General features: G+C 36.2%; 12 protein-coding genes, 1 non-coding gene and 1 pseudogene across 14 annotated transcripts; 6 read left to right on the top strand and 8 right to left on the bottom strand.

The window, feature by feature from the left end:
- The first annotated feature begins 39,194 nt into the window (after positions 1-39,194).
- Positions 39,195-46,162, top strand: LOC110693845 (annotated as a pseudogene).
- Positions 46,163-46,812: 650 nt separating this feature from the next.
- TRNAL-CAA lies at positions 46,813-46,896 on the top strand. The gene has a single exon. It is a non-coding gene; the product is annotated as a tRNA-Leu (tRNA).
- Positions 46,897-47,055: 159 nt separating this feature from the next.
- On the bottom strand, positions 47,056-48,258 carry LOC110693954 (F-box protein At2g26160-like). Its single transcript, XM_021871136.1, has one exon. It carries the CDS (start codon positions 48,256-48,258, stop codon positions 47,056-47,058), a length of 1,203 nt encoding a protein of 400 aa, XP_021726828.1.
- A 1,000-nt stretch (positions 48,259-49,258) lies between these two features.
- Positions 49,259-50,536, bottom strand: LOC110693953 (F-box protein At2g26160-like). The gene has a single exon (XM_021871135.1). It carries the CDS (start codon positions 50,534-50,536, stop codon positions 49,259-49,261), a length of 1,278 nt encoding a protein of 425 aa, XP_021726827.1.
- A 4,511-nt stretch (positions 50,537-55,047) lies between these two features.
- On the bottom strand, positions 55,048-58,742 carry LOC110693844 (mediator of RNA polymerase II transcription subunit 36a-like). Its single transcript, XM_021871004.1, has 7 exons — positions 58,583-58,742; positions 58,184-58,497; positions 57,554-57,649; positions 57,377-57,454; positions 57,115-57,291; positions 55,607-55,675; positions 55,048-55,518 (listed from the first exon to the last, which is right to left on the bottom strand). Exons 1-7 carry the CDS (start codon positions 58,602-58,604, stop codon positions 55,339-55,341), a joined length of 936 nt encoding a protein of 311 aa, XP_021726696.1. The 5' UTR covers positions 58,605-58,742; the 3' UTR covers positions 55,048-55,338.
- Positions 58,743-72,029: 13,287 nt separating this feature from the next.
- On the bottom strand, positions 72,030-73,150 carry LOC110693950 (protein SRC2-like). Its single transcript, XM_021871134.1, has 2 exons — positions 73,142-73,150; positions 72,030-73,004 (listed from the first exon to the last, which is right to left on the bottom strand). Exons 1-2 carry the CDS (start codon positions 73,148-73,150, stop codon positions 72,207-72,209), a joined length of 807 nt encoding a protein of 268 aa, XP_021726826.1. The 3' UTR covers positions 72,030-72,206.
- Positions 73,151-74,803: 1,653 nt separating this feature from the next.
- On the bottom strand, positions 74,804-76,173 carry LOC110693843 (protein SRC2-like). Its single transcript, XM_021871003.1, has one exon. It carries the CDS (start codon positions 75,918-75,920, stop codon positions 74,976-74,978), a length of 945 nt encoding a protein of 314 aa, XP_021726695.1. The 5' UTR covers positions 75,921-76,173; the 3' UTR covers positions 74,804-74,975.
- A 3,379-nt stretch (positions 76,174-79,552) lies between these two features.
- Positions 79,553-81,371, top strand: LOC110693949. The gene is made up of 4 exons (XM_021871133.1): positions 79,553-80,089; positions 80,177-80,320; positions 80,421-80,957; positions 81,000-81,371. Exons 1-4 carry the CDS (start codon positions 79,553-79,555, stop codon positions 81,369-81,371), a joined length of 1,590 nt encoding a protein of 529 aa, XP_021726825.1.
- A 2,749-nt stretch (positions 81,372-84,120) lies between these two features.
- On the top strand, positions 84,121-91,136 carry LOC110693842 (UPF0496 protein At3g49070-like). The gene is made up of 3 exons (XM_021871002.1): positions 84,121-84,344; positions 84,440-84,518; positions 90,012-91,136. The coding sequence occupies exons 2-3, from the start codon at positions 84,464-84,466 to the stop codon at positions 91,076-91,078; spliced, it is 1,122 nt and encodes a 373-aa protein (XP_021726694.1). The 5' UTR covers positions 84,121-84,344; positions 84,440-84,463; the 3' UTR covers positions 91,079-91,136.
- A 9,890-nt stretch (positions 91,137-101,026) lies between these two features.
- LOC110693841 (BAHD acyltransferase DCR-like) lies at positions 101,027-105,805 on the top strand. Its single transcript, XM_021871001.1, has 2 exons — positions 101,027-101,715; positions 104,561-105,805. The coding sequence occupies exons 1-2, from the start codon at positions 101,230-101,232 to the stop codon at positions 105,464-105,466; spliced, it is 1,392 nt and encodes a 463-aa protein (XP_021726693.1). The 5' UTR covers positions 101,027-101,229; the 3' UTR covers positions 105,467-105,805.
- Positions 105,806-106,084: 279 nt separating this feature from the next.
- Positions 106,085-113,670, bottom strand: LOC110693840 (methyltransferase-like protein 1). Of its 2 annotated transcripts, none has more exons than XM_021871000.1 (7): positions 113,470-113,670; positions 110,177-113,272; positions 109,612-109,695; positions 109,422-109,526; positions 109,227-109,335; positions 108,705-108,856; positions 106,085-107,302 (listed from the first exon to the last, which is right to left on the bottom strand). In XM_021871000.1, exons 2-7 carry the CDS (start codon positions 112,847-112,849, stop codon positions 106,880-106,882), a joined length of 3,546 nt encoding a protein of 1,181 aa, XP_021726692.1. In that variant the 5' UTR covers positions 112,850-113,272; positions 113,470-113,670; the 3' UTR covers positions 106,085-106,879. The 2 variants fall into 2 exon arrangements, with proteins under 2 accessions (XP_021726692.1, XP_021726691.1); XM_021870999.1 differs by having other exon boundaries at positions 110,177-112,906.
- Positions 113,671-115,021: 1,351 nt separating this feature from the next.
- On the bottom strand, positions 115,022-123,292 carry LOC110693839 (fanconi-associated nuclease 1 homolog). The gene is made up of 14 exons (XM_021870998.1): positions 122,802-123,292; positions 121,351-121,874; positions 121,157-121,261; positions 120,252-120,516; positions 120,053-120,115; positions 119,304-119,378; positions 119,094-119,212; positions 117,842-117,912; positions 117,662-117,749; positions 117,427-117,567; positions 117,129-117,355; positions 116,436-116,709; positions 116,119-116,349; positions 115,022-115,851 (listed from the first exon to the last, which is right to left on the bottom strand). Exons 1-14 carry the CDS (start codon positions 123,088-123,090, stop codon positions 115,408-115,410), a joined length of 2,916 nt encoding a protein of 971 aa, XP_021726690.1. The 5' UTR covers positions 123,091-123,292; the 3' UTR covers positions 115,022-115,407.
- A 1,061-nt stretch (positions 123,293-124,353) lies between these two features.
- LOC110693838 (sec-independent protein translocase protein TATB, chloroplastic-like) lies at positions 124,354-129,025 on the bottom strand. The gene is made up of 8 exons (XM_021870997.1): positions 128,586-129,025; positions 128,350-128,471; positions 126,692-126,751; positions 126,440-126,605; positions 125,354-125,485; positions 125,171-125,236; positions 124,974-125,039; positions 124,354-124,871 (listed from the first exon to the last, which is right to left on the bottom strand). The coding sequence occupies exons 1-8, from the start codon at positions 128,833-128,835 to the stop codon at positions 124,810-124,812; spliced, it is 924 nt and encodes a 307-aa protein (XP_021726689.1). The 5' UTR covers positions 128,836-129,025; the 3' UTR covers positions 124,354-124,809.
- A 9,452-nt stretch (positions 129,026-138,477) lies between these two features.
- Positions 138,478-142,198, top strand: LOC110693837. Its single transcript, XM_021870996.1, has 2 exons — positions 138,478-138,982; positions 140,600-142,198. The coding sequence occupies exons 1-2, from the start codon at positions 138,887-138,889 to the stop codon at positions 141,797-141,799; spliced, it is 1,296 nt and encodes a 431-aa protein (XP_021726688.1). The 5' UTR covers positions 138,478-138,886; the 3' UTR covers positions 141,800-142,198.
- Positions 142,199-144,179: the final 1,981 nt, after the last annotated feature.

Genomic DNA, 144,179 nt, shown 5'->3' with positions numbered 1-144,179 from the left:
CTTTTTTCATAGGCTAATAAGAGCTAAAAAAGACCCCTAAATATCTTTCGAGAGATGACTTGGGAGTCATGTTGAAATGCACTGCTAGGGCAATACAACGATTATTTGTAATTTGGCGTGAAAAAATGACTGACGACTTGTGGAAATTAATTAGTTGACCAAAGGAGGAGTAGACCTCGTCTAGTATTCTCTTTAAATTATTACAAGCCGACGTTGTAGCTTTACGTCATTTACAAAAAGGAGGCACAGAATATTAAACGAGCGAGGGGCAATTTTGAACCCGATACCTGATTTATGTTTTTGGCTTTCTAGGGATAATTTTCTAATTAGAACCTCCATGCATAAGATGAAAAGATACGGAGAGAGGGGGTCCCCTTGTCGTAACCCCTTTGAAGGCTTGAACCATTCTGTAGTTTTAACATTGATTTTGAGAAAATATGACACTTTTGTGACACATTCCTGAATCCGGTGAATCCATTTCGAGGGGAATCCAAAACCTTTGAGGGTTTCCTACAAAAAATCCCATTCAATCCTGTCATAGGCTTTATCCATATCCAACTTTATAGCACACCAACCTGTCTTATTTTTTGATTTATGGAACGTGTTAAGTATTTCTTGCACTATAAGATTGTTGTCATGTATTGAGCGATCGGGAGTAAAAGCATTTTTTAAGGGGCTAGTTGATTTCTTTAGGATTGGACATAAATGATTAACCATGATTTTTGATATGGCTTTGTAGATTGTGTTTACCGGGCTAATTGGATGGAAAAGATTTGGGTTTCTAGGATATCTGTCTTCGGTATTAAGGTAATAATAGTGTGGTTCACAAAGGGAGGCAGATGCCCATGCGAGAAAAAACTCTGAATTGCTATATGATGTCATTCTCAACTATTGGCCAGTAGGCTTGAAAAAATTTAGCCCAAAAGCCATCTGATCCAGGGGATACCTAGCTCAAGGATACAACATTTGAGATTATTACAAAAGGAAGGATCAACATGATAATTAGCATGATAGCATAGGCTGAACCTTAATAGAAAGTAGATAGTAAAAATAAAATATAAAGTACATATGAAATCTCATATCCAAAAGCCAACACACATCACATGTGGACTTAATCATAATTCATAGCAGAATTTGAGGAACCCACATCCCCATCATCTCTTTTCCTTCTTTTAGAGTTCTCAGACTTAGTAGTGTCACCAGAAGGAGAGGAAAAAGTCATATCAACATCGAAATTTATCTTGGGATTATGGTGAATAACCCCTAAAGCATTGAAGAAAGCCTCATCAAGATCATCTTCATCATCAACAAAATTCTCCTTATCTAGAACAGGAGGGTTGAGAGTAATTTTTTCACTTGTGGAAACTTGGAACTCACCCAAAGTTGCAAAAGTATTGCTGATGGGAACATTGGCTAGTTCCCCATGATTGGAAGAAGAAGGAGACTGATTAGGGTTATTAGGATTAGGAGTAGGAGAGTAAACAGTGTTGTTGTACCTAGAATAAGGATCAGAAAAAGCACCTCACCCATTATTACCACCCCTATTGAAAAACCTAGGTCTAGCACGACGTTGAGGCTTGACATGAATCCAATCAGAATGAGGCAAAGGGGTTTGATCACCTTGGTGATCCAACCTGCTAGCCTTTAGATGAGCCACAATGAGCGCAAGAAAAGGAGTTGGCTTTTTAGGGCAAGCCTTCAAGGTGTGGTCTTTATAACCACACAGAGGGCATACTTCATGAACCCCCTCATAAGAAAGATAGAAGATTTTGTTTCGATCTCCGATATGCATAGAATGAGTGCAAGGGAGTGCTACTAGGAGTATGTAATTTACTCATTTCTGAACCACATACAATTATAGATTTATTTTTGGTATTAATATTTATGTAATTAATCAACCACCAAAATATAATGTCAAAAAAGGACTGCCTAACAGAAAAACGGATCACACACAAAGTCCAAATATTCCTAACACGTTGCATCTGAATGGCATGATGGTCATTTAAATTAACTGCTATTTTAAGGTCTTATTTCATTTGTTTAGCACAAATATTACAACATTTTCCTTACTTGGAAAAGTACTCAACTTTAATTGAAAAATCTATTGTTGTTATTGGCGCTTTCTCTCTGTTTTTAAACTACTAGAAGACCTTTTTATTGGGTCCACAACATTATACCCTTTTATGTTAATCATCATTTAGAATATAATTAATTACTCATAAAGCTCCGGAGTATATAATTATTGTACTCCGTATAAGCTAAGATGCAAAACTTTATGATATAATAAATAGATTTTATAAAAATCATCTCACTATTCATAGATTACACAATTATATTATATTGTAGTATATTTTATCAATGATTAATTCGTGTGATATACGCAATTTTTGTTTTTTGGTGTCCACTTGGTTCACCATTTGAGCTAATCCGGATTCGGGGCTCAATTCTGAGTGCATTGGTTTGGTTACAGTCCGTTCCCAATTGTTGTTAGTTGCGCGGGTCGAACACACGCTCCTTCCTACCAAGTACAACCTCAAATCACCACTGCACCAACATCCAATTAATTGTGATAAGAAATTTGTACTCTTGGAAATTTCATGTTTGGCACGTCATACGTATGAGATAAATCAACTTTCAAGTGCTTAAAATTTCTAATTATTTAATTACACAATTGGTAAAATGATAGTCCTAAAAATCTACAGTATTTTGTTTCTTATATTAGTTGAATAGGTCAACTAGATGTGACTAGTTCCTAGAGCAATTAGAAAATGCGACAAATCTTATGCTTGTTAGACTGCCTGTCTGCCTCTATGATAAAAGACTAAATTTCTTATACGTTGAAAATATTTTTTCCTAGCTAGTTTCAAACTTAAATTATAATTTTAGTGTATGGCGTTGTCATATATATGATCATACATGCGATTTTATATGAACGACGCTTACACAACCTCACATCATTTTAAAAACAATAATATGTGCCCAAATTGTGTGATGCATGTGTTAAAAAAAAAAAAAAAAAAAAAAAAAAAAAAAAAAAAAAAAGAATATCCATGTAAGATTATTTTTAGCATTTAAGCATACTCTGATTCTAATCTACATATTTGGATATTCATGAGTAATGCTTGAACATTTTTGGATATATGTATAGAGAAAGGCAATGTACATTTTCTCAGGGATTTGTATCTTTATACAATTATACTTTCTCGAATTCTAGGATGTGACTTTTTGTTAGAAAATTTTAAGATTTTAACTTACAATTCATTATTAGCCTGAGATGTGTTTATATCTATTAAAGGTATTGGATATTGTTGGGTAAATATATTGGGTTTGGGTGAATATTTTGAGCCTAGCCTAAATGACATCGAATTATGTGTGGCCTTATTAATTGAGACAAAGGGTGTACAATTGTACAAAATACTTAAAAGTAATATTAGCCAAGCAGGTAATATAGAGGGTTTAGCCGTTTAAGGCTAGTTCTCTTCATCTTATAAAAATAAGTTTTAGATCTAATAAGTTCAAATAATTAAATTATAATAAGGTTCAATAAGTTTAATAAGATCTAATAAATTCAATAGAATCTAATAAGTTCCAACAAATACAATTAAATAAGGTCTTGTATCTCACAAGAGTCATAACTGAGGGCAATTCTCACAAGCTAGGAGCAACTTAATTGGGGGTGGGGATTCCCTAACCTTCCTCCCTAGACTTTACCCGCTAACTCGAGTTGGGTTATCTTATGAGGTTTCTGATGGGTGCATTCTGTTTACCTTAAAAAAAATTAAAAGTTGTCCAAAAATAATATTCATTCAAGATGATGCTTATTCTTCGATCATGAAAATATGTATGTTGTTAAGTGCATATATTATTTTTTCAACATAGAAAGTAATAATCACTTGTGCATATTAATCTTAGTTATATATTGAATATGATTACTTGCTTAACAAAAAATTAAAAAATCCCCTAAGATTTTGAGGAGGAAAAATTGACATTTCTACGTTGCAGTTGAAAAATCTTATCATCTTACCACTTACGCAGACTTAAGGAGCTTTACCATTCAATGCTCATTAAACTAAACTTGCACATCTACTAATCCACGCATTTATATACCAAACTTTTCTAAAATATATATTTTTTTAATAGAACTTTCAAGATAAATAGCCTAGAAGTTTTTCATTCTAAATAATAATTTATTGTTACATGATATATTCAAATACTGTATTTATCAATATAATTCTCAAATTACTGAGTATATGGAAAAAGATAGACCAAATTATAATGATTAAAAAGGCCTTAAGACTTTTTAATCTTAATTAAACTTTTGAGCAAGGCAAACATCATTGCTTTAAAAATCAAATCAACTAATGATAATCAAGTGCTAGACAGTAGACACTGGTAGTTGTTGCCTGTTGGACGCAATTAACATATTTACAACTCAAGTTATGACCAAAACTTCAAAGTAACATACGCAAATCTTCAAACCAACCTTATATATGTAACTATTAGCCTATACGGAAAATAATATATCAATCGATCCGTCCATTTCTAAGAACTTATATAACTCCGATCTGTTTCTATATACTTTTTTGTTTCAAAATATCCTTTTTAAAAGTAGATTATCGAAGATTTAATTACTCTATTGTAGAGTGTGAAAATGATCGAAAGAGAAAATTTGTAAGAATTAAACTAGGTGGATCCAACCATTAAGGTAATATAGGATAGGAGAAATATAAATAATTCGCATGCGTAAATATTTTTAATGAACAACTCGAAATAAAAAGTATAAAGAAATTTAAGAAACATTAGAGTATAAAATATGAGATTATCCATTACACCAACATTGTCTTTTAATATTTATGATTTAGATGAAATTCCTATAATTATATTAGGGTATTAGTAAAAGCAATATGGAGAGCTTCAAAGCAACCATTGTTTGAAACGGTATAACTCGTATAACCTATAATCCTTAACGTGGCATGGACGAAAGAGTTAATTAATTCTTTTATATTTGTTGCCGACATGTAATAAACAAGTTAAATTTCATATATTTGTATTGTCATGTACGTATAATCCTAAAGTCATATGTAAAACACACACACACACACAAAAAAAAAAAAAAAAAAAAAAAAAAAAAAAAAAAACCGAAAAAACAAGGTATTATTTAGATAGCCTGAATTTAATACAAGCATGATGTCATAATTTTTTTATTAAATCTCTATTCCACTCCACTTGTTTTTTTTATCAATTTATTATTACTAGTATCATAAATAAACTTATTTGTTGGTATATGTACACGTTTGTCAAATTGTCAAGGCATTATATAAACTACGAATACTTTTAATCATTATCTATCAATACTAGGTAATTGTAAAAAGTTGATATAATATATACCAAGTACATTGAAATAAATTTAGTAAAAACTCACATAAATATAGTCTTAAATTAAATAAAACATGTGGATTGTACATAAAATCAATATGATCATGTATCTGAAATTAAAAGAAGTAATCTTTTACAATATGCACATTATAAAAAAGGAAATAAAAACTTACATACTTTGTGGAGTTATTTGTCATGAAACATCTTAAATATTAAGCCGTCTAATATACACCTGTACGTATAAACAATTATATATTAAAGGCATTTTCATGCAAATTTTACATGAATTTATATTAACAACATACTTCATATTACGAGTAATTAATAACAACCATAGCAAGAAAAGAAATTAACTCACATGCATTTGTCGCCAGGTAAAAATTGGGTAAATACACGTTCATCTCTGAGATACACCATTATTATTTATAACATGACATTTTCGTAAATAAATTGATAATTTTTTCAATAAAAGCAGACTCCACAGTGATGATAACTAGATAAAGTTGTTGATTTATTTGTCAAAATGTCATGTGATAAACACTTTTTGTTTATCCAAGATATAAATTGGGGCTTACTTGTAAAAATTAACATTAATTTCACCTCAATAGGCAATAGCCCAAACATTTCCATACTACTCCATATTTTTTTTAAAATTAAATTTAAAATTTATAGGTGCCGGCATAAAATTAATTAATATCCAAACCAGAATTCGAGTTAGTTAAAAGTCAAGAAAATTCATAAGTTGGGTAGAAGCTTTTACCCTTGGATTTCAGAACCGCCGCCCAATGGCTACACTCTACTTTTCACATCACCTCTATTCCAAATTTAATCACCTCACGCGCCGGATTCTGTTTAAAGTCACGCGCTTAATATAAACAAAAAAATAAAATTAATAATAAGAAACGAATTTGGTAATTGACACACGCCAAATTGATTTATTTGACGGCATACGAAACCCCACACATTACCAAATTTCATAAGTTAACAGGTAATACCGGTTACGGGTCAACTTAATCCAACGGTCTAGAGTGTCTAGATCCAAAGACTTGGTTGAGCCATACTTTAATTTCTAGAATTTTATTTTTCAAAATTTTATTTAATTTATTTTTGATATGAAAATTTTATTTAATTTTGCTTACAATATGAAGCATCTATAGCTTTAACTACCCAACTAAGGGTTTGTATTTATTAATGATTCCAAAAAGACACCATCCCATAAAAAGGAGGATTATTTTCATGGATTTGTATTATTTATGTTTTTCAAGGAATGCATTGCATAAGTGCCATTTTTGGGAACGTGTCTTCTCTTTTACTTGCATTGTCTTTAAAAACACTTCAAGTTTTTTCCCCCCTTCAAAATCTTTTGTAATTTTTGTGGAATTTTATTTTGTAAATACTTCTAGTTTTCTTCTCTGATTTAATATGAATTCGAGGTATCGAGAAGTTTGGATGGTTGAGTAACCCCTTGTTCCAGATAAGCTTTGGTAACTCATATCCAGCTAAGCACCTACACAATCTATGTGAATTAGCTAAACCCGAGTTTGTCCGGGGATAACCGCTCCAATGATAAAATCAGTTCCAAGTTTAAGTGAGTAAGAAAGAAGATAAGAGATAGAAAGAGAGAGAAAATTGTGTTAGATATTCCACCTTGTAAATGAGCAAATCATAGGTATTTATAGGAAGATGATCAAGCCATGTGGCCGCATGTCAAGTAAGTAGCAGGTGTCCACATAACAGAGATTAACAGGCCACCTGACTGACCATGCATGAGTAACTGACTAACTGCCAATATGACCTTAATTCCGGTATTAAAAGTGTTTCGTGGGGCCTGATCCGACCCGCATCCGTTGTTATTAGATCAACACCGATATCATCCTGTACACCACTTATTTTGACAATATTCAATTATATGGGATGTTAAACTATTTACACGAGTATTATATTCTTAACAATTATAATTGGTTATTTAAATTTGAATTTTACGTTTCTGGTTGTAGTTTATGAATTAAGTCAAGTTCGAGGTATATCTTGGTAAATTTTGATGGAAAATATTCACATGTAAAACGTAAACATTAATACTAGTCTTATATTAATGTCGCTTGGATTTTACCCTTACACTGTTTAGGACAGAGAAAAAATAAATCTGACAATAATTACATTTCATGAAAATGTATGTGAAAGAAGATTTGCTACTTGTTACTAGTGAACATTCTGAACAACCAAAAAGTATCACTTACCTACCACTAATAAGTTACCCATTAACTAATCTAGTCTTAGGCCCTGTTTTTTTGAGCTTCTAGACTGGGCAGGGCAGAACAAAATTGATTTTATTATTATTATTATTATTATTATTATTATTATTTATTTATTTATTAATATTATTATTAGTATTATTACTATTATTATTATTGCAATATTATCATTAAATATTAATTATTACTTTTAATATTATTATTATTATTATTGCATTATGTTATTATTATTATTATTTGATTTTTTTTTTGAGATTTTTTTACTCTTTTTATAACATTAGAAAATGTGGTAAATAATATAAATTATTAATTATTACTATTATTAAATATTAATTATTATTATTATTATTATCTATAAATATTAGTTATTATTATTATTATTATTAAATATTAATAATAATTATTATTTTTATTAAATATTAATATAATTATTATTATTTTTAAGCAGAGCAAAGTAGAGCAGAGCGGCTCAAAAGAACAAGGCCTTACTCAATTGGATTCCTTAGCATAAAACGCTTGTTAAATGTTGGTATTTGGGAAACTTTCAGCTTCATTTTTCTGATACTATCTCCTATACGTACATTGGAGATCATGGGAAGGCCATACGGAGTACTAATTAATCAAGCTGTTTAGTTGAATTAGGAGTTGGTGAAGGTTCTTATTAATTAGACGGCATTCTATATTATATGCGTTAATCAAAGCTAAAAAATAAAAAAAGAGTAGTCGAAACATGCATATTCACCGAGACTAATCCAACAATATTTTACTAACTATACACAGTTCTAGCTAGTTTATATATATATATATATATATATATACACAAAATTAGAATAGCGGTTAAAAAAATAAGAGCAAAGGAAATAATTTAATAAAGCTTTATTCAATAAGATAGATTCTTCATCTCATTATTTTAATATCCCTACCAAACCAAACCAAATTATGTAAATTGTGTTTATTTGGAAGGTCAAAGCATCAAAGCTTTAAATAAATGGCATTCTAGGGCACTACCTAATTGTGATTAGTTCGGTGTCTTACCCTATCAAGGATAAGAAGGGGTGGGAAGGGAGGGTATTTTGAACATTAAGCATCCACGTTAATTTACTAAGTTCCTCAAAAACTACTACCATATACCAAGTACTTAATAATCTAGTGTACTCTGTATTATTTATGATTTTCGCTCTTAACATCACTTCTACAAACTCTCTCTGTTTTATACTAATTACAACACTTTGATCAACATACGTGTCAATGTACAACTTTAATTTGACCATTAATACTTGTAATTATATATTATTAAAAAGTACGGAGTATAAAAGTTTGAGTTAATGAAAATATACATAAAAACTAATCCAAAAATATTTTACATGACAATATAAGTTTTTAATATATTGCTAAAAAGTATAGTTAAAGTAAGCATATGAATAGTGCAAAAGTCAAAGTGTTGCGATTATTACGAAAAGAATAGAGTATAAATGTATAATATTCGACGTATCTACTGAAAATCAAATTGGGTAGTAAATTATTTATATTTATTGAGAAACAAATTTAATAGTAGATTACTTATATAGCTCTTTTAGGTTGTAATTTGCTCTTTATTTATGAAGTTCTCACTGACTTTGTACTAACAAAGTGAGTGTGAGTTAAAGATGATAATGGTTGACTTCGGTTTTACAATTTAACCCCAGGTCAGAAGTTCACGAACAAATGGAATATACAAGTAGAACTGAAGAAGAGAGTGGAGGCATCATCATAGTTGACTTTGTTACTTGCCTCAGTTAGCTGGCCCAAACTATGCTATTAAGTACTCTCTAATTAATACGAATAACTCTTTTCTGGGTTGTAAAAAACAAGGAAAAAAAAAAAAAAAAAAACCTAATAACTCTTCAGCGTATTTACTCCGTATCATAGAGTACTTGTATGAAGAAAGTACTTTTTTTTTTTTTTTTTTTTTTTCCGAGTAATGCCAATTTTGGAGATAGTTCATATTTTGATTTCACTTACCAGTTATACGGCCAATTAACCATATTGGTATAAAAATTAGCACCCTTGTGACATATTGGTATAAAAATTATCGTCAGCAACATATTGGTATAAAAATTAGCAAGTGGCGACAGATTGTTATAAAAGTTAATCAAGTAGCGATATATTGGTATGAAAGATAGCGAATAACGACGTTTAACCCTTTTTATAACCAAAATAATAAGTGCATATTTTTTGTAACGTTATTCTATTGTTTTCTATTTTTTTTTTTTTGGCGCTTCAAATATTCATTGAATGTTTTGTAAACACTATTAAAAGCAAAAAAAGCCAAAGAATAAAAAAATAAAAATTTAATAAAAAAGGGGGAGGAATATGAGAATATAGAGGAATAATTAAGATTAGGCATAGAAATAAAAATAAATTACAAGATTAACCTTTGATTACATAATCCGAGATTGCATTGAGCTTTCAATTTTTTTTGTGATATTCAATATTATATATAAATAAATTTTCTCCCAACTTCTTAATTATTAAAGTGACATGCTAATTTCAACTTTTGAGACGTTTGTAATATCCCGTATTTTTATACGTATTTTAATTTAAGTAAGTATTTCTTAAAGTATTTAAATAATTCGAAATGAATTATTTATGGTTTTTATTAATTTAAAAAGAATTATTTTAATTTAAAGTTTATTTTTAATAATCTTGAAATATTTTATTTCATGATTTGGAAATATTGGGGCATATTATTTTATAAAAGGAAATTTTAAAGTCAATGAGTTTTTAAAGAAAGTCAAAATACTAGTTTGACTAGAAAAGGGATCATTAAGGGTAGTAAAGGAATTTTAAGTAGAAGGGTTATTGAGAGAGGGTAGAAATATTCATCATATGCCTAAGGTGGAGTGCGCCCAAAGGTAAACTCTCTCTCTCCTCTTATTTTCTTTTCCCCAATCACCACCCACACACGCACCACCACTGCCGGCCACCACCACCAGCACTCGCCGGCAGCTGCAGCTACCAGGCGGGCGCGGCAGCAGCCGACCTTGGTAGTTCTGCGCCGGTGGTGTTCGAAATAAATAAATAAATTATTCTTTTGTTTTTAAATCCTAATCTAGCCTTGATCTAATTATTGTTTTTGGGTTTTGTGATGATTTTATGATGTAAATTTTCAGATTTAGTTTTTCATTTAAAAAGCCCCAAATTGAAAACCCTAGGTTTCTAAATTAATGTTTATTGATGGAAATTGTTTATGGGTGATTTAAATTATTGAAATAGGTGTTTTAAAAACAAATAACAACAATTTTAAATGATTTAATAAAGCTCGAATTTTTAAATATAAGCTATAATTATGTTTTTTGAAGGATTTTTAATTACCCATTAAATGGGAATAAAAATAAGGGTTTTTATTTAAATTTCAGCTTATTTTAGAGGGTTTATGAGTGATTTAAAGAGTGTATATATTGCTGGAAATTTGTGGGGAATAGATATTAAAGCTTCTTTGTAATTTTGGTTTGTAGGAGACTTTCAAGTGAGTGATTTTATTTAGTCATGCCGATTTTGAGATCATATTCAAGGTACGTTCGCGTACTTGGTAATTATTAGAATATGTAGAAGCATGCTAGTTTAATTAATTTAATTCCAAGTAGTATCATGATAGGTATTGGTTGGAATTTGTTGATTGGATTGATGTTGGTGAATGATTTGTGATGTATAAATTATTTGTGATGAATTGGTGATTGTAATTAAATATGTTGGCATGTTGGATATGAACCAAACTTTTATTATTACCATGATGGAAGGCATGTTTAATTAAACTAAATGTTTAATTTGGTTTGGAATATGAAAAGGAAATTTTATTATGGTTCATATAATTTTTATTGATGTTATAAGCATGGGAAAAGAGCTATTTAAGTGTCTTAGTACACAGGAATAAATTACATTGCGGTGCCTACGTGCACTTAAGGTGTTTCTAACACCGAGGGATAGGATTTGCGGCGCATTATGCGTTTAAGGTGTCTTTGACAGCGAGGTAGTTTAAAAAGGATTCAACATATGTGGTTACTAATTATTCAAGAATTAAATTGGTATGTTTGATTGCTTGAATGAAGTATAATGCTTGATGGTGTTATGGTTTGAGAGTCATTACCGAGTATAGTAATATGTAAAATAACGTAAAGTGAAAGAGACTACACACCAAAACTCTCGGAACGTATATACCTTGAGTATGAACATATGAGGGGACTTATGCGACTTTATATTTGACCATAACTTCTATTGGGAGTACAGGACGCTGTATTTTCCTTTTTATTTATTTTATGCGCAGGACGTCCAGTCACTTTATGTGACATTTGCCTACCCGATTAGCTCCCGGTGTAGTTTACCTCAATTTATTTTGGGGCAAGGATTTGATTGGAAACCCGTTCAATGTGTAATCAAAATTAAATGATCATTGGTATTTGTCTTGTTAAGTGTTGAATGTCTTGTATGCTTGTTCACAAGTGCAACAAGATAAGTTGTGTGATGATAGGATGAAAGCATGATAGTGTGTTTTATTACGATTATGTACTCAGCATTACTGATTGTGTGTTGTATGTTTGTTTAGCCTTATCTTTACCTTGGCCCTACGACGACCCATTTCTAATAGCGAGTAGTGGGGACAAGTAGAGAGAAGCTTTTCAGGCGGTGAAGCATTTTCATGATGGGCATGAGTGAAGAGCGAATCATGCTTAGTTCTCATAGGAATATGATTTGTTTTATTTGCTTTGAATATTAGTTATTTTATCTTGCTCATGAGAATAACGCAAATGTTTTCGGTATTGTTTGGTTTTAAGAGCCTACAATGGTTCCAAGTTGTAGGTTGACTTTGTTTGACTTTACTTTCGTTTGGTTTGACTTATTAAAGTTGACTTGTTGTGAAATGGTTTTAAAGAGAGTCTTCCGCTGTGTGTGTGTCTTTGATTGTGGCGGTAATGTCTTAGATTTTCCTATTACATATTTTAAAAGGGCAAAACAGGTATTTTAAAGGAAATAAATCTCTAGGGTGTTACAACGTTAGATCATAAGAATGTATCTTTCCTTTCATTTTTTGAGTTTTTTGTTTAATCTTACAATTTTTTTTTTTTGTTATTATTTGTCGATAATATTAGGTGCATGGGCGTGGAGGAGAGAATTATTTGCAGTTAATAATGAGTATTAACAACAACAAAAAAAATTTCAAAAATTAAAACTAAAATAATAATTAAGCACTTACTCAGGCTAGAAAAAAAAAGGGTTAAATGTTACATTTTGTTAACTTTTATACCAATATGTCACTATTTGTTAACTTTTATACCAATTTGTCTTCGGAGCTAATTTATATACCAATATGTCAATAAGGTGTTAACTTTTACCAATATGGTCAATTGGCCCTAGTTATACTTTAGATTTTTGAATTTTTTCCATTGATGTATTGAAAAATTCACTTATGTGTCCCACGTTAGATAAAAAGAGGAGAGTACAATTTCTAATGTAATGTTAAAACCCATTGTTCACCTTATTTTCACTTATTTTAGGTGTAATAAGTTCAAATAAGTTCAGTTAAGTTAAGATAAATTCAATTCAAGAAAAATAAGTTTTAATAAGGGTTACCCAAGTTCAACTTACAACTTAAATAACTTTTGATAAAGTTTAATGAGTTCAGGTAAGTTCAGATAAGATAAGTGAAAATTAGGTGAACATAACACACCCTTAAATTTCAATCCTTTTCACTTAAAAAAGACTAAAATAATGTTTGTATGTTGGAAAGAAATGTTTATACGTTGGAAAAATATATAATCTAGAATTAATGTTCTAGTTAAGAGTATGAAGAAATATTTCTCTCTCTCTTTCTTTTTTTCTAAACTAAGTTAAATTTCAATTTAAGTTTAATCTTTTTCACCTACGTATAAACAGTATTTTAGCTTATTTAGGTGGTTAGATTTGAATTTATAAGCTTAAAGTCACAAGCCATGAGGTGAGTTTTCCACCATTTTCACCAAACAATTTTGGTTACTTCATATGATACTCCGTAATATACAGTATACTCAGTAAATGATTCCAATGTACAGGTGTATTTTCATAGCTCGCTCTACAAATATTTGTTGTTTTTATTTATAAAAAAATTTCGAATCACAAAACCCAGCCCCTAAAAATCCAAAAAAATGGACAAAATTCCAGAATCTTAGGCAGTTTGCAATGATCGGTTAGCCAGATTCACCAGAAAAAGGACACCAAAATGGAGGTGAGAGAAACCATCTTACGTTTCAGCTTCTCATTGGTTGTAACTTTGAAAGATATCACACATTACTTTTTAGAATTATTATTAATAATAACAATTTAAAATTTGATGATACAATATCTGAGAAAATAAAACCGGTGAGTCGGTGACCCCTTTTCTTTACTTGAAATCCAACTTGGAAAACTGATCCACGTAGCTTATTAACAAATGATTATGATTGGTTATGATATGAGGGAGTATTGTTATGCATAACGAGGGGTAAGGGCATAATTACACGTAATGTATATTCTTACTTTAGAACAATATCATTGAGTAATTAAATAGTGTCATTAAATATTCGGTGTACTATTTATGTAAGTAGTGGTACTATATATGCATTTAGTGTTACTAACTACGTGCATATATAGTATCACTAAATAACTAACGGTATTATATAAGTTTTTAGTGGTACAATTAAAAGTGGTTCTACGTACTTTTCTCTCTCCTCCTTTCTCTCTTTTCCATATAATTTTTAATATTTTAGTATTTGTTATGTATTTGCAAATACATAACAATACTGCATTAGTACTTTCTCGTTATGATATTACCTGGTGCTCTTTAGCTTTCATTTTGTTAAGTCACTTTGTTGTACACGCAAATTCATCACAAACATAGTACACAGACATACCCCATTTCTATTTGCGGCTTTGAGTTTGTTTAACCCCCACAAACTCCCTTATGGTGTTTTTCATTTTGTGAAACACATGCCACGTTCGGTTTAATCACGAGTGTCGATTAGATTAATTGGTTGGGAAGTCTAAAGTCTATGATAGAATATTATTGATCTGCAACAATCTTATATGTTCCCTAATCTCTATATTTAAACTGCTATCGACTTATCATAAATGTCTATAAATAAGAAATAGCCTTGTACGAGTATAAATTTAACATATATTCAGTTACAACCTTGAGATAAATTGGGGTTTAATCTTCACCAGGGATATTTTAAGAGTAGGATTCCCTTAGCTATTTCTCACTCTCTCAAAGTTAATAGTCTGCTAACTTTGATCAGATTGACATGTAATTGATAAGGAGCATGGCAATTTTTCTACCTATCCCATATTTTTTTAATCATGTGAGTAATACATATGTATCACGTATCCAACTAGACTTTTTTTTTTAGGGGTGAAACCTTTATTATGTCTCTACTACAGTAAACAATGCATCACTCATAATCAACATTGATCTTATTTTACATGGTTAAATTGTAACTTTATATAATAATAATGGTTTATCTTAAAGTCAAGACAAGATTCTAAGAAAGGTAACAAAATCTTATACTTTTACAGGAAGACATTGATTCTAACATCAAGAATATCAAAGTTCTTGATTGTGTAAATTTTTAAAAAGACTAGATCATTGAACAAATTTTGCACCCAACATTTTGATGAAGCATATTTAGACTATATATAAAACAAATAAAATACATCCTTTGTATTATTTTAATACTTACATTATGTTAATTAGCGCGTTTGATTTGCTTACAAAATCTTCCCTAATCACAATCGTTGTCATCTAAAGGACTAAAACGATAAACTAATACTTGTATACTACTCTTTGGATGAAAGTCAAAGGATACGCACCTAGAACTCTAGAAGAAAATAAAAATACGAAGAAACACAAATTACATATAGTTGTACTGCGTTTTATACATGAAAATTTCTTTTACATTCCGTTTTTTTTTAGTTAAGGTAACAATTAGGAACTAAACTTTTTTATTTTTTATTTTTGGGGACTTGAACTTTTTTCTTTTACCTTTTAGGACCTAAGGAAAGAATTTCAGTGAGATAAATTAATTATAGTTAAGCAGTGGGGCCCACCAATTATTTTAGGTTTTAATTTATTTGCAAAAGAGAATTTTTGTTAGTTTTTCCCAAAAAATAATGCGTGTAAACCCCCCAAAAAAGGCTCCATTTCAGCTGCCACTCTTCATCATCAACCTCCCTCTGTTTGTTCTCTCTTTAAAAATAAAATAAAAATGAAGCTCTTAAGGTGATTTTGGCGTAGATTATTAGCGGCTATTTGGGTAAATTGAGAATTTTTTTCCCAAGTATATAAACTTAAGGCTAAGCGTTGAATTGGGGTAACTTGAGAATTTTTTTCCCAAGTATTTTAATTTCGAATCTTTTAGCAATTCCCATAGAGTTAGCTTCCTTCAATTTAATAGAAATTTTTTGTTTTGGAATTTTCGATTGTGGTTTGCTATTTTAGTTTTAGGAGAAAATTGGAAAATAGAAGGATATTTTTTGAAGTTTATGTTTTTTTTTACTACCTTCATTTCATATTTTTTGCAACTTTAAAATATTTTATATCTCACAAATAATACCAAAGATAATGAGAACGATCGTATTTTGGTTTGGAATTACTGAACTTTTTTTTTTTTAAAAAAAAAATAAAAAAAAATCTCTAATTAATGCCTAGGTTGGTTAGTATACTTTTTAGATGGGTTAAATTGCCTGACAATTAACCATAGGTTCCAAAAGGTGAAAGAAAAAAGTTTAGGTTCCACAAGGTGAAAAGTAAAAAAGTTTAGTCCCTAACCTTAACTCAATTTATTTTTTTTTAAAAAAAATAAATTATTGTACAAATGTATTTCACTTTCACTCCATAAAAGTATTTCTTATTTTTTATTTATGCATGTACGGTAAAAAGTTATTAGCACCATTACTCCGTAGTCCGTACAAAACTCATATGATATCTTCGCCTAGGAATAATTTGGATAATTAGTATAACCTCATTTTCATGAACTTTGATCATTTATGGCATGAGTACATAAAACATCGGTGTATCCGGCTATGGAGTATATCATGATAGAGTGCGCGATGCACATTTATACTCTTAAATAGATAAGTTCCGGTTCATCACGGACTCAAGTTTTAAAAATCTTTTATATTTATATACTTAGTACATACGATGATCAATATAAGAGATAATTTTATTATTCACATATTGATGTATATATTCATAATCTTAAATGATTTTTTCATATCTTTATTAATAATATAATATTAAAAATAGTAATGGTCAAATGTGTTAATTGAAAAACACGTACTCTGTATAGTACTGTGTACAATACAACTACTGAAGTACCGAGTACAAAGAAAAATAATTTTGATTTACTGGTATATAATATATACGCATTAATATTTTGGTAAGTTGGTGGCTCACTAGCATGGCTGATCATGATACAGTAATTGCTTTATGAAACCCAAAAAATAAAAAATTAAAAGCATAACAACTACTGGTTGACGGAAGGAAAGGGCCATAAAATCATTATTATTATATGTATAAATGGATAATGTTTCATGAAGGGTCACATCTAAACAGCTTCTTTTATTTCCACCTTATCCTTCTATGAACCTTGCAAATTAAATTTGCAACACGGAGTATTAGCCTAAATTATTAGAGTTTTTTTTAATGTTTTTTTTTTTTTTTGAATGGAATAGGGAATGGTGAATTCTTTCAATAATAATAGCCATTCGGCACTTACAATCTCCTTAAAAAAACAATTAAACACCCCTAAACTAATGGAATCGCTTCTGAACTGATCCTGAATAATTTTAGATATCTTTGCATCGTTCTTGACGGAGCTCCGTTGATGAATAGTCGCAAAAGAGTTTTTTTAATGATTAGTATTGCATTGATCCTTTAATTAATTAATACAGGACAAAAGTTTAATTTAAAAATGACTAGTATTGCATTGATTCTTTAATTAATTAATACGGGCCAAAAGTTCATTTCTTAGAAATTAAAGGCAGATTGGTAGATGAGATTTGCATCGGTCTATTGTCATCCTTAATAATTCACCTGCCCCTCAATCCAAGAATTTGCTTACTTAGGGACTTTTTCCATTCAAGTTAAGTTTATTATTATATACTCCGTAGAAAATAAGCTAGCACAAAAAAGGTTTAGACACAAAAACACGCGTTACAATAAGTTTAGAAAAAAAATATGTTTGAATTAAATATGTACTCGTATAATATTTTTCAAAATTCAAAAAATTCAAAAGAGAAAAGTTTAGACAAAATTTGTTTAGATTATCTTATCATAAATATAGGTAAGTTAACTAACTAGCTGCTTGATGATATATAATAGTATAAGAATATAGTTGATACTTTACAATCGCTATAATATAGATAATTTTGTAAATAAGGTCAAAAAAATTCTTATTTCATAAGCTCTTTTAATGGGCATTACTAGAAGGATCAATACAATTATAGGCAGAATATTGTGTTGGTTGAAATAGCATCCACAAATATCTTAAAAAGTTGATGAATGTGGGTCGTCTTTGATAAACGAATCATGTTCACAGATAAAATTTGTGATGTTATAGCAACTTGGATGCTAAAGTGTAAAAGCTACGGTATACTTTCTATTACGGTTACTACTTACGTACCAAATGAAAAGAGTTCGTATAAACTACAACTAATCAAAACCAATCTAGTTCTATTTAATAAACTACATATTGTTTAGTAAGTACAGTTAATTATGCTAGTTTGTATTTTACGGGGATTGAAATGGTAAAGTGTCAAGTTTTATTTCACGCCTTGTTTGGTAGTTTGTAATAAATAGAGGTGATGAGAATGGATTAAAGGGAAAAATTCATGTCAATGTCTATGATAATGCTATATCATCTATATCTTTGTTTCATTTATATACATTACATTTCCCTGGAACTAACTAGAAGAGTGATGTTAGTTAAATGCGTGATAACGAAAATTTATGAAGAAAACGCTCAATTATTAGAAAACACATCTTAATTATGTTGATTGTTCGATTTGTTCTCCACCAATTAATACGTATTATGTTCACAAGCATCTCAAGCCGAGGTTTCAAATGTTTCACAAAGACGCAGTATATTGAATTGAGCTTATTAGTAGAGCTCATTACCTCGTAAGTCAACTAGGCTAACTATAACCCTAATGGCCTAGTCATAATGCATGCGCCAGCTGTAATGGGCACGAAAAGCACTCGAACCACAATGTATAGATTTCATTGTAATTGTATCATATGATTGACGTATTAATTGTAATAGAGCATAATCCAATATTTTCACCCTTATAATTTTTTTTTATTTATTGTTCAATTTCTTTTTTTAAAAAAAGCAAGCATAATCTAGTGAGATACCCATGACTTATAATTGGACATGATGGATCATTGGTGCGTTTATATAATAAAATAATACAAAGATATATATAAAAAGACCTCTTTAGATGTTTTAAATTATTAATGGTATAATTTTATAATTAAGCTATAAAGGTCATGGGTTTGTATGCGGCTTGTCGATTTTATTATCACTAGGGTATCATGAGAAAGATTGAGAATAACTTCAAAGTTCAAGTGAACCCATTTTACAGTAGTAGTGTAGTACCATATTACTATATCAAGAACAATTATTTCATTGTATATGATTACGATTATAATTATACGAAAATTCATAATAATATCATCTGTATTTTTACTTTTTATCTTTTGATGACCATTTTGAATGGATCTAATCATTGTACCACATGAACGATCATTTGTGAGGCAAACTATGTACTTCATTATTCATAATATCATCTTAAGATTTTATACTATTTCATTCGTTTGCCGAAAAGCCGCAAGTTCGGACTCTCTAATTAAAGTTATTTTTTTTGGTGTTTAGAAAACTACAAGGACGGGTGATGAGAATCGATCCCAATATCTGTTAGAAATATGAGGGGAACTCTAACCACTTGAAATATCCCTCACTATCTATTTAGGTTTTTATTACGGAATACATCTTGTTATCAAGATGACTTTACGTTGTCGCCCAAGGTAATAATGCCATTAATTTTCTAATAAAAAAATGCTTGTTTATTGTAAAAAAAAAAAAAAAAAAAAAAAAAAAAAAAAAAAAAAAAAAAGTTTGATAGATTTTGTTATAAGTTTTTAGTCAATACAACATTAATTTTCTGATAATATTTCTTTATCCTCTTACCCAATTAAGTTCTCATTACCATAATAAATTTCATGCAGAGCGTAAGGGATAGCTCAAGTGGTTATAGTTTCCCTCTCGATTTCAGGAAATCCTGAGATCGATTCTCATTACACGCCCTTATGGCTGTCTAAATACCAAAAAATAATAAATACCAAGCATAACAAATTTACATGTGGCAATTTTCTTCGATGAGGCTGTAAAACACCGATGTTTCTACAGTGATCGTTTGAAATATGGCTACCATATTATTTTAATGAAAAAACCAATATGATCGGCACATTTTTTCACATTATAAAATGGACATAATCAGTCTCCTATCTACAATGCAAATGTAATTTTTGAAAATTTTAATCTAACATAAAATAATTATTTTTCGAGAAACTATAAAATAATAATAAAAATTACATAAAGGAAATTAACAATTTGATAAATAAAATAAAATGTTGATAATACTATTTTATTCCAAAAATAAAATGATACTTCGTATAATTTATTATTGGAGAAAATTATGTCAATTATGAACCATATAATCATGATAACATTATAATAGTCATATTTCAAGCGACTACTATAGATTTTCAGTAAACTAGAAGAACCTTGAAGTGAGCTTATGAATGTTTTGGGCTCTCATGGTCCTATTGAATGGCCCAGGCCATTGAGTCAGGTAGCCACTAGAGGCTTAACAACTGGACCAGGGTTCATAATAGACTTATTTGCTTAACAAAATTCCTCATGGTTTCACTCTCAATCCATGGTACCCCACATATTATAAATCTTGAATCATAAGGGATCACCTAGGAACCTTTATCTCAGCATTCTCAGCCAACTATGGAAGTTGTCTGGCATACCGAGCTGAAGTTATAATTACAAGAATACGCGCGTTTATCGATGGGAGATACCGATGGTCACTAAAATCCAGCGGTAAAAATATAATTTACCGATGGTTTTATTATCAAGCCATCGGTATTAATTTTTTCCGATGGTTTTCATCCATCGGTAAAATCTTATATTTTAAAAGAAAATAATAATTTTTTTTATCGATGGTTATAAGCCATCGGTAAAATAAAAATACCAATGGCTTTATACTATCGGTATTTTACCGATGGCTAAAAGCCATCGATGTTTTCTTACAAAATTAAAAAAAAAAAAGTTTGGAGTAAACCCTAAACCAAGCGCCCCCCTTCCCCCTTTTCTCTTTCTTCATCTTTCTTCCTCTCTCTTCTATCTCATCTCACATTCTCACGCCTCTCTCCTTCTCTTTCTTCTCTCTCCTCCTACTTTTCTCTTTCTTGGTTTCTCCTCCCTCCTCCCACTCTGTTATGCGCTTTTCTCTTTCTCATCTCACGCCCGCTTCGCTCTCCTCCCTATGTGTTTTGCTCTTTCTCACGGTGTTCGTGGGTTTTTTCGACGGTGTTCGTGGGCTATTCATAGGAAATCCTGCAGCATTGTGGTCTTTTTGGTTAACTTTGACCATAAAAACTCCAGATCTGGAGTTTTAATGGTCAAATTTGACTATTTAAACCTGAAGTAGATGAGAATCAGCCATAAAAATCGAATGTAGGTTCATATTGTGGTTGATTTCGTGTTGATTTGATTTTGGTTGTTTATCTTGATTTTCGTTTTTGGGTTGATTTTCATGTTTTTTTATTTGAATTTCGTGTTGTTTGTCGGGTTGATTTGTGTTTTTTGTTTAATTTATGAGATGATTGTAGTTATTTTTAGATTTTGTGTAATTTTTAAGATGATTGCAGTTAATTGTTTGATTTTCATTAGTTAATTTTTGTTGATTTTCGTTGGTTAATTTTTGTTGATTGCCGTGGATTAATTTTTTTATCATGGGTTTATTATGGTGGTGATGGGTGGTGTGGGTGTCGGTGGATGTTTTGGCTGGTTTGGTGGTTTGCGATGGTGGTATTGGGTGTGAGGATGTATGGGGTAGGGGGGCAGGGACTAGGTATAGGGGTAGGGGGGTGGCTGGGGTATAGGGGGGTGGGTAGGGGGTTTTAATTCATTTATTATTATTTTTTTTTTTAATATTTACCAATGGCTAAAAACCATCAGTAATATGATAATACCAATGGCTTTCCGCCATCGGTAAAAAAACCCGATGGTATTATTTAAAAAATTACCGATGGAGTTTGACTATCGGTAAAACCATCTGTATCATTTTTACCGATGGCTTTTCCATCGGTATCTTCTGATTTCCCGACGAATTGCTATCTGATGGCCAAAATACCCATGGCAGCCATCAGTAAGAGTGATATCGATGGTTTTTTTTTATATGTTTACGGATGAATTTTGGCCATCGGTATTTGGCTTTATTCTAGTAGTGTATGGCCCTTCTCTGTGGCCTAGAGCTAGCACGCAATCTCCACATTAGCAAACTCCTAGTCCATCTTGACAATCTAGCTTGTGTTCAAACCATGAACTCAGATGAGCAAGGAAGTGGTGAGTGTGCTCACCTTATCAACTACTGGCACTCGTTGTTGAATAAAGATGATTGGGAGGTTAGGGTGGTGCATGTTCTTCGCGAGGGTAACACGGCTGCTGACTGGCCTGCTAATCAAGGGGTGGCTTATTCTTCTAGTCTTCGTATTCTAGGTAGTACTCCTTTAGAGCTTCGTAGGATTCTTAGGGAGGATGCTCAAGATGTTGCTTTTCCACGCCTTGTGCCTCTTTGTTTTTATTTTTGCTGTTTGTTTTCCTTTTGGCTTCTAGCCTCATTTGAAAAAAAATAAAATAAAATAAATAAATAAAATAAATAAATCTTGAATCATGAGTGTTTGTACTCTCAATTCAAGCTTAACTTCTAAGCCCAACAATATTACATTGGCACACAAGTTCTCATAGTCTCACACTCTACAAAAATCTATTTGTTGAGAAATAAAAAAAAACCACCTCGAGAGAGAAGAATACAATTAGTTGAATTTCATTTTAAGGCCCAAAATGAAGTAAGGTCTGATTTGTTATGATATAAAAAAAAAGGCCCAACATGAATTAATAACTAAATTTGCCAAAAGGCCCAAAGGGTGTCTATGTCTAAAACATCAATACTTTGGTTAACAAAGTACCCAACTATTTAGTGTGGTTAATAAAGTAGCGTGTATGAAGTGTAGTACAGCATTTAGGGTTATTGATAGTGAGAAGTAATTTAATATATGATATTACGGAGTATCATATTGTTTAATCTTATTCAGTGTCCGATATATTAATTTTAATTCATATTTCATACTCCGTATATAGAGTAAGATTAGAGATAATTGAAAAGGTTAAAATGATTACAAATGAAAGATTCATAACTTTAGAGTTTTGACATCTAGATTGCATTATTACTAAATTGTTCTAGTTCAAATATTTGATAAAATCAACCACCCCATATTTAGTTATAAAAATATCATTTCATGCTCCTACATTTATGTTCTCTTAGCCAGACCATTCCCTCACTTATCATGTGCGAGGATGCTTTAGAAGGCTGTTGAAGTATGAAGTATTAGTGTTCCACATTGTGAAAAGAACAATTAGATTTAAACACTTTATAAGGCTAAGGAGCCACTTCTTCTATTGTCATACAGACATTTTATAAGGCTAAGAATCCCTTTCATGCAAATTAGTCTGGTACATCGAAAATCACCGCTTGCGTCAAGTTTGAAGCGGTGAAGTGTGAGCTTGCATAATATTCAAATTAGTTATGATTTTGATTGTAAAAATTATGTTATTTTCTATAAATCTATGATTTGCAAATTTTTATTATTATTGTAGGTGCCGTATGTCTATTTGTCACAAAAAAAAATTGGTCTAGTACACCATTAAATAATTGAAAAATAATGACGTTCCTTGTCTCTGGTTGAGAGTAGGACATTAGTAGGTGCTAAAGATATGATTATATACACAACTTTGTCCTCTACATTAATTGAAAGATAGCGACCACAAAGTGTAATTCTAGACCGTAAATTGTAAGACATTATTAAGGTAGTTTAATTATTCTTTTTTACCTAATGGTGTTGTAGGATGAAACCAACGTTAACAACAAATATATTTCTATACCCAATATTATTTGATCAGCTTTGAGAATATCTTCCTCAAATTCGCAAAGATAGTGACTATTTCCTTATTTGTTCATTTGAAGAGCTATAAATGAGAAGAATGAAAACGAGTTATGTTGTTTGTGTTTATGGTACAATTGATTACTCCATGAATTCGTCAATAATTAAAACCTTATTTTAAGTGATACTAATCTAACTCATTTTATGAATAAGCAAAATGTCAGTGTACATATTTGTTAATAGGCAAAAACTAACGAACGTCTCGGGGGCGCTGAATAAGATAATTAAAAGTAGAAATATTAAATTAAAATGAATATTAACTACACCGGTCGACGCGTGATTTTAGAATGCTTTCCTAAATTAATACTACTTTAGGAAATATTTAAATGCTAAACTAACACCCGAGGATGTTCGTTAGCAAGATTCTTGTTAATATTGCCCGTGTTCTCCCCTCCCCCCTCTTTCCAGGGAGATATTGTCCCGTGCTTCATCCTATATCTTAAGCAAGTTAGTCATGTATGAGTTTTAAAATGTTTTCTTTTTAAGCAAAATTTTGTTCTCAAGCAGCGTGCTATTCCTGTACTCCTTGAATATGTTACCTACAATGTTTCAATAATATTACAACAAGAATGAAATTACACATCCTAAAATACATTTTGTATGTTAAATATTTATAATTGTATAATAGTAAAAATTATAAAAATTTGATAGTGTAAAAATATTTTATAAGACGAATCTAATAAGATCCCACATGACTATATTTTGCTTAACGTATAAATCATATTATATGGTCAAACAAAAGTGATAAATAGTGCAAAAATTCTATTCTTACGATATTATTAGAGTAGAGGAAGTACATCATTCTTGCCAATAGTTTGAAATCCAAATAATTTGGTAAAATTCTTTCCTAAAGAGTAATGATACAAATTTTCTGAACTGTTAGTCACAAGTTTACTTTACAACGAACTGAAATATAATGTAGGAGTACGTAAGTTATTGATGTAATATTGTGACCTCGTGATAACAAAGGTCATTGTCTCAAGAAAATTGCAAACTTTAAAGGTAAGGTAATTTGTAATATTGTTATAGTGTTGATTTCATTGAATCTGATCATGCGACACTCTTGGTTTCATTAGCTATTCATCATGTCATGTTCTTCAGTTCTTGCAATGATCTCTAATAAAAATAATTATGGATGTTTTGTAGCTAATTTTCAGTGTTTTTATTTAAAAAAATGTTCAGCGATTCTTAATTGTGTAGTGAGAAAATATTTTCCGCATAGGTTAAAATAAAACATGGCCATTAGAAAGTCTAGGATTAATATTCCTTGTATAGTTATCTTTTGGTATGCATCTGTTAAGGAGTTTAGGCAAATTACGGTTATATATCGTTTGTACTACATATACGTTTGTGAATATCAATAGAACTAGAGAAGCCAAGCCGTTTTCTCCCATTCTTCTCTAGTTTAACATGATATTACAGCCTCTTTAAAATTTAGAGAATTGTTTTCAATCCTTGGTTCATCAATAGTCTGTTTGTAATTCTTCTCTAATTTAACAACGAGAAGATTTAAAATACATTTGACAAATAATTTACATATCAATATGATAAAGATGATAATATAAGGGGGCAAATATTTTAAAATCGGATAAATTAAACTATCAAGGGATGATATACTTTTGCCTAATTGGGCAGAATTTGGGGATTGAAAGCAACACAATTAATGGGAAATGTTTTTTATTTGTAAATAAAATCTGGCATAATTCCATTCTTATTACCTATTGAATAAGAAACTCTCCTAATCTGAAAAAAGTCAGAATTATTTGCAGAATTAAGTATTGGGTAAAACTCTAAAATACTCGTTTGCAGTTATGTTCAGACATAACATTAGATCATTGATGCTAACTTTTGCAATATTCATGTTGAAGATATCTTAATCTATGCTCTAAAGTCTAAAATTATTTGTGTATATATTCTCTTAGTTTCATAATATTTGGCTCTTTTCACAAAAAAAAAAAAAAAAAGGTTCGACTCATATTTTGTTTTGAAATCTTCTAAAAATCTCGATTTATTTTTACTTTTAGTAAACCTATGTTATCAATTTATCATCTTGCCTCCCACATATTGTCATATTTACACATTATTATACGGAGTACTTGCTTTTACAATAAATGAATTTAAATGGAGGAAGTAAATCACTTACACAAATAGGATTATTTCGTTAGTGTTATAGGGGTTACTTAGTCAGTATTATAGGATTATTCAGTCAGTGTTGATTAGGGGATTTTTATCCACCAATCACCGTCTGACAAGTGGACCAACCAGGTTCCGCCACGGGTCCTTCACGAAGGCCAATAGGAGCCTGCCACGTGTCAATCACAGATACGTCCTCTACGGACCAATCAAGGCACGCCACGTGTCCACCCATGCCAAATGGGAAAACCGGCCATCAAGGCCCAATCCAGTCTAGAGGCCCGATCAGCCCTAGGTTTACCTTAAACCTAGAGAGTGGCACGCTTCTCAAGGCTATAAATACTTAATTAATCCTCATTAGTTAGGCAATCGAAAAATCGAGAAATCAAGCAGAGAAGAACAGAGATATTACGGAACACCAACAACCGGCTAATCTCGCTAACGACGCAGATTACCAACACTACGCACTCTCACCTAGAGAGATCTTATTACTTTAATTTCCGTATTAATTACTCCTTAATCAGGTACTAACTTGACCGTTGGAGGCGGAGCTCTCAGGAGTCTCCGTTATTTTGCAGGTACAGGCGTCCGGTTCCAGTCTCGGAATTGTAACTCTCCCGCAGGACATCAGAAAACCCCGAAACATTTGGCGCCGTCTGTGGGGAGAGTACTTCAGAGATGGCATCCAAGTCTGTACCGACTCCTGAAGAGAGGCGTCCCCTAAACGACCCTCAAGTTCAGTCGGACCATGAAACCGAAAGTGAATTTGAAGTTGAAACTCATACAGCTCCAGACGGGACCCTAAGGGCCCGACGTACCCGTCATACCGAAAGGAGGGAACGGGAGCATCTTCAAACAGGAAGCGAGCCAGCAGGCGCACCGCCTGCTCGGCAACAGCCGACTGATGGGTCTGCTCCCATCACAAGGAACGAACTCATGACCTTCATGAGGGACTTCAAGGGAGAGATTCAAGAGTTGATCAACAAAAAACCGCCTGCTTCAGTCAAAGAGCAGTCGGCCAAGAAACCTTCCACTTCACTGAAGAGGAAGCCAGTTCAAGGGCGAGAGGCGACTCCTCATCCTAAATCCAAGAAGCGGGAGCCACCTGCTCTTGATTTCACAAAACTCCGTTATCCTACGGGAAATAGGAAACCGGTTCGTCATATTCAGGCGGACGGGTCAAAGCAAACGTTCACAGATGCTCGGCTCCTGCTAGAGCAGAAGAAGAGTGACCGATTATCAGAGTCGGCTTCTACTTCAAATTTTCAAGACAGTTTGCGAAATGCCTCGATGAGGCATACTCAGTCGTACCATGAGAGTCAGTCAGGCGGCACCTCCCGTCAGTCCGGCTTTCATAGTGCCCAGGCGGTACCAAACTTACCATTTGTGCCGCAACAGCAGTATTTTATGCAGCCACCTCCATTTGGTGGACCTGCAGCAAAAAACGTCCAACCTATGGACTGGCAGCTACGGCTGCTTAGACTTGGTGAACAGCCGTCGGCCTTCTCCAAGGAAATTACTGAAGCCGCTCAGCCGGCCAAAGTAAAAAATGTTCTAGTAGGCGCCTATGACGGCACTACTAACCCAGAAGACCATCTGATGGCATTCACCAACCTGATGTACCTTCAAGGGTTGGATGATCCCACTTGGTGCAAGTGTTTCCCAGCGACTCTCAAGGGAATTGCACAGCAATGGTTCGGCAACCTGCCGACTGGTTGTGTAAACAGCTTTAGGACGCTTGCTTACTTATTTGCCTCCAACTTCGCTATGAACATCCCTGCGAAGAAAACAACCCTTGATTTGGGAACAATTCAGCAGGGCGAGAAGGAGGGGCTTCGTTCTTACATCAGGCGGTTCAACCTGATGAGAATACAGATTCAAGGGTTACCGGATGAGGTAGCTTATACTGACTTTTTTAGAGGTCTCAAAGACGGGTCTACCTTCAAATTTGATTTAGTTCGAAAAAGGGTGGCGACTCTTCAAGAGGCCTTGATTGAAGCAGAAGCCTATATACAGGCGACTGATCTGTGTACGATAAAACAGTCGGACGGGAAGAGGTTCGACAAAAGAGAGGGACGACAGAAACAGTCGTCCAACAAAGATGAGAAAAGAAAAGAGGTCTGGGCGGCTGATTCCTCTAAACAGCCGGCCGAGAAAAAGAAAAAAGAATTCAAACCATACTCCCCAAAGTATGTGTTTAACAAGGATAACCAGTTTATCCTAAAAGAAATAAAGGGACGGTTCTCAATTGAGAAGCCGCTCCCCATGAAGGGTTCTGCAAACAACCGGAACCAAGATAAAATTTGTGCTTATCATGATGACGTTGGTCATCACACCAATGACTGCATCAGTCTCATGCGGTACCTAGACCGCTTGGCTGAGCAAGGTGATTTTGACACTTATGTCAAGAAATCTACGGGGAACACTTCCTCAAAAAAGCAGTCGGCCAAAAAGAATCAACAGGCCGACAGTTCTGATACAGATGATGCAGTCGTCTACACCATTGCAGGCGGCTTCTCAGGAGGCGACCCCACTATTAGGGGCAATAAGGATAATATAAGGCGGTTAGATGTAAATTCCGTTCACTAAGAACGCCCGTCCAAATATACATTCCCTGAGATTGTCATCACTGAAGAGGATCTAGGAGGGGTAAGGGGGCCGCATGACGACCCTCTCGTTATTGAATGTAAAGTGGCCAACCAGAGAGTTGGCCGAATCCTCATAGATACCGGGAGCTCCTCAGATCTCATCAGCAGCAAATGTCTGTCAAAACTGAAATATCAGACGGACTGCATACATCCGGCCTCCCACCCTTTAATAGGGTTTGGAGGAGGAGTCGTCCACCCACTGGGACGAGTAGATTTACCCATTCGCCTGGGCGAAAAAGGGGAAGGACGACACATGGTAGTCCGGTTCCTAGTAGTAGAGGAACTCTCGGCCTACAACATGATTCTGGGTCGACCAACCCTGAATAATTCCAAGGCTGTTATAATCCCGTCTCTTATGCTGCTTAAGTTTGAGAGGGATAATGGAACAGTCGGCTCCCTAAGGGGAGATCAGAGGATGGCCCGAGAGTGCTATCTCTCGGATGTCAAGCCCACTGTTATGGCCACTGGGTCAAGTGGAGAAAAAACAGACCTTGACAATGTCAAGGAGAGTGCGCCTGTTCAAGAAACAGGCGACAAAAAGAGAAAGGCGTCCCAGACAGAGTCCGCAAGAAAAGCAAGAAAATAGCAATCATTGGCAGAGGAGCGGCCGGATGAGTTCCGCCCTCAGCCGGCTGGTGAGCATGCGGACCTGATATTAGACGACTCACGTCCTGACCGAACAGTCAAAGTTGGGACGACTGCTCTGAGAAACCTTGGTGACGACTTTCACAACCTGTTGAAAGAATACAAGGACATCTTTGCATTTGAAGTCCATGAAATGCCAGGCATTAGTCCTGATCTGGCGGTACATAAACTCGCTGTGGATCCGAAAAAGAAGCCGGTACGGCAAAAGAAGCGGAACCATGGCGAAGAAAGAAGTCAGGCGGCAGCCGCCGAAGTCAAAAAATTACTTGATGCAGGGTTCATTCGGCAATGTTACTTCCCAGACTGGGTTGCAAATGTGGTGCTTGTTAAAAAGCCGAATGGCACCTGGCGAATGTGTGTAGACTACACAGACTTAAACAAGGCGTGCCCCAAAGACAGTTACCCTCTGCCTAAAGTTGATAATCTGGTCGACTCAACAGCCGGCCATGCCTTGATGAGTTTCATGGACGCCTATTCTGGTTTCCATCAAATTCCTTTATGGAAGAAAGATCAGGAGAAGACGGCCTTCGTCACTGATCAGGGATTATACTGTTACACGGTCATGCCGTTTGGTCTTAAGAATGCCCCGGCTACCTTCCAACGAATGATAAACACAGTGTTCTTTGATCAGATTGGGAGAAACGTCGAGGCATATATTGATGATATGATTGTCAAGACTAAACTTCAGAAAGATCATCTGGCGGACCTTCGAGAAACTTTCGCCACACTCAGGCGGCACCATGTCATGCTCAATCCCAAGAAATGTGTATTTGGAGTTGAGTCTGGGAAATTTCTCGGATTCCTTATCAATCAGAGAGGAATAGAGGCGAACCCTGAGAAGGTACAGGCGGTCATTGACATGCAGTCGCCTCGTACCGTCCGAGAGGTTCAGAAGTTAACAGGTTGTCTGGCGGCCTTGGGGAGATTCCTAAGCCGATCAGGCGACAAATGCCTATACTTTTTCCAGGCAATTAAGAAAAAGGCAAGGTTCGAATGGGGGCCGGATGCTGAGGCCGCCTTCCAGAAATTAAAGGTTCACTTGCATTCCTTGCCGAGGCTGGTCAGCCCTTTGCCCAAAGAAGATCTCTACATGTACCTGGCCGTCTCTGATCATGCGTTAAGCGCTGTGCTCCTTGCTGAAAGGGACGGCTGTCAGCTCCCGGTCTACTTTGTCAGTCACGTACTGAAAAATGCCGAGTTGAGGTATCCCCTAGTGGAGAAATTTGGTCTTGCACTCTTCATGGCTGTTAAAAAATTGAAGCCCTACTTTTTGGCACATGCAGTCGTCGTGTATACCGACCAGCCAATCAAGCGGCCCCTTACCATCATGGAGTCGTCAGGACGAATGATCAAATGGGCCATAGAAATACAGAGCCTCGAAGTTACTTTCGAGCCTAGAAAAGCAGTGAAGGGGCAAGCCTTTGCTGACTTTATTGTAGAGATGACTCGTCCTCCTGACTCTCAAGTTCCAGACCAAGTCTGGAAGGTATATGTGGACGGAAGCTCTACTTCAAATGGTTGTGGAGCAGGCGTCGTATGTCAATCTCCAGAGGGCGACAGGTTCGAGTATGCTCTACGCTTCAGTTTTCAGGCTTCAAACAATGTGGCAGAATATGAAGCTTTACTAGCCGGGATCCGCATGTGCAAGGCGGCAGGGGCAAGAAAAATAGACGCCTGTTCAGATTCACAATTGATAGTGAGTCAGTACAATGGCGAATACGAAGCAACCCATCCGGCCATGATCAAGTATTTACAGGCGGTCCGACAAGCAGTCGGCTCCCTTGAGGATTTCCATCTGATCCAAGTGCCGAGATCAGAAAACAACCAGGCAGATGCACTGTCAAAATTAGCATCATCCGCCTCCTCCGATACTCCTCGAACTGTTTTTTGGGAAGTAATGGAGAAGAGAAGCATCGAGGAAAACCCTATTGGAGTCCTAGACAGAAGCTCAACCTGGATGGATTCAATCAGGGCATATCTGACAAACGGTACACTGCCGGATGATCCTCAACAAGCGGCAACACTGAAAAAACGAGCCTCTTGTTTTGAGATGATACAGGGAGAACTTCACAAGAGGGGGTACCTTCAACCCTTCTTAAAGTGTGTTACTCCTGAAAAGGGACGAGAGATACTAGATGATCTTCACTCTGGTTTCTGTGCTTCCCATATAGGTGGTAGGATGCTTGCTCAAAGGGCAAGGCGGCAGGGCTACTTTTGGCCTACTTTGGAAGCAGATGCAATGGAGATGGTGAAAAAATGTGACAAGTGCCAAAGGTTTGGCAAATTAATTCACCGTCCGGCTACTGACCTCACTACCATTCACAGCCCACTACCGTTTGCTAAGTGGGGCATGGACATTCTGGGTCCATATACGCCTGCTACAGGCGGCAGAAGGTATATACTTGTTGCCGTTGACTACTTCACTAAATGGGTAGAGGCGGAGGCTGTAAAGGGAATCAAGACGAAAGATGTAATTTCATTCATTTGGAAAAACGTCATCACTCGGTTCGGGGTTCCCATGTCTATGGTTTTTGATAATGGTCCCCAATTTGAGACGCCTGTTCTCAAAAGCTGGTTGGGAGACCAAGGAATTGCACATTACTTTGCATCTGTCGGTCGTCCACAAGCAAACGGCCAGGTAGAAGCCTTTAATAAAATCATCTCAGACGGTCTCAAGAAAAAGATTGAACGAGCAGGCGGCCTATGGGCGGATGAACTACCACATGTTCTCTGGGCCATTAGGACGACTGAAAAAGGGGCGACTGGAGAAACTCCATTCCTCCTAACTTATGGTGCAGAAGCTGTTCTTCCAATAGAACACTACGAGCCGACTCTTCGAGTAATGCTGTATAACGAAGAGGCAAACTGGGAAGCCATGCGCATGGCATTAGACTCACTTCCTGAAAAGAGGGGCAATGCTGTTTTGCGCCATGAGATCTATCGCCTGAGAATGACTAGATCATACAACAAAAAAGTACACAGGCGTCCACTCAAAGTAGGGGACTTTGTACTTAGAAAAATGGAAGCAGTAGGTAGGGCTAATGAGTCTGGCAAACTAACTCCCAACTGGGAAGGACCCTACCGAATCTATGAGGAAGTCAGGGACGGTACCTACCGTCTGGAAACATCAGACGGACAACCGTTGCCTCGAACTTGGAATGTAGATAACCTTAAAAAATATTTCTTCTGAGAGATGTAAAGTAAAGAGCTACTTAATAAAGTTTGCACTTACTATTTAATTGTATTACGAGGGGCATGCCGTCTGTACCTTTACAGTCGGCTACTCTCCATTGAGTTTTTCACTCTATCTTCTGAGGGGCATGCCGTCTGTTCCTTTACAGTCGGCTACTCTCCATTGAGTATTTTACTCACAATACTTAGCTAAAAAGATTAGGGCCTGGCCGACCCTGTGCCTAACAGGCGGCTACCCTTCTTTTACTTAGCACCTACGTTCACCAAGAACTTACCAAGGCCACAGGCCGAATGATCAGACCAGGCGCCAAGCCAACTGATCAAATCTACAAAACTAATACGACCTGTCCCAACATCATAGCAGGCGTCCGACGGCATCCCTCCGGATGAAATTCGTCGCAGAGAGCAGCTCCCTTTTGGGTGGAACATTGTTCTATAAACTAATTACACGGCACCTATACGACTGTCCCCAAGGGCAACCACGTAGCCGTTTTTGAGACAAGGATAACTCTATCACTAACCAAACCAGTGGTAGCAGTTGACATCTGAGTCAGATGACCGCCTGTATTACTTGGGATAAATGCAAGGGGTACCTATTGAGTTAATAGCCAACAAACATTGGCGAATCAAGGGGTCTAGCCGGCCTACGCCGCCTGGTACCTCTACTACTCAATCTAGATTGTGACGAAGACTAAGTAACTCCTAGGTTAATAGTCACTCAAACTTAGTATGGAGCCTAAAGGTATGAGTCGTCCACCTGTTTTTAATAAACAAGGGCTCTCAACCAATACTCTTGCTAGGTTAACAAATTACGAGTTAAAAGCCAACATTGGCAATAAAGGGAAACAACCGGCACCTGCCGCTTGTTATCCTACTTAATTCCTCAGCAACTAGGTAATACTATTTACTTGGTCAGACCAATTGAATAAATAGTTCGAATACCGATTGAATAAATGGCCGACTGATCATCTACCCTGGAAACAGACCACCATTCGTCCAGGGGCATAGGCGGCATACTTACTATTTGTACCTGTCTTAACATTCGGCCATACACAACAGTCGGTCTAGTGAACAAAGGGATATTAGATATGGAATACTTAGACAAATTTGAACCAAAACAAAAATTTGATTAAAAATGAGCCGGTCATTAAAGACCAGCAGAATATTCAAAACCCCGGCCCCCTGGCCGGGTAATTACAAAGCAAACGGCACGCAGGCCGTGGAAAAAATACATAAAGCTTAAGAAGGGGGCAGTTCAGTATCAGCAGCTGCCGCCTGGTCAGCACTCTTCTTGCTGGACTCGGCTTTAGCTGCACCCTCTTTAGATGCCTTACCCCCAAGTGGCACAAGCGCCACAACCAGCTCTTCCTCCTCCAACGCACCTTCCAATGCCTCTTCTTCAGCAGCCGCCAGGATCTGTTGATTATATGTTTCCGAACACTGGCGGTACGTTCTTTCCCATGAGGCAAAGTCGGCATTGGGGAACAGTCGTTCCCAGGTCATGCGCTGGATTTGAGCGGAGTCTTCCACCATCTCCCGGACGAGCTCTTTCTTCTCTTGCTCGGCCTTTTCCGAGAGCTCTTGGGTAAGACTCTTCTCTTGGTTCACCAGGCGTTCTTTTACGTTGGCCAAAGATTTCTCCATGGCTTCGTAAGAGTGCATTTTTTGGCGAAGAGGTTTCAGCTCGGCCTTAAGGTTTGTGACGGTCGCCTCCAGCTCGTCAACCTTCTTTTGGGCCGCCTCTAACTGAGCCCGAACAGCGGCGGTAGCCTGCGCCTGATAATAAAGAAGATCAATGGTCAGTACTTCATTTTGGGCAATTTGAAACATTGCCTTATCACAGCTGGAGGCGGCCATAGCTTTTGCGGCCTTTACCTCTTTGTTTTTCCGATCAATCGGCTTGCGAAGGCTGTTGACTCGGAGCAGGGCCTAAGTACAAAGAAAAACAGGCGTCAGCTTCCAAACAAAAAAGATAACAGGCGTCCTGGAACTCAAAAACTCAAAAATATGCTAAGTATACCTCAGCAAGGACCCCTGAAATCCCATCAAGGTCAAGGGTGCCGGCACCCCTGACCGCCTCCCTTTCAGATGGAGGAACTACTTTAACCATGGACTTGGCTACCTCAACCAAGTCAAGCCCCTGAGGGCCGGCTGCATTAAGCGAAAGGAAAAAACAAGTTAGACCTAGTCAAGAAGGAAGCAAGGGTGAGTTTTTACAAGTGAGTGTCCATACTTCTAGGCGGCCCCGCCGGGGTTTTTGAAGAAGTGGCCGGCTGCTTCTCAGCCGCCACTGTTTTCCTGGAAGACCCAGGAGAGCTTGCAACAGTCGTCCTCCGGGCCTTGGGGTCCGGCTGTTGCGAGGAAGAAGCCCTTGGAGTGCCAGACTGAAAACAAAAAGAGTTAGTATATGCATAAGATAACTAAAAGAGGAAGAGTTTTCGAAGCTTACCAAGGGTGCCCCCTTGTTGGGGGAGTCGGCATAAGACTGTTTCATGAGCGAGGCCCGCAACATGGCCGCCGCAGTCTTGGATGCTGTTATTTTACTCATGGCGTCAGCTGCAAGAAATAAACAGCAAAGTTAGTAAAAAATCCCAAGTAAACAAGGCGTGAAAAAACAGAGTATTTGTCAGGCCGGCTACCTCTAGAGCACCGACTGCTGAGGCCACAGGCGGCCAAAAAGTACTCGTCATAGAGCCACTTGAAGCTCGGGACGCAGTTTAGGGGTACTTGCTCTCGTACCCCTGAAGTAGAGTTCACCCTAGTCTCTACTTTGAAGAGTCCTCTGTCTAGGATCTCTCTTTTAGCCTTTGGGGGAACAGGCGGCATGCTGCGGCCGCCTGCGAGAAGAGGCGGATCCCTATTCCACTTGTTAAAACGTTGGTTCAGCTCCGTGTCTGAACCCTCAATGATAAGGAAGGTGTTCCGCCAATCCTTCCATTTGTTCGCCTTACCTCTCGTCATGAGGTAACCCCTATGGCTTGTTAATTGGTACCAGCCGGTACCTCCCGACTTAGGGGTCCGGCTGAGATAGTTCATGTGGGCGAAAGCCTCAAAGCTTGGCTCCACCCCGTACATTTCGCACCCGGCCACATAGCCGAGTACGTTTACCCAAGAGTTGGGGGCTAACTGCCATAACCCCAGATCATACCCATCTAAAATCCGCTGAACAGCCGGATGTAATGGGAAGCGCAGTCCAGCTTTGATGGCCGCCACATAGCAGCCAAAGCAGCCGTCACCATAGCTGGTACCAGCCGGCCAGACGACAGTGTCTTCTGGATCCGGCACGAACAGTAAAAATTCCGGGCCCATTCTGTGGTTGGCAATAAAGCTCGCCACGTTGTCTTGCATGGTTGCGATCCGGCCCCGGGGTACCATGCAGTAGTAGGGGGCGTTTTCCTCTCTGTAAGAGGCGGACGGCTCCGCCCAATTGTCCCCCTTCTCAACTGCATGAGAAAGTCTCGCCTCTTGTAGGCGGCTATGTCTTTCTTCTGAGCCAGGAGAACTGTGGCCAGAAGAGCTGGACTCGGACTCATCCTCTGACGAGTCCGAAGAGGACGACTCCTCCCCTCTCCCAGAGGGGCCCGCCTCCTCTCCCTTAGAAGGGGCAGGAGGAAAATTAGACATGTCAACGGTAAGATGGGAAGGGACCACCTTGGCCCCTCTCTCAGAACTGTCGGCTTGGCAGTCGCCTCGTTTCAATTCTACATCTGGCGCCTGGTCAGATGTTTCACTAAGGAGCACCCTTTGGGAGGAGCCGTCTGAGCTTGATATCATAGCAGTCTGTTTCGTTCTGGCCATCACGTTCTGCATAGACACAGATACAGTCGGACTTTGTATAAAGGGCAAAGATGGGTCCAGAAAAGGGCAGGCGGCACTCCTAGTCCTAGATTCAGCCGTCCCCGGTGACCGGCTGATCACTAACTTAGGTCGTGTCGTGTGCTTCCGTGGTGCCATTTCAAAAAATAAAAAGAAAATTAAGAGTAAGAGAACTGAGTTACCTGAACGAGTGACGGTTGATGAAGTCCTGGAAGTCCGGTGCAGTCGGCTTGTCAGAACAGGCGGTAGGCAGAAAAGGTCTGAAATGTCAGAGCAAGTTCAGGGGTCCGAATGTTCTCGCAAAGTTCTCAAATGTGAAAATGACCGAAGTCAGCACTTCCTTTTATAAGCAAAGTGAGAAGGCGAAAGGTCGCTTCCAAATTCAAAATTTGGGCGGGAAAATCTCTCGGCCGTTTGCAAGGTGACACCTGTAGCAGGCCGTCGCCTGTCACCGTGCGACACCTGTCACAGGCGACACGTGATCAGTCACGTGCCACCTGTGAGGGGCAAATGATTAGGGGATTTTTATCCACCAATCACCGTCTGACAAGTGGACCAACCAGGTTCCGCCACGGGTCCTTCACGAAGGCCAATAGGAGCCTGCCACGTGTCAATCACAGATACGTCCTCTACGGACCAATCAAGGCACGCCACGTGTCCACCCATGCCAAATGGGAAAACCGGCCATCAAGGCCCAATCCAGTCTACAGGCCCGATCAGCCCTAGGTTTACCTTAAACCTAGAGAGTGGCACGCTTCTCAAGGCTATAAATACTTAATTAATCCTCATTAGTTAGGCAATCGAAAAATCGAGAAATCAAGCAGAGAAGAACAGAGATATTACGGAACACCAACAACCGGCTAATCTCGCTAACGACGCAGATTACCAACACTACGCACTCTCACCTAGAGAGATCTTATTACTTTAATTTCCGTATTAATTACTCCTTAATCAGGTACTAACTTGACCGTTGGAGGCGGAGCTCTCAGGAGTCTCCGTTATTTTGCAGGTACAGGCGTCCGGTTCCAGTCTCGGAATTGTAACTCTCCCGCAGGACATCAGAAAACCCCGAAACAAGTGTTATAAAAGATCACTTTTTTTTTTACAAGCGACCACATGATATTTCCAGCCACACACAGAACTCCCTGAATCACTTGAAGTAATGTTAAAATCAACCATACCAATCTTTTTGGATATACATAAAAGAAATTAAGTTTGTATTGAGAGTTGATAAAAAATGATGATGATAGATAAATAGCAGTTTGTTATAGGCCATGTGTAACAAATTTTCTTGATGACTAAGCGCAGCTACATTCAAACAATTAATTACCATTATAGCTTGTCTTATATAATTGTATTTTATCAATCCTTTAATAGTCGTAGTTAATATTCCAATAATGTAAACCAAAATTCATAAGAATCTCCGATCATAACATCCACTTCGTAATTTCTGAAATAAAGATACAATTTCTTTACTTTATCTGATCTGATACACTCTAGTCCCGAGTAATTATGCCATGCCATGTAGGGCATGTACTCCGTAGCGCACTAAATTGCTAAAATACATTAACAATACTTAAAATAAAATAAAAATAACCTAAATTTACAAATACTCCTTTTGTTATAAAATAACTGACATAGTTAAACTTGATAAAAGTGTCTATGTATAAATTTGACCATTTATTTATACGAAGAATAATTGAAAAATTAGCAAAACTTGTTAAAAAGTTAATATCATGAAACTTCATATTAATACCAATCCAAAAAATTGTACAAGTTAATTATTACTATTCGTGAGAGTGAGAAATAGCTTAAGTGGTTAGAGTTTCCCTCCCATTTCCAAGAGATCTTGGGATCGATTCTCATCACTTGCCCTCGTGTCTCTATAACACCAAAAAAATTATTACTATTCACACATTATAAGAAATTTATAATCAATATAACTATATGAAAAAAAAAATCAAATTATGTCAATTATTTCAAAAACAAACTATATACCCAATCAAATTAAAAATTACACTCGTATATAAAATGAAAATATACACTCTCACCTCAAAACTAGGGCGGAGCAAAACTACCCGAAAAATCGAAATTCCGATTTGTAACCATTCCGAAAATTAGGGTACCCGATCCGATAATCATAACAGTTCGGGTACCCGTTCTGATAATTTGTTATCGCGCACGGTTATTGGGTATCATTTTAAAATTAATGGTTACCCGATTCGATCCGATAAACAATTTTTTTGTTTTTTTTCCTACTTAAATCTATTTTTCCAACATTTAAACTCTTACTTTACTTCATAATCACTTTATAATATCAATGATAGTAATATTATTAATAATTTGGTCAAGATCATGTAGTATTGTTGTTAAATAGTGTTAAATGATACCATAATAACTACATTATTAAATTTAATTATCATTATTGAATATCTTATTTGGTACACGATAACCGATCCGAAAATACGGATACCCGAACTCCAGGTATCCAAACTTATCGGTTCGATTTATAGATATCACTTTTAGTGATATTGGTTATCGATTATCCGAACTGTTAGTACTAACATTACGGGTACCCATCTCATGCTCACCCCTACTCAAAACGACAAGAATCATATAAATGACCAAATATCCACCTCGTCCTTTATTTTCCCACATTAATTATGTGACATTGGGTAAAAAAGAGCAATAAATAAATACGACACAATAGATTTGACGATGAATAATAATCAAAATATCACAGCACATTAGATTATTTTATTTGAATGTAAAAACAACAGGAATCCACGTGACAAAGTAGAGTCCATAGCCTCTAACTACCCGCCCTTAAATCCTCCCAACGATACACCAGCTTCCTTAGGCGCTCATTTTGCCTTCTCTATTTATTCACTTTTTTTCCGCTGTCAACACAACTAACTCTACACATTTCATTTTTAGAGAGAGAAACTCCCAAAAATATCAAAAATGGAGGCACCATTGTTAAACGGCGTTGATACGTCGGAGCCGCCTATCGCCGCCGTAAATGTTCCCGGAGAAGAAGGTGATTATCCACCAATAACGAGTTTTAAGGATGCGACGTCGGTTTACTGGTCAGAATCGGTCAAACTGTGGAAAATTGGTGGTCCATTACCCATTAGTGTTCAATATACTATGTCAGTTTGGTACTAATTCGCTCACTAATATTTTCGTTGGACATATTGGAGACCTTGAGCTTTCTGCTATCTCCATTTCTCTCTCTGTTATCGGAACTTTCTCCTTCGGATTTCTGGTTTTTACTCTTATCTTTTCTCTTCATTTTTGTTTTGTTAATTGTTTTGAGAATTTAATTGATTGCATGTTTGTTGTGTGGTGTGAGCGGTTATGGTGTAAGTGAAAGTGTAAGGGTTTTGGTTTGCGGAATTTTGGTATGAGGTATGGATTTGGTAAAGGAACACCGCTAACATGTATACCATGTGATTTTTTTTTATTTTCTTTTTTTAAGGTAAGATAAAAGACATACTGAACCGATACCTTTTACAGTTTTAACACCTAAGCTCCACCTACTCCCAAATATTTTGTAGTTGGTAGGGCTCGAAACACTTGTGACCTTGGTATCAAGGTGAGTTTCCCACCAACTCTACCAACCTTTTGACAAAATTTAACTCATACATGTTAAATTCGTACTCGTATTCCTAATGTCTTATTTGCCCCATTTTTTTTTTTTAACCCGTCACTCTTAAGTTTGTTATATACTTTTGGTTGTAGGACACTATATTTTGATCTTATTACAACCGTTACATTGGTCACACTACTTTTCTCTCTGATCAATTTTTTCTGACCAAAATTTTAAAACGCGACTTTAATTAATTATGCTAATGAAGCATCTAAAATGAGACGGATAACCTATGGTATTAAAATATAGTGGCTACCTTATATTCCCCAAATTCGTTCATGATTTCAAAACCATACTACTTATTAGCCAAAAGAGTACTCTTAACAATTTATTGTTTGGAGAATAATGTCCGTATGTGTTTGGTATTCTTAAGGCAATTTTCTCATCAGTACTCTAAAGTCTGCCATTGTGATGTATAGAATGTCTAAAAGATCTATAAAAGTTAAATAATGAATCGAAAATAATAACTCTGTATTATTTAAGATGGTAATTAATTTTTTATGGTGTATTATTTACTTAGTACTGTATAACATAAATCAGCATTTGAATAGTTTGTTGTCATTGTGTTAATGAATTAATGATTACTTATTATTGTGGAATTCTTGCAATTTGGATTCTTGATTTAGTTGTTGATGTTGAATGGTTACTATAGTTAGTTATCGATTAATTTTATAGAAGCAGCTACTAGCCGACGTTGTACTCTTATAGTTGGTAAGGGTTGTTTGTGCTATTTTTACAATTCTTCATGGGTCCTTATGAAGTTATGTAATGTATTAATGTGTAAAAGTTATAATCTTAATTGTTGTTTGTTATTTGCCTTCGTTTAAGGTGTCGTTATCTATGATTTAGATCGTCAGAAGGTACCTTACTTCATTGACATTGGGGTGCAATAGTGTGATTAAGTTGATAAGAAATAAAAACTACTCCTTGTAATTTGTACTTCGTATAAAGTATGAGATTTGACTTTAATAGTACTATGTATATCAGTAATACTTAATAATAATCATCAACATATGTATACTAAAGAGCAATCAAGTTATGAAGCAATATCAGAGTTTTACCTCAAAAATACTGTCTTGTAAATTGAAACAGGTGAAGTATAAATCAACTTTTAATATTACTGTAACCACTAATTTACTCTTTAGGTATTTTATCAACCATAATTGAAGTTTTATTATTGAAGAACGCTTTTTGTTTTGTCCACTCTACTGCCAGTACCAGGGTTTTGTTTCTAGTAAATCACACAGTAGTTTACTTTATTATGATAAATCCTATAGTATAAATTACATTCTGGCTCTCACCCTACGTGATTTCCTTGGGTTTGACTTACTGATGTTTTGTCTAACTACAAGTTGTTTGCTAGTATAAATCATAACAGCTAAAGGACCATTGTTTTCATAGTATAAATAACTTTTGTCACTTGTAAGTATAAACAAAATAGTGTTTTCTTGTATTGGTATAAGCTCTGTGGTATTAGGATTATTGGTTTGTGTAATTTCTTTTGCCAACCTTGGAATTTTTTGTAAATTTAAAATGGTTGGTTGGTCCACAAATTAGTGGCCCAACAGGGATGGGTTTGAGTAAATAAGCATCTGTCTCCGGTACATGAACGTGGTCCATGGTTTTGAGTGTGTCCATTTTCATATTTAGATGAACTAGGTTTTGTATGGCTGCATACCATAATTTTATACTTGGTATATTTCTACTGCATTGTTAATTTTGACAGTGTCCATACATGTCTTAGTTTCTTAATGACAGAGTGTATGATAAATGACCAATGGTAAAATGCAAGAATGTGGAAGCTCCAGCTAATCTACTTGAAATGAAATAATTATAGTTAACTTATAGAATTCCTTCCGTCTATTAATGCAATAATTGTCTCTATTTTGCATGAAGTTTGAAGAGAGTGAAATAACCAGAAGAAGACAGTGTCCCGGTGGGTAGTTGGATGTGTGATCCAACTTTAGACTTTAGAGTCTAAAGTAGAGTGGAAAAACTTATGGTGTAGTACTAAACATGAAAATATGGTTCTTCTAGGCAAGATTTTTTCTTTGGAAGTATTGTGCTGTTAATGTCTTCAGAGAATTTATCCAGATTCTGACGTTTTGGAACATTTGGTTGGCCCATATTATAATCAGTCTGAGCACATTTCAATGTCTAGTAATCTAGTATATACCCTTTTGTTGTCCTGCTGCAATGCTGCAACTAAGTTATAGTTAACTAATGGCATTTCATTATGCCCTTGGTTAATTTCATTCTCTCTTTTTTAGACATTCTGTTTGAGGAACTTTTGAGTACTGGATCTTGTTTCAGACTGTTATGGGATATATGACTAATAGCCCTTGGGGGGTTCTCACCCACCTGCTCTCTCATAAGTAATAAGTGCAACTGATCATGGAATACACCCAAACTGTTATTTTGATTCTTCAATATAATATCATATTACCATGTTAGACAGTCAACATTTATACCTCTCCAACATGGGTACAGATACTTAACCCTTGATTTGGATCAAGTACATGAATTGTTCGTGAAATATCCGACTTTAATCCCTAGATATGTTCATATAACAGACATTAGGGCTGACTTTGATCTGCATGGCACTGATGGACCACCTAGGTATATGTTATAGAATATACATCTTAAATGGGGTATATGGCAAGTTATAAGCATGGACACCAAAGCGATTGTGGAAACAACTTGAGAAGGTTATAAAGGTCAGCCTTTTTTTATTCCTCATCGAAATGTTATCACTTGCCACATCCTCGGAAAGCTTCAGTTACTACTTACACCTAGTAGACACTAGGGGCCTACAGTTGCCAATATTCCATATCTAAGTTTCTTTTATCTTTGTCAAATTTCTTTCCTTACTTGAAGGACCGGATATGTTACATAATTTTTCTAGAATTGTATCTTTTGAGATTTTAAGGGATCTGAAATTGTTGTTGAATATTGTAGCTTGGTATGGGGAGCGCACTTGAGACATTGTGTGGCCAAGCTTTTGGTGCCGGACAAGTTTTTATGCTTGGAATTTACATGCAACGCTCTTGGATTATCCTGTTGATGAGCTGTCTTGTACTGTTACCTATATACATCTTTGCTGCACCATTATTAAAGCTTCTAGGACAGGACCATGATATAGCTATTCTTGCCGGGAAGTTCACCCTTCTCACCATACCACAGCTATTCTCTCTGGCTATCAATTTTCCTACTCAGAAATTCTTACAAGCCCAGAGCAAGGTTGATGTACTGGCTTGGATTGGGTTTTTGGCTCTACTTGAGCATGTGGTGCTTCTCTGGCTTTTCATTTCTGTATTTGGCTGGGGTATACTAGGGGCTGCAGCAGCTTTTAACTTCACAAGCTGGTTGGTTGCAATAGCCCAATTAGTTTATGTTTTTGGTTGGTGCAAGGATTCTTGGTCAGGGTTTTCATGGGCGGCTTTCAAGGAGATATGGGCCTTTGTTAGGCTTTCAATTGCCTCTGCTGTTATGCTTTGCCTTGAAATCTGGTATATGATGAGCATAACACTCCTAGCCGGTCACCTTTCAAATGCCGTGATTGCTGTAGGGTCCTTATCTATCTGGTGAGTTGCTGAAACAATGCATGCCATTGTATGTTGCCAATGTAAACTTAAAAGTTTTTTCTTTTTTCCTTTATTATCGAATTAGTAGTTCTATTTATTTTTTTATCATTCCTTTGAAGCACAGCAGTTGTCGGTAGATGAACAGTTTTAGTATGTTGGATATTCCATGATTAAAGTCGTTAATGCAATTCACTTATTTTTGTTTCAGCATGAATATAAATGGAATAGAAGCTATGATATTCATTGGAATAAATGCTGCTATAAGGTAAATTCTGCACTTTGTTAGAGACTATTGATCCCTTTAATTCATACTTGGATTCTGCAATATTATTTATTGTTTAGAAGAGACTATGTAGACACAAATTTTTATTTGTACTTCGAGTTGTTACTTTACTCTTTAAAATAAATGATTAAGATGCTATGATTGGCTGTTGTAAATATTTTATCCTTTCTGAAGTGGTTTTGCTCCCTTAACTCTAGTGTTCGTGTATCAAATGAGCTTGGATTGCTGCATCCAAGGGCAGCCAAATATAGTGTATGTGTTGCAGTTGTCCAGTCTCTCGTCATTGGGCTCGTGTGCATGGTGGTCATCCTTGTTGCTAGAGACTATTTTGCTGTTATTTTCACTGACAGCAAGGTATTGCAGCAAGCAGTTTCCAGATTAGCTTGGCTTCTTGGTGTGACTATGGTTCTTAACAGCATTCAGCCAGTCATTCCAGGTATCGAACTTACATGTATAACTATTTTTTATGTCTCGAACTTACAGCAGAGTTTCCGTACAATCAACACACAACTGAATAACTGATGGAATTCTGAACAATAATCTCTTTACAAATTTTTAGCATCGACCCTTCAACAATCTGTTTCATTATTCAATTATTAATTGCTTATAATTTTTGTAGGAGTGGCTGTTGGAGGGGGATGGCAAGGTACTGTTGCAAATCTAAACTTAGCTTGCTATTATGCTTTTGGGCTACCTCTTGCTATTATTCTTGGCTATGTAGCAGATTTTGGAGTAATGGTACGGAAATTTCCTTTTGCAATTATGGACCTTTTCTTTTCCCTAGCAATCCCAGCTAGTTAGTTTCTGATATGTTCTATCGATATAGGGCATTTGGGGGGGCATGATTGCTGGAACTGCCCTGCAGACGTTAATTCTACTCATCATTCTCTACCGAACAAACTGGACAAAAGAGGTGAGTTTGACAAAGCTTTCATTTAGGGATTATATGCTCTTCACATTTAGATCCAGTGGACAGCTGTGTTAAATGGACTAGATATTAGTATCTGTTCCATTGTAAAATCCCTTCAATTACCATTGTTGGATACTCCATGCTTCCAGATAGCCTCTTTTAGGTTTAATAGTTTTAGAAATGCAATGTTTTCATGAACCTCCCAAATCAGAAGCTGTGGCAGAGTCCTTTTATCAACTGTCTGTCATAGGCATATTCATGGTTGTCATTCCTTGTCAAGTTTATTTTTTTCACATGTTAACAAATCACACTTCCATGCTTGGTATAGTAATTGTGTATTTGCGTGATTAGCTATTTTTGGCTCATGTAGTCTAGGATTTTCTTTAATTACGTTCCTAAAACTTGGCTTCTGCTGTTGGATGAGATACTGGTCCAAGTCCAGCTATATATAAACATTTGAAACGCGGCCATATTATGAAAATCTCTGCATGTTTTTACTTCGAACCCCAAAATTAGTGTCAAGTGTCATTGCATGTTAAATACTCTTAACATACTTATGTGGAATTGTGGAGTATCTAATATGGAAGTTTGAGATAAAATGACAAGCTTAATATTCTAGTAATGTAGCTCTCCGGCATTCTATTATAGCCACTGGAACCTTACACATACTATAAGGTTGTTTACTTACATCTGAACAAATAAACCCACCTTAGGTAAAATTATTTGTAGCAGTTGGTGGCTGATAAATACAAGGAGTGACTGCTGTCACCTACTCGAAATGTTCTGTTTAGATTTATGAGGAATGTAATGTGTAGGTTGAGGAAACAAGTAGCCGTATGCGGAAGTGGGGTGGCCAGGAGATCAAGACAGATAAGATTGTTAACAGCATATGACTGACTTATTGTTAATGATGTCGACTTAATGCTCTTTTATCACTCGATGTTCCACTGTCGGAGTTTTGAATCTTTTGACCGGAGCTTTCTTGCCAATGCCGTGTTGTCTAAGAGGGTTACAATCACTGAGCTGGTGAGAATAAAAGTTTATTTCACATAATGTGGAGTTACCAGATCTCTACTCCATTTTCCTTAGCTTATTTATTTGCCCTCCAAAGCGCTGTTCTGAAGGAGATTTGCACATTAAACTAGGGCATTGCTAGTCTAGAAGCCGAAGCAAGATCATTGTTGGAAATTATTGTGATTTCATTATTAAGCTGCAATTCCCTTAGTTAAACATGTAGTATTGCACATCTTTGTAGCAGATATGGAATCAATCTACTCTTGATCTCTTCCTCACCCTTTAATCGAAACATCTTGATGAAATTAAACAAATTTATATTTTGAGATTGAGCCTATCATAATTTAGTAGAAGTATTACTTTTTTCTCCTCTAGCATTCTTTATTCATGCAGTACTCTGTACTAGAGAAAATGAATCACAGACCTAAAGATCCAACATAATGTAGGCATGTAGCCAATCTTATGCGGTGAGATCCAGTCACCACTAAGTTTTATTTAGATCGAAACTTATTATTGAAAGATTAATGTTAAGTGTTCTGTGCAAATTAATTGTCATGGTGCAGTCCAAAATTACAAATAGCAATACTCATCAGTAATTCAGTCAGGGTAATTACTGAACACTTAAGGAGAAACACTGCACAAAGTAAATGCCATCACTTGGATGAATTACATAGTTGAATATCAATGAATAAATTTTAAAAGCTAATCCGAATCATTTACTATAAGATTTACTTTGTACTCTGTAGTAAATATTCATGTTTTTTCTTTTTTACATTACACTTTAATAGTTAAATGTGCTCATACTTAATCCGACACCAGGAATATTAAGGAATAATTCATTAATATTTTAACAAGAAGAAATTCAAAACTACTCAAGGCTTATCATTGCTGGGAAGGTGCTTGACTATTGTTCCAATTTATTTATACAAAAACTATGGATATAATAATGTTGATGTAATTACCACCAAGTCAGGATGGCCGAGTGGTCTAAGGCGCCAGACTCAAGTTCTGGTCCTCTAACGAGGGCGTGGGTTCAAATCCCACTTCTGACATTTTGTCACCCTATTTTTTTTTGTCTTTTACAAACAAATGGTGTAATTGGTGTCACAACACAACCAAATATACCAGAATCATGAAGATTAATGCACAAAACAAACATTGAAAAACGGAGATCAAATACTAAAAAAAGGCGATATCTTTTATTCTTAAACCTATATGGTGGGGTGGATCCAGACAGGGAGAGGGGGAGGGAGATCCTCAGGTTCAGGAGACGGCATATAATTATACAGGCTTGATTTCTTCCTCATCACATATATACCACTGTCCTCATGGCCACGGTACTGATAAAGGCGACGATTCATAGTACTACCATCAGGGTAATCATCAGTGAAGTAAATGGAGTTAGGAGTGACTTCAGGAAAATCAGCGGCTTTTACATAGAATGAGCTGTCGTCTCCCAAGAACAATGCACCATCGCCGATGTTTTTAATCATTATCCAGTCTGAATGATTCGCCAACTGGTAAATCAAAAAACAGATGGTGTCTACAAAAGGCATACCATCAGGATTAGTCAGAGTCTGCACCATCCTTACTGCTTGCAGGATTGTGAATCCATCATCTAATTCCACAATGTATCTTCGCGTTGATTCTGCAAGCGGGCCTACAACAGCCTCGGTCATCACTTGGCAAATCCGGCTGTTGGAATTCACATTACATATGTAAGCCTCGCCCCTGTAATTGAGTGCAACAAAATAGCGGCCTAGATAATACATGATATCATAGAAGGTAGATCCATTTGGGTGGTCATGGACGTATGTCCAAGTTGCATCCCCTGCCTTGTAATAAGCCAAGCTTTTTCTTTCGTTGTGGATCACCATCACAATGAAATCAGCACAGGATGAAGGATCGGCTGACAGTACAGCCTTACTGATGTATAAATCAGTATAGAAGTCGCGTTGAATGATGGCCTTCTTCCTGTCATTGATTTTTCCTGCTGGCAGTTTGATGGTTCCCTTGTTAAATCCAAAGTAGAACGGATTGTATAAAGTTATCACGAAAGACAGACTATCGATATAGATAAGCCAGCCATAAGAAGAGCCAATGCACCTGCTATTGACAGGTACTGATAACTTCAGATCATAAAATTCTCCTTTAGGAAGGCTATAGAGATTGCGCGAATTTTCATTGCTGTCATCAGTTGGTATCAGAAGCATAGGAGCGCGTCTGCTGAAGGACATTTTGGGAGTGATGTTTAGTAATTTGAGTTTGCGTTTAGAGACAGAATACCAGCTACTGCAAACACAGCCAAACGAAATGATGTCTGACAGCAGAAGATGGCTTAGGATCAGCAGAAGCATATCTTCAGCCATTAAAGCCCAATCGGGCATTTCAGAAGACGAGTTTTGGGAAGACATTGCTAAAATGTGTTTTGCAAATGAAAGGCTGTGAAAGAGTACAGGACATTGAAAATGCACACATATATATACAAAAAAAAAAAAAAAAAAAAAAAGGAGAAGCAGCTTAGTGAAGAATTTGCTGGAATGGATTTATATCCTAAGTAACAGCAAATAATATTACTGTACGTGCTTAATGATCACTTGTTTAAAAATTTAAAACCGTTCTTAGGTAAATCAATTTATCTTACGAATTAATTTGATAAACATGCACGTACCGTTAGGTTAACCTAATACCGAACTTTTCCCAAGGAAAGATCAGTTTACTAAGATGCATTCGATTTAGAAGTGTATGTTCTCGTGTATTTCCTACTGATAATGGTTAATTTGTAAGCGATATGCAATGCTTAATTGTTAAGAACCAGCACAATTTCATCTCAAGTCCAATAATTCTATGAAATTTATTAGGTACTTGATTAATTTTACTAATTTCTTATGGGAGATCTCCTATGATACACTAGTCGTTACAAAGTGTGAACATTGCATTATTAGCATCACATTTATGATTTCATAACACTTGTTACTATGATTTCATTCACACTAAACAGATGCATTATATAAACTTGATAAGGTAGAAAATATGTTATATATGGAAGTATATCAGAAGTCATTAATTCCATTCAAAATCTTGGTCAAAACTTTGTACACATAGCAGTTCAAATCAGGGGAGACTGAACACAATAATGCATCATAATAATGAGAGTTTCTTAAGATATGTTGGACATAGAAGAATATGGGAAACGATATATACAGAACTAACTAAATGGCTAGCATTTTAGCAAATGATAATATCGTGAACAAGTTTATAGCACGACAACTAGAAAGAACTAGATGATATATTTACAGACAGCTGATTTTAACACCAACTATTATGACTAAATGTTTATATAACTTCAATAAAATGACATGTTTATTATTAGAAGAAAACACGGATGTAATCTTTTATAAATGGATATTTTCTCTAGACAGTTGGTAGGATCCAAACTGGTGGTGGCATGTGATATTTCTCCAACAGAGGAAGTTCCAATCTCTCGATTGTTTTATCATCCAGTCGATACATACCAATGTCAAGAGGGCCAGTAAGCTGGTACGGATTAAGTAGCATAGCATCGGTATCATGGTAATCATCGGTGAAATAGATTGAATTTGCTCTGCATCCAGGGTAATGAAAAGCCGTGACATAGAGAGAATGGTTATCTCCCAAAAACAAAGCACCATCATTCAAGTTCGTAACTAAAATCCAAACGGTATCACCATCTTCATTTACCTTATTCTCGAAGATAAAGAAGCCAATAGTAAAAATCGGACTAGTCAGGGCACACATCCTACTAATCTTTAGCATCCTTATAACTTGTAATATAACTTTATTTTGTAATTCAACAATGTACCTTCGACAAAATGTTCCTAAGAGACCAAATTGTGGAGCACTTACCATTCCCAAGTTATAAGGAGGGTAGGCCTCATCATTGATCTTACACGAGTAAACTTGTCCTAAGGTATTGACTGCAAGAAACCGGTCTTCTACATAAATAATATCCAAGAATATAGGGAGAGACCAAGCAATATATGTCCAACTTTCGGCACCTGGCTTCCAGTAGGCCAACATTTTCATCTCACCATAGATAACCATCAAGACAAAATCGTTTGGACAAGAAACAGGATCAGAGGATAAAACAGCTTTACATATAAAATACTCGGAATTAAAACCATCATTACCATGTTCTTTGTGCATTTCCGCAGCTGCAGAAAACTGAGGAATACGAATGATACCCTTGCTGGTACTACCAAAATAAAAAGGGTTTATGAGGATTACCTCGAAAGAGTCCTCATCGAGGGTGATTAGCCAACCATGAGAGGAGCCGAAGATTCTTTTATTGGAAGGAACTCGGAGCTGAAGATCATAAACTTCACCTTTGTTGATGCTGTATAAACTTCGGATGAAGTCATTGTTCTCTGTACATGGTAAAAGCAACAAAGGAAGGTTTCGATTGAAGTACATGTTAGGACACAGTTTGAGCTTTTGTAACGTGTTTTTTGCAACAGAACGCCGAGTAGTACATACACTGCTAAACATAATCATGTCAGACAGGAGTAGGAACTTGTTTAGTACAATGTAAAGCAGGTCTCGAGGGAGACTTGACCAATCAGTATCGGGTTTAGGGCAACAAGAAGAGGAGGAAGAGGCCGAGGCTGAGGCTGAGGCAGAGGCCGAGGAGGAGGGGGTTTTGGTTGCTGTCATATTTGAAGATTAACAGCTAGAAAGAAGAAAGATATGAGGAAGTTTGCACTTTTCATTGCATACATAGCTCCATTATATAGGTGAATAATGGTTACATACTAAGAAAGTAATCATCTAAAGCCTAAATCTACCTTGAATCGATATCTGAAGTGATTGCAGTGATCTGCCAGACAATGCATCAAATAAATTACATTCATACATCAAAGAAAAAGGCTATCAAAAAAATGAGAAACTTTAATAATAATAAGCCTACTAAACACTTAATTCGCATAAGTATTAAGGATGATTTAGTGATCTTATTTGATAGAATAATCAATGTGATAGAAAATGTTATAATATATAACTTGTTAAAAGATAGGATTATATCCTACATGATAGAGATCTATAGGATTATTAACTTTGTATGAAGTTAATCACATCTCAAAAGGTAGGGCTGGCAAAAACTGACCCGACCCGAAAACACGACCTGAACCCGACCTGAAAATATCGGGTTAGGGTTGAGGTTTTTGACACGAAAACTTAAATGGGTTGACACGAACCCGACCTGATATTTAAATGGGTTAGGTTAAGGTTGAGAAATTCAACCCGAAAGTAACCCGAATTGACCCGAAAAAAATTAAAACATGTTTTGTTTTTGGGCCAGATCCATATTGTACTCCGTATGAGATATATATGTACTACCTAAAGAATAAAACCCTAATATTTATTTCCCTACCCACCAGCCACCGTCACATGTTTTCTTACCTCCACTTTCTCTCTCATAATTTTTTCTCTCTTCTCTCTCATAATTTCTTCTCTCCTTCCTTTAAATGAGTTTTTCACTAATATTCTAACCCAGATCTTCATCAAATGAAAATATGACTTTCATTTTTCTACTACTTCGTTTTTTTTTGTGTGTGTTATTAAATAGTTTATTTTTGTTGTTGTTCTTTAGTTCGAAAATCTCTATTGTTTGAAAATAAGAATTTAGTCATTAGTTTAAATAATATTTCGTGTATGTTTGTTTTTCTGTAATTGTTTTTCAATTTATTTAATGATTGTGTCGAATTTTTCTTTCATTCTTTTTTTTTTCTTTTTTGTTTCTCTGATTTTTCTTATTTTTGTTTTGCACGACATGCAAGGTTGAGCTTTTGCTGTTTCATGGTTTACCGACTCATGAATTTGACGCTTCATATGGATCATTATTTTGTTTTATTTTGGAAATGTAACTTCAATTCTCGTATAAAGGTGTACTGTGTGGATTCCAATTTCATACTAAGTATTAAATTATAAAAAATAATTAAAGGATGAATGTATGTGTTGCCAGATCTGAATAAAAATCCAAATTATTGGCTTAATTTTTTTCATTAAAAAAAATCAGGTTGAAATCAGGTTGACCCGAACCCGAATAAATCAGGTTAGGGTTAGGATTTCTGACCCGAAAAGTTAAATGGGTCAGGTTCAGGTCAGGGGTTTTTTGACCCGAAACCGAAATGACCCGAACCCGAAATGACCCAACCCGACCTGATTGCCACCCCTATCAAAAGGTGCAATTTCGCGTTATATACTACAACTAGATTATGGAATTTCCCGTTATATATCTAAAAAATTTAATTATTTGATTTATAGTAATTGATAATTTCAGACAAAATTACAAAAGTTTAATATATTTTTTTTTTACTATAATTCATAATGAATTTATTAACTATAATAAATTGTAAATATGATACTTTTTCCGTTATATAATATCTGTAAAATGATAAATTTTTAATAATTTAAATCCTAAATCATTATTCATTGTTTTACCATACCTTTTATTTCGATAGAAACACTATTTTCGTCCACAACCAACCTACTACATCAATGGGTAAATTGAACCGTGAAATGTTAGCCAAATTGAAATTGATATAAATTAAATATTTACATTTATATAAAATAAATCAATATATTTACCAATAAATGAAAAATTGTTGCGATATAAAATCAAATCTATGCATTGGAATTTTTTCATCATCTCCAAAAATAACCAAAGCCATCCATATATAAGTATACAACATCTAATCGTATGCCATTACAAAAACAAATAGTCGTTAAGTATCCTAAATAAATACAATGTAACTAATAATTACAAATATAAATTTAACCGTAAGATTTTAAAAATTACCGGGACATTGATGACCTAAAATTAACACAAAATTACTAACACAAAATTCACTTGATGGGTTTTTGTATTGATACGAAATTTTATTTGTGTCGTATGATGTGTTAGATTTGCATGTAAAAAAACATTTAGTAAATAAAACATAAACATATAATCGTTAAGTATCCCAAATTAATACAATGTAAGTAATAATTAAAAATACTAATTTAAACATAGGATTTTATAAATTAAGCTAAAAATTACCCGGCCATTGATGACCAAGAATTAACACAAAATTACTAACAAAAAAATTCGCTTGATGGGGTTTTTTATTGATACGAAATTTTGTTTGTGTCGTATGATGTGTCAATTTATAATGGTAGGTATCACAAATTTTAATTTAATTATAATTCACAAACAGTTTGTATTTCTTATCATAAATACTATCAAAATTTATCTTATAATGATAGGTATCAAACTTTATTATAAACGTTTATTATTTAAATATTTCTTAGTATATTTGTTTTGGATTTCTTATACTCGTAGTATTAATTAATAAATTTATCTTTTCCTATATTTTTACTTTAACTTTTTTTATTAAAATAATTTAATTCGTGGATTATAATCTACGTGGGATTAAAATTTTAACTATATCAAATCTAATTCGTACTTTATCTAGGTGGCGACATAATTTTTTAATTCAAAAATAAAATACAAATCTTTCTTCTTATTGGTCGAAATAATTATATTTCTTACGTGGCGCTCTGAATGCTCTCGAAAAATGCCTACTTTATTTATATATATTAGATTAGATTAGATTTTGACATGTAGTGTTCAATCTGTTCACCATCTCGAAACTAAGCTTGGTTCACTTGCTAAAAATTCGGTTTTGCATTTTGTAAATTGTAACCTTCTCAATTAGACTGGTTATCTCTTAAGCGTTTAATCACATCTTTGATACAATTACTCGATAGTTGTTATGACAAGTTAATAGAAATGATATGATTGTCATAGTTTACTTTCATTGATCATAGTAACGAACACCTCAACCTATTCAAGCAGGATTTTGTTGGATAGACAGGATTTTGTTTTCATTGCTTGATAAATTTTAAAAATTCTTTAATTTATCACATTTTGTCACGGTGTGGTCGTAAGGGGCTAGTTTCATTTTGGAATACTTTTTGTGTTTTTTTTTTTATTTTTAAGTTGACACATTTTCTTTTAACACTTTTGTCAATGCACAACATTAATGTATCTAATCTCAAATCAGCTACCGAAAGTTTATTCAACGTTTTGAGAACCATAATTGTACTGTATTGACCAGTTACCCAATTAACAATAACCCCTACTATTTTGTTTTGTTAAAGAGTATTAATATAGAATACTACATAGTCTACATTAGCTTGTTTATTAATGTGCAAAAGACAAATAATTGAAATAAATGTACAAAAGTTTTTTAAAGGTTTGTACTGAGAAGTAAAGCGTTAGCAAATAAAGTAAAAATCAAAATATAGTGAGGCGAGAGTGCTAAGAGATTGTATGTTGTTTCGGGCATAAACCCTAATCAAGGTGTACTCCTTAGCTTGATGGGTTAAAAATGCTTTGATCTTAATATTAAGATTTACGTGCGTAACGATTTAACTAGATTTGGCAGTCTCCGAGAAAACCCGTGCCAATGTTTATGTCAATGATTGAGAGAGAACAAAGATGTAATTTAACTCCATACATGTGAGCAAATAGTAAAATTGAATGCACCTTGTGATTTACCGCATATAGTAGTAATGAATGACATTGACTGCTAGGACATAAAAGACCGATAATTTTGGAGGCCTTTTAATGAAAAGAGGTTGGGCTTTTATTTTGTCGCCTTGGATATATATCATTGGGCTTTTATCAAACCATCTCAAATGGAGACGTTATATGGGTACCCAAACACATGTGAAACTCAATTTCTTTGCTTTCTGTTCCCCTTGAATTGTCATATTATGGGCCAATTCCCTTGAGTGACCACTGACCAGCTAATGGACACAACAGCACAGACGGACAGTGGGTAGAGAAACTTAGCACAATTTTTTTTTTTTTTTTTTTTTTATGTTTATCATCCATTTTGTCAAAAATTATAACCGTAATTCATTTAACAACTATTTTAATCTGTTTGTGTAAATTAGGCTACTTGTATGTGTTCTCATCTTATTAATTTGGAGTATTAATAAGCCTATTTACAGTTCTGGGAGCAAATTAGTTAATCATTACGATTACGGTATTTAACTCGACTAGTTCAAAATGTACTTTTCTGGACAAAGCATAGATTCAAGAAATGGAACACCAATAGTGAATGAATACGATATGATCAAACTACATTAACAAATCTTACATATGAAAACATAGAAGCTATAATCAACATGAGTCTTTAGTCTTGAGAGTTCAAAGAGGTCAGATGCATAACTCCTGGTATCCTACATATTTCAACGACATTAACAAATTCATAAAATAAAATGACACATTCAAAAACCATAGGAGATAAATTACGAAACACTGATAGCAAAAATTCTATGATCCAAGATCCAACTACATTTAACATAAAAGGCTCTGACAATGTATCTCACATGATTCATAGGTAACACTAAGTTGTACAAGAAGTTGACCATAGTCACGGCCTATACTAAGACTTTGGGTGAGTTTTCTACTTCTCGGCATTCTTCTGCTTCTTGGGCACACGGTAAGCACCAACAACACAAGCATGGTCACGCTCAAATGGCTCAAGAGTGACTTGCTCCATGGGTTTGAATTGCTCTTGTTGTAGCTTCTTCACTTCCGCAGCAAAAACTGCCTCGGCGGGACTTGTTGAATCAATACAGTTAGCCTGCAATATTCAAATCAAATCCATTATATTGAGAACTGAGGATAAATCACATGGGACCAAACCAAGTCTACAAAGAACAATGACAAACCTTGATGGATATAACAAAGTGGCCACCCGCTTTCAAGAAATATGTTGCATTGAGTGCCAAAATCCTAGCCTGCATGAAAGAAAATCAGAGTGCCATAAGGACAAGCAACATAATTTGTTAACTTCAACTCAACAATGCCGGAGTCATAGAAGCATGAAGAGTTGGTGATAACTCACCACCACAAGACCTTATAAAAGCCTGCTTTCGAGAGATAAATAGTTTGATTACACAAGTAAAAAACTAGTATGAAATTAACTACAGTCGAATTCCAAAAATTCCGGAAATCAACTAGGAAGGGGGCTCATTTATAGAGCACTTTCAATAAGGAGACGTGGAAAAAAAAAATACGACATATAGTTCCAAGTAGATTATAAGCTCCAAGAGGATATAACAATATATAGCAAGTAAAACAATTTGAACTCTTCGACAAAATAAAGTCAGAAAAGAGAGCACACTTATCTCATTCAAGCAGTAAACAGTTTTTGCACTCGCATCTCAAAACAGATATTATAGATCAGAAATTTTAAATACACCAGTAATATCATGGAACAAAAAACTAAAAAAGTGGGAAAAGGCATCATAAATATATTGCACCAATTATAAACTATGGATGTAAAACGATCGAGTTCCCATTTAATCTCCTCAATATAGGACAGCAAACACTTATGGCCAGACCAATATGACCATAACACTATCATCTCAAAGCCAAACTTGTAAATTACTACTGTATGCAACAATCACTACTACCGCGAGCAGCAACATCTTAAGTGCAGGTTATTTCTGAGTCTCATAAGTGAATAAAACAAAAACAGCAAGTCATGAAATAGGTCCAGACAACAACAAGCCATTTAACAAAATTCAGAAATATTTAGTAATCAATTACGAAATACATTTTGGCGCATCAGATAATCGGAGTTTACATCACCCAGTAAGTCTTGAAGGGGAATCCGATAAACTCATCAGATACTTGGTCATATTAACATCAACCATTAAGTCAAGTGCAAAAAGTTTGGAAAAAATTTCATGATTTAAAAAGTTTGCATCAGATAATCGGAGTTTACATCACCCAGTAAGTCTTGAAGGGGAATCCGATAAACTCGTCATATGCATGATTTAATGATAAGAGATGAGCAAAAGGAAATAGAACTCCAAAAGCAACAAACTAGGAAGATAGCTTTTTTTAAAAAAAGAAAAGTCGAAATTTGAAGCATCATTTTAGTTAGAAATGAATCAACACACCCAAAATGATACTCCCACACCAAACAATATTTGTCTTGAATAGTTGAAAATGAGGAAAGTATAAATGTCATCAAAAACCACTATAGCTATACACCAACACATAGAATAAGAACAAGGTGAAAAAAAAAACAAAATTGTCAATTTTAACGCCAAAAGATCAGCAAAATTATAAGCATGAAGAAGAAGGCAGCTATAATAGAACAAGGTAAACAATAAAAAGTTAATTATTGATCACAACACCAAGCTAGATCGATAAAAGAAATCAAGACCTGATCAGGCTGAGCGACATCAGAAAAGATCACATCAACCATGCCAACCAACATTCTGTATTTGGCTGGATGTCTAGCATCTTCGATGATAGGGATAACATTAGTTCTTTTCTTTGCCATGTTAACCAAATCTCTACCACTTCTGTGTGAGAATTCAACTGCATAGACAACACCCTCCTGCAAAGAGAATAAATAGATCAAATCTAACTCTAAAATAAGCAAAAATCTTGCTTTAACATTCAATGATCAACGAGCCACTTACAGGTCCAACAAGGTCAGACACATGGGATACTGTTGTTCCGGAAGCAGCACCGAGATACAAGACTTTAGCACCAGGTTGCTGCAATCATATACAAATTGAATTTCCATCAGTCAATCTATATATATTATAGACCCAACTAATGAACTTTTTACAAAACTCCCAAAATCAAACACTTACAATCCAAATGTTGTCAACACCACCAAGAATGGCAGCTGCCAACTTTGACCTAAAGGGATTCCAAACCCTGTATTCAACCTTTGTTCCATCTTCTTGCTGTTATGAAAACACAACAATTCAAAACACAAACAATATAACCCATAAACAAAAGGTACTACGTATAAATTAACATAAACCACATTATCAAAAGTAACTCAACTAACATCTACGGAGTAAGAACCATATGCTCAGGGCCGTCTAAAACATTTTGAGGGACTGTGCTATTGATTCCTCAAGAAATTAATCAAACAAGCACCTGATAACTCATCAATTTGTTTTCCTTTTAGTATTAGCGTTTTTATATATCCAAAGTAATTCTTATATAATTAAGATCAATGGAAAACATAATAAAACAGAACCAACTACTAAACATATCATTCAAAACAATTTCAAAATGAATCAAAAAGCAAACATCTTTTATAAATTTATATCAACAAAACATTCACATAAACATTAAGCAGTAATCTTTATCCTCATAAAAAAAATACTACCCAACAAACCGTATATCATAAATCATGATTATATTAACATAATCATATAGTTTCATATCCAGAATCAAAATTAAAAATAAGAGGATGATAGAACAATTACCGGAACAGAGATTCTCTTCTCATTGTAAACAGAATCACCAGGAACCATATTCTTAGTAACAAGAGCATCTTCTTTACCCTTAGCAATAAAAACACCCTTATGTCTATGTTGCTCAACTATCACTTTACTTCCACCTTTCATCCCTCCACCTCTTCCTCCTCCACCACGACCTCCGCCTCTTCCACGACCACCTCTGTCACCTCGACCACCTCCTCTCGGCTTCATTATACCACCACGCGCACCCATTCCTCGCCCACCGCCGCCACCACCTCGTCCTCCGAAACCACCGCCTCTTCCGCCGAATCCACCTCGTCCTGTAACATAATAATACTCGTTATTATCAGAAAAAAATAAATCAGTAGAACAATAAATTGGGGGAAAATGGGATTTAGGGTTTACCTCCTCTTCCTGGTGGTGCCATCTTTGAATAAGCAAGATTGCAGAGAAAATTAGGGTTTAAGGAGAATGGGAGACGGAGGAGTAGAGAAGATGACTGGGGGTTTAGAGAATGTTATAAAGGAGGTGGTGAAGTTTGATTTTAGGGTTTAGGGTTTTCAGGTTTTGACATTTTGGGGTATGAGGACAATTGTGCCCTTATTGGGCTTTGTTTTATTTTGGGTTTTGGATTTGCTCGTTTTTTCATGGGTCTAGAATGGGCCTTAGTGTAAATGTACAAGCTTTTGAGATTTGGACTTTAACGTTCTGAGCACTATCGAAGATTGGTTGCAAAAAAAAATATACTAAGCCAAAATAAGTCAAAGATAACAAAGCCAAATTTTAGGCAATACTTGTATCATTCGACAAATTGACAGGTACAATATAACAAGTATAATTTGATTTCTTTGTCAATTCCTCTTTGTCTGATGATTCTTTTTATTATAGAGTATTGGAAAAAGTGTGATGCTAAAGGTCACAATTTGTGACAAAAAATATTGCAACAATCTTAACTACTTCAAGGATATCGACCTTTGAATGACCATATCATCCCAAATAATATTATATAACTACGGGATGCATTCTCTACAATACTAAGATTTTACAACATCGGATCCCAAAACCTCCAAATTTACTCTAAAGTGTGAATTATAGCCTTCAGTTTTAGACAGTTTTGGACTTTTTAAGACTTTAAAAGGAAAGAAGTAGGGGTGTATCCCATGGACCTTACAACATCCGAAAGGTCATTTAAATGGTTAGAACTAAAAGTGATCAACTACGGCCTGGGCCGATCCGGTCCGAAAATAGGGTGGGTTTGGGCAAGCCAAAAATCACTTTTTAGTCAAAAAGCCAAACTCAACCCAAAAAGTCTGCTTGGCTCGACAAGCCCACTACTTTATTGCGGGTTTGAACATGACATTTGATTTTAAGGCCTGACCTGCCCGGCCCGAATTTTTTTATCACCGTTAGAACTGTCTACTTTTCCCATTAGCAACAGTCCAACATTTTTGCTTTTGTATATGCCTCCTTTTACTAACTATAATCCACCACTTACTTTTATGCGACTGATCTGACTAATGGTCGTATGTATTATATAACCTTGGGATGTTTCCCTCTATGATTATGTGAGTTTTTGACATTAGGTTCCGAAACTTTTGCATTGGTCTAATTTCGTGTAGTATTTTAGCCTTCAAATTTGACTTCTAAGGAACATTATTTTGTTGCACTCAACAAGATTATGCATCAAGGTTCTTCCTAAAATTTGTGAACAAAAAATAATGGCACAAAAAAATCTCTTATCAAATACAACAATGTTTGGACTTGTAACTGCTTTTCGGTGAACATTATTTTGTTAAGTTTACGTTATTAACAAATAATTTTCGAAAATCATATATACAAAGTTCATGACTTCATGTAACATAAGATCCAAGAAGTAAATTCAAGTCATCTTCTACTCACTTTGACGAATAAGCAAAAATCAAAGTAGTATTATTATAATTTTAAGAAACCTTCAGCTTAACATGAAACATGCTGTAACCTACTGTTTGGGTCCAATTTAGTCCAATTGGATTTAGGCATTAAATGATCCAATTAAAAGCCCAAGGTCAAAGTTCATCTCTCCAATTATGCTAAAGTCAAAGATTAGTCCTCAAGGCAAGCCAATTGGGCTAAGGCCCAACTTCTCCATGTATGAAGAGGTATAAAAGCCATCAATATTACATTTGTACATTCATTCAAGCAAAGCCTCAAGCAACTAATTCTCTTGCATAGTCTTCTCTTTCAACACACTGTACTGACTTTAGCATCGGAGGGGCCTTCCTCGACAACACCCCCGAGGCTAGTTTACGTGTGTTTACTGTGCAGGAAACCCTCGGCCCAACATTACTTGGATCGAATCTAGTCTTCACCACTTCATCGGACCTTCGGCAAGGTCCCATTGTTTTCACCCGAAACAATTTGGCGCCGTCTGTGGGGAAGACTTTCAAAAATATTTAAGCCAAATTTCTAACCAAGATCATCTTGCAATTATCTTAGTAGCAATGGCTAAGAACCGCAAAGGCAAAGGCCTCCGTCAAGGAGCGGGCGAAAAGCCTAAAACCCCTACACCATCACCCTCGCCGGACCGGAACTCTCCCAAGGGTGCCAGCTCAGGGGAGGATCATACAGGGAGGATTCCCTTTCTCCCGTAATTCATGACTCTCATCATAGGCCGAGTCACTCTCAGTCTAGCAGGGGTGAGTCCGATCATAGGACACATTCAGTGCCCCAAAGCCAACCATCGACTGTGCGCCCTCATTCCCATACTCGGCCGAGGACCCCTTTGACGGGGCCCAGCTCGGAGGAGGTGGCAAGAGCGCTGGCAGTGCTCATGGAGGCGATGAGGGCACAAAATATGCCACCACATCGTGATCGAACTCCTCCGCATACCCGGCATCAGCGGAGGAAGCTAGACCATGATGGTGGGAAGCTTCCTTCCTTCCGGGAACTGGAAGAGTGGGAAGAGGAAACCTGGAAAAATGAAAAAGAGAGGAAAAAGAACCCTCAATTTTTAAAAGGATCCTCATCCTCCCGACCAGAAACGCATAAGAGCAGCAGCTCAGCTTCTCGGCCAGAATCTACTCACCGAGAACCTGAGACTGTTCGCCGAAGCGTCCTCGACCGACTCGGCGGCAAGGAACCGAGCGTGCGCAGTCGCCTCTCGTTCCCTGCGGCCGAGGCCCAGACTTCCCAGCCAGGGACGAAAACCACTCCTACCTCTCTAAGAGGGCGGAGCGCGGTCCCTTCGGCCAGGAACAAGGGCAAGGCCGTTATGCTACCCGCCAGTTCGCCATTCGAGCAATGGATACTGGAAGAGCACGTGCCCACGGTTAAAATACCGTCGCACATCACATATGACGGGACCTCGGATCCGAAGGACCACGTGGCCTCGTATGAGACTCATATGCATCTTTGCCCCAGATCCGAAGCGACTTGGTGCAAATATTTCCCAACCACTCTCAAGGGGGTCGCGCAAGCGTGGATCTCCAAGGGAGTAAAGCAAGGCTCCATAACAGGGTGGGATGATCTGTCCTCCAAATTTAGGAGCAAGTTTTCCACGGCAAACCGCCGAGAGAAGACTACTGCAAAACTCATGAGTCTGCAGCAGGGGGAAACCGAAAGCCTCCGAGACTATCTGACCCGTTTCAGTAACGAGTCATCCAGCGTCTCTCAGCTGGACCAGGGGCTAGCCGTTTTTGCAATGCAGAATGGCCTTCAGCCCGGGAAGTTCCTAGACTTCATGGTCATGCATACCCCGCAGACCTTGGAGGAAGCTCTGAATGCCTCGGATAAGTTCATCCGAGCCGAAGAATGGAACAAAGCGAAAACCCAACCTTAATTCGGGGGAGGGAAACAAAGACAAATACCCTTGTCTGAAGGCCAAGGCCATAAGGCAAAGGGAAAGTCAAAGGCCTCGGGGCAATATTCGGCCAGCGACCCAAAGAGGGAAAAATCTGCCTCATACACAGGCAGATACGAGTCCTACACTCCGCTCTCTCTTCCACGCGCTAAAATTTACAGCGTGACGAAGGAGGAGCAGAGTTACCGAAAGCCGAGACCACTCCCAGAGTGGTATCAGCGAAAAAATAAAAATCAGTGGTGCGAGTTCCACGAGTCTCCGGGACACAACACTGAGGAGTGTATCCAACTGAAGGACCAGATAGAGGACATGGTCCGGAAGGGATACTTGAAAAAATACATCGCGGATCACCGCGAGAAAAAAGAGTCCGAGAAGTCAGCAAAGGACTCTCGGCAAGACCTCAACTTCCCCCGGAAGAACAGTAAAAAGTCGGAGGGGAAATTCTCTCCGATCAATGTTATCTCGGGAGGAATATGCTCTCGGAGGGAGCACAAGCGACACCTTAGGGCTTTGACTCACCAGGTGAACAACGCTGACATTCAGTCTCCCCAATCGCCGGTGCCGAACATGACGTTCACAGCCGCCGACTGCCGGGGGATAACGTTCCCTCACGAGGATCCGTTGGTGATCATCGCCACGGTGGCCAACCACGACGTCAGTAAGGTCCTTGTTGACGGTGGCAGCGGAGCAAACATTCTGTTCCGAAAGGCCTACAATCAAATCAAGCTGAAGCCCAAGCACCTTACGCCGGTACCCTACCCGGTATCCGGGTTCAACGGGGCTTCAACTTATCCAGATGGGAAGGTGACACTTCCTATCACCATCGGCTGCGATGAGGCAGCCAGGAACGTCATGATTGAATTTTTGGTCATTGACGCTCCTTTAGTGTACAACGTGATTTTGGGGAGACCCATAATTCATGAGATCCAAGGGGTCGTCTCAACTTATCATCAGCTGATGATTTACGTCTCAGACGCCGGCTTCCCCGAAAGGATACAGGGCAACCAAAAGGACGCCCGAAGGTGCAACTACCTCAAGCCATCCAGTAGTCGCCCAGATGACGACAAGGACGAGGAGGAGAAAGAAAAAAAAAAGAGCCAAGCACAAAAAAGCCGAAAGGCCTAAGTGCTTCGGCCCTAGGATCTTAAACCCAGAGGTAAAGGGCCCGAAAGGGAAAATGCTAGCTCTTCAGCTGAACAACAAGACTCAGAGAGCCAGCCGAAGAACAAAAAGACTGGGACACCTGCTGACATAGGCAGCAGGCCAGATTATGAAGAGTCCAGTCCATCAGCAATGGACATGGACCAACAGACTGAAACAGTTGAGTTGTCCGAAGGAGACGTTGAGAAATGTGTAACAATCGGGATGGACCTTGATCCGAACACCCGTTGTGAACTTATTCAGCTCCTTCGGGACAACAGAGATGTGTTTGCTTTCTCAGCAACTGATATGCCCGGGATAAGTCCAGACCTCATCTCCCATAAGCTTAATGTTGACCCAACGTGTCGACCAATTAAGCAAAAGAAGCGGATTACTCCGCTAATAAGAACCGAGACATCGCAGCCGAGGTCAAAAAATTGCTGGAGGCAGGCTTCATCGAACCTTGCCAATATCCAGAATGGCTGGCAAATGTGGTGATGGTTCAGAAGGCCAATGGTACCTGGAGGATGTGCGTTGACTTCACGGACCTAAATAAGGCTTGTCCGAAGGATTTCTATCCCTTGCCGAGAATCGATCAGCTAGTCGATTCGACAAGTGGCCATGCCTTGCTTAGTTTCATGGACGCATTCTCGGGGTATCATCAGATCTTCATGCACCCCGACGATCGAGCAAAGACAGCATTCGTCACGAACGCTGGGGTGTACAATTACAAAATGATGCCCTTCGGATTGAAAAATGCGGGGGCAACCTATCAAAGGCTGGTGGATCAAGTTTTTGCCGATCAAAAGGGCCGAAACATGGAATTCTATGTCGACGATTCGATCGTCAAAAGCAAAAGACCTGAGGACCATGTTAAGGACCTGGCTGAAACTTTCGCCACCTTAAGAAAGCATCAAATGAAACTGAATCCGAAGAAGTGTGTCTTCGGTGTGAAGTCAGGGAAATTCCTTGGGTTCATAGTCAGCAAAAGGGGGATTGATGCCAATCCCTCCAAAGTCAAAGCAGCGCTCGACCTTCCTGAGCCGAAAACAAAGCGGGATGTTCAACGGCTCACCGGAAGAATGGCAGCCCTCTCGAGGTTCATTTCCAGAGCTTCGGATAAGGGGTTACCTTTCTTCAAAGCCCTGAAACTCCCGAAAACAAAAGAGCTCGTTTGGGAGGAAGAGCAAAAAGACGCCTTTAAACAGCTTTGGGAGCATCTGGCTCAACTCCCAACGCTGGCTAGCCCAGCAGAAGGAGAAACTTTGTACCTGTATGTGGCCGTTAGCCCAGCCACCATCAGCGCAGTACTGCTGAAGGAAGAAAGTAAAAGTCAGCAACCGATCTACTTTGTCAGTCATACACTGACGGATGCCGAGACTCGCTACCCTCTACTCGAGAAAGTCGCTTTCGCGGTAGTAGTAGCTGCTCGGAAGCTGAGGCCCTATTTTGATTGCCATCAGATAGTGGTCTTAACTGATCAGCCGTTGGAAAAAGTTCTCGGCAAGGTTGAAAAATCTGGTAGGCTAGCCAAGTGGGCTTTTGAGCTCACCGAATTCAGCATCAGCTACCGTCCGAGGGCTGCCATTAAGGCTCAAGCTCTAGCGGATTTCTTGGCCGAATGCTCATACCAAGAAGCGCTAGACAATGAAAAGAAAGTCTGGACCGTGTTTACAGATGGATCTTCCACCGAAAACGGTTCGGGGGCAGGAGTAGTGATAACTTCTCCCGAAGGCAAATCCTTTGAGTATGCACTAAAATTTTCTTTTAAGGCCTCGAACAACGAAGCCGAATATGAGGCAGCAATCGCCGGCCTAGAATTGTGTATCTCCCTGGAAGCCGATCATGTCTACCTGAAAACAGACTCTCAGCTAGTTGCATATCAGATTAGCGGCAGCTACGAGGCCAAAGAGCCCTCCATGATAGCTTATCTTGCCAAGACCAAGTCAGTCATTGCAGAGCTGAAAACTTTTGAGGTTCAGCTGATCCCAAGGGGTCAGAATACTCAAGCCGATGCACTCTCCAAACTTGCCAGTTCATCTCTTACCGAGTTGAACAGATCTGTATATGTAGAAGTGCGTCGAGAGAGAAGTGTCGACGAAGCACCTGAAGTGTGCTGCGCTGACCCAGAGCCTAGTTTGATGGACCCCATCCTAGCTTTCAAGCTTCGGGGAGAAACTCCCGAAGATAAAGCTTTGGCCTCCAAGATGAAGAGAACCAGCTCAAGGTTCATTGTCTTCAAGGGGGAACTTCTGAAAAAGTCCTTCTCAGCCCCATTGCTGAAATGCGTGGGACCAACAGATGCAGATTATATCCTACGGGAGATTCACCTCAGCATCTGTGGGAACCACATTGGGGGAAAGACCTTAGCCCACAAGGCATTGAGGGCTGGATATTACTGGCCCACCATGATCGCAGATGCTAAGGAGCTGGTCTGGAAATGCGAAAAATGTCAAAATACGCTCCAGTTATCCACCAACCAGCAAGGGATCTTCAGCCGATCCTTAATCCACTCCCGTTTGCCCAATGGGGACTGGATATACTAGGACCATTTCCAGAGGTTGTGTACCAGAAAAATGGCTGATAGTTGGTGTTGACTACTTCAGTAAATGGATCGAGGCCGAAGCAGCCTCGAACATTACAGAGCAAACTGTCAGAAAATTTATCTGGCAGAATATCATCACTCGTTTTGGCATCCCCAGAGTATTTATCTTCGATCATGGGAGGCAATTTGATAACTTACCGTTGAAGCGGTATACAGATCAGTTCGGCATCAAACTGGAATATTCAGCGGTATGCCACCCGCAAAGTAACGGACAAGCCGAAGCTGCAAATAAACAGATCCTAAATGCCCTCAAGAAGAGGGTGGAAGATCAAAAGTCCAAGTGGCTGGAGGAGCTCCCTGGAACCCTTTGGTCCCTTCGGACAACTGAAAAAGAGGCAACGGGCTATTCACCTTTTGAACTGGTGTATGGTGCCGAAGCCGTTCTTCCAGTGGAAATTGGCTCTGAGAGCCTACGAGTGCACCACTTCTCGGCTGAGAATGAGCGACTGATGAGGGAATCTCTCGATTTCCTCGACGAAGTAAGAGACTCAGCCCGAGACAGAATGGCCGCTTATAAGCAGAGAATCAGCAAATTTTATAACCGAAGGGTCCATGCAAGGCCTCTTAAAATTGGAGACCTTGTCCTCCGAATTGCTGTTGCAGTTCAGAAAGGCCGAATCCATGGGAAACTCTCAGCGGCATGGGAAGGACCTTATGAAATCTGTGATGAGCTTCAGCCAGGGACATACCGACTTCGGCAGTTGGATGGAACTAAGTTGAAAAATCACTGGAACGCTGATGTACTGAAAAAATATCATGTGTAAACCCTTCGGGGCAGGACAATCTTTTTAAGTACATTTTGAACTAATGAAAGGCCTTGGAGCCACCATTTATATAAATGTTTGCAACTTTTCATCCTTTCAAAGTTTTCTTGGTTCTATCTACTCTTTAAGGGTTTTTTATTCAGCCTCGTCTGGAACCTTTGCCTTCGGGTAACTGGGTTTCAGATTGCTGACAAAACTCGTCTTTTTAAAGAACACTGGTCTTTCAGCTGAAGTCAAACTTCAGTAAGACTTGTTCTCCAAAGACATGAGTCCATGGACAATTCTGGGATATTGCCTTAACTGAGCCTTGTATCCCAGAGAGCCATTGTCCGAAACATTGCCTTCAGTTGGCCCTGTGTTTCGGAAATCCATTTTTCAATGATAGACAGAAAATCAAGGATAACAGCAACTGTTGGAAATTTTTTATTTAGCCTCGTCTGGAACCTTCGCCTTCGGGTAACTGGGTTTCAGATTGCTGACAAAACTCGTCTTTTTAAAGAACACCGGTCTTTCAGCTGAAGTCAAACTTCAGTAAGACTTGTTCTCCAAAGACATGAGTCCATGGACAATTCTGGGATATTGCCTTAACTGAGCCTTGTATCCCAGAAAGCCATTATCCGAAACATTGCCTTCAGTTGGCCCTGTGTTTCGGATATCCATTTTTTAAAGAACTCTAGTCTTTCAGCTGAAGTCAAGCTTCAGTAAGATTTGTTCTCCAAAGGCGTGAGTCCATGGACAATTCTGGGATATTGCCTATCCCAGAAAGCCATTATCCGAAGCATTGCCTTCAGTTGGCCCTGTGTTTTGAATACCCATTTTTAGGAAATAAAGAAATTGTTTATTCAGCTGAAGCCATACTTCAATTTCTGGGGGGGCAAGAAGCACTACCAGTGCAAGTTTATGTTCAGCAAAATTGAAGAAACAGTAAAGCACTCAAAAACAAAGCAGCTGAAGAAAAGAACATCAAATTAATAATAATCTATGCTCAGAAATTGAGCTACAAGTTCAAATAAACTGTATCGGCAGCCGCCCACAAGCGGAAAATAACAGCTGCCGAAATACGTACAGAAGCAAAAAAATAAACTGTTTTGTACGACAAGGCAAGCTGAAGCAAAAAACAAACAAGGCAAAAAAATTCAGAAAGCGGCAAGTCTAAAGTTGAGCGCATGATGAACCGCAAGATTCTGAAGAAGACTGCCCGAGTCCCTATGCTTCAGCCCGAGGATCAGACTGGTCAGCGTTGTTGAGCCCCATGGTGGTCTCAGCCCCAGCAGCAGAAGAAGCAGGCTTTGCACTCTGCCGAGCCTCCCTTTCCCTCTGTTCAGCCTCCAACTCCATTCTCTCAGCTTCTTCTTCGGCTTCCTCAGCCTTAAGGATTTCAGCTTCGACTGGAGTTGCATACTTCATATGAGGGTCTTCGGGATTCTGGACCCATTCAGCACATTTGGACCAGTCCAGCTTCGGCTCAGCATGAAGGCAGACTCTTCGGCACACTCTGAACCCGTTTCTGAAACCCATTTCATATTCTTCCTGGGTCTCCTCCAAGACTTCTTCTGGGTCTCCTCCAAGTCTTCCTTGGATTTCTTCAGCTCATCGGCGAGCCTGGAGGAGGAACCTTTCAGCTCATTCAGCTCCTGCTGAACTTGGGAAGCCTCTGTCTAAGCCTGGGCCACTTCTTTCTTTTTGGCCATCAGCTGATCCTCAACTTCTTGGAGCTTAGCTCTCTGAGCTTCAGCAGCAGCAACAGCAGCAGCAGCCTCTGAGAGTTGGACATCCCTGGCTTGGAGCATCTCTTCAGCAGCCATTCTGCTGGCTTCAAGAGCTTCTAGCCGTTGCTGCACTTCAGCTTGTGCAGCAGCTCCTTCCTGGATTCGGCTCTCAATGGTAGCCTTGAATTTGGAGATGTCCACTCCCATGTGCTCTTGGAGGATTTTTTCCCCTTCCATCAGTGGGGGAAAAACTTCCTTCTCCATAGCGTCGCAGAAGGTTTTGAAGGCTTCAGCAGCTTTTTTCTCGTATTCCTCACCCTTCTGCTGCTTCTCTTCAGCTGCTGCTTGCTTCAGCTTAGCAAGCTTTAACTCCTCTTCGGCTACCTTTTTGTCGTGCTCGGCAGCGTCTACCCTATCTTGTAGGGTATCTATCAGCTCTACAGTGAGAGTCTGATTGTGCACGAACTGAAAACATGAGCACAAGTGATCACCTGCATCATCAGCAGTTGGTTAGACCTGGCTGGGTCAGGAACTGATCTGCCGGATTCGCCCATCCCAGCAGTGGCCTTCAGCGACCAGATTCTTGCCCTATCTACTTCGGACGTGCCAGCAAAATCGCCGAAGTAGGCTGCAGCACCTTCTCGGTTCTGACCCCATATGAGGTCCCAGATGTGATCTGGGATTGGAATTCGGGGGTCGAGAAACCCATTTCTCCAGATTGCAGAGTCTGGAAGGAAGGAAAGGATGATGACGGAGCTTCTTTAACTTTGGATGGCTCAGCATCCTCCTTCTCAGAAGAGTCAATTATTATGACCTCTTCTTCTTCAGGGGTGAGGACGAAAGCCTCAACCTCTCTTGCAATGTCTGCCGTGAAACCCTCGGCACTGGGCATCACGGCATCCTCATTCTTGTGCTCAACATCACTCTCCTGAACTTCTTCTTGGACCCCTCCCTTAGATTCGGGAGTTTTCTGATCCACCTCCATCTCAGGAGGTGGCGGGGGGTCTTTGGAGGTGATTGAGGTGGTGGCCGGGGAACCCTCGGCGATCCATTGCCTTCCTCGGGTTCCCTTATTTCAACGCCGATGGTCATCGGCCTCCGTTGAAAGTCATGCGGGCCGATGATGGCCATTCTTCGGCGCCTTTTCTGAAGCGGCTGCTCGTCCATGTCTGAGTCTGAAGACTCTTCTTGTATCTGGTCTTCGGGACGAACAGGGGCTTTCCCTTCTCTGTGTCTGTTACTCTCTTCAGACTGTAAAAGACAGGGGGAGGAAGAATGTGAGTACAAAAAAAAAAAAAAACAGAAACAGACAAAGTTAAGTCTGAAAGCTCACCGAGGTCTTCAGCAAAGCCTCGTCTTCTTCAGCTGCCCTAGCTGCAGCTTCTTCTTCACCAGCCCTGGAGGACCCTTCTCCTCCTTCACAAGCTTCAATAACCCGTGCAACCTCTTCGGCCGTACGGGCAGCTTCAGCTTCTTCGTCCAGCAGCTGAAACCAGGGATCTCTCTTCTTCCACCAAGGCTTCTGCCTCTGATACATAGCAACAGCCTCAATTTGGAAGTGGGAAGAGTCTAGATGAACTTCCCTATGCCTCGGTTCAGTGATAAAGGGGGCCCGATCAGTTACAACTTGTTCTCGGTTGACGCCAAGACGAGCGTAGTTAATGCCGACGTTGGTCTCGTCCCGCTCTGAAAAAGAAAAGGGGAAAGGTCAGTTCAGTTAGGTTGGCACATCATAAAAAAGCGAAGTGAGAGGAGAAAAAGAGATAATTAAAAAGCCTCGGCCCCAGCCGAAGAAGCTTACCATCCTTAAACTTTCGGCTGAGGTCAACAGCTGCTAGCATGTTCTCTTGGAAAAACATAATGCGTATCGGGGAGCCAAGTCTCCGGGATATGCTGCATTCGGCCGCTGCCCCCCCGGTTCGGCAGCTTGCCGAAGATATTCTGTTGATCAAGGTTCGGATCCGGCCCGTTATCTGCGGGGGGACCTAGACTTCCCATGTCGGGATCAGGCTCAGCAAGGTACCGGGGAGCGCTGAAGACGCAAGGGTGGCCCGGGTCCGTGGGTGCCCTAACCCAAATCCATTGACCTCTCCAGTCCTTGTCCGAAGAGTCGTTCGGCCACATGGTTAGGTACTGGGGCCAAGACTCAATCCGGTACCACCCGGAACCATGACTTCCGTGCCCACTTTGAATATTTGGCACTAGCCGATGAAGCTTTTTGAAGCAGTGCAGGTTCGGCACATACTTGAAGAACTTGCAGACCCATAAGTATGTCATCACCCTTCGGATGCTAGTAGGGGTTAGCCGACATAGGGAAATATTGTAATGGATCAGCAAGTCTCGGACGAATACGTCCAAAGGGAACCTCAGCCCATACTGAAGTTGTCTTGTGTACACCCCCACATACCCCGGGGGTGGACGATGGATTCTATCGGATGCCACGGGCATTCGGCACCAATACCCATCAGCTTCAAGGATGCCGTAATGCAACTTAATTTGTTCGGCAAACCGATACTGTTCGGCATTCTCCACCCACCATGAGTAGGGGCGGTTCTTTATCATGGCCGAAGCTACTTCGGCATCCTCCCACTTTGAAAACCCGGGGAGGATATCCCAAAGGACAGCGGGAACTTCATCGTCCCGCCCAGAAGCGCTCGGCCCCTCCGTTCTCTGAGGAGGAGCCGAGGAAATTGGAGTCGCCCTAATCCCTTCAGCAGGGTCAGACTCTGCTCTTTGTCCATTCCAGGTCCTAATCCTGTTCCTAGGATCGGGAATTGGCCTTGCTCTTCTTGGAGCACGGGCTCTCCCCCTAACTCCTCTTGCCATTGATAATTTCGAAGAAAAAAGTCGAAAAAAAAGAGGGAAGGAGTTCGAATTCGAAGAAAAATAAACTAAAATCAAAGTAATTACCTTAATCTGAAGCGAAAGTTGCCGATTTACGAATTGGTAGTGGCAAGTCTCAGTTTCTAAGCTTAATGCTCGGGGAATTTGCGAAGTTTTGATGCGGGTTCTTGGGTTCTCTCGAGAATTCTGGATTTGTGTTGGTGAATAAGTGAGGAGAGATGACGCGCCTCTGATTATATCTCCAGAAATGGGAATACGGGGAGTCCGCGTTTCAATTTCTATTAAATACCCTACTAAGTAACCGTTAAACACACGACCTTGCGATTAAACTGCCCATTATCCGTCCAACTTCCACAATCATCCGCCTTAACCGTTGTTATCTCATTAATTACGATTTAAATTCAAATTTTTGGATTAATTAAATCATTCACTTCCCTCCTTTTCTGATTAAATCAAACCCGACTCGTCATCCTTCCAAATCGGGTCTGGGGGGCAAGTTGTTTGGGTCCAATTTAGTCCAATTGGGCTTAGGCATTAAATGATCCAATTAAAAGCCCAAGGTCAAAGTTCATCTCTCCAATTATGCTAAAGTCAAAGATCAGTCCTCAAGGCAAGCCAATTGGGCTAAGGCCCAACTTCTCCATGTATGAAGAGGTATAAAAGCCATCAATATTACATTTGTACATTCATTCAAGCAAAGCCTCAAGCAACTAATTCTCTTGCATAGTCTTCTCTTTCAACACACTGTACTGACTTTAGCATCGGAGGGGCCTTCCTCGGCAACACCCCCGAGGCTAGTTTACGTGTGTTTACTGTGCAGGAAACCCTCGGCCCAACATTACTTGGATCGAATCTAGTCTTCACCACTTCATCGGACTTTCGGCAAGGTCCCATTGTTTTCACCCGAAACACCTACATTATGCCACTTATGCGTACACGAAACATTCAAGGAGCTTTAAGTCAACTTTATATAAACTTTGTAACATCACAAATTCACAATACACATTTTAATAAGTGCATTATTTCAACATCTCAGATAAATTAAGCAGTAAGTTAATAACCAAGCTAATGCAATCGTTACCATTGATTTAGCATTATGCACACCAATTCAATTAATTAATTAATCACTTTATTCATCATCTTCATCACCAAGATCATCCTCAACTTGTTCAGCAGCTTCATCTGCAATATGATCCTCTAGTTGATCAAACCCTTCAGCTAATGCTATACCACCCACCACCCCTGCTGCTGCACCTATTGCCAACCCCGTCCCCATTCCTCCGAACCCGCTCTTCTTTTTCTCCTCCGGTTGCTCGTACCCGTACCCTGCTGGCTGCCCGTATCCGTACGTGGGCTGCTCGTACCCCGGGTTACCATATGGTGCAGGCTGCCCATATGGGTATGGTGGGGCATTGTATTCGACGTGTTGAGGTGTAGGGTACGGCTCTGGGCCACGGTATCTATGATCACGTACCATGATCTCGAGCTCAAGCTTCCCATGAGGCCTGCCAGAGGGACGCTTGAGCTTGAGACTACGTGTGACACGAGCTCCAATACCAACGTCGTCCACAATGTCACAAAGATCGACCTTTGCTGAGCCGATGAGGGGCTTGGTGTCCTCATCGGGAGATGAGTAATGGACTACGTCTATAAATAGGGTGGCCTCCTCAATGGGATGGACGAGGGGGACAATTAGTGACTGGTTCCACTCTGGACTCGTGTCCCCCTCGTCATCAACCCGACTTGTAACTTTATGATTTGGATCAATCCATACCACAATGTATGGCCTTATAGGACCATAACGCCAATTGATATTTTTGAGATCTTTAGCGGATGATAATGTTACCTCTAATTCGTATGCCATTAGTAGGGTATCTTGTATAAAACTTATGTAGGAAGATTTCTTGTAGTTGGGTAGTAATGTGGACTACAAATTGATATCTAATGTATATGGCTATTTATACTAAAGTTTGTGGACTCAATGTACCAATTTATTTCTAATTTTTTAAATCAATGTTCTCTAGGAGCTTTTTAGGTAGTGAGAGCACACTAAAGTGCATATACGCGGAGCATATTCTTTTATTTATTTTTTCTTTTCTTTTTTTTTTATTTATATATATATATATATATATATATATATATATATATATATATATATATATATATATATATATATATATATATAAATTCAGTGTATTTTCAAATTTGGCATTAATTTTTTTTTTTTAAATGTATAACTAGGGGACCAAATTGTTCCTAGGAAATATAGAATAGCTTAGCCGTGTTATTTCCGCGGGTGGCAGAATAACTTCAACACCAATCCTATTGTAGTTTTGTTTGATGTTCCATGCCTTCTTTGATAATTTTTTAAAGAAAAGTGGTCTCTAATTAAGAATGAGAAATGACTACTCATCATCAAATTGGCAATGAGCCAATCCAATTGTGATTTGGATTTACGTTTTAAGAATCCGAAATTTTAATTCAAGCAATCATCTACTTGAAAGGTGTGACAAATGATGTCAACATGCACTCATGACATAGTACTTTCTCCGTTCTATTAATATTGCAACAAAGGTGAAATTACCCATCGTAAAACACATTTTATATGTTAAATATCTATTTTTTTTAAAGTATTTTACGAGACGAATTTAACAAAATCCCACATAAATATATTTTATTTAATATATAAATAGTGCAAAAGTCCAGTTATTACAATATTACTGGAACAAGGGAAGTATAATTTTACCTATTAATAATTAAAGATAAACGTGATTCAATGTAACATGGGCAATTCATCTAACAAGTAATTAAACTCATTTATTTTTTCTTTACGGTATGGAGTACAAGATTACATACTAATATAATGTGTTTTTAAATTAGCTTGCATATATTTTGTTTGTGGGTTGGCAATTATACATACATCATAATCATTTTTTTTTTAATTATTCATCATAATCATTTCTTGGTAATTAGTCTTAGACTCTTAGCTTTTTTTTAAAGGGTAATTATTACTTCCTTCGTTCTAAAATATTAACACGTGTAACAAAATAAAATACGCGTAAAAGAAGAATCGAAATAATGAGTTATTTTCCTTATATACATTTTTATTTGGTGTGAGTTGTTTTTATATACCACGTTGGAGTTGACTAGACTCGACCTTTTTTTTTTTTTCCTCCTTAATCATATATTTTTATAGACGCATCTTGCACCAATATCTTCGTTTACCATTTTACATATATATACTCATCTATATGTAACATCAATTTCGAATGCATCTTTAATAGAGTGTGTATTTGAATATCCTTGACACTCTGTACTATTTTATGTACACTAGCTTGAATTATTCTTATGGGATTTCCCAATTAAAATTGTGGTGTCTCATGATCTTTTAATTTCAAAACGTATGAAATATAAACACTATATAAGTCTAAGAAATCCGATCCAATTAAGGGATAAGGGGTGACAAAATTGTCAAAATCCATTTTTTTTTTAAACCCGGCCCAATTGTGCAAATAATCCCCAAATTATTTATTTTCAAATTTAGGCTTTATATTGGTTATTTGGTTAGCAAGTTTGACTTAATCAAAAAATTTCAATTGTTTCAAACTTGTACAAGTTACTAGAAACATCAAAAGCATATACTACATTGTTCGACAACCAATCTACAAGAACAAGAACATACAATAACATCAAAAATTAGGTGGGGCATTAAACAAGGACCATTAATTTATTGGACCATAAGATAAAGCAGTCAACTTTATTCCACTTTGATAACATCCAAAGTCCCAAATGCGTAACATTTACATGATCATTAATGTAAATTTAAAATCAAAGGATTAAAGCTAAGATCAAATGTAATTGCTTACACATTTAGAAAAACAAAACAAAATGAAATAATCTACCAATCATCCCCACCATAATCAGCATCATCATAACCACCATCATCAGCAGCAAGATCATCTTCAACCCTTTCAGCAGCTTCATCGGCAATATGATCTTCTAATTTATCAAAACCTTCTGCTAATGCCAGTCCACCCAATGCTCCTGCTACTGCACCCACAGCTAATCCTGTCCCCATCCCTCCAAACTTACTCTTCTTCTTTTCTTCTACTGGGGCCCCCTGCCCGTAACCACCGTACCCGCCTCCTGGCTGCCCGTAGCTCGGTTGCCCATATGCAGGCTGACCGTAACTCGAGGGCTGTGCGTATTCCGGTTGCCCAACCCCGTATGCAGGTTGTGCTGCATAAGGGGGTTGGGCGTATGGGGGCTGCCCGTATGGATAGCCCCCAGGTGGGGGGCCCGCATTCGAATACCCTGAAGGTGGGGCCGCATGCGGGTACCCTGATGGTGGGGCTGCATAAGGCGCGCTGCCTCCATATGATGTTTCTCTAGAAACACCATATGGCGGTGCGCTGTATGGATCGGGGGCATGGTACCTTGGTTGACGTACCACGACCTCGACCTCAAGTTTCCCATGTGGCCTACCAGAAGGACGCTTGAGCTTTAGACTACGGGTGATGCGCCCGCCTATACCAACATCATCGACTACCTCCCGAAGAGGGAGCTTAGCCGAGCCGATGAGTGGCTTGGTGTCCTCGGCTGCGTAAGCGTGGACGATGTCGATGTGAAGGGTGGCATCCTCGATGGGACGGTCGAGGGGAACCACAAGTGTTTGGTTCCACTGTGGGGAAGTGTCCCCCTCTTCGTCGACCCGACTCGATATTTTTCGATCCGGGTCGACCCAAATAACGGCGTACGGCTTAATGGGGCCGTAACGCCAATTGACGTTCTTGAGGTCCTTGGCAGATGACAAGGTCACCTCTACCTCAAATCTTGACGCCATTAGATAGATGATCAAGAGGAGACAATTTTGAGAAAATTCTAATGAGAGCTTATTCTAGAGCCTTGTTTTATAGGTAACAAGACTATCTAATGAATAGAATACTGTAGGCTGTCAAGATGTATTTATAGTCCAATTTCTTTTTTTTTCACAAAACACCCTTGTTTTGTGTGACATTTACGCGGAAATATCAATAGTGTGGAATACTGGAATGTGAATGCAATTTTTTTAATTAATTTTTTTTTTTGAGATAAAAATAAAATGACAAAATCTGATCCAATAAGGTTTCTTCCCTCATTAGAGTCTGATTGGTAGTAAAAAGAGGTGTATACATGATTCTTTGAAGTCTTAATACTGTTTACTTTGTACGATTTTATTTATTTTTTACAGGATACTTTGTATGATTTTGAAGTATCAAGATAACACTGTCAAATCTCATCGGATTATATATTTTGTGATTTGCAATATCTTGGCTTAATGGAAATAAAGCAAAGTTATACTCCGTATGATCAAATATCATAGAAAATCTCAAATCATGAAATCATTAGAGATTTTTTTAGGGTAATTGAAATCAATAGAGATTTAACATGGTAATCATCCATTTCAGTCATTAGCCCACTGGCATCTAGTATGATTCACGCTATCATAAAGATTTGGACTAGTTGATATCGTAGGTAGAGGCCATTTTCTCTTTTGGAATCATGAATTGTGAGAAGCTTCTTTTTTAAATAAAAAAAAACGAGAAAAAAAAATAATAAATAATAAAAGTCTGGTAGATTCAATTAGAAACTGGTGGCTTGCGAAAGTTGACGAGTATGACGATTGACACTTGACCAAGTTCCTTAATATTGAATAGTACTCTCCTACCTCCCAATTATTTATTTACATATTGTTGCCCTCTTTATTAAAATTTTGGCACTTATTATGTAATGATTTGTCAATTTCATTAAATTATTAAAAGATTATTTTTATTTGTGTGTTTTAAAAAATATTGTCTATGGTAATTAAGTATACATAAGTTTATAAGATGCTGTTTCTAATTTCCATGCATAATTAAACTTTATTCCAATCATATGAGCTATTTTTTGGCTTTTCGATTTAATGAACCAAATTTGTTGTAATCCCATATTAAGTCATTAATCATATTAAGGGTTGTACTCCCCATGTCTCATATAACTGGCACAATTGACTATTTACAGTCTTCGAGTTTAAAGTATATGCAGTTCTTAATAACATTGTAAAAAGTCAATAATCTAAAAATACATTTTAGAACAAGTGTGATTTTATTATTTTAAAAGATGATATTCTTTAGGAAAATTTGTCAGAAAAAACCTTTAAATGGCTCATTTTGCAAGAAAAAACCTTATAAACGATTCCTTGTTAAAAAAAACCACCACAATTACTTTTTTTGAACAAAGAAGCCTAGCCTCTATTTTTCGGCATTGACTCTCATTTTCTGGCGTTGACCATTTGAATTTCCTACTTGCTGCCACTTCTTTTGATATTTGCACCCCCTCTCTTATTTTCCCTCTTAATTTCCCTCTAATTATGTTCCTCTGTATTCTCTTCTCTCTCCCCTATGCCTCCTTGAATGCTCTGAAGCAAATTCACATCAAATTGGGCTGCTCACTCTATGTCTCTGTGCTCGCCATTAATACCAGCACCATTAATTGAGGTAAGTGGAAAGTCATTAGTTGTTTACTCAAATTAGTAAATTAAAAATTGGGGCTTTTTGTATGAAATTGGAAAACTGATTTTCTTACTGTATCAATGGCTGGTGGAGGAAGAAAGGAGAGGCTTGGAAAGAGGACGCTTGGACGCCATACAAGGTTTCCCAATTACGTAGTAAAGTACAAACCCAGGTATGTTCTTCAATTTCCTACTCATTTGCACAATTCGCGTTTAAATGCATAGTCTTTATTTCCAAAAAAATGATAATTAGTAAGCTAATTGTTGTTGGTTGTTTGATGATTTGGAACCCAGATTCTCAAATAATACATGCAAACTGGATTGAATTGTTGAATGTTTTTACTTGAATTGTTCATTTGTTGTTGTAGTGTGTTGAATTTCTGGAATTTTGGTTTTGTTGGTGTGTTTGTCAGGTTCAACGGTAGAGTGAATGTGTTTGAACCTCGCTTTAAATTCATGGAACCCATTAACATTAGGATGTACTATGGTGGCCATTTTGTGACTAAGAAAAACATTACAACTTATGAGAAAAAACCAAATGTACACCCAACAAAGTATGGAATTGCTTTGCGTGTGAATGTAGAGGAGGTTTGCTATTTTGAGTTTGCCTACTGGATTAAGTCTGACTTAGGCTTTGATGAGATTGGGGAAATTTATAGGAAAAAAGGATGTTCTTTACACACTGGGAGGGCTAGAATAGATGGGGATAAGGACATAGCAGAGTTCCTTGAAGCACCTGAGAAAGATGGATTTTATCACCTTTATGTTATGCATGAGGACAAGGTGGATGATGTTAATAGGAGGTTACTTTCTGGGCATGGTGTTGGTTTTTACACAGACAGTGAGAGCACAAGTGGGAGAGGTAGTGATATGGCAAGCAATGGGGTTGGTGAATCATTAAATAATCAAGAGGGGGGTCCACCAACACACAAAGTTCATGACTTCCAAACTAAAAACCCTAGATCTGAGTTTTCCAGCACTCAAAGTAAATTGCACAAATCAGTTTCAGAAACTCTTCTCCCCTCCAAACCAGTTCATAGAGCCACAAGGCCAAAGCTTCCAATAATTTCAGCTCACAAAAAACCACCCACCCAATTCATTGAAATAAGTACCCCTTCCAATTCTGCCAGCAGCTTCCCTGTTCTTCCAGATGTCACTGTTTTGACTGCATTGTCTACCTTGCTAGAAACCAACCCAGAACCTAACACCAAGCAGTTGATGGTTATTGAGAATGACACAACCAACTTCAGGGAGGCAGAACCAACTGGTGAATTAAGTGACTATGAGGTGCAACATTTTGAGGAGGATGATCCTGAATTAAGTGATAATGAGGTCCAAGATATTGAGGATGATGATGTTGAATTAAGTGACAATGAGGTCCAGGATGATGATGTTGAATTAAGTGACAATGATTAAGTGTATGTCAAAGGGTGTTGAGTATAATGATTTTGAGCTGAATGGTGAGGATGGTTTGCAGATTGGGGATAATGAGGACATAGTGGATTCAGATGATGAAGTGGTGAGTGAGGTTGGTTCAAATGATGAGGGGCCAGTGTATCCTGAGTTCAACCCAGAGGTTGATTTTAAGGGCAAAGTGGTGTTGAGTAAAGACTTGAAGTTCCCAACCAAAAAGTGCTTTAGGAGGGCTTTACAATACCATGCTATTGACCATGGTTATGACTTTTACTTTCTGCATAACAACAACCAAAGAGTGAGTGTATATTGTGCTAATAGATGTGGATGTCCTTGGAAAAGAGCAAGAATTGTGAAATGCACATGCAAAGCTAGAAGGAAGTGTAAGTTTAAGATACATTGCAGGAAGTTAAAGGGGGAGGCAACTTGGCAAATCAAGAGTCTTAGGCTTAAGCATATATGTGGGCATCAACATAAGAACTCAAAGATTACTTCATAGTACCTAGCTGAGAGGTACCTTGAAGACTGGAAGGATGACCCCCACATGGAAGCTAGCAACATTCATTAAGAGGGCAAGAAGAGAGTGTAAAGTAGAAATAAGGTACTACTTGGCATGGTATGCTAGGCAGAGGGCATTCAAGATGATTTGGGGGGATGCAGCTTTGGAATATGAGAAAGTTTGGGACTATGCAGCTGCCATATTGAAGTATAACCCAGGAAGTACAGCTGTTGTGAAGGTAGATGAAGTGCTTAACCCCCAACCTGTTTTCCAGAGGCTATATGTGTGCTTGCAAGTCTGGAAGCAGGGATTCATGGCAGGATGTAGGCCAATCTTGGGAGTGGATGGTGCTCACTTGAAGGGGGCTTATCCAGGCATTCTACTGACAGCTGTGGGGAAAGATGGCAACAACAACATCTTCCCAGTAGCATGGGCAGTTGTAGAAGTAGAAAATGGAGAAACTTGGACATGGTTTTTGGAGTTGTTAAGACGGGACATTGAGTTAGTTGTAGACTCTGTCACTTGGGTGCATGAAGCTGATGAACTCACTTACATGAGTGACAGGCAAAAGGTAATTGTGTTGCTTACAACTTTGTTCTTTTGTTTAACCAAACTTACCTATGTTATGCTTATTGCTTACTCTGAACATATGACACAGGGCCTATTGGATGCATTTTCCACAGTCATGCCTAATGTAGACACTAGGTACTGCTGCGGGCACATTTGGAGCAACTTCAAGAACAAATTCCCTGGGACTGTCTACAAAGAGCACTTTTGGAAAGCTGCAAGATCTACCACAGAGGTACAACCTGTATTACAGCATATTCAATTGCTTGCTTGTATTTGCAACATATCTTACATGTCTCTTGCTTTTGTGTTCTTTTGCTTATGTATGGCCATAGCATCACTTCAAGCAGCATATGAAAGACATCAAAAGGCTGAGTGTAGATGCCTTTAACTACTTACAAGCCATCCCAGCTGCTCATTGGTCAAGACACAAATTCAGCACCTCCTCCAAGTCAGGTATGCTTTTGAACAATTGTTGTGAGAGCTTCAACAATGTTCTTAGAGAAGCTAGAGCCAAGCCTATTCTACAGTTGATGGAGTGGATAAGGAAATATGTAATGGGAAGGTTTTTTGCAAAAAAGGAAGGGCTGAAAACTTTCAATGGTGTGATCATGCCAACTGTTCTGAAGATGGTGCATAGAGGTCTGCAACAAGTGTCCAACATGAGAGTAAGTCAAGCTGACTTAATGGAGTTTGAAGTTGATGACTCAGGAGACACCTATGTTGTGAATCTGGAAAACAAAGCTTGTAGCTGCAACAGATGGACTCTTATGGGAATTCCTTGCTGGCATGCACTTGCCTGTATTCAATTGAGAAGGCTAGACATTGAAAACTTCATCCACCCAGCTTATCATGTGGAGACCTACACCAAGGCATATGCTCCAACCTTTAAAGCAATGCCAGGTCATTAGCAGTGGGAAGTCACTCCTTATCCCAGGCCATTACCTCCTGCACACAGAAACTTACCTGGCAGGCCTTCACATAAGAAGAGAAAGAAAGAAGCTGGAGAAGATAAGGAGAGGAAGAATGTCAAGAGGGAAAAGGTGCAAAACAAATGCTCTAACTGTGGTGGGTTGGGGCATTACAAGAATAAATATCCAAGCCCACCTATTGATAAGCCAAAGAGGCAGCCTGGAAGACCAAAGAAAGTTGCAGCAACAGGGCAACCAGTAGCAGTCCAAGCAGCAGGAACTACCTCATCCCAACAACTGAGTCAATCAACCCAAGCTTCTCAACATTTCATCTCACTGTCTGCACCCCAACATGAAACCCGACAAGCTCATTAAGTTAATCAAACTTTTTATGTTAATACCTAATATGCTCTGACAACTAATCTTTTGAAAAACAATTAGTGTACTTGTTTTTTACACCAACTTATGTTATGGCAGTTCTATTTTGTAAAACAATTGGTGTACTAGTTTTTTACACCAACTTATGTTATGGTATGGTATTTTTGTTTTAAGCAATTTCATTGGTTTAATTCCTCTTACATTGTGTGCATGTTATTGTTGCTTCAGCATTTGTGACAATATTTAGAAATCAAAACATGAAGTGAGTAAACAAGCTGGCATAAAAACAGTAGATTATAAGATTGCATTTTTATTTCAATTGATCGTGGCTCCAAAATACACAAAATATTTAGCACCACCTACTTAGCTAAAACCACCCTTTTCTTAGCTTAAACCCCTACATACTGACCAACCTAAGCAATGTACTACATGAAGCATCCCACAACCTTAGCATTCTACCTAACTAAATATTTTCATCAACACCACACTTACAATCACATAAACAACAACACATATGCCAAGTTGCTTATGCCCCCCTTGCTGCATCTGTGGAAAAGAGCCTCTTTGCATTCCCCTTGCAAGATTGTTGTGATCTTCTACGCAAGCAAGCCTAGCCTTGATAATAGTCAACTCGGTTGCCCTCCTGTGCCTCTCACCTAGTAGAGTATTTATCACTTCACGTTGACATTTCGTTTGCTCCTCATCCAGCCATTTGAACGTGTTGCAACCTCGTTCCCTAGTGTCATGGTCCTACTTTTTGCAAGCCTCGAACCTTCTTCCTGGATTTTCATGAGTCTAGGAATGTCGCTTCGCACAAGGAAAGCCTCAAGCACAATTCACCATTTCACCTACAAAATTAACAACAGCACCAGAGGAATTAGTGAAGACCAAAAAAACGCACAACAGAAGAATTATAGAGAAGAGAAGAACGAATGAGCACTTTAATGGTGAATTCATCACCCCAATTGTTAAACTACAAGAAGAAGAACCCTAATTTACCTTTCAATTGATCTGATTTGGGTGGAGATTTTCCCTAATTTCGGTTAGAGTGATTTGGGGATAATAAGAATTGCCCTACAATATTTATAGAGGGAATATTAGGGAACCAAACCAAAAAGGAGGGAAATTTACCCAACTGTTGGCTGCAAGTAGGAAATTCAAATGGTCAACGCCAGAAAATGAGAGTCAATGCCGGAAAATAGAGGCCAGGCTTCTTTGTACAAAAAAAGTATCCGTGGTGGTTTTTTTTAACAAGGAATCGTTTATAAGGTTTTTTCTTGCAAAATAAGCCATTTAAAAGGTTTTTTCTGACAAATTTTCCTATTCTTTATTCTTAGTATTATAAGTTTATGAGTACAATCAAAGTTATAAAATTTGACTTTGAAAAGTTAAATGCAGAGTATACATGTCCTAAGTATGACATGTAATTTAAGATAAAAGGAGTATTTAAAGGGTGAAAATAGTTAAATGTAAACTATTTTTCGTATTTGATACTCATGTAATCATGTCACGTAATAATCAATCATGACTTCAATTGTTTAACAGTCATTAGCTCTTTCATGCGCCAATAATGAAAGAGCTTTATATAAGTATTAGAAAGCCAATTTATATTCATTTGTCTCAATAATTACATATGATGCTACTTCGTATATGTCAAATCATAATATATTCATCTATCCAATCAACATATATATTAAATGTCTATATAGAATTTTAATTTAAAGGGTTGAACATATATATCATTACGCATAAAATTATTTGTGCAATTTGCAAGAGCAATTGATAAGCTAAGGTTGGTGAACTTTTACAAGCAAATCAATAAAGTTGTTGTCAGAATTCAGAAGAGAACGAAGGAAGAAGAAAGGCATAATTCAACGTGACAGACCATAACGAGAATAATTGCAACTAACGTAAAGGGTCCAAATTGGATTTGGACTAGAGGTAATTATTTTGGGCTTACACAATTTTTTTTAGTCTGCTATTACTATTGAGTTCTAGGCCTAGCCCACCAGAAATTCAGGTCAGATCTTTTGCAGGCCCAATGCATGTGAACGAGGAAGTAAAACCCAAAAAAAAAAAAAAAAAAAAAAAAAAAAAAAAAAAAAAAAAAACAAAGAAAAGCTTTCCATGCACTAACTAATTTTGAATGGTGGATTTGAGCTTGGGCCTTAAAAGTTACGGAGTACCGAATGAATAAATGATAGTCCCATGAAAAATATACTTTCTCCGTTCATGTTTAGTTACAACACTTTAACTTTTACTCTTACCAATGCATAACTATCGATGAGTAAAAATTATACTTATAGAATCTAAATACAATTGCAAGTAGGAAGTTTAGAAAAACAAACAGGGTGACGATTGAATCAAATCCAAGGAGGAAGAAGTACCTTTATGATGTAATGCCTAGGATGGTACATGCTACTTAAAAATAACCTCCCAAATCAAAGCAAGTTAAGAGTGACGAATTGATGATCATCATTTTTTCTTTAGACATGCTTTATACATGAATGTCTTTTCTTGTTATCTTCTTCTTAGTCGGTTATTGCTAGCTAGTAATTGCTTCTTGATTAACTTTCACAGCAAGTTCCAATTTACACCACTTTATTTTATCACAATATTATACTCTCTACAAGTCTCTATCATCAACATGAGATAAAATGAGCACCACTAACATTTACACAAAATAATATTGTGCTCTATTTTTTATTGCTTTTAAGTTTCAAGTATATGACGCGTAATTAATTATAGTTAGCTTATATTATAAGTTCAAAAACTTGAGGTTATTAATCAATGCTTAAATTTTCTCTTGAATTTCCCTTTAAAGCAATCTATACAATATTGCTTTATATAAACCTGCCTCTTCCATTTCTCTCACTTTTCTTAATCCTGCCCTTTTATTTTCTGCTCATCAATTTTCTTTTATTCCAAACAACTTAATTATTATTCTCTCTTGCATTCCTTAATTTTAAGGTTTGTCTTTATTTTCCCCAATAACATTTTCATTTTAATGTTTCATTTATCCTTATACAATAATAGTACTAAATCGTTATCGTTTATCATTGCAGTGATATTTTAAGAGTCTACTATAAATGGGTAAGATGAGGAGAATAATTTTGCGAACAAAAAAGGCCTTTTCTTGCAATGGTAATTTTTCTTACCCTTCGTTATTTAGTTATTTATTATTATTATTATTATTATTATTATTATTATTATTATTATTATTATTATTATTATTATTATTATTATTATTATTATTATTATTATTATTATTATTATTATTATTATTATTATTATTATTATTATTATTATTATTATTATTATTATTATTATTATTATTATTATTATTATTATTATTATTACTTCGTATTATTTTAACTTCATTACCATATGTTTTATGATTTTGTTTAAATAGTTTGAAGTAGTTGTAATGTAAGATGTTTTTGTACAATGAAACTACTTAATTGGAGTGATTTGAGATATTCCATGTTTTTATTCTGAGCCAGCTTCTTTATATCTGTCCATTTTATAAGATTTTCTACTATGCTGGCCCAAACCTAACACAAATAGGCCTATCAAGGAAAGACTAACAAAGACCCTTATATGGATCTAAACTAGTCCACTAGTTCTTAGGCCTGTTGGGCTTGACTGAGTAAGTAGCAATTTTGTGCCAATAGTCAATAGCTTAACTCCTACGAATGAGTCACAAAGACAATACAAATTATAAATAAGGTTGAGGCTTTTGAGGGAATCTCAATCTGTGACATATTGACATATCGTACACTGACCTTCAATCTTAACCAGTAAGCTAGGATTTCATTGATTTTTTTTTGTGTATTAACTATTTTTCCATTAAATTACTCCATATTATTTTTCCACCTATGTTTGTTGTACTAGTTGATTGGTAGTTGGATATTACTTGTATAGTTGTACTTCGTAGTTGTTAAGGCCGTAAGAGGTAGATGTTAGAAGTAAAAAAGACAGTGTTAAGTACTCCATATGATTAGATATAGCAATAAATCATATAACAAAAGGTACATATATAAAAAAAACTACTTTTTATTCCAAATTAAAGCTATTTTTACCGAAAGGTAGTATTTTGAAAGTTCATGTTATTATGTTTGACCTACCTCAAGTTTTTAACCGCTAAAAGAGTTCACTAATCCGCATCGCAAAACACCGTTTCCACCAAACACGACTTTTTTTTTTACTTTTAGTAAAGGTCTTTACATTAAAAGCTTTTTGAAAATTTCTTGTTCATCATGTCCAAAATAATGTCTTTGTAACCATTATTAAACTACTTTATATTATAATGTTTCCCAAAAAAAAAAGTACTTTATTTAAAATGTGTACATGAATTAAAAATTTAAAATGGTCGACATTATGATGAAAGTGTATAGATCAATTTTTTTAACGTAAAAGTTAATTCCATCTCCAAAAATTTAATGTGATTTTCTCAAAAAAGAAATTATAAATACTTAGGTTACAAAAGTAACATTTTGTCTGACTTAGCTTGAAGTAGCTAAAATAGATAATATTCGACAAATAATAAATATTTGATGGTTTTGGAAGATTTCATGTCTACCTAATAATAGGCTCGAGTTAAATTAGCCACCAACAAACTCTCTAAAAGTTATGGTGTTTGATCGATGAGAAATTATAATTCATCAGCATTAAAAATGTTAGAAAAGAGTCCACAACAAGGGATTAAAAATAATTGGATTTTCAAATCTTAGAAATAAGTCAACAAAAGATCAAAAAAAAAAAAAAAAAAAAGAGAAAAAAAAAGAAAGAAAGAAAAGAAAAGAAAAAAACCTTTGTATATAATTAGATGGAAGTTGTAACCCTTTTTTGTGGCAAACCTCAGTTGTAAGAGTCTAATAAGGACTAATTAAGTAATTATATTATGGAGTACAAAATTATATCAGACATGCTATAGACTTTTATTTTATTTTTCTATAAAATGGTAAAATTTTAAATTTACTAAGTGCACAAATTTACTAAGTGCACATTCTATATTAAAAATTTACAAAATGTACAGTTTTATACTTCCTCCGTTCTAGTAATATTGCAACAACTGGACTTTTACACTATTCATCACGCTTGTTTGACCATATATTATGATTTATACGTAAAATAAAATATAGTTATGTGGGGTCTTGTTAGATTCGTGTCGTAAAATATTTTCACAATATCAACTTTTTATAATTTTTACTCTTATATAATTATAAATATTTAGCATATAAAATATGCTTGGGGATGCGTAATTTCATCCTTATTGCAATATTTGTAGAATAGAGGAAGTATACTATAAAAAATACGGAGTATAAATCATCTCAAAGTATAATATGTGTGAATAGTGTTTAGAAAAACAAAAGTGTCGCAACTAGATAAAAACAGATGAAGTATACTATATCTGTATACCATCGTGTGTGAAATATGCATGCATTAATAAGCAGGCAAATATAGTTGAACCTCGCTCTCATTTCAGATCACTTCCAGCATGTATGTACTATGTAGTCCCTTCTTGGTCCCAGAATGAGGAATTATTCATCTCTCTAATGTACCCTAAGTCCCCAACTCAATCTTTAGGTAGTTGTTACCTTAATTAAGGTGGATAGTATAGTAACAAAGTAATACGATCAATCACTAAATCGAAGTTTGTTTGCGAAGTTAACCTAGCAAAACCATTTGGCGTTAAATAAAATTTGTTTGGACTAAGAAATTTAGAGGAACTCAAGAAAGGAGGATGAAGATAGATAACCCTAGCTATTTATACATCTCTAGAAAATTAAACGATAGAGAACTTGGTTTTAAAAAGTATATAATCTAATATCATATTATATCATATCACTAATATATAAAGTCGGTCTCGTAGTCAGGTCACAAGACAGCGACACTTGGCATTCTAGTTTTTCGCCAACTGTTGTGCCATGTATGCCTAAATCAAAAGGGATTATCTATCTTATTGATAAGCGGTATGATATCGTATGTCTAAATACTTTACAATATCAAAAGGGGTTATATGATCGTATTTAAGCTAAAAAGTATAGTACAATCCGGGCATCACCCGAGCACAAAACTAGTATATATATAAAGGGAAGTTTTTTCCCCATTTTTTAGAGCGCCACTTAGGATTAATATTTTAAAAGCGTTACAATCGGATTTTGCCACGTAAGATTAGTTATTTTTAAAGCGCTAAATAGGATTATTATAAAAAATTGCCATGTAGGATTAATAATTTTAAAATGCTACAATAGGATTATGCCATGTAAGATTAATTTTAGAGCGTTACATATGAATGTGTTATATTTTAGCAAATAAAAAATGTTGCAATCTAATTTAGATCAAAAATTTTATATTAATTATAAAAATAAAATCAGCGCGTTTTTTGTGTGGCTGACCATGTTGTGTGGCCGGCTGAGACACACCCAAACACTGGCCGAGTAACACCTGTTCAATTGTGTAACCCTTGACCAATCAAGTAACTCCTGACCAAGTAATCCCGACCACACAGTGTGACCAGCTACGTATGAAACTTTGTGAAATAATTTATTTTTTTTAATACGAATTTTATCTTAATATGAGAAACAAAGTTAATAATTCATTTTATAATAAAAAATTCAAATAGTTAGCAAGCGAATATCACAAGGTTTATTAGATAAATATATATTAGTAAAATATTTATTTGAAAAAATACAAACAAACCGTGCATCGCGTCTAGTTTGTTATTAATTGATAGCGATCTTTAACCATTTTATCAATAAAGGAGATTAATATTTATTATATATGCATTTGTTAGAACGAAAATTGGGTAAATTACATTAATTTGTAGATTGGGTAAAGTTTTTGTACGCATAAGTTGGCCAATCGAACAATAAATAAAAATCAATACCACCTTCTATAATATAATTCGACCGTACTATATATTTTTCAACTAACAATTTCAATTTCTGCGTACTAAGAGTAAAGTAACTAGTGTGGATGGAAATGTGATATTGCAATGCTTCCTTTTATTTAGGCTTTAAAAGGTAAAAAGGGTGTGCATTTATGAATTCTATACATGAAAATATAGAGTGACATATAACATATATAATTCAACCGTAATTTTCCTTATATGTTAGCTAAGCATCAATAATTCGAGAATATTCACATACGAAAAAAGAGCACCGTGGCAATACGTTTTTTTTTTTGTAGCATACAACATCTATGTAGTCACAATATATACGAGTATTATATTGTTTATTAAGTTTATAAGGTAAATAATTGACTTGGCGTCGATGAAACATTAACACATTATGAGTCACGCCTCATAGGCTAAAACAATATAACTAAATCACCCTTCAAGTATGTAACACATTGTCACCAAATCAAACGCTACCATTAATTAAATTATTGAGATCAATAGATTGACGAATATTAATTCTACGTAATTTATTAAACTTCAACGTCCATCAACATATATAGGAGCTGAGTGAAGAGTGATTTAGAAGTATGTATATATATAAACAATTAAACACAGTATTATTTAGCAACCAACAATTTAGCAATGTCTGGCTTTATATGAAACGAGAAGTAATAGTCAACAAAACCAACTTTAAAAACAAAATTTGTCCAAAAATACTAAATATGTTTTAGATATTGACAACATACTTCTAACTTCCTTTGCATACTTCTATCAAATTTCTTTTAAAGAATTTGTCAAAAATAGGTTAGACCTTAGACTTCATTGTAAGTTCGTTCAAACTATGGCGGTGCTAGTCAGGTATTTTTGTCAAATCATTAAGTTTGAATTTGTTTAGTTTCAATGCTTTTAAGACCCTATTTAAAAAAGCTTTAATTAGGCCAATTAGGGCAAATTGTTTTTGTCAAATCATTAAGTTTGAATTTGTTTAGATACAATGCCTTTAGGACCCTATTAAAAAGCTTTTATTAGGATAAATTATAAAATGGGCCAGATAGTGATTAATAATAGAAGTATAAGAGTAAATAATTATTCCGTACTTACAATCATATAGGACAAAGCAAGAACACTTCAAAAATAAAAAAACTCAAGTCCGAACTTTTTTACCCAATCATAAGGATCGATCAATTAGGAGTTTCTACTAACTCATTAAATTATTGTTCTTATTTAACTACTTGTAATTTTTATTTTAGTCAAAGATAATTTCTACTTTAGACGACTGAGAATAAACTGGATGTGTTACTATATAAAGATTGCGCCACACACTGTAAATTACAGTTCATTATTCGTAGAATAATAATCATAGCAAGTCCAGTGGTTGAAGCAACAGCAAGATAAGATTAGGTAGTTGGTTGGTTGTTTAAATATTTTTCACATTCATGTTATTAGTGTTGCTGGATTTTTATTTTGTGGCTTTATGTTTATAATCACATCTCTTTCATATTATTATGTCATTGTCACACTTTACTCTTGGTATTAATCTAACATCAAGTTTTCAACTAACTAAATTGTGATACCCATAATTTGCCACAAGAACATGGAGAAGATCACATTCACATGTATCCTTTTCTTGAATTTTAGTAATTATATATGTAAGAAAATAAATTAGTTTATCATTAGGTAAATTAGTAATAATTGGCCAACTAACTTTATTTTTGGCCTTTCATGTAATGCAGTTTCAACATCGACTGAACTTCATGTCCCTTTTAACGTGGATGTTAGAGAGGAATATGCAAATGCCTTTAGAACTGAATCATATAACGAGTTTTGGGCTCGTGTATTGGCACTATCACATAATGATTCACTCTCAAAAAAATCTTTGGGATCAACCTCGACAACACGATTGCTTTCTTATAGGATTTTTGTTGATCATCTCTTAGACCCTGATCAACCTACCGTGACAAAATTGTTATCCTTAACCAAAAACCGGCCCAAAATCATGTCTCTTCTTACTAACTATTTTGAGCATACTGCTAACGCATCTTTTTTATGTGGTCAATTACTAAAAGATACTGACAAGTTACGTGTTAAGTATCGTTCCCTTAAGAAAACCCTAGAATCATTTGATTTTCCTCAATTTTCATCATCATCCACTAACCATTTACCTATAATTTTAACACGACTAACCGAAATCACTAAATCTATTAACCCATTTGTAAATTCTTCTTCTTCATTAGCTCGATTTCAAGCCGTGAAATCTAACTGTTCCGAGCTACTCAAACGGCTTGAGTCTCGACGTGATAGGGTTAAAGCCAAGCTACATGTACTAAATAGCTTTAAAGTCAGCTCGGCTGTTTTTCTTGTAGCCCTAACAACTTCAATTACTATAATTGTTATAACTCATTTTGTAGCCATGTCTATGGCTGTTCCGGGCCTTATAATTGCTTTTAGAGGCTCGACTTCAACAAAACAACTAGCTAAGACATCGGCTCAGCTTGATGCGGCTGCCAAAGGAACGTACATATTGAATAGGGATTTGGATACAATTAGTCGGCTTGTGGCTCGGCTTGATGATGAGCTAGAGCATATTCGAGCCATGGTCGAGTTTTGGATGGATCGAGTTGATGATCACCTACACGCTCAAGCCGGTGAAGAAGTGGCGCGCCAACTTAAGAGGAATGACGCAAAGTTTATGGATCAATTAGATGAACTTGAAGAGCACCTATATCTTTGTTTTATGACCATTAATAGGGCTAGGAACTTAGTGGTAAAAGAAATATTAGACTTGCATCATCCAAGATGACACAAACAAATCTTTTGTTACATGTATTGTTATTAAAATCCTGATTTAAATCTTAAAATTTTACGATTTTATGATTCATGTATGTCATACGATTCGATTTACGATTTTAACCGCTTTTACATATTTATCTTAGCTAGCGAAATCCTTACAAGTTTAAAACATGCCTATATAGTTATTTATACATATATATATATATATATATATATATTGTCAATTAATTGCTTATTAAGTAAACAACTATTTTCTATTAATAATTAGATTTCAAACTCATAATACAAATATATTTAATTAAATTTGTATATGACGTCTTGATTATGCATGTCGGAGAATCTTATGATTCTACGATTCGATTTTGAGAGCCTCTTCCGATTCAAAATAGAACCCCGATTTTAGTAACTTTGTTGCATGTATATATCCATTGTAATAAAAAGAATTTCATTTTCAATTTTTAATCAAATCTCTTGTTATGTCCTCCCTTAATTGGGGTATGTAATCATTTGATATGGTAGATGATGGCCTATTTAATTGTTAAGAATTGATTTCAATTGTCCTAGACCCTCATAATTGTGCCTTAATTGATCGTTTAAAACTAGCCTTTGAATATACAAGGACAAAATTTAATTTGTTAGTCGGTTAATTTTTCATCACTATTATTCAGAATTGAAGATGACATTTCATATATACTACACACATCATTTTCATAAAACTAGTAGTATATTTTTTAGGGGAACACAGAATGTCTGAATTTTTTTTTTACTACTTATAAAACCTTCATAAAATTGTAAAACGGAGAAATTATGAGCTGATACAGCTATTTTTATTTAATGCATAGCATAGGTAACCCTCTATAAAACAAGTAATCAATCATAATCGACTTTAATACTCCATTCAAATTGGAGTACAACTGTTCAACTGTAAGTCCATTTTTAGGTTTAAAGATGTTCAATGCTGACAAAATAATGCTTGTAAATTTTAGAGAGTAGAGACACTAAAGTAGTAAAGTTTAAGAGTCTCTAAAAACAAAATAGACAAGCCCGTTGAAATATATGAAGACAAACTAAAGCCTCATAGTATAGCTTGCCCTCTTCTACAGTTATATATGTGATCCATAGTACTTGTATCCGCATTATCAAGGCACCAACTCATTCCTGTTTGTTGTGCATCTTTAAAGCGTGATCCATCTATGTGCGTCGCTACCATAGCCTGACCAGTCAAATATGATCTCAAATGGGCTGTGTAAAACTTCGGTGGGGGTGTTGCATCAATTTGAGAAGCGTGAAGGGACCTAAAGAAAGTAGTCAAATGTTTTGAATCGATCATAATGTATATTTTCAAATGTTACAACTTTATAATTTTTACTCATAAATATTGATCAATGATATCAATTGGTTAAAATAGTGCATTAATAAATGCAAATGACAAAATATTGCTAGTATTAAGAAATGAAGGAAATTTATCATAGTGCATGTAAATTAATTGAGTCACAAATTTTCATACAATAAGAAATTTTGCAAATTTATGTGCTACAACTACAGTACAAGCCTACAAGAAACAAGAGTAGTAATGTGAAAGACGTCAAAAGTACTAAAGCCACAAGGCCCACAACATAGGCCCCGTTTATAATGTGTACTCCACTACTACTCCATATAAATTGATAAGACTATGAAAAATTTCTTGTAAATATATGAAATATTATTTCTTCTTTTTCTAATACCCATAATCCCATAACATAGAAGATGCACATAATTTAACAAGATGTGAGCATATGACTATTAAAAAAACAGTGACCCATATGAGGAGAAAATTAGAGAAATTATTTTGCAAAAATTTAAAAATAATACCATTACATTATTATTTGACTTATTGTTAAAAATAATTTAACAAGATTCAATAGTATTTGACTTATGCAATGCTCATACAATGCTAAAACTAATTCATGTGTAGATAGTAATCACAATTAAACGTGTTATAACCATGTGGATGTTAACTAGTTTAGTAGATGTTTAATAAAGGGTAGCGTCTTGGTTCACATTTGGGCTATATTTGAAAAGCTAAGGCAAAAAATGAGCAAGAGTCGAGGCAAGGTAAAAAAATTACTTTAAATTATAATATCTGAACTTTTTTTTTTTTTTTTTTTCGAAACAAATATGAACTTATGTTAGCTACTCGGTATAACAAAATTTAAACTTCATGTAATTATGTCAGTTTATTTTCTATGAATTTATATATATGAACTTATTTTGTTTGACATACAACAATATAGAATAAATAAGTCGAAACAAACATACCTTACAAAATTGTTGAATCCGTATCAAATTAAAACTTCACATCTAACAAACAAAAAGATGAGTTAATTAATAATTACATATTTGCATTTGGTTGATTTTCATTTTTTAAGTAAATGACAAATGGAAACAGAGGGATTGTGTGCCTTTGACAGCGGAGATGATCAATGGAGTTGAATCAGAATGAAATCTAGTGGAGATTATACAGAAAATACGAGTAATAAATACTGAAAAAATTATTAATTGGCACTCCAATCCCACAACATGGGGCTGTAACGAAATTCCAGAATTTTTGGCACTTGAAACTTCAGATCATGTGCTTCAATGTAGTATGACAAATTGACAATAATAATTCAAAGTGATGAAAATAATTAAAATAATAATGAAAAAAATTAAATATAAACAAAGAGGCACATTTAGGAGCATTGCACAACTACCAAGACAGATACAACTTCCTCTATTTTTTATTACTGTAAGACGTGTAAGTAGTTACAGAGTATTTTTGACAATATTAACGAGACTCACTTTAAAAGTTTAAATACGAAGTGTATTTTTAAAAAAAAAAAAAAAAACCTTTAAATACGAATATTTTTACTAATATTGAAAAATTTATATCAATAAGTAAAATGTTCTTAGATTTGTCTCAATACTTTAATATATAAAATTTTATAATTATGATTATACCAATAGTTAAAACTTTGCGTTAACACATGTATAAATTAAAACTAATTAATAAAGATAGAGGGAGAACCGTCGAAGATTAACAGGTAACCACCTATATAGTTGGAGCGTTGGACCTCCAAATTTTCAATCTAATATCATATCATATCATATCACTAATAAATAAAGCTGGTCTTGCAGTAAGGCCATGAGACAACAACACTTGGCATTTCATTTTTTCGCCAAGTGTCGAGCTACGTAGGCGACAAAATAGATATTATTGTGATTAGATTAGATAAATTTGTTTAGAATAAAAAAGTATACATCAAATAATTTATAATTCTTTTGAAATTTTTTTGTCTTTTTATTGACAATAAAATTTTATTTATAGCAACACACCACATATTATAATAAATATAAATATCCAATTAACAATAGAATTTTACTCCTATACGAATAACAACGTAATTTTAATTATAAATATGACCATGTATCGTTGAATTTTTTTTAGTCTATTATTAATTTACCATTAAAGCTTTTTAATAAGGTATTCTTCATATTCGGTTGTAATATTTGTGTATGTTTGTGATTTTGTTAATGAAATCAAAAAAGTCAAAACTACTAAAATTAGGACACAACAAAAATTGTATAATACAAGATAATCTTGAAGTGAATTCAAATCAATGTTAGCAAGGTATTAGAACTTTACGAGTTTTACAAAGCCTCCATAGCCCATCTACCAGCCATATATTATTACAAATGGTCCAATTAGGCCAATAATAAAAATATATAATATGATGATTTTACGTGTTAAAAAAAAATTACTTTTAACTTTATATTTATTTTATTTTTTTACCGACACACTCTTCTTTTCACAAAGTTATACCCCCTATATTATTTTAGCATCCTTTTGAAATTTAACACATATGTCGACATAAAACCTTTATAAACAATATATATATATATATATATATATATATATATATATATATATATATATCACAAACATTGGTCGTAGTAGACCAAGTGAATATAGTACAACTTACAAAAACAGAAAATAATAACAAACGTGAAAAAAGAATAATATATAGTATTTCTACTTTCTTTTTGTATCTAACATTTAAAAAAAATATAAATACTAATAATAATAATAAAAAAATATGCCCACAAATAAGTACACTCTTTAAAATGGGTATCCGGCGCAACGCCCGAGGCACGTACCTAGTCACTAATAAATAAAGCCGGTCTCGCAGCCAGGCTGCAAGACAGCGACACTTGACATTCCAGTTTTTCGCCAAGTGTTGCGCTACATCGGCGACAAATAATAAGTATTATTGTGACACATATGATGATAAGTAAGCGAATTTTGGATAGATTTTGTAAGATAAAAATATCGTATAGAGTTTTATAATCAGTATACTTCTAATATTTAATATATACAAAATTAATCAAAACTTTTAATAGATATTCAATAACTCAGTTCTATTACCATCATAAGATTTATTTTAAAAAGTTATTTAAAATAAGATCCATTTATATTATTTATATAACTTATTTAAAAATTAATAGAGAATCAGATTAGTAAAAATAATTTTAAGTTTAATAATAAAAATAATTTCAAGTCAATAATAACATAGATATCTGTTAACAAACAAAACTACAAAAAAAATACACCATCATAAATAAGATATATGATATCGTATGTCTAAATATCCTGCATTATCAAAAGAGATTATATGACCATATTTAACATTCAAGTCAATAAGTTTATCCTAAAAAAAGCTAAACTTTTAGCCTGACCACGAGACAGTGACACTTGATATTTCTACTTTTCGCCAAGTGTCACACCACATAGGCGACATATAAGGATAATTATTTTGACGCGTAAGATTTGTTTGAATATATAACTATAAAAAAGTTGGATAGATTTAGATGGATTGTATTGAATGAAAAAGTTAGTTTAGAGTTTTATTTTAAATAAAATTCGTATAGAACTTTAGGATAAAATTATTGGTTTAGAGTTTTATTTTCGACAAAATACCAATATTTTTTATGTGCAAATTAAATTAAAATTTTATTCATAAAAAATTAGATTATAACTCTCAATAATTATCTAATTTATTTCATATATATATCATAACATTTGTGTTAAGGAGTACTTCAAAATAAATCTATTCATGATATATTTTATTAATTGACATAAAATATAATGTAGTCATAATTAAATATATAAAGTTGTACAATTAATCAAGTCAGGCAATATAACAAAACTAAAATGATACGATTAGCCAGGACATGAGATATGACATTCTAACTTTTCATAAGTGTCAAGCCACTTAGGTAATAGCTAACCATTAGATTGACATGTATGATTTAGATTGGATAGATAAAAAGTTTATATTAATGGTATGTTTTAAAATTTAATATATATATAAATTTTATCTAAAAATTTAATAAACAACCCGAGCATCGCACGGGGCACAAAACTAGTATATATATAAAGGGGAGTTTTTTCCCACGATTTTAGAGAGCCACCTAGGATTTTGATTTTTTGAAAATTATTAGAGTGCCATGTAGGATTAGCATTTTTAGAGTGTAACGTGTAGGATTATGCCACGCGGGATTATTATTTTAAAGCGGCACGTAAGATTAAAATTAAAGGTTTAAATTTATTATAAAAATAAAATACTATCTTTTTAAATTTAAAATTTTATCTAAGAGAAAATAAACAATTTATTTTATTTCGTGTATATATAAAAAAAACTACTATTAAACTTAAAAAATAAAAAATTGGATTAGATAAAAAAAAAATAATGAAAATATGACAAGTGATTATAATAAAATATTTTATAAAAAAAATACTAATAAAAAAATAAAATCAAGTTAAAAAAAAATATATAAGTTAATCGGTTTTGGATTAGATAAAAAAAAAACAATATAATATCATTGAAATTAAAAATATATCCTTTCTCTTTTTTTTTAGCAAAAAAAAAATGTTAATAATTTATCATTTATTCGTCTAAAAGATTAAATTCTACATTAACAAAATTTATCATATCTAATAATAAACTTTATCACCACTTTAAATCCAGTATTTAAAAATCCTATATAAACTCATCTAATGTTCTATGCAATGAACCATGATTATAATTAAGAAGTCAGTTAAGTCATAAGTGTTAATTTTGCAAGGGGGCGGGTTTAATTATGCAACTCATCAACTGGCACGATCAACGATGGAAGATTATAGTTTCACGTATTTTATTTTCTTTCTATTTTATTTTCTTCAAGAAAGGGTTTGTATTGTTATTTAAACAAATAATTTACAAAATATATCGTGTTTATATATGCGTGAACTTTAATTGTATCAGATTAAAAAAATAGTAGTATTATATATTAATATTTTGTTATTACGATTGAATATTAAATGTTAAATTTAACTATATTCTTATTTGTTAAAGTTGCACGGACTTAAATCTAGTGTTATATATATTCACATATAAAAAAAAAATCATTTTGTACATTAATTGCGACACCACCTAAAACTAACAAAATAGGCAACGCTTCTTTGACTTTGTAAGGCTTAAAAAAATGTTTGATACTTCTGCAAAAAATCGCATGTAACTATCAACGAAGCCAACAACACACTTTTAAGTCATAAAATCACAATATAAAATTCGTCTTCTATTCTCCTTAGCCCTAATAATAATGCCACCAATTAGAAGAAGAAAGTTTTGTCAATTAATTTCTATGTCTCCATTTTGTGTTCATTTTTGAAAGAGAAACAACAACATAACCACTTGATAAAGAAAGGTTTAAAAGCAAACAAGGTAAAGTGTCAATTTATGATAAGAGTACATATATTGTGCTAATTTAACATAAAAAGTAATGTGACCACTTGTTAAGATCCGCATAATTAAATATGTATGTTTACATACTCGGATAATTAAATAACGAAATTTCATATTATCAGTAGATTGTTATAGCTTAATATGTGTAGGGGAATAATTCGGATGCGGAGAAAGACTAAATGTGTAACAAAGAAAGAGATTGATGTGATACTTTGGCTATTTTAATTGATATTTATCATACATTAATAAATTATCATTGAATAGTACACATAATGAAATATCAAACACCGATTCGTGCAAATTAAACCCTCTTTTATTTAATTATGTTGGTACTTTGTCCATATGATTCCTAAGTTATCGGATATGTTACTAGATCACCCATTGCCACATTTAGTGAGGTTTCTAGGTTACTCATTATATGGTTTTAGCAAAGCTACGATCGTTGTTGCAAATCGTAAATTCTTTATACCTCTTTCATATCGCTGTAATTCACAGTCTTCTTCAACGAGGGGGTCTATCGATCTGTTATAGTCGTGAAGAAAATTTTCGCCTGATTCGTCTGGTTGTTTGAACTCTTCCGTCATCCTATTTTTTTGTTGCTAAGAATTGTCAATTTTTTTTAAAATTAACCTAATATTACCCGAATTAAGAAGCAAAGATTTGACAGAATATGCACCCAATATTAATTAGCCGAACCCAATTTTACCTAGTATGGGCTGAAAAGTGTTGAAACAGTAAGGGATGGCAACCGTTAAATAAAATGGGGCCCGTATTTTAGAAATAATCACCGTCTTTAATAAACGGGCCGGGTGAAGTTAATTGGCACCTCCAAAGTTAGTTGGATTTGTAGTGTTAATTTGGTAATACTCGTAGACGTAGCATTCTATACACCCTACATCGTATTCCTTCATAACTATACACCAAATCTTCCACAGTTCACTTCCCATGCCATGCATGCGTGACTGACAGTTACTCTCACTTTACTCCATCAAAAAGTGTCACACATTCTCTTGGATGACAGGGTGGACGATATTCACACCTAATCATCGACTGTTACATACTAATGTGAAACAGTCTCATGTCATAAGACAATAATAGAAAATGCATTCATCTAATAAAATTAGGTTGATCGATCTAATAAAATGTAAAACCTTTATATGTTCTATTACTAGATTAGAGCCTACCTAATAGTCTTATATTGATGCTATATTCTTGTTCATCAATCTACAAATTGCTAGAATTGTCAAACAAAAACTAAATCTAACCCACCTTATTGTTTAATTCGCACGCTACATAGAGGTTGTAGGATCATTCAATTATTAGTCTCTGTGATTGATGCTCAATTTATATCAAGATATTCCGATCGTACATGAAACTAAATACCATAATTAAAACAATGGTATATGTAATACAATGCAAATTGTATATTTAAGAGAATGTTTTCACAAATATAAAGAAGAGTTAAGGGTATGCATGACTAGTGATTAACTTTTCCAAAATTTCACCGTTTGGTGATTGGAAGTTTTTTGTTGTGAAAGTGAACATCAATTGTTGATAGGTGATTAAATAGTTATTGGTAGGGGTGAGCAAAAATTCGGAATACCCGAAATTGAAACTGGAATCGGAATCGGATTCGGACACGGTGGTTTCAATTTCGGGTAATAAATTAAGGAACTGGTTGTAACCGATTTCAATTTTAATTCTCGATTTTTTGGACCCAAAACCGGTTGGGTACCCGGTTATCCAACATATGTTACACTAAATAAGTTTTTAAAAATAAAATTATGTTAAATGTACCTAGTTAATAAAATAAAAAAAAAATATTAACACCTAACATAAATAAAACAGCTTAATGTATTTATAAACACAAGTGTTAAATGCTAAAAATGAAAATAGACTAAAATAAATATTATTATTTATATTATATTTTTTAACAATTATATACATAAGTGGGTACCCGAAAATTGGAACCGGTACCCGGTGGTTCCAATTTCAAGTCTTAAATTTAGGACCCGGTTGAACCAATTCCAATTCCGATTCCGGATTTTAGGACCCGGTCCCAACCAATTCTGGATTCGGGTCCTAAAATTTTAACCGGATATCCAATTTGCTCACCCCTAGTTATTGGTGAGGTTAGAACGAAGTGTGGTAAGGCAAATTTCCGGCTGGTTAAATGGCGTGAAAATTTTCCTCAATCACCAAAAGTTGAAATAAAAATTAAACTTCCAATCACCAAAGGATGAAATTTGTGAAAACTTAGTCACCAAAAATAACCTTATCTCATATAAAGAAGATACAAATATATTGCTAGATTAATTGCATGTTCAATAATTTTCTTCCTATTTTCTTCCCGATGCCTCGTGGGTGTGGGACAAGTCATTCCCACTACGCACCTATTGCATAAATTTTCAATTACATATTACAACCTTTAACTTAATATACATCATTACTATCAAGAAAATAAACCAAGAGTTTCTCTATTATTAGTCTATGTGATTGATGCTCAAAATATATACTAGGTAATAAGAAAGAAGATTATAGAACTTTTTTTTTTCTTCTTGATGCCCGTGGGTTTTGGACTAGTCATTCTCACTATGCACCTATTGCATAAATTTTCAATTATATATCACAACTTTGTACTTAATATGCATCATTCCTATCAAGAAAATAAATAAAAAAGAGTTTCTCTATAATTAGTCTATGTGATTGATGGTCAAAATATATAAAGATTTTCTTATTGTATATTAAACTAAATATTACAATAAAAACATTAAAAATATAGAGATACAAATTTATAGCCAAACTAATTGCACATTGAATAATTCATTGCATAAAGTTTTAATTATTTATCACAAATTTCTACTTAATATACATTATTTCTATATCAAGGAAATAAACCACGAATTTCTCTGTCTTGGAGTTTGATTAACTTCTTAATTTACTCCATTCTCACAATTTCCACACAAAATATAGTAATAAACCCAAGCCTCAAACCTAAAAATATCAAAAATTACAATTAACACAAAGTTTCACCCTAAAAACAAAACATGAAAATAGCAATTAAGCATGTACACTCAAGTTCCCCACCCAAAAAAGGCACACAGGAACGAGAAGTAAGAAATTAAATGTTCCCACAGCTACCCCTGTGATTACCCATTTAATGCCACCCCCCCCTTGAGCCAACTATAAGCTATGAAATTCTCCTCTATAAATTTCACCTCCATTTTTTATTTCTTAACCCATTCTTCTCATTCATCTTATAATTTCTAATTTATTCTTAGCTTAAATTCAACCCTTTTGTTTCCTTAATTTCCTACTAAAAAAACCCACCAAAAAAAAAACACAAGAATTTTAAACCATGGAAAATGGAATTAAGGAGAAAAACTTAGATTTAGATTCATCAATTAAGGTGAAAATCACCCAAACAACTCATATTCAACCCAGAAAGAAAATTGGAAGAAGGGAATGTCAATTGATCACATTTGATCTTCCTTACTTGGGTTTTTTCTACAACCAAAAGTTGTTGATTTACAAAGCAAATGGTGATGATTTTGAAGAAATAGTGAAGAAATTGAAGGAAGGTTTGAGTGTTGTTTTGGAAGAATTTTACCAATTAGCTGGTAAATTAGGAAGAGATGATGATGGTGTGTTTAAAGTCATGTATGATGATGATATGGATGGTGTTGAAGTTTTAGATGCCATTGTTGATGTTAATCATGATGGTGTCATGGTTAGTGTTGATGAATTATCATCAAAAGATGAGTTTACTATGATGAAAGATTTGGTTCCTTACAATGGTATCCTTAATTTGGAGGGTCTTCAACGTCCCCTATTGGCTATTCAGGTAATGAATCATTCTTTAAACATTTTTTACTCGCATGTCATATATGTTACACGACTGATATATTAAGTAACGTTAAATTATATCGACGGGGTTATTTTTATTATCGGGGAACACTCTAGATAGGGGAGGGGATTTCACTGACATGTAAAATGAAGTAGGGTTTGATTTGATCTAGATAGTTGTTGTGGTACATCTTTCTTTCAAATATAAATGCTCTTCTTTTTAGCTCACAAGCTAAGCCGCGTTGTACAATTCTTCAGTAAATTTTATGCATGATTATTATTTTCTTATTACCATGGGTGGTTGAACACAAGGTCTAACCTTTTGAAATTAAATAAAAAAAAAAAATAAAGGGTTTGAAAGTCAGACCAAGCATTTACTTGGATCATATAGTTAGCCACAAAATTTAGATGTGGCAATTGATTTCAGTGGGGTCCGAATTCACCAATTGGATACAATTTTGTTCTTCATTTTAGTAATTTAATTCTTGATTTCATGTTTTTTTTTTTCATTATTGTAAGATTTGTCACCTAGATCATATAGGGTGCTAGTAATTTAGTTCATGTTTTTTTTTTTCTATCTTCTAATAAGCAAATTAATGTTCACCTCTTTGACTACATTACATGCATCTTACTCTAGTGAACATGTTCATGTTCGCGCACACACATATATTATTATTTTCAGGCCACTTGGAGTCATTATGAGCTAAAAAGCGTATTTGTATTTTAAAATTTGAAATTTTAATGTTTTATAATTTTAAACCCATACTACAAGCTAGGTTCCTAGCTTGACTATGTAATACTAGAAAGAATGTCTGATTTTTATGATATAATTAATTAAATGCATCAAGTACTACTTATTATTAAAAATAGGAAAAATTGATTCTAACAATCTCATCTTTAGCCGGTTCGCTGTTAATAATCCCACCTTTGGATTATTATTTAATAATCCCACATTTATAGGGGATCTTCTTCTATTGGTCCCTAACTTGTTGGTAACCGGTTTTGATTGGTTAAAATGCCACATGTCGTTTTGTAATTGGTTGAAAATAAAAAAATTTAAAATTACTAAAAAAAACAAACCACCAGCCACCCCTCCACCCATCGTGAAACCCTAACCCTTACCCTAGCCCCATCGAAAACCGGCTGGCCTCCACCATAAACCCCCGAAAACGGCCGGTCGGAATCAAAAACCACCCCACCGATCAAATCCACCACCGAAATCAGCCCCTGACCCAAACCCACACTCGAAACCACCACAGCCAAATACCCCCCAAACTCTGTCGAAAACCGCCATAAACCCCTGAAACTCCACCGAAAACCCCCATACACCCCCGAAACTCCACCAAAAACCCCCTCTAACCGCTTTTGAAGGTTTTTTTTTTAATTGAAAATCGGGGTGGTTAAGGCGGAGCTGGGTCGGTTTTTGCTGGGAGGGGGTGGAGATGGGTGTTCCGGTGGTAGAAATGGGAGTTCCGTCGGTGGGGATGGGGGTTCCAGCGGTGGGTATAAGGAGGAGCCAAGGAGGGGCTGCCGGAAGTTGGGGGGTTAGGTGGCCGTTGGGGATTAAAAAATTTTGGTTTTTTTTTTTTTACCAATTTTTTTTTTTAGTTTTTCTTTTACTTTTAATTTTTTGACCAATTATTTAGTGCCACGTGTCACTAAAAATTAAAAAAAAAAAAAGTTTACCTAATGTACAGGTTATCGGTCATAAGGGACCAATAGATGAAAATCCCCTATAAAGGTGAGATTATTAAATAATAATCTAAACGTGAGATTATTAACAGCGAACCGACTAAAGATGGGATTATTAGAATCAATTTTTCCTTAAAAATACTAATATTAGTATACAAAAATTTTGCCATATCATACTTGACTTCACATGCATGATAAATAACTTTAGCTGTCTTTCTAGTCTTGGAAATAGAAAGTAATGGCCCTGGTTGAGGACTAGTCCTCATTGTCGTAGTCATAGTCATAAAGCATTTTTTTTTTTAATGTAAAGTTGTATACTTTGATTACTTTAAAGTTGATATTGATCTCAAATAATTGATTAGTTTTGCTTTACAATAATACTTTTATAGAATTGATAAATTAAATCAATTATTCGAAGAATGATTCATCAACCCTCGAAAATAAAACTATAAAAGTATAGATACTAAGAAGACTTTATCTATTTATAAGTTGGTAGATAGTTCTAGCTAGTCAAAATTTTGTCAAATTCTTTACGTACTTGGCAATTTTTTTGTCTCCACATATTCTTCACCAAACTTTTAAACTAAGGAAATGTTTCCTTAGTTTAGATCATTTAATTATTAGGTCAGAATTTTGTTGATTGTACAATCGTATATAAGTGAAGAATGTCCAAATAGACAAACATATATACATGGATAAAGCTTGGGGTCCTATCCAAAAAATATATGAAGTATATTATTTATGTTTCTAACGGTGTGTGGTTTATTCCGTATCAATCATAAAATGACACATAATTTTTTATGGTAAAAAATCCCCGTTAAAAAAAGGTAAAAAATCAAGTTTATACTAGGAAGAGTTTGCAATCCTTTGCATGATTATGATGTACTACACAACAACAATAACGGCTCAACTTTGTCCTATGTAGATTTTTAATATTCCTATCTAATTTTTCGGCCAAAAATATTGTGAATAAAAAAATAAAATAAAGTAAAATAAATCAATGTCGCAACTTGATGGTACTGAAAAAAGTGATTATTAATGGGCTCCTTTCAATTTTGTGGTTTAACTTTTTTCATATTTATTTATGAAAAGCTAAAAATCAAAAGGTCCAGTGGACTCATTTTCTCTCTCCTACTTTTGTGATGTAACAGTTTACCAAGCTTGGTGATGGGCTGGCAATTGGGCTAGCATTTAACCATGCTGTACTAGATGGGTCCGCAACTTGGCACTTCATGAGTTCATGGGCCGAACTTTGCGATGGGGCCCAATCAATCTCTAAACTTCCTGTATTGGACCGTGTCAAGGTCCGCCCCACGCGCGTCAGCCTTGAAATTCCTGACGTGCCGCCGCAGCCTGATCTCACCGCCGCTGCCGCTGCTGCGCCAAAGCTTCGCGAGAAGCTTTTTAAGTTCTCTGGTGCCGCGATTGAGAAAATTAAGGCAGCCCATAATGCTGTTGGGCCCACTAATGGGACTACTGCCCCGGCTGGACCGCCTTTCTCCACCTTCCAGGCTTTGTCCTCCCACCTATGGAGGGCGGTCACGAAGGCGCGTGAGCTCAAACCTGAGGAGCCTACTGTGTTCACCATCTTTGCTGACTGCCGGAAAAGGGTGGACCCACCCATGCCGGAAAGTTACTTCGGCAACTTGATTCAGGCGATCTTCACCGGAACTGCCGCCGGATTATTGCTCGGACACCCGCCGGAGTTCTCCGCCGGGATGGTCAAGGCGGCGATTGGGGCACACGATAATGCGGCGATAGATAAGAGGTGCAAGGAGTGGGAGGATAAGCCTATTATTTTCCAATACAAGGATGCCGGGATGAATTGTGTGGCAGTTGGCAGCTCGCCGCGGTTTAAGGTTTACGACGTCGATTTTGGGTTTGGAAAACCCGAGCGGGTTAGAAGCGGGGCGAATAACCGGTTTGATGGGATGGTTTATTTGTACCCGGAGAAGGATGGAGGGAAAGGGATTGATGTGGAGATTAGTTTGGAAACAAAGGCAATGGATAATTTGGAAAGGGATAAGAAGTTCTTGATGGATGGTGAAGTGGTTTAATTTGATTGTTTAATCATCAAAGAAATGTTGGTAATTTGATGTATGAATTATTTTAAGATATAAGTTTAATTATATGTTTGTGTATTGGTATTATTTGATGATGAAGAAGGCTACAACAAAAATGGTGTTAGGCAAAAATAATGGACAATTGATTGTGGGAATAGGTATGGCTTTTGCCTAGCTCCATTATTCTTGTCTTTAGGAGCCTTTGTAATAAAGATATTAGTTGTAAGATTTTAGTTTTGAATTGGTGTTTTAGGGTTCTATATGATTGGAATTTGTTTCTACAGAAATGTATCCTTTTTTATTTTATAAAAATTATCGAATTTGGTTGATAAATTGTTAGTCTTATAGGTACATTGTTTGTTTGTGATTTAGTTATTTTTATAATGAAGATTGAAGACATGTTGAGTAATTTGTATTACAAGTAATTAAATTCCTCGAAATTATAATATGTGGATTTATTGTTTTATTATTCCCAATATTTTTGCAAATGATATTGCCAATATTGTGAAGCCATACATTTCAACAATTCGGAACCAAAAAATGTGTTCACCTAATATATTAAGAATGAAGTTTCATCTTTAAACTAAAGAAAAGATTACATGACTTGTAGAATAAGCGAATATGTAATGCAATTTCATTACCAATTTCACCATTAACAACCTATAGAGCAAGCGAATATGCAATGCAATAGGGACGAAAGCCTTGTTAATTGGATGATAACAAACTCAGAAGTGGGAAATAATAATACACATGGCAGAACTTTACCACCTGTAGCTGAGTCCCATCCAATTATCTTGGCAGAGAGAAGAATTATGAGAGAAATTAAAGGCAAAATTGTATGAGCATATTACAACACAACCGAGCCAAAATTGCATATTCTTACATTTGCTCATCTATTAAATGAATTACCAAGAGTTTCACATAGAAATTGACTTGAGAAAACACTCAAAAGCGCTTTAGATTACAGTTCTCTCTTGGTTCTGATACCCGGCATAGTTGTCCCACCTTCATACCTTGTTCCATTCAGTTGCAATAAGAATCTGGTGAATAGTGTACACTGAACTGTGCAGCTCCATACTACAATGTCTTCGAAGATACTGTCTTGAGCAGCTTCTTCATATTCCTCTTCAATTCACTTTCACCATGCTTTGACTTATTCATGAAAGCATGCATGAATCTCTTATTACTATTATGAAGGCAGCATTGTGCCCCTCCTTCCAAGATCACCAAATAACAATTGCTAAAACTAACGATACATTACCTCTGAGAGACATGTCTACTCACATATATCATGATCCACTTCATACCTTTGTTCCCCAACCAGAGCATTTGTTTTCACAGCCTATTGTGATATGGAAAAAAAGGCACGTGGCTGTTGATACTCTCTATGAGTTGGGAAGGACCTCATTACATCATATTCATCATCCTCTGAGCTTCAAAATCAAGAAACTCCCCATTTGGCGGCATCGGATGCATGTTATAACCATACATGTCGAAAGCATTCTCGTTAGGACCTTTGAAGCCCTCCATTGGGGGAGCCCAGGGTGGAGGATGGTTTGAACTAGAAGCTTCCTGATTAAGGCTAAAAGCTGCTGGATTTTGAGGAGAATTTCCTGTGGCTCTTCTGCCGCTGGAATTTGCTGTTGTAAGAGAAATGGAGTTAGACTGCTGTTGCTGCATTTGCTGCTGATTCTTCATAGGTGACTTGGGTCGAAGAGCCTCTATTTCAGGTGTTGTCTGGACAAGATGAGGTGCATCTGGTGGTGGATTCCTTCCTCCCCCACCCTGCCAAACCTTCCCTTCCTTGTCCGAAAAGGTCCTTGTATATGCCTGCAAAAGAGCCCATGAACTAACTCAGAACTTTGCATGGACAGAGAACAAAGACCTAATTTGATAAACTTCCATAATCAGAGACCAAGATATGATGACTGGCTACTCTCCCCCTATAGTCCCTAAGGTTGGGAAACAGAAATCCTATTTTTTAAACTCTGTACATAAAATGTAAGGAAATCTTATCTACTTTTTAGAGACAAGCAATGCAAAAGGGGATGAAGTTTAGGACCTGGCAAGAAGTATACTGAGACTGAATACAGAATACCTCTTAATTCAAGAGGCATTTCATACAAAGTGACTCAGTTGGGACCTACAAGCTGCCTACTACTGGTACCTCCTAGCACTAGGAAGGTATTAGCAGACAACAAAATCCCCTCTCACCAGAATTGCACCACTACCACCCTGTCCACCCATTATCCCCCACCCCCCCCCCCCCCACAAAAAAAAAAAAAAAAAAAAAAGTCCAATTCCAAGAATACTAGTGATACTACTGAAATTTTAACCAAAGAAAAATTCCACTATATGGCCAGAACTGAAGAGAATAAACCCAAGAATAAAAATAACTTGTCCAACCCTCTCATCAGGTGAGAAACCAGCCTTCAACTGTTTGTTTCCGCATAAATAACCAAACACATCTAATCACGATGTAAAAACTATGTTACTACTTACTAGACTCTCAGGTCAGAAGAATAATTAAGAGTTAATACTTCAAATGTCACAAAAATACTAAAAAAATTCCTTATGCAACCACACCCCAGACATTTGATACATTCTTTATCACCAATCACCACATAAAGATCTGAATTTATTGACCAATGCCCTTACCTACAATTCACCCATTGATGTCACAACCATTTTACTCGGAAAGAAGAAAATGACAGCTACATAAAAAGAAATAACCTGCATAATTCCTGATCCAACCATCATCTTTTTTGTAAAGGAGAGAGGGGGAGGGGGGGGGGGGGGGGTTTGCTTTTAATCTTCCTAATGTACATTTAGATACAAATTAACTGTATGTGCAAGTTTTAGAAGTCCCATCCATGTTTCATAATACCAATGTCAACCCACGGTAAAGCCTAGAAATCAATAGCTTGGGAATAAGAATTCAATAGTTTCCTATTATTTTTGTTTTTTTTTATATTGGTAAAAAAAATAGAGAACATTAGCAGATAATTTCCCATCATTACTGCATCAAAGCCATCAATCGAAGGGCTTTTCATTCCTTGCTAAATTAGATGATACCAATGACCCTAGAAATCCTCGCTCCACATCTCCTTTTCTTTTAAATTGGACTGGGGAACAGAATGGGGAAAACACCTAGTTTCCCGTGTGTGTGTGTGTGTGTGTATGCATATAAATATTCAGAATGAAATTGAGTTTTAAAGTTCAAGCACTTGACCTCAGTATTAAAGTTTGACGAAGATAGTTCCTTTCCAACTGTCAGCCATCCTGATCGGATATTGTGATCTTCACCAAAGAGCTCAATCCTTCTACGACCAAGAGCAAAATGCTCAATAATCCGATACATTTCATCGGGCTTAGCTGTGGAACCTACATAAAAATTGATGATCAGACCCTTGACCCTTGTTAAGTCCTTGTCAATAACCAAATCAAAAGATATATAGAAGTAACTCTCAATCAAGCATTGGTGCATGTAAAAACAACTATGAACAAAATCCTGTTGTCAACACAAGCATAACCAAAACCCTTTCAGAAAGAGAGTCCTCACAACTATTAATATCCGGAAAAAGAAACATTATAATTATTTCACATCTGCTTCAACAGAATACATTAATAAATTTAAAAATGTAGATGCAGATAACGTCTTAAAATCAGAGTCCAAATGTCTAGCAAACTAAAAAAAAAAATTCATAAGGTCATAGGCGATACCATAAGGAATGGGGAAAAAAAATCAGCATACCATAAGGAGGTTCCTCCGCGATAATCACATCAGTATCTATATTGGCATGGATTATATGTCCATCAGTACTGCGGCGAACAGTTCCCTTTATGCCCATTAGACAGTGTTCCTTCACCATGATTCATAGCACAGTTTAAGGGCACAAACAACTCCGCTAAAATGATATCAACTTATCAAGACGAGATAATGACTAACCTTAGTGTGCTGGAATAAGGTATGAGAATCATGTCGCAAAGCTGGAGTTGCTGTGTTTTTGTTTGTCTTTACCCAACATATGTCTTCGCACCTCCTAAACCCCCACTGATTATACAAATGGAGAAAGAAATGAGAAGTGTAAACATTAATGTCTGTACAGCCTCAAAACCAAAAGAATGGCTCTACTCACCTTCTTGAGACACTGTCGCCCTTGCTCAAGGCCCACACCATCACCCACCCAAAGAAATATAAAAGATGGAGTGTCTGCTATTGCCTTCAAGACATTAATAAAGTGTTAAAGATTTGGGCCAACATACAAACAAGCCATCAACAATGTTTTTGTGTCAATCTACAACGCTGATTTAGTCAAAAACACGGTTTTGGGGTGTTTAAATACATTAGTTACCTTTTCTAAATAGAATCTCATAAATTCCATTTTATTGTCGACTTATTTAACTTATCTTGTTTCATGTAATTTACAATATCAATACAAATTACTGGTCAGATTAAAAAACCACTATGTGTACATAACCTGATGCGCCAACAAAGGGCAGACTGATCCATGATGAAATTTCACACGATGCCCCTACTTAGATTGGATGGTGGAGAGAGTTTTGGAATGGTGAATTCGAAACTATCTTTGGAAACAGTTTCAAAGTAATATATCATTACTAATGACGGGGAAAGACAATGTGACAAGTGACAACTATTTTTGGACGAAGGGGATACGTAGATAAACATCTATGGAAAATTACCTCAATTTTCAGATTCATTATCTCTTCAAATGTCCAGTACTCCATGTGGTCTGTCACACCAGGTGCTCGATGAACATATTCCTCCCAAGGTGGGTCCACAAGAATAACATCAAACTTGGTCCCAAAAAACTCTGGAGACAGAACAAATTCCCGAAGATCACATTTATGATACATGGGAGGAGTAGATGCTTTTGAAACAATTTCATCCTTCTTTTGTATAAGCTCCCGAAGCTTTGGATAATCCTCAACATTAGTAAGTTCCAGTTCCCGAATAAAATTTTGGGGCCGCAATCCAGTGTCAACAAAATTTTGCGAGTAGTCATTTTGCTCTCCTCTAGATGGCCCCTTACCTGGAGGCCCACCGCTTTTAGAGGGAACCCAACCACCAGAGCTTTTATCATTTGAATTCCCACGACCAACAGGCACAATGGCATTAAACCCTGGGCCAGATGCACCAGGAGGCACTCCTCTTCCTTGGCCTGGTTGATTGAAAAACGTGCCAGGATTTGGAGGAGCTCCCATATTTGGTGGATATCGCTGTCCAGGTGGCCCAGGAGGAAGTGAGGAAACACCAGGGGACACAGGTAACATGCTCATATCAACACCCCGACCACCAGACCAAACAACTGGTGGAGAAAATGGTGAAACAAACATGCCAGGGGGAACTGGAGGACCTGGACCAGGGGATAAACCAGGGTTCATGGGCTGCATTGGACCAGGTGGTGGCATACCAAGATGTCCAAAGGGAGACCCCATCAAGGGCACTGGAATGTTGACCTGCTGGTTGTCCCTTCCAGGAGGCCTGACTCTACCTCCTCTACCCGGCCTATTGCCTTTAGGACCCTGCTGCATCATCCTGCCAAAGCTACTCGGCTCTTGATTGCTATTAGGAGGCTGAGAACCACCACCAGAACTTTGGCTAGCAGAAGGTCGGGCAGATAAACCTTGTAAGCCCCTTGGTCTCCCTTGCCTACCATCAGCATCATCCCTCCATGCATTTTGATCTTGTGAAGATGTAGCTTCATCCACATACTTTACACTTGAATCATCAGCAGTTGCCCCATCTGCATCAGCCCTACGTAGATCATCTTGTGAACGTCCCCATTCATCAGGCATATTTGATTTTGGATCATGCAGTGGAACAGCTTCTGTTCTCCTAGAAAAACCAGATCCAGGATCGTCTCTTCCATAGTCAAGAGGCTTAGGTTGTATCTCTATAACGTCATAGTTCTCAGTTGAAATTCCAAAATTCGAAGAAGCCTTGACAGCTTCGCTCCTCCCATCTTTTCTATTCCCAGCTCTACCTAAACCCCTATCGTTATCCATCCTATCACGACCACGTCTGGGCAAGTCGCGATCCCTGTCACGATCATGAACTAAATCCATATCCCTGTCATTACCAGGCTGCCTTCTTTTCCAACCTTCTCTGGAGCCTTCCCTTTCCCTATTCCTGTCGCTCCAGCTATTATCTCTTGCTTTTGCTCTATCATCCCCTCTAAAATTATCCTTCTCTGAATCTTTGCGCTTTAAACTGCTGCCTCTTTCATATTCCATTTCAGAGTTCTCCAACTCATGGCGATGTCGACCACTTCTCTCAGGGCTTCCTGACCGCCGAGAATGCCCAACCTCTCTTGCAATTTTGTCCCTCATCCAGGGATTGACATCCTCTTCCAGATTAGATGACCTATCTCGGCTATCTACAGCTTCACGACCAGAAGTTTTTAGCTCCTTATGTCTATCATTTTTCTCCTTACCAATTTTATCTTCACGACTTAAAGAACTAGCTTTGCTATCGTCTTCTACAACATCTGATCGTCTGCTCTTGGACCTATCCGAATCAATCCTCCTTTCCTCCTTGCTGTAGGATTTACTCTTGTCACTGGTTGACTCCAACACTCTCTCTTTTCCTTCGCCTGTATCAAGTCTAGTGGACGCGCTCCTTTCACGAGAGGACTCATGCTTGGATTCAGACACTGTCCCACCTTTTAGCTCAGATTTACCCAAGAAACTACTGTCCTCAGCTTTCATGGATGCATCAGAGTCATCCCATCTTCTCCTGTTCTTTACCTCTTCAGTAAAACCATGCCCCTTCTCTCGACTGTTTTCCTTCCTTTCTGAATGATATGAATCTTTTTCCAGTGCCTTTTCGTCCTCCCCGTCACGAGCTCTTTCGTCCCTGCTTCTACTACTCCTATGCGAGCCTTCATGATCAGAGAATTTTGAAGTTGTTTTCCTTAACACGCGTTCATTATCATCACTTCTAGCATGGCTTCTAGTTCCGGACTTATCTCCCGCATCATGCCTGTTTTCTAAATCCCCATCCTGATACCAGTTGCTCAATTTTTCCAAAGCACTAACCTCCTGCTTCTTCCTTACCAGCTTGGAGCCTGAATCCTTCTTCGCATCATAATCACCTTCATCAACATCCCCTCTGGTGGATCCGCCTGACATCCTCCTACTCTCATTTCTATCTCCAGAGCTCTTCCTCCCACTACTATCCCAACCATCAGCATCTTCTCCATTACTAGCTCTTCTGGATTTGCTGCTTAACCTATGCCTCCTTTTTCCATTCCCCTCCCATTCCTCTTCATCACCACCTATCTCCCTCTTTCCATCCACACTATCCTCCGTTTCCCTTTTAGCATAATTTCGACTCCTCTCAGGTGAATCCATCACCAATTACTAACTGAATTTTAACAATGATCTTTGACTCGGTGTCTTTCTTTGCTCCTATCAATGTATAAGAAAATACATAGAATCAAGAAAAAAAATTAAGGGAAGTCCTCACAAGAAAATAAAATTGCAGCAAGTCATCAATCACCAAATGAAGAAATGTCCTCACAAAAACCGACAACCCGAAAGATTTTAACTCGTCACTTGCCCTGCCCTGCCCCGCCCCAAAATCACCAGAGAAAAAGTAAACCATAACTCCATTTCTCTTCCCTTGCTTCATACATCATTACACCCAATCACACTAAACTATGAATACAACGAAAACATAAACCCTAATTGTTCAGGCCCATCCCTAATCAAGAAAAAGGTCCATTTTCATGGTTTCGTCTTGACATTAAAGAGTTATACCGTATAAACCAAAGCCTGCAACACATTAGCAAGCAAAGTTCACTCGATTATCAAACTAGGCTCCAATAATTAGGTTTAATTCTTGAAGTATTTATAATCAATAGTTCAATAATCCACATTAGTAGAACCCTAAATTGACTATACTGTCAATTAAATTAAAGATTAACACAAGATTGTGAAATTAATATTCGATAATTAAAAAAACATCTTACCTCAGAAGAGAAGCTGGTTTAATGGAGGAGAGAAAGCTCAAAAGCCGCTTGAATGGAGAATTCAGAGTACGCTTCAATGGAGGAGAGAGAGAGGGGGAAGAGTGCAGCGGGCAGCGCAAAGCGAAATACATCTAAACGGGGAAAAAAAAAGAAAATAAAGATCTAGGAGAAACATTAATGACACGGCCAAAATACCAGGGAAAATTCAAGTTTATCTCTGAGATAAACATAAACATGAAAGTATATCTCCTCTCATAAAATATTGTTTTACTTTTATTTTTTAAATAATAAAAGTGATATAGTAAATGGCACAGAAACAAATGCAGAAAGATTAACTTGGGCTCCTTAAACTATCAAAAATTGACCCGATCCGAAAAATTTACGCAATAATGAACCAGATTTTGATCGGTTTGACCCAAAAAATCTTAGATCCAAACCTATCCTACATAACCGACTCAGAGTTTAGCCAAAATCGGTTAGAAAGTATAAATAACTTAAAATTGACTCATAATCTAGCCAAAACTACTCTTACACGATATTTTTACATTAAAAACCTATTTTGCAATTAACCCAAATCATGCCAGAAATCATTTTGCCTTAAAAATATCCGATTTCACTAGACCATGTAATTACCAAACTCGTTTTCCTTGAGTAATTATCAACCCAACCTAAACTTATTATATCTCGTTAATCTGAAGGGTGATGATATAAACGAGATATAATCCCAATTTTGTGTATGACTTTAACCAACTAAACTACTCTATCCGTCTCTTCTCAATCTTTACACTTTAAGTATTTTTCTCTCTAAAAAAATAAAAAAAACCAAATGCAAAGATTAAAAAGAGATGGAGAGATTAGTTGTTATTTACAATAAGCTTTAACTTTAGACTAATAGAAAATTACAATCAATTATAAGTCTTATGATTTGGCTTATAGGAGAGGCCTAACTATCGATTACAATTGCCGAAAAATGATAAACAGTGAACTTCGAATAAAAAGACTTTAGTGCAGATTACAAACAAAGTCAGCTATATCATATCATATCACTATCACTAATATATAAAGTCGGTCTCGCAGCTAGGCCACGAGACATCGACACTTGGCATTCCAGTTTTTCGTTAAGTGTCACGCCACGTAAGCTACAAATAGATATTATTGTGATTAGATTATATACCACGTTAGATTAGATTGAATAGATTTTGTAAGATAAAAATATTGTATAGAGTTTTATTATCGATATACTTCTAATATTTCATTTATACAAAATTAATCATAACTTTTAAATAATATCAACTCGATTCTATTTCCATCGTAAAATTCGCTTTAAAAAGTTCTTTAAAATAAAATCCACTTATAATATATTTTTAAAAAAATAGAGAATCGATCGGTAAAAATAATTTTAGTTTGGTAAAAAAAATAATCTGTTCACTAAAAAATAATTTAAGTTCAATAAAAATAATTTCAAGTTAATAATAACATATATATCTTTACAACCAAAGCTACCAAAAGTAGACTATTAAATAAACGATATGACCGTATTTAACATTCAAGCCAAAAAATATATCCTAAAACTTTATTTGGAAATCGCCTGGGCACAAAACTAGTTTGCTATTTATACTCAATCTAAAATGAATGAACTACCCATTGTGTAACTATACCAACGTTCAAAGATAAGTGAAAGGTGAACCCTCCAAACTGGTCTAAATTACAGTTTTAAGTAACGGAAGATGTATGCTCCATTTCCTTCCCCTGCTTCAAGCTGGTGCAGAAATGATGTTCACAACAATCATCACTTTGATCTTCTCTGTGAACTTGTGAAGGCCAACTTCTGTAAATCTTCAAATATTTGCTTAGCCTCAGCAGAACCAGAAATGCAACAGATTAACCTCTGAGATAGAGGCACCACTCATTGAATTTCAAGTCCCTGTGTTAGCAACTTCATGTCACTGCAGGAGGGGTTATTTTGCAGACTTCTGCAGTGAAACCACAATCCATCAACGTAAGCAACCATGCTCGCTGTTGTTCAGAGAGTCGATCTCTAGGGCCTTTGACTTCAACAAGTTTCGCTTCACCCTTGTACTCTCCATGAAAGCGCCATAACAGTAGATCAGGCATTCCACTAGTCCAACTACGATAATCCTGAGCCAAAAGCCGGCAAAGATTTGCCAGGCAAGGCCCACCAATGCATGTAACAGCTGCACGAAGCTCGGAAAGGGAGTTCCTTTCCCAATTAACACCCCTGCAAAGAGTTCCAAAATGCAACTCCCATGACATTATGAGGATAGCCTCAGCCATACCCTCATGAATCTTTTGCAAGTGAAGTTCAATAATAAGCTTTCTGGCAACATAGAAATTATCACTGTCCATGTCTAAAGGTGCATTCTGCAAACAAATAAAACTTATCGAATCAAGCACCTTAATAATTTCGAAACATAGCAGATCTAGGAGAGAAAAGGTTGGGGTAACAAAAAACACCCAAAAAAAAAAAAATCTGTTGTAAAGTGGTTATAACAAAAAATTAAAATTTCCAGATTTCATAAGATGTCATTCCAAAAATCAAATTTATGCCCCATAACTCGCAACATGGCTCTACTCCTGCTTTCAATTACAACTAAAAAGTGTAAAATCAAGCGTGAATATTTGTTATACCTGAAATTTAGTGCGGAATGTATTTGGTACATCTGAAAAAATTACATCCCACATAAGAAGACCATAAATAGTCAGCCAAATGCCACTCTCTGTATGAACACCCTGCCAGCCACCCTCTCCAGCATAGAACTGTAAAGCAAGCTCTTCGACTCCACATTGCTCACCATCTTCGCCATAAAATCTGCTCTTCATTCCTACTTTTCCATTCAATGGTCTCCCTTGGATATGGACCTATGTAAATAGATGATGCTTCAAGTTCAAATTCTTCTAATTTTAAGCTCTTATGATAACAATTATTAAAATCTCTATACAACTACCTCTGTGATCTTTCTTTTGACAGAAGCAGCATAGCTGGGAACTTTCCACCGCCTTGGTGGCTTACCCAAGCGTATGACCCGCCGCTGCAATGCCATTCTTGAGCCAGCACGAACCCAAGGGTCTAGTACCCCGTCTTCTGCAACACACAGACTCTCTTCAATACAGCCCATGTGCTCTAAATTGACTGACAATCTTAACGTCCAGTATCCCCTTCTTCCATCATAAGCGTAACTGTTGAGCAACAACTTCAATAATTTGATGGCATCTTGGTACCTATAAATAAAGTTCACTTCAGCTATATCACCTTCTAAAAGCACCACAGAACATCACCACTGGCATACAACTGTACCCTAGTCTACATTGGACAATATGACATACAGTATACATATATATCATAGAAGAGCTGATTGCACCACTTACTTTCTACTCGCCTAATTGTTAAGAAAGTACAAACATGCAGAAAAAATCCCAATGACTTGCATATAACTGAATGAGTAAATTAAATGAAAAAAAAAAATCTGAATCTTAAGTTCATGAATGGCACTCTTCTTCACCCTTCAACAATTTAAATAAATATTCCCTACACATCGAAACAAACTACGATGTGTGCAGTTGTGCACTGCCTTCTATTTAACATTATGTTCAACCACACACAAATCATAAAAAACAATTGAAAATTGAATCACACATACCTACGTTCTTGTTCATGGAAGGAAACACCAAGCAAAACTATTTTAGAATTGACCCAAGCTGCAGAAAAGCACTGAAGAAATGGAGCCTCTGATTCCAAAGGCAATGATTGATCTTTCATTCTAATATAGTTTGACAATTGCGATTCGGCTATCTCTATACATTGTAGCACCAATTTAGAGTTGCCTTCGTCAAGGGATTGGTCCATGATTTGCGCAACTTCAATGGCCTACACTAACAAAACACTGGTTGGAAAAGAAAATGTGTATACAATATTTATTGGCATAAACTAGAGTTAACCTCTTCATAAGCAAGCAAATCACTTCTGGCAAAGAATACTGGATGAGAAATTGTACATTTGTACTCTGGATACTTAAGTATTCGCAAGTCAACTAGAAGGAAAGCAGACAGATCCTGCTCTCCATCCAGGAAAAATAGTCTCTGCATAAAGAAAAACTGAAATATTGAGGAAGAAGAATAATACCAAAAGAAAGAAAGAAAAAGCAGCCTACTATTTTCATGTCTTAGCAAACACCTGAACACGCCACAAAAGAGATTCAGCAAACGATGAAATTCGAACACATGTTGAAGTTCTGTCAATAATTAGACTTGGGAGGAGTGGACTGCATAAAAACCATATAAAGACTCTCATCGCATACAGATAATGGGTAAAAAAAATATATATTCCTTCAAAGTTGATTATTAATTATCATACCAGAGTCCATCTTTATATGAAGAATGAAGTGATTCAATGAGTTCCTTCTTCCTCAAGCCAACTTTGGAATCCTGAGCCCAAATGAAAGCACAACTATCACAATTGACAAAACATAACATTGCCTAGCTATGAGAAAAACCATAATCCCATTGCCTTTTCCTATCCCTTCTCTTTTTTCCAGCAAGCATCACATTTTCTTTGGTGGGGGTGAAGAAGAGGAGGAAAATGGAGAAGTGGAAAACAAGACAGTATCATCACAATTCACATATATACTGTGAAATCCTCATGATCTGAAGCAGCTAAGGATTTGGTCTAGTTATCTAGCTTAAGTCTTCAGTTGAATACCAAAGTATTCCTTGTCAGGATTTTCATCTTCAGGTTGAAATTAAAAATAATAAATCAATGATTAGGTTCTTACTGTACACTAACCAATCACTAATTAATTCTCTCATTTTTTTGGGTGTAAAATACAACAAATATAAAATTGACTTCTCTCTAGGAAAATCTAGCTCAATAATAGTGGTACAAATGCTCACCAGCTAATTACTACAGCCCACAAGGGTGGAAAGGGTCTTTCAAATCATGACATGAGTTAGCCACCTTTTTCTTTCTTGAATGGAAGAAAAAAATGCTAAAAATACTGTATTAAAGAAGCTACCCTAAAAACACTTCAAGAGGATGCAATAATAGATCTAGGTCAACCAAAAATTATTTTGCACTGACTATTAAATCTAGTCTTTGAATGTATGGCCCGTATCTGTCCACACAGCATATCTCTTACTATGCAGTCATCAGAAGTCAAATAACTTTAGGAGCATTCATCAGGAAATCATCCAATCTTTAGAAAGATCCATCCATCATGCTCCAACATCTATACCTTGCCTCTATACTCGAGGAGAGTATTAATATGATGAACAATTATGGAGTACACATCTATGCATTAACATGATAGTAATAAATAACACAATACATCAGACAATATAGCAGATAGCAGGCCAAAATTAAAACTGGACTATCATCACAGGCCTAAAATTATTTTGCATTGAAATGACTCAAATAGAACACACCTTATCTCATCATGATAAGAAAAAAAGCTAAGCTTCACTTTCATAAGCAATATGAAAGTTAATGATGAGTATCATCCACTAAAACTACGGGATTAACCAGGATAAGGAGAATAACTATTAAATCATCAGGCATCAAAGCAAATATTTTCAAAAATATTTAATAAATAGAAGGAAACAATAAGTACCTTCTTGAGTATTTTCAAGATCTCACACAGCTCGTTCACTGTAAGGATGTGCAAGAGTTCTTCCAAAACATTGTCAATAACTTCACTCTTATAGCCAAAAGAGCAAACATAGGATGCTTCTGTTGGACAATATCATACAAGAGATCCACCATTCAATCTTGATAGCCATAAATACACGTCTCATAAGCACAGGCTGACACAAAAATTTACCTGACAACTCATTAACTGCTTGTTGGTAATCCAATATTTCTGGATATGTAAGACTAGATATGCGAAACCATGGTCCTGAAAGAAAATTTTAATTATAAATTCCAAATAGGAATTACTAGTTTGCACTTTGCAGAATGTCATTCATTCATGCATCACAACTACATCTCCAAATGTCAATCAAGTATTTTTTTGAAGCATTAAAAGATAAGCCAAGGGAGTGATGGGAGAGAAAAAAAAAAAAAAAAAACTTTTATTCTTTGTATGTTTTATCATTATCTGAAGGTAAGAAAAAAAAAAAAAAAAAAAAAAAACCTAGGTGTGTAAGCCCCAGAACGCTGTAGCGACAACTTTACAAACATATGATTCAAGAAAAACACCAATGCAACTGAAAACACTATATTCAACCACTTTCAGAAGATTTTTAGCCCTGGCAATCTTCAATGCAACAGCCATAAACATAACAGAAAGCACAGAAGATAAAATTATATACATACAATCGAAATAAGATGTATAAAAACATCACTATATCACAGCACACATTGGCACTCTATCAGTTTGTTTCACTAGGAGTCTGCTTCCCAACATGTATGTATGAAGGTATGGTCAACCTGGTTTCGACGTCAACTTCCATACTATCCAAAGGTTTATATGTATGCTGGTGGAAAATTGCACCAAACATGCAAATGCAATGAATAGTTCACATTTTGCGAATTCTACTGAATTTGAAATGATGGTGACATGGATGGAACCTTTTCGTGTGTAGAGTCGTACAAAAAGTCTTTGGCTGTCATCTGACATTGAGCTGAAAGAATCTGATAACAATGAACCATTATTTCAAAACGATCAAGTGATCAATTTGAAATTGAAAATCGAAAAAGAGTGGTCTCAAAAATATGACATAGCTGTTAAATATGGAGGTTGAGCTGAGTGTAAAAGGGGACAGCCTACCTAAGAATAACTTTTCAGCATCTGTGAAAAGACAAAGGTTTCCCCTTAAAGCCTCTTCAATCATGAGCCTAAAATTCTGCTGGTACTTTATGGGGCTCTGTGGACATATCTCACCAGATTTCATCAGACGAAAAATATTTATACATGATGAATTCAACATAGGTATGTCATCCTTTGCCACTTCATTACGAGATGGTGTATTTAGGCACATTATCTCAACGGGCACAATATCCAGGGAATTTTTCGGGACTGAAGTGATGACTCCCTGCAGATAACATATGACAAACATAGTAGTTATCATATTGAGAGCAAAGAACAAATAAAAGATACTGCCTACAATGGAGTTAAAAAAAACTTGAGTTATCATAGGCATTTCTAGTACATAACAAGCTTCTAAACAGTGTTTGCAGGAGGTCAACACCATCTTTTCTTAGAGCTTTGGCAAAAAAAACTACCTAGACAATGTCCCCATTTGCAAAAATTTCACCATTCTTAAGATCATATTTATCATGGCATTATTGATGCTTTATTTATTTGAGCAAATTTAGTGACAGAAATTGGTTTTCAGGGCAAAAGAATGCAATTTTTGTCTAGGCCAAAAACATGACCCTTGAAAACAAGAACAGCAGTAGGGAGCAATCTTCATTGAAGACACATTTTGAAAAGTTAGATGCTAAACTTGAGGAAAAAAAAAGAAAAATAAAAGTATTTTAAAATAAAAAATAAAAAAAGTTTATACAGCAAAAATGAACGAAAAATAAAAAGCCAACTTAGCAAGTAAGATATTGAATTCATGTTATAAGCAAAGAAGATGATTGTTTGTGTCCCTGAAAAGGGAGAGGGTAGGATTGAGAAACAGAAGAAAATAAAGAACAAAAACATTAGATAGATTAGTAACAAACTACCTTGAAATTGATCTGATACTTGTCAATCAAAGGAGACATATGCTGAGCTAATTCCCGAGGAAGAAAACCTAGGACTGTTCCACTGCCGAAATCTGGAGAAACAACCTGGCCTCAGTGGACCAGACATTGTCTATACCAGAATTAGCAACAAAACAAGCTTAACCAAGACGAAAACTGAGATAGTAGGTATAAACCTTGATAGCATTAGGATCTTTGATGTTGGTAGGGTTTCTGAGAAAATAAATGCTAGCTCCAGAAACAACTTCAGCTGCATCTACATACTTACGACCCACAATGCATGTCTTAAGAACCATCCCAGATAGCTCACTAAGAATTCCTTGCATATCAAAATTCGATGCTCCAGATTCAAGGTCCACAGAATAAGCATCAACCATGTCATTTATACTATCATCAACAATATTATTTAAACTATCTGCCTGTTGTGAAATAGAATCTAAAGCTAATGATGACTTCAATGAGGATCCATCATCAAGTCCAGTCATTTCACATTGACTTATGGCACAAGTTACTTTATCATTGCTAATGCTGGCCAACTGGGGAGGATCATTCTTCTTGGGTTCACTGTCTTGAATCACGTTAGTTTCAGCAAGAACTCCCTCATCCACACACTTATTATCTTTAAGTTTCGAGCAGAAGCTGAACTGAAGAAGAGTGCGTTGACTCAGCTTTCGCTTAGTGCCTCTGACAAGACACAAATCTGAAGTGATCATGTTAAAGTCAGATGGATGACACTATTACAAACAACTCTAACCCAAGTGAAGTACTAGGAACTAAAAGTCTATTAAGAAGAATTATGGTACTTTTGTGAAAAGAAAGAAAAAAGATTTGACTCATACTCTGTAGCTTATAACTCATTAGTCATGACAAAGCCGTACTCCCAACATATATGTTAGAAAAGCACATGACACAACTCTATTCGTACCAGTGTGGTGTGAATGTATTTGACTACTTCAATGAAGAACAGATAGAATAAAAATTGACTTTAGTGGTTCTTGTAGACAAAGAATAGCATTGAATACAATAAGTAAGATTGCACATAGATTAGCGAAAAAATAGTAGTAGTAAGATTGCACATTGATTATAGCAGTGGGATCAAAATGCAAGGATGGATTTAATACGAGAAGTAGAGCTCATTAAGGATGCCATCCTCTTAATCACAGTGACATTGGGTTATAGATATTTTCATTTGACTTCTTTATCACGCCCATACATTAATCTTCACTACTAGCATTCAAATTCGAAGGAAAGAACAAGTGAAAAAGCCTGGTTCCACTTGTAATCTTAACATTATGAATTCATGGATCACAAAAAACAAAATCTATATTGTTTGTCAAGATGAATTCGGTCGCGTCAACAACTCAAATGTAACTATATTAGCAGTATCTTTGCCCATGCCATGTAAAGCTAGTACACATAGCAAGCAACTCAACAACTCAAATGTAAATATATTTCATCAAATTCAAGCCTGACAATACCAATTAATTATAACAAAATCCTAGAAACAACATTTCTAACCAATAACAATAATAATCCAGACTTTCAGCCAAATTACAAATCATAAATTCAATTTTCAACAAATAAAAAAAAGCTAATTAAGTAAAATCAAAACTAAAATTAGACTAACCAAGATGTGAATTAACGGAGCGATCGTCGCCGCAAATCTGATTGCTACAAACGGGACAAGTAACGAAATCATTAACAGAAACTACATCTTCTGAATCATCATTGGTTGCCTTCGATTCTGCTTTTGTAATTGCAGAATCAGAATCATTGATTATGAACTTTTCATCATTTTCAACTTTCAGGCAATTTGACGATGATGAGGAAGAAGAAGAGAGGATGCGAGAGAGATTAGGGAGGAATCTCCTTCGTTTTCCGATGATTCTCTTCAGACTTTCTCTTCCTCTTAGCATTTTTTCCCAGAAATTTGGGGAAATATGATTAGCGTAGTACTAGGGTTTAAGATAATTTGCCCTAATTTTGAAATTGGATTCAAATATCGGGGACGATTCGCATCGTACCTTTGGATATTTACCCTCTTCCCGCCATTTTTTGAGGGGATTTAACTCCTCATTTCCAATAATAGCCTCCTCTTCCCCCAAATAAACCCTTTCGTCTTTGCTCAATTTTACAACTTATAACAAACTTATAATTTTACAAATTTGATTAGGATTGTTTATTTGTTCAAAGGATGGGAGGAAAAGAAAAACATTGCACCCTGTTATTTCGGTATAATTTTACACCCGAGTGTATAATAGAAATTGTATGAGACAAGTTTTGTTTTTGTTATTTCACAATAAATTTGTCTGTAAAAAGTTCAAATAAGCTAAATTGTGAATTAACAATCAAAGATTCATAACTATCTTGAGATGAGTGGAATACATGTGAGTCATGGGTTAAAAGTGCCGAGGAGATGGGGATTGGGGACATGGGCATTGGTGATATGGATGTAGGCAAGCAAGCGACTCTAGTATAGGCTCTAAAAATTCTGGTTTCTTTGTCTTCTTTGGGGGAGGTGGTAGGTTTATCCACTAGTTCAAGGAGTCAAAGGAGGGTTAGGCCTCTAGCCTAACTCACTTCTCTAGGTTGCTCAAGGGAAAGGAAGAAGAACAACCGCAAAAGAAGGCACCTCTGGAAGAGCCGATGACCTTGAGTACCACAAATGTAGGCTATGTTGCTATTACACATACTCTTAAGTCCTAAAATGTAGTCTCCCATTAGTGTAAATTATTGTCAACATTTCATACTCCTTCGAGCTAAAGAATAGGCCAACTTCACAGCCTCTGAATTCAGTCATTACAACCAGATCTCAAGGCTAGCAAGAACAATTAAGATCATACTGAGTAATACTAAGGGGGCATTTGGTTAGTGTATTTTTTGAATTGGAAACGGAATCAATTAAACCGATACTGTTACCGTATGTTTGGTTTGAAGGCATGGTAACAAACTAACAATTACGGTTACCCCTCATTTGTTACCTCTCAAAAACTTGGAGTAACAAATACCCTTACCCTCCTCTTAACAAATACCCTTTCCATGGTTAAACCAAACAAATGAAAAGGTATAGCTAAATGATTCCTTTCCCCCCTCTTATTTATTTCCTTTCCACTCCGTTTCCGTTTTACGAACCAAACGCCCCCTTAATAGTTTATTAGTATGAAGTGAAAAACATAAGCTAAGATGATAAGTTGTGTTAGTTCATTAAAATAAATTCCGAACCTTAACCTTCTGTATCTCAAACAATCTATTAAATAGAAACCTATTAACCAGCTTTCCTCTCTTCATTACACTTCTAACTTCCAGCACAAAGAATACAACAAACATTTACAAGATGAATGTTTCATCAATACAACAAGTGCGCTATCTAACACTGACTGATGCGGCAAAATGAGAGCATCTTTGGTTTTACAAAGCTCGAGAAGGTCAAAATTTCATGAACTACTCTAATGTCAAAAGGCTCAGCATCCAGCAGTACGTACATTAATCTTCCCAGTGAACAAAGTAACCAATTGCAAGAGGAACATCTAGGTGCTCAGACTGCCTCATTGTTCCTCGCTGAGATCAATAAAGGCACTGATCAGCAAGAAAAAATTTATGCAGATTGTGGGATCCAAGCAACCCCAATGAATAGCTCATGAATCAATCTCAGATTTCTGGACTGAAGGCGCAGCAGTCGCAGTTTCTTGAACAACAACTAAAATCCAATCAGTTAAGCGTGTCAGCATAACAATTTTATGATTTTGAGGGAAGTAGTTGGTGGGAAAGAAAAATGTAAATAAAATTTGAGAACACAAACCTCGAGGTTGGCTGTCAGGTTCAATTGTGTTTTCTGGTGGAGATGGCACATCTTCTTGCTGTACAACTGCATATGTTATCAATACAGCATCAGTGGTATTTCCCTATTAAAACTTTTCTTTATTCCGAGGGGGTAAAGGAGGGAGGGAATGATTGCAAGTTTGGAACTACTCTGAGAGCAAGTTGGAAAGCACAGACCTTGAGCTTGACTCTCAGGACCAATCTGGGTTTCTGGCGGAGAGGACATGACATCTTGCTGTAAAGCTGTTTATTAACAATCTGTCAGCATCCATTTTAATTTTATACCAAGTACAATTTTATAATCGGGGGGTCGGTACTCGGGAAACAATAGTGATTTGGAGTAAAGTGAGAATTATAAACCTTGAGGCTGACTGTCAGGTTCAACCTGGCTTTCTGATGGAGAGGACATGGCTTCCTGCTGCGCTTTCAGCTGCTGCTCTGTAATCCTTAAGTAATCCTCACTAGAATATGCTTTGTTAGACAGAGAACCATCTGCAGGAAAACAAAAGCATGGGAGTCAAACAATGATGAAGTTTCATTTATTTCAACATGAAAAAAACAATTATGATACACATCAAGTCTATCATACAAATATTGATTTGTTCAAGAGGTGGTGATTGCAAAAGTATGGCCCATCTTCTTGATGCAGCTTTCAACAGTTTTCTCATTGTGTCAATCAGCATTCATGCTACATAGCAACAGGAATTGAAAGTGCATAATTTGTAATTCTAGAAAGGTAAATAGAAGAAAGGTTTCTAGTTCTGTTCAAGCAACAAGACTATTGATCATGACTACTGCAGAAGACTATGTTAAGAGAGAGGGAGAAAGAGAGAGAGAGAGAGAGAGAGAGAGAGAGAGGGAAAAGAGAAAAACAAATATATGAATAAGCCCCATTCCTAGCATCATTCTTCGTATGAAGTAATAACATAAGTTCAAGGTCATATTACATCTATCCGACAATGGTAATAGTCTAAGCCCATCAAGTGTTTGGCAGTTTAAGCAGTATAAAGATGGGTAACCATGCAGGTAAACTACTCTGTCTTAAATTAATTACAGAGATGGAAGATGCGTCAAATCTACTCAATTAAGGCGTCTGAGTTCTGACTACAGCTTTATTCATGTATCCAAGAATAAAAATTTAAATTATTTCCTGTGTTCAATGAATCAAAGGTCAGAACAAAGCTAGGAGCCCAGTAGCTTCAGAATATTTAGAGGATGATAAATGAGTGTTCAACCTTTCATTTTGGCTACTTTGTTTGTGGTGGTCAACTGGTCACAAACATTAAGAGGTCAATGTGCTAGCTTATGGCCGAGGTAACAGTAGCATGAAAACTTTTTTTAAGCTTCAAGAACCAGGATGCTTGCTGCTTTAGCTTCAGTTACTGTATAATAAAAAAAACTAATTCTAAAGGCTAAAGCTACCACAAAACAAGCCAGTATACTAACTTGGGTCAGAGAAAGGCACAGTTTGTGACTCCTCTGTGCTGGAAATTGAAGAATTTGGGGTGAAATCTGCTGGGTTTGATTCATATGTGGGTCTTACTTTCCTTGGATCATCATCATCAAGACCAATTTCCCGCTCCAAGGTGCTTTTGAAATCCCTAGAAACATCCTACAACAAGAGATATAATAGATTAATCTACATCACCAAGCAGAAGATAAGAGTCAAAACCTTTAAAATAATTATTTCAAAGGAACCTGAAGCTCTCTAATGGTAGGCTGAAAAGCACGCAGGGTTTTACCCAGATTTCGAGCAACCTGCATTCCATCATAATACATTGTTAGAATCTATAAGAGCAACATTCAAACGAAAAGTAAATGCAGGCATGTAGACATGTAAATAACTTGACAGTAAATTCAAGCACGTAGAAGAAAAAATAACTTAAGGTATTACATTACATTCACCTAACCTCTCTGTCCTGAGTCCTGACATATACATCTGTTATTCCATTTTAGGATAACCACCAAAATGCATACATCTTTCTATGATTTTCACCCTATTAACCCTTTTTAGTGGATATATATAAATACAAACGAGAAGCATATCCATTATCAAGTCCAAAATTTGACTAGTTTCTCAACTTGAGTGTCTTGCACCCCTATACAAAGTAATCGCTGCTTTACCACCTTAATTTATAATTTACAACAGCAGACCTAACACTGCAGACTCTAGCCAAGGGATCTGCAATTCCATTTCTTCATTACACAGGAGTCTATAAGTGAGAGTAATTAAGTTCGATGAGGAATCACAAGGAACACAATTATTACAACTTGGAAAGGTAAAAGAGCTAACACACTCCTTACATAAGTCAAATTGCAGTGGAAAGGCCGGTTGGGGGAAGGAGGGGAAGGGAAAGGGGGAATCATCTGAGGAAGAAACTGCCAAACCAAAGTAAGCCATGCAAACCTAAACCCATGCAAAAAAGTGAGAAGGCCACAGGAACATGTGACAGTGAAACTGAAGGTACCATAACATCATGTTTATTACTATGATAAATCACAAACTATCTTGCACTCACAAGCACTCCCTATACACACACATTAAAGGTCAAATTCGTCAAAGCCAGACTAAATTAATAACTACAGCAGTGGTTCTAGGATTTTTTGCTTATGGGTTTGGAGTCCGTCAAGTCCGAGCCAACCAATTACATTCATCACTAAGGAGCGCTGCAATTATTTTAACCATTTTTAATTTTTTATTGTCTTAAGTACTTTGCAGATGTTTATCTGGATTCTAAACCCCCCACTGAATAATTAGAAATTCAGTAATTCACCATATAATGATATATTTATGTGAATTAAAAGTCAATGCCATCCATTGTACCTACAGTCCTCGTGTTGTTGTTGCAATAAAAAATTGTAAATCTACTTCCAATTCTCCAAGAGTTATATACAACCAATCGTAAATGTCTAGAGCACCATAAGATCAGAGTATTGCCTACTTCATACTGTAGCCCAGCTAAAAAATACTATTTCTATTTCATTTTAGTATCATAACAAAATCTGCCACCGCGTATTCACACAACGTATTACGTCTCTCCAACACCCCGCGATTTGCAGTTCTGTTCTCCAATTCCCAATCAAATATTCATCAGACCTCCCCATATTTTCTGACTAATATCCATCAAAAACATTCTCTTCAACACCCATTTGGGAATTGCGAGTAGTACAAACTATTACCAATATTCCGAAGCTCGTCTACTCTAGCAACTTAATCAATAACAGTAACCACACTACTATTCAATCAGCATAATCAAACTAGCACCCATTATCCCATTTACTATTAAAAGCAACATACTGCATAAAATTCGAAAAATTGAAGAAAGAAACCAGCTAAAAAAGAAGAAGTAACTAACCTCAGCAAGTCCTTTAGGACCAAAAACCAACAAAGCAACAACCCCAATTACCAAAGCTTCAGGAGCTCCGACACCAAACAATGAAGCATAAACAACCTTCCCTCTACATTTAGCTCTCTTTCCTACAACTCAAACCCAATTCCAATTTCAGCAAGTTCATATAAAATCAAGCATACTTACATCCAAAAACAGCATAAAACAGTACAAATTCAATTACCCAGATGAGAAAAAATTACCAATTTTTTGAGGTTTTGCTGAAATTGAGATACCCAAGTGTTTAAGACCATTCCAGGGAGTAAAATTGCACAAACCCATTTGAGAAAGTCGTGAGGAGAGTGAAAAATTGAGGGTTTTGAGGCATGAATTTGTAGAAAAAGAGCAAGAACAAGAAGGGGGAGAATACATGGTAGTTTTACTACTTGCAGAAGAAAAAGAAGATGATGTACAATGAAAAGAAACAGTACAAAGTGCAGAAGAAGTAGCCATAGATTCAGGGTAAATTCTTCTCGGGAAGTTTGAATAATTTGTGGTTCAATTAAAGTTTTGATTTGATTTGATTGTCATGGATTATTGGGTGATGGGTACTGGACATTTGGGTGAAATTGGACAGGAAGAAGAGGGAGGAGAGAGAAAATGTTGAAGAATCATTGATAGTAGATGCTTATGATTTGGGCTGGGTTGAGCATACAATTATACAAAGGCATAAATTGTTCTTGGAAAAGTATGATCCATGAAGTATATATGTTGGGCTTTTAAAATACTGTAAACTCAGATTTAGCCATTTAGCATAAACATAAGTGAAGGATGATTGGGATTTATATTTGGTCGTCGAACTAATACAGTTTTCATCTAACATACTTCCTCAATTTCTGAAAGTTCATATTAAAAGAATTTTATACTTTACATAAAAGAAATAATTAACAATGTAAGATGTTATGGGATTCGTCTCAATGTAATAGAGCTAGACATTAGAGAGTTATTAACAAGACAACAATCACCTTATTAAAACTAATAGAAGTAAAATTTCTAAGAGTTAAAGAGCTCCTATGATCAAACATACGCAAAAGCAAGAATTAGAGAACTTGATACAAACATTAGAAATCAACTAATATAATTCCATATTGTTCACATAATTATGATATAAACATCCAAATAAAAGCCACCGTATAATTAACTTTACACAAATTACGTATATATTACATATTGTGATGCTTAATTTTCCTTATTCGTGATGCATCTCTATTATTACTATCCCTACCTAAAATACTCTAAACTCTTTACTCTCTTAAACTGAAACTAATTTTATCGATGTTAATTAAGGTCATCAATGTTAGCGTGTACGAGTAATTTTTTGTAATCTTGTACATGTAATTTTTCCGTTTTGTATACGCATGCATACATATGATCTGATTACAATATTTTTTTTAATTACGACTTTGTATGATTAACTAAAATACTCTGAATCATATGGATAAAATTACATGCATGCGTATACAAAACGAAAAAATTAAAAAAAAAATGACCACTAGGGGGTGAGAAAACATAAACAATGCGCAAAAAATTTGCAAAAAAGGAGAAAGAGAAGGAAAAAAAAAAAAAAAAAAGTGAAGGACAAGCAAACAACTTTCTCGGTAGGGATGTCAGTGAGACGGGTTAAGTAGGAGACCTGCCCCACTGGGGCGGGGATAAGTCTCGGTTTGGTGGGGATGGGGATAAAAACCATACTCGCCATGGGTGATGGGGCGAGGGTGGATTTTAGGTTGTACCTGCCCCATCCTTGTCCCGCCCCACTTCGTACTCGCCCTATCCCCACCTCATTTCCACATCTATATATATTTAAAAACAAAATTATATACTTTTATACTATTTTATAAAATAATTACGTTAAATAAAATATTAATTATAATACTTTGTAATACACTAATATTATAAACAAAAATGTGTGCAATATTAAGATTTTTTTTTTAATATTTTTTTTATTGTAATCCGTATTAATTATGTAGGATTATGTATTTGTGAGGCGGAGATTAGGTGGGTCTTGGGCGGGGATTAGGTGGGGGTGGATATCCAAGTGGAGGGTGGGGTGGGGATGGTTTTGAAATTGTAACCACCGGGGTGGGAATGGGGATAAATTTTGGACCCACCGCGAAGATGGGGATGAGAAGGCCAACATCCGTCCCATCTCGTCCCATTGACATCCCTATTTCTCAGTGTTTTAATTTCTAGCAGTCTTGTTGAGTTGCTGCTATTGGCAATTATTGCCATGCATGCACCTAAATCACGTATTGCCGTATGCTTCCCTCCACAAACATAAGTTTCTCTTTGTTATTTACTTTTTTACTTGTACGAGTAGCTCAAACTTGTTCCAATCCTTCTCCACCTTGGACCCAACCTTGCTTGTCCCACCCATAAAACCCATGCATGCATGCATCTTTATGCCGGCCTTGTACTAACCAGCCATGTAACCGATGTAGCTAGCTTGACCCGACTTTTTAAAAGCCAATTTATCATTATAGAATATTGACAGTATACAACCAAGAAAATTAAATAGCTACATATGGCCCAATCTTAATTATTCTCGTTCTGAAAACAGTACCCATAATAACTTAGATAAGAGCAATCTAATGACTAACATGATAGCAACTTATTCTGATATCATTTATCACTAGGCTTAGCTTAACACCTCTAATGAAAGCTCCAGCTAGTGAAATATCCCACCATCTATCCCATCTTAGTGGGTATGTATGCCCTCCAATTTAATGGACCCTTTCTTTTTTGGCTAACATGATAGCAACTTATTCTGATTTTTTTTTTTATTAGTCACCATATAAAATAAATAATAATTAATATTTATAATATGGAGTAGTATAAATATATCATCATATCTTTCTTTTTTGCTTTCTTAAAGGTTTCTTTTTATTACGTGGGGGTGGATTTATCTACCAAAGTGGTTAATCATCGATTTTTGGAAGTTTGGAAGTACCCCTTACCCCACCCTTAGGTTAGCTCTACTGTTTGATTCTCCTTGGTGAATTAATAATTGACTTTTCTATATATATATTTTTTTAATGTTTGATTGTACCCTATTATTTTGATCAACTATTTTATTTAACAACGAACAAATAACTATAACATCAGTTGTGGCATTGTAAAGTAAGATGATATATATTGTGAACATTTGACTCATATTGTCTCGTATATCTACTTGTGGAAATCTTACTACATGTACAATTGTTAAAAAAATTAAATGTCTTTAATCAAATTACGTTATCATCCATATATATGCATGTCAAATTATGGACCATGATATAGATCGGACGTAATCGTTTTGTAATGTCATCACACATTAGTTTGTTATGAAATGTAATCGGTGTGAAGTAGCGAACCATAATAAACCTATAGTATTCTATTCATCCACATATCAATCAATCATTTCAAACATCATTGAACTATGTGCGAAGAAAGTAGACAGCTTTGTAATTTTCTTTCACAAAGTTTATGTTAACTTTGTGTCAAAAATCACACAAATTTTTGGGAAAACTTTCCTAAAACAAGTCAAGCTTTAGAAGGGTAAAAAGTAACCCTCGTACAATGCAAGAGTGAAAAGTCGAAGTAAAAAATAAGGAGCAAAAGTTGGGATTTGTTAAACATCGCCCGCAAATCTCCACATAAAGCCCACAAATTAGACATGGTTTGACAATTTTGCCCATTTCTAAAATCGTACCCAAAGTGAACAAATCTCGATCTAACAAATGTGGAGTCGTACTGGGTTGCCCAGGGAGGCCAAAGAGGCGAGGGTCGCCGGAGATACGTCGTCTTCGACGAAAAACGAGGTGGCGCCTAGTTTGGACGTCGGAACCATGGCAAGGACGTCCAGGCAAGGCGCCACAACCAGTGCACTGGCGTCCAGGCCAGACGCCACAACCAGTGCACTGGCGTCTAGCCCAAGCGCCTCAACCAGTGCACTGGTGGTGGCGCCTCAACCAGTGCACTGGCGTCCAGGCCAGGCGCCACCACCAGTGCACTGGCGTCTGGTTTGGACGCCGCCCTTACTTTTTAATTTTTTTATTTTTTTTTGCCTTTTTTTTTATTTTTTAAAATTATGTTTATTAAATTTATGTTTTGATTTAGGATGTGGAAATTTATGTTTTTTATTTGATTTTATAAAAAATATATATACTAGACTTATAAAAAATAACACATAAAATTAATAATAATTAAAAGAAAAAATCAAACACATTAAAAAAAAAATAGAAAATTTTTCTGATTTTCCAAAAAAAAAAAAAAAAAAAAAAAAAATTAAAAAATAAATAAATTAAGGCAGCTGGGGCGCCTGGCCAGGACGGCCCGTGGCTGGTGGTGGCGCCAGGTCCGGCAGCCACGTCCACCGGCCTGGCGTCTGGGCAGGACGCCCAGCCACAGTGACTTGGGTATTTTTTGAAGAACCCTAATTTCATTACAGCTCTACCAATCATTCAGATGGGTCAGGTGTACTTTCAAACAAGAACAAACGTGGTTCCAATCTCTCTTTTACTGATTTCCTGAATCGCAAGTTACATACTACTTCTGTGCTTCCTTTTGATAAGGTAATTTTAGCCAATTTCAATTTTTATTTTCTTCAATTATTTTATTTTTTAATTTGTGGGCAATTATTTGTTTTTTTAACTACTAAAACCCTAGAGATTTTTCTTATTTTGGAACTTATTTTGGGAAATGTTAGAGTAGAGTGGTGTTTTGAATTTGCAAGATTGTAAAATGGAATATAAAAGAAGAGAAGGTTTTGGTATTCATTTCGGAATACCTCGGTTTTGATTTAGTTGTCATATTGATGTTTCAAATAATTCTATAATGTGACAATTAATTTAGGACAACAGGAGTATGTACGGGCTATAAGCCTATAATTCAACTTCTTATTGGTTAATTAGATGGTTTGATTATGTACTTAGTATTTGTTTGCTAGTTCATTTATAATTTGTATCCTTTTATGGTGATAATATGGTTTAGAGAGAAACTGTTCAGTCAAGGGTATAAGGATGAGACGATTTTGGAAAAGTACTGTCTTTCTTAGTAGTGGGCTAGAAGGTTGCAAGAGAGAACATGTTAGCTACCCTCGAGCATTTGTAAAGGAAACATGTTCCGATGCTAAGGTAAATTATAAGAACGATAAGGATAGATGTACCATAGATATGGATGTCAAAAAGTATATGAACATGTATCTGGAGGAGGTTTTCTTGACAACAGGTGATACTGGGATCCTTAATGTCTAAATTCACCTTTCTTTAAGGTACGGGTTAGATACTAAGTAGTATGAGGGTCGTCAAGCCCCCATTTAAGAATCCATACAGAAACTATTATCTTTGAACAAGTGTAACTGTTTTTATATTTGTATAGATGGAGCAAAAATTGCATAAAAGTTTTAAATTTTTCTCCTTATGCAAATAGATGAACATTGAACTGGATTTATGTCTTTTCATGGTTGGATATGAGTTCCTCTCACAATTTCACCCAATATGGAGTATTATGGCTGTTGTCAACTATTCTTTTTTAGAATTTGTTCAGCTATTAGAGGATTTTTACTGCGTATTCACTGATGTAATTAAGGATGACAAAACATTCTCCATGATCAAGAAGGAGAGTGTTCCTTTGGCAGGGAACCGAAATCCCAGAAGCGAATCCATTTTAAGAGATTGTGGGGGACCTCGTGATGAAAAGGGGCATGTGATTGAAGATTCTATGTTTAAGCTGTTCAATGATTCAGGAGGGAAAGTCAGAAAGAGGTCCTCTGAATGCATAACTGGTTAGTGTAAGCTTTTGATGCAGTCTCAAAGTTATGGTATACATTTGTTTTTGTACATTGAATTGTCAAATGCGGATTGCATAACAACTTATTCAACCATTACTTAATGTACGCAAAATTGCCTTCAAGCTTATCCCGGTTCTTCATGTTTATGTTAGGAAAATGCCTTCTGTTTTCATGTTTAATAATTAGTCGTCTAGCAAATATGTGTACATGAGTGTGATAGTAAATTTGCAGATTTACAAGGTGTAGCAACACAGAGGGTATACAGTTTGCTTCAGATTTTCTGATCTGCAGCTAAAATCTCCATAATGTTAATAAGGATGCACAACAATGCTCTTGAAAATTAGAAGGTAATAAAATGAGTAGAGGGCCTACGCAGACTTAGCCACTTAGGTTCTGTTTTCCTCAACTTTTTAAAAAACTTCAGTAAAATTAAGTTAATAAAAATTCCCTATAAAAAAGGTAAAAGCTTAGCATATATAAGAAAAGTTTAGCAAATAATTAGTCTATTAAGCTTCCTCTGTGGTAGCCTGTAGGATCTTCCGCCACTTACCATTCACCAATCTCTCTGCCATTTCCAAATTCTTCTTGAAAAGGTTGTAGGCTTTCACTTTCACGCAGTTGTTGATGTGCCATGTGCACAATAAGTGGTTCGATTCGGGAAACAGCTCTGCTATGGGGGCAAAGAGACCTCCCTCACACTCGCTGACGATGGCTGCTGGATGAACATTAGGCCCGATGTAGTTTCTCAGCTTCTCCAACACCCAATAATAACTTGGAGTTGTCTCATCCCTGATGATTGCATGACCAATCAGAAAGTTCTGGTTCGTTGGAGCCATCCCAACCATCTCAACCAGTGGGAACTTGTACTTGTTTGTCTTGTACGTTGAGTCGATCAAAATCACAAATGGCCAAGACTTGATCATATCAGCACAATCAGGATGCACAAGGAAAAGATGAGTCACCTCCGCTGTATCTTCATCAGAATCAAACCAGAACAGGTAACCACGTGATTGTGCCTGGTGTAGCAGCTGCTGTATAGGGTTCCTTCCCTCTGACCGTTCAAACCTAAGTTGCTGTCTGACGTTGTAGATGTGTCTTCGGTTTGGATGGTCTTCTGGAAATTTCTCTAACACAGATGCTAATATTTTAGCAGGCTTCACTTGAGCATCACTCATTTCTTTTACAACTAGTTTCGCAGCAGGACTTAAGCCGCTCAGTTGTCGATGACCCTCTTCATATACTATCATCTCATGGTTGTGATACCCCCATTTAGAGTAACCAATCACTTCCCAACCGTCACGACTCCGTAGTTGTCGAACCTTTACTCTGAACTCACACCCACAACCTTTCCGCTTTGTATCAAACCGAGTGGCTGTACGAAAATCTCTTTCTTCTCTTTTGCGATAACGGTCACATCTCAAAATGCGATCCATTCTACCATCCCGTTGAGATTTATGAGTTACTACTACCAAGCAAAATCCAGCTGCAATTGCAACCTCTTTTGCCCAATCAATCGCCTGTTGAGCTTCTTCGAATGGACCATCATGTCCAAATATCCCACTGTAATCATTTCCGTCTCCACCATATTCCTGCATCAATTATATATTACAATAAATACATTTAACGGATAATACATTTAATTTCTATATTTACACAGAATTAACACAAAAAAAAAACATAATTATATATAATCAAACTTAATTTTTATAAAAACCCAATTCGAATTTTCAAACTAAATTTAAAAATATACCATTTCGAATTTTCAAATTTAATTTTAAAAAAACCTATTTCGAATTTTCAAATTTAATTTAAAAAAAACCCATTTCGAATTTTTTTAAAAAATCATTTTTGATTTTTTTTTTACAAAAAAAATTAAATAAAAAACAACAACAAAATCAAAAAAGAAAAAAAAAAATTAATTATTAAAGGTGGCGTCTGCCAGGGCTGCCACAGCCACTGGACTGGCGCCTGGCAGGGCCGCCTCACCCAGTGGAGTGGCGTCTGCCCAGGACGCCAGTCTGGTGGTCTGGGCGTCTGGGCTGGACGCCACTCTGGTGGTTCTGGCGTCTGGCTTGGACGTCCAGGCTACGGTTTGGGCGTCCACCCTAGGCGCCGGAGCCACTCCGACGGTAAACCGTGAATTTTAACGGTGACTTACCTCGTTTTCCGTCGACGACGACGTACCTCCGGCGTCCCCCGCATCTTCGGCCTGCCCTCCGGTCTCCCCCGGCGAGCCAGTACGGCTCCACATTTTTTACACCGAGATTATTTCAATTTTAGAAAAAGGGCATAATGGTCAAACCATATCATATTTGTGGGCTTTATATGGTAAATTGCGGGCGATGTTTAGCGTTTCACCAAAAGTTGGAGCATGTTGGGATATCATTATCATGTTTTATGGAGAGGATAATGAGGAGATGGGACTAAAAAAAGTAGTATTAAAAATAATAATAATTAATTTTTTTTTTTTTAAAAAGGTGATGTGTACAGTGTCATTATCTTTCTAGGTTCACTAAAAATTTAGCAAACAAGTGGAGTTAGAAGCACACGTGCATGATTCCACCACCTAAAAGGCCTCACATACCATACTGCGTGCTATTTACACCCTTTACAAGTAAGGCCCTAGCTATGGAACTAATTTATTAAATATTCTTTACTTAATCCCTACAATATGAGCTTAATTAAATTAAATATAAAATATATTGAGCAAATAAAGGGAGGAAAAGGAAAGGCACTATTATGTCTAGATCAAGACCTTTCTAATTTATTTATTCTCACACGCCCATTCTTGTAGTAATTATGAGAAAAATACCCATTTTTGTAATAATTACAAGAAAAGTATTATTATATTACTTCACAACATTCAAATTGTTACCAATTAGATCATGGACATGTGTGCACGATGCTCATCATGCATTAAAGGAACACAAGATCATGTATTAATGAGCGTGATATACTGATATTGTGAATAAAAAAAAAACATATATATGTACATTCGACAATTTGACCTTCAAGTTTGTCAATGCATGTAATTGTGTACCTTTGACTATTGATATTACTAATTTTCAAACAATTTTTTAGACAATATAATCTAATTGCATGTATTTTTTTTTTTTTTTACGATTTCTATATGACATCTTTTCTTCCATACATGCATATGGAGATAATATCTGAAATGAAATAAAAATCTCTTACTACTACTCCGATCCGTACTATTTCATACTCAATTTCGATAGTTATTTAATAATCCAGCGTGATCTATAGAAAAAGTTGTACACCAGAAAAAGACCTAAACGTACCATCATATACCCTACTCCATTCCTTGGGCCAAGATAAGAAGAAGAAAAAAGAAAGTGTCGTACCATCCAACATAAATGTAAGCAATAAAATTGAATGTGGTAGAATGATGCAGATGATCAGATGAGATAATTGTGAAAATGAGGTAATGAATGAAGGTCCCTGCAGTCACGTGCCTCCCGCCGTTATAAAAAATCACAGCAAATCACGAGTTTCTTGCAATAATATTGCATCAGATCAGATCAGTCTGCTGCTATGTTGGGCTCAGTTCAGAACGTTCCGTTGCTAATTTAAGGTTCCCTTTTTGCAGTTATAGTGTTATACTACTAGTAGTAGTGTCTACTAGGCTGTATTATAATTATTGTTCTGTTCTTCTCCTTTTATCTTTCTTGCCATATATAGCCCGCTGACAAAACGGTTTCTATTCTAGTGTCCCTCTGCTTGTAGGGTTGTTTTTCCCTTCTACTCCCCGTTTGGATACACTTGTCACGTTACTTACTGTTTTATCTGTATAATCTACTACGTACGTGAAATTGATTTTAAATCGAATAAAAATCTGAAGAGTAGATAATGTGTCATTAACATGAACGTAACATTGGCTCTTAAGTGAGTTTATATGGATTTTGTCTGAATTTATCTCAACACGTATCATGTAAAAATATCGTCCTTACATGAACTTAATTAACTTTATTTACCATTATCTAAATTGTAACTATTCCGAAACGAAGATCTTGTCATATCAGATGGGCTCATTGAGGTGTCAAAAACCAACTCGATTCGAAAAAACTAAATTTTGATTTCACTTGTCTGGACACAATAATTTAGCATGACTAACATTTAAAAAAGAGCCAACCCGACCCAATTTTACTGAATCCGACCCGAACATCCGAATTGACACCTCTCATAGTGCTAAGGGGCATAATAGTAATTGAAAGACATACTTCCGAACAATCCGTTATCTCGCACACGGAACCAAAGCAGAAGAGAATAACAGGCACAACAAGCAGCTCATATAAATAAATATATCCATGTAATTAAATATTTCCCGAATAAAATTACATCTATACATTGTACGCTTCCCCTTTTTAATAAGTCACGAATCATTTCATTTCATTTCATTTTACTCTCAATTTCTCTATTACTCCAACTAGAGAGAGAAAAAATATATCATAGAGATTATTCCGAATTATGAATGCTTTCTTAGTAATTTTTGAGACGCTTTTACTTTGATCTCCTTGTTTTCTGCTCAAATTTCGCGAATTTATTCCAGAAATTTAGTGCTTTTTTTCGTGATCGCCGGTGGTTGAATTATTCCTGGTTTTTAGATCTTGAATTCCTGATTATTTTTGGCGCTATTACAGAATTTCAAGTGTTTTTTCCGGTTTCCTTCTGGAAAAATTAAGCTGTTTTCCGGTTAATTAGTGGTTTTCCGATGATATGATGGCGAGAGTTAATAATAGCGTGGATACTGTAAACGCCGCCGCCGCGGCGATCGTCTCCGCTGAGAGCCGTGTACAACCTGGTTCACTTCAGGTAGTTGTTCATAGACTCATACTTTTAATTTTGGAATTATTATTTATTTTATTTTATTTTTTTAGTTGAGAATTTTGCTAAATATATGTGATTTCATGGATAATATTAAATGTTAAATATAAGCAAAATTTTGTTGATAAATTAGCGATTTACCATTGGTTTGGTTTGAAATTTTGCGCAAAAAAGTTGAATTAAGGTATTATGGAGTATTCTAGAAGTTGATGTCTTGGTACCTTTTGGTAATTATCAGGGTTGAATTAAGTATGATTAGCTACTTTTTAAGGTTTAATCTACTTTGTTAGTTAACTAGCTTTTCTGTTAGTGAAAAAGGTGTAAATTTCATTTTCATTGCGAAATTATGCTGCTTTTGAATTTGTTGAATTTCATGAAAAAGGGGTTGGGGTGTGGGGAACTTGGGGTTAAAAGTAAGATAATTATAAGTTACCTCGGGAAAGGTACCGATGTTATATGAATTTTGGAAAAATCTTCATTTACCCGGTGGATAATCTACCCACATGAAATAGATACAGAATGAACGTGAAATCGTATTTCGTTGAGTTATGATAAGGTGGGTAGATGTCAAAATGTGAAATAAAATAGGAACTGTGGACTTTTTTTGATTGGTTTATTAATTATATATGAGAAAGCTAGCTTGTTTTGGAATATGATGAGCTATATTGTTTGTGAGATGGGTTATGCATATCATGCACATGAGCTGTGCAAGCTGGAAGTCCAGCAACTATGAAATTTCAGGATGACTGGTAGGAAGCAAGGATATTTTAAAGAAATGTAGTATTTCTACTAGCCTTTGAGTGGAAGTTGCAAAGACCATAATTGATTTTACCTGGAGTTAAAGTATTTTGATCAAAGTTTAATGTGATTGGCATGCTGGAATATTTGACTGGCAGTCTTAGCGAACTAGGCAATTCCTGGTGACATATGTTGTAGTATAGGAGAATGATTTTGCTTGCGAGACTGAAGGACAGTAGGCAGGATCTTTTTGTTTTCCTGGAGGAAAGGTTGAACTAAGACATCTCAAAGTAAGTTTCTGAATTCTGAGAGTCTTATTCTCGGTTAGCAGAACCAGGGCATTCTTTGCTAGATCATCTTTCGCTCTGTCACTTGATTTTTGAAGCATTTATAGAAAATTTAGACACTTGGATGATGCATAGAAGCTATGGTTGCAATACATGAACATTGGATAATTATTTTTAACAGTGTTATTTGCTGAGTATGGGATGAGTGTCTGGGGTTTATGCGAAGGTTTTGCTGAACATGGTGTTTCTGTCTAACAGGTCTTGTCGGTTATTGATAATGCAAACATATGGATCTAATGAAGATGATTATTTCACTTAAGAATTTTCTCTTAATTTTGTTGATGTATCAATAGTTAATTTCACCCTTTTGTTCAATATGTCTAAGTTAGAAAAATGGTAAAGCTACAATGCATTTATTTTCATGATCTTGATAACTGGAGTTAGAATAATCCCCTTCTAATGATAACAAGTTGATCCTCATTCACAGTGCTTGGATTTGTTGTTAGCTCATATATCTTCCACATTTGATGCACAGCATGTACTATAGAAGTCTAATAACAATCTTGGTTAATTATTACAGAAGAGAAGATGGGGAAGCTGTTGGAATCTTTATTGGTGCTTTGGGTCTCTTAAAACCAGCAAGAGGATAAGCCATGCTGCCCTTGTCCCAGAGCCCACTGTTACTGAGAGTACAGAGGCCATTACCGACAACCCAAACCCTTCAACCTCCATAGTATTTCCATTTATTGCGCCCCCATCCTCTCCAACTTCTTTTCTGCAATCAGATCCACCAACTGCAACTCACTCACCTGGTGGATTGCTTACCGTAACTCCCCTTTCTGCTAATGCCTTTTCCTGTACTGGGAATGCTCATATGTTCACCATTGGTCCCTATGCCCATGAGACTCAACTAGTCTCACCCCCTGTATTTTCTGCTTTTACTTCTGAGCCATCCACTGCTGCTGTGACTCCCCCTCCTGAACCTGTGCAGTTTACCACTCCATCATCACCTGAAGTTCCATTTGCCCAATTGCTTACTTCATCACTCAAGCGTTCAAGGAGGAACTGTGGGACTAATCACAAACTTGCACTATCCTGCTATGAAGTTCATCATCTCATATCTCCTGGCTCAGCAAATTCAGCATCTGGCACATCTTCTCCTTATTTTGATAGGCGTCCAATGCTTGAGTTCCGAATGGTAGATGCTTCCAAGTTGTTCGACTCAAAGAGTTTTTCTACTCGTAAATGGGGCTCAAGACTGGGATCGGGTTCTCTTACTCCAGATGGTGCAGGATTTGCACCCTATGATGGTCTACTTCTGGAAAATCAAATCTCAGAGGTGGCATCGCTTGCTAACTCAGAAACTGGATCCCCGATTGCCGAGGCTCTCATTGATCACAGAGTTTCCTTTGAGCTTTGCCGGGAAGATGTTTCGATATATTTTGAAAAGAAAGTGACGGAGGGTCAGCATAAAACAAGGGACCAATACACAAGAATTAATGAAGCCTCCCACAAAGTTGAAAATTGTTGTCTGTGTTCTCATGAGGTCTTAAGCGAAACCCATGAGTCAACTTCAGATGTAACAAAAGATTGTCAACACAGGAAATCCTCTCTTTCTCTTGGATCAGTTAAAGAATTCAATTTCGACAGTAGCAACAGAGAAATCACTGGTAATTCAAATCTTAGCTCGGAATGGTGGGCTGATGAGAATGTTGGGAAGGAAGTTGGGGCTCAAAACAATTGGTCTTTCTTTCCATTGCTTCAGCCAGGAGTCAGTTGACATTCTCTCACCGGAATGCATGGGCGCATGGCTTGTAACCTTTCTGGTTAGCGCTGAATATATAATCCCGGACAGTCGAGCAACAGAAACGAATCAAGTCAAATGTTTATACAAAGATACGTTCTTTTGCAGCCTGACAAATGCTGATAATGGTGCGCCGATCAATCAATCTGTGGATGATGCATTTGCACAATGTTTCTGGGCATGAGAAATAGGTTGGTGCTCTTTTGGTATTACAATTACTTCCTATTCTACTTTGTATCACTTATCCCGATGCCATACATAAAATAGGGTTTTGTTATTAGCATGACTTCATAAATGAATGTATTTTTATCATTCAGTGAGAATGATCATAACTTTAATCAATCCAATTACATAGCTACTGCTAAAATTCTACCAGCATAGTTATACGCTACCCTGACTAAGTATTAAATTTGGTCTACGTTTGCTACTTTTGTTTGTCCTAAAGCAGCATAATGAAACACATGCTTTCAAACAGTTTGATTGTCACAACTCACAAACAAAATGCATATCTGGGGTATGAATATGGATAAAATTACACGAGGGAGAAAATCCCACGAATCTCATGTCTGAAGTCCTCATCTGTTTTTTAGCCTGTTGAAGTGTCAGATTTAATTTCATAACTCATTGCTTTGAAACTAGCATACAAATATTTCAGGTGTGAAGGGAGAATCCATCATATACTTCAGTTGGACAGCCTATTGTTCATCCAATATTCTCTTCTCACAATTCAATTAGTTTAGCAATAGATTTATAATATTTCATCATGCTATAGATGAAAGGTATAGAATGCCAAACGACTGTTGTTGGCTTGTTTGACTAGTTGTTAGTGCTAGCTATTTGCACTGGTTGTTTAGATCAACGAGTAAAACAAAAATGTCTGGTGAAGTCATTATTGGGTGTTGGTAGTTCATAAGCGTAATCACCAAAAGTCATCGTTAAAAAGTTGCAGAAGCCTTTATCTTGCTTTACATAACAAAGGAAAGATCGGAGCAGACCGTGCCCAAAGTATGATTCGAAAAGGAGATTAGCTAGATTCAAGCTGCAGTTTGCACAGAAATTTAGCCCTTTCTCTTACATTACATGAACGACACTAGATTTGGATGGAGAGTTTTGTCTGATATTAGCAACTTTTGTTATGCTGTCTGGAATCTGGACCAGTGATGCACTGTTTCTTTCTACTTACAGGCTGTACCCTGGAAAGAGAATAAAAGTTTAGCTGACCCATCTTTTTTTTAACTATACTAGTGACTGCGGAACGTGCTGCTGGAAATGTTGGTCGTTATTCTACTTATTCTTGTAGATACTGTAGATTTTACGGCTCTTTCTGTTTATTTTAAGTAAAATTATTCTCGTCAGATAAGTTCGGAAAATTTCAAGTGTTGGGTTAGAATCTGATACCTTTTTTTTTTTTAAAATTACATTTTTGGTTACCTCATAAAATATTTGCAAATTAGGAATCAGATGTAAATTTTTTTTGGAATTTTAAAGTGAGCGCAATAGAAAGTTCGTGCAATGCCAGGCCTTTTACAACTCTGTAAAGTGGCCTATCTCCTTTGTGATTGTATGTATCCCTCAGGTTAATAAATTCATCCAGAGGCAGTGACAGTGGTTGACATATCTGGGATGTCTTCGTTCTTTCAACAAAAGAGGTAGCAATGACTTTATGATCCTAGTTTCGTACTGCAAGTCTTTTTCGAGTCATGGTGAATTGATGAGTGACAAATATCAAATGAATCAAGCAGATCTTGAGCCTCATTTTTCCAAACTTTCTGTTTGAAAGTATTATGCTGTAGGCTAGTAATTCCAATATCAGCAGGTTGAGCGTTTTAGCTCATCAAGCCGTATAACACACTGATTATGTGCATACTGCATACACAGATCAAAAGCAGGTTTATGAATCCTGATTCTAATGCCCAATTTCCAAGGACAGCACATTTTCATTACTTTTTTTAAAAAAATTCTGTATGACTCAACTTCCTAATGAATTTTCCTAACAGTAATTAAAAGTGATCAAGAAAATAAAAAAAATCCATTGTATGATTCCAAAAGATAGCTATCTATGATCCACAAGACAACGCCCAAAGTCAATAAGCACACAATCATCACCGGCAACAAAATGCTTCACAAAGGCGTTTGACAATCATGAAGAGCTTCGCGATATAGCCTTGTTGCTAATGCTTCATTAGGGCTCAATAATGTTGGCCGCCAACTCGATTCATTAATGTGGCCTCAATGCTAGACAGTAGACACTAGCTAGCATTCACACAGTGAGTCAGTGACACAGGTGCTTACGGGATTGTAATAAGGTAATAGCACAAATAGACATCAGACTCAAGGCTTGGCCGATTAGCCAAAC

The sequence above is a fragment of the Chenopodium quinoa genome, unplaced genomic scaffold, assembly GCF_001683475.1.
Source record: "Chenopodium quinoa cultivar QQ74 unplaced genomic scaffold, ASM168347v1, whole genome shotgun sequence".
In the NCBI taxonomy this organism is placed as follows: Eukaryota; Viridiplantae; Streptophyta; class Magnoliopsida; order Caryophyllales; family Amaranthaceae; genus Chenopodium; species Chenopodium quinoa.
This window is presented reverse-complemented; position numbering and strand designations above follow the sequence as displayed.

Bases quoted from the DNA above. Each gene is read 5' to 3' on its own strand.
- LOC110693842 (XM_021871002.1), top strand. From the start codon at position 84,464: ATGGGTAAGATGAGGAGAATAATTTTGCGAACAAAAAAGGCCTTTTCT. The intron at 84,519-90,011 runs GTAATTTTTCTT...CATGTAATGCAG, and splicing joins AAAGGCCTTTTCTTGCAATG to TTTCAACATCGACTGAACTT.
- LOC110693841 (XM_021871001.1), top strand. From the start codon at position 101,230: ATGGAAAATGGAATTAAGGAGAAAAACTTAGATTTAGATTCATCAATT. The intron at 101,716-104,560 runs GTAATGAATCAT...GTGATGTAACAG, and splicing joins GTCCCCTATTGGCTATTCAG to TTTACCAAGCTTGGTGATGG.
- LOC110693949 (XM_021871133.1), top strand. From the start codon at position 79,553: ATGACCCCCACATGGAAGCTAGCAACATTCATTAAGAGGGCAAGAAGA. The intron at 80,321-80,420 runs GTACAACCTGTA...GTATGGCCATAG, and splicing joins CTGCAAGATCTACCACAGAG to CATCACTTCAAGCAGCATAT. The intron at 80,958-80,999 runs GCATATGCTCCA...GGTCATTAGCAG, and splicing joins ATGTGGAGACCTACACCAAG to TGGGAAGTCACTCCTTATCC.
- LOC110693838 (XM_021870997.1), bottom strand. From the start codon at position 128,835: ATGGCTACTTCTTCTGCACTTTGTACTGTTTCTTTTCATTGTACATCA. The intron at 126,752-128,349 runs GTTAGTTACTTC...GATGGAATGCAG, and splicing joins GTCCTAAAGGACTTGCTGAG to GTTGCTCGAAATCTGGGTAA. The intron at 124,872-124,973 runs GTTTGTGTTCTC...ATTGGATTTTAG, and splicing joins ACCTGACAGCCAACCTCGAG to TTGTTGTTCAAGAAACTGCG.
- LOC110693843 (XM_021871003.1), bottom strand. From the start codon at position 75,920: ATGGCGTCAAGATTTGAGGTAGAGGTGACCTTGTCATCTGCCAAGGAC.
- LOC110693844 (XM_021871004.1), bottom strand. From the start codon at position 58,604: ATGGCACCACCAGGAAGAGGAG. The intron at 57,455-57,553 runs GTAAGTGTTTGA...ATATGATTGCAG, and splicing joins GTGTTGACAACATTTGGATT to CAACCTGGTGCTAAAGTCTT. The intron at 55,519-55,606 runs GTTTGTCATTGT...TGAATATTGCAG, and splicing joins ACTTTGTTATATCCATCAAG to GCTAACTGTATTGATTCAAC.
- LOC110693953 (XM_021871135.1), bottom strand. From the start codon at position 50,536: ATGACAGCAACCAAAACCCCCTCCTCCTCGGCCTCTGCCTCAGCCTCA.
- LOC110693840 (XM_021871000.1), bottom strand. From the start codon at position 112,849: ATGGATTCACCTGAGAGGAGTCGAAATTATGCTAAAAGGGAAACGGAG. The intron at 108,857-109,226 runs GTATGCTGATTT...ATTTTTATGTAG, and splicing joins CGCGGAGGAACCTCCTTATG to GTTCCACAGCTAAGCCCGAT. The intron at 107,303-108,704 runs GTCAAGTGCTTG...GCTCTTTTGCAG, and splicing joins CGTCAAACTTTAATACTGAG to GCATATACAAGGACCTTTTC.
- LOC110693954 (XM_021871136.1), bottom strand. From the start codon at position 48,258: ATGTCTTCCCAAAACTCGTCTTCTGAAATGCCCGATTGGGCTTTAATG.
- LOC110693839 (XM_021870998.1), bottom strand. From the start codon at position 123,090: ATGCTAAGAGGAAGAGAAAGTCTGAAGAGAATCATCGGAAAACGAAGG. The intron at 117,568-117,661 runs GTGTTTGCTAAG...TTCTTTATGCAG, and splicing joins CTCTTTTGTGGCGTGTTCAG to AGACTATTTTTCCTGGATGG. The intron at 117,356-117,426 runs GTTAACTCTAGT...TTGTTAGTGTAG, and splicing joins ATTTGCTTGCTTATGAAGAG to GCCATTGAAGTTGCGCAAAT.
- LOC110693837 (XM_021870996.1), top strand. From the start codon at position 138,887: ATGATGGCGAGAGTTAATAATAGCGTGGATACTGTAAACGCCGCCGCC. The intron at 138,983-140,599 runs GTAGTTGTTCAT...TAATTATTACAG, and splicing joins TACAACCTGGTTCACTTCAG to AAGAGAAGATGGGGAAGCTG.